Genomic DNA, 144,179 nt, shown 5'->3' on the forward strand with positions numbered 1-144,179 from the left:
GAAAAGTCTATTTTTGGGGTGGTGGTGCATGGTCTAGATTTGTTGGCACTATTGCTCCATGAAAAAAGCACAATTAAATATATAACCTTCCACATCTCTTTAAAATGATAAGTTCACTTTTTTAGAAAAAATATATAAATGCACATTGTTTTGCAGGTAAAAAAAATGTGCAAATGCAGTTGCTCCAGAGCTTACTAAATGAGGTAGCACTTCACTTTGGAAAAATTACCCAATCCTGTGCAAGGAAAATAAAAAAACTGCATTTTTGCTTGCAAATGATTGGATGATGGAAGTTAGCAGAGCTTTTGCTCATTTACTAAGCTCTGGAACAACTGTTTTTTCAGAGTGCAACTGTCTATTTGCCTTTAGTAAATCAACCTCTAAGTTTCTATCAGCGTAATCTCATATAAAATTTGAATTAGTAATAAAAATAGAGTGGAACCTGTAAAAAAAAATGCAAAAATACAATGTTTGTGCAAATAATGCACCTCCACCTGGCTGCTACTTAACACAGAAAATGTGTTCACGTCACATTAATTGAAAATATACCAAAACAGTGCTGCTCTGACAATCATATAAATGTGCAAAGAATACAATTAATACTAAACTTCAACTAGATCCAACCTGCAAAAAAAATGTGCAAAAATACAATTTCAGTGCAAAATAACAGTTAGGTGCAACATTGCACCTCCACTATTTAGGTAATAATAATAAAAAAAGCAGAGGATTGGTTGGGACTTTAAATGAGGTAATGATGTAGTCAATTACCTCCATCCCTGTATTTGTATAATAAAAAGGAGAACAGAGAGGGCGGGACTTTAAATGAAGTATGTGTGAAATAAAGGTTGAATCGTTATATAATAGTGGACATATCTATAATACACTGTATATCATAGTTTCACATAATTAATTCAAGAAAGACTGACTATATTCTATTATTCACAACAATTCATATTATAAATATACATATGAATAGATACCTACTCGGTTAAAGGTTATTAATCTAATCCATAACAGGGAGGGACAAAAGAATATACAAAATTAAAATGTAACAACTTTATTATATAAATAATAAAATGAATGTATGGTACAAGACAGTCCATGCAGTAGATGAATATAAGAAAATAACAGTACACAGACAAAAATTAATTGATACAATATGAATATGCTGTTGTGACACATAGTTTAGACATGATATCTGTTTGGATATACGCGTTTCGTAACTTATTGTCGTTCATCAGGAGAAAACGTGTATTGTGTCTCTGCAATGACATAAATACAATTTCAGATTGGTCCAATGCATCCATGTAGGGGACAATGAACACAGAGTCAGAGTCCCAGATGGTACTTACAAGGTATCCATGTACTGCTGGCATGGGAGTCGGGCCACCAACTGTAACGCCGTCAGCGTTACTCCTTCCACATGGAGCGCAGACTTGTCACTTATGACAGTTGCGCTCCATTCAGATACACGTCCGCGTCACTTCCGGTGCGCGGACGTCTGCGCTCCACGTTGGAACGCGGAAGTGCGTTCCAACGTGCGGCGCTCAGCTCAGCCACTGCCCGGGCTATTTAAACTCCCGGGAATGGCGGCAGGGTGTTCGGATATTCCTGTTGGACCCTGCCGCCACCTGGGAACCCAGAACGAGCTACAGAGTCCCTGTAGCACCTGTCTTCACAGCGCACCTGTTCAGAGACCCAAGACATCACTAGCTTCTGCTGGAGATTCACCACCATTGCTCACTACAGGCTAGATACCACCACCACCTGTGCGGACTTTCCTGGTACAAACCACCTCCTAAACCGCAAGTATATCTAAACCACATTACTGCTGTATAAGGTACCATCAACACCTGTGCGGACTTTCCTGGTACAGACCACCTCCTAAACCGCAAGTATATGTAATACCAGCTTGTTGCTAATAGTGATTGCTAGTATATGCCTGAACTATATCCTAGACTCTATACTTATTACTATATACTAGCACCAGATACAGCAGAGTACTTCATACTATTCATATGTGTGTGGTGAGATACTACAATACCAGTAATTTCTACTACCTTTATTTGATGCAAATACCTAAATTAGATTTACGATTATAGTATCTGGGTTGTGTCTATCAATTAAGCTTAAGAGGAATTAAGCTACTACTTTTATGTGTTACCTTCATTAGAGGATATGATGATAATACCCCAAACTCTTATTGTTCTGTGAGAGTGAAGTGGTGGTTGATTTCTGATAAGCCTCTACACCTGCGGTCTAAACATTAAGTAGAGTCTTATCATTTTCAGGGTCATAACATAATATCCGAACCGAAAAAGATAAAGGATATAATTACATATATCTTTTAAATGGATCCAGCTGACCTTGCAAATCATTTAGTTGCACTCTCTCAAAGAGTTGATAATCTTACTAACAACATGAATGAGTTACGTATGCAGAATGATGCTTTAAGAGATCAAAATTTGGCACAAGCCAGGCAAAGACCTGAACCAAAGGCCTGTTCACCGGAACCATTTTTTGGAGATAGAAAAAATTACAGACAATTTATTAGTTCATGTCGACTGATGTTTGAACTACAGCCACGTACTTATCATTCTGATAGGATAAAGATCCTTACATTAATTTCTTTTCTTAGAGGTGAGCCCAGGGTATGGGCTGACACCTATGTAGAAGAACACGGAGATCTCTTAGGAGATTTTGACACATTTCTTGATGAGATGTCTTTGTTATACGAAGATCCCAACAAACAGTTAACAGCTGAGAATTCAATCAGGAGTCTTAGACAGGGAAGGCGTCCTGTTGAAGATTTTATTTCAGAATTCAAATGTTGGTGCAGAGAAACTCAATGGTCTGATATTTCTCTCAGAAACCAGTTCCGTTTGGGTTTATCTGAAGCTATGAAGGATGAGTTAGCTCGTGTTGACCTACCCACTACTTTGGAAGATCTTATGCACCTCTCAGTCACTATTGATCGTCGCCTTCGCGAAAGAAAGACCGAACGTGCCACTACCTATTCTGTCACTCCCTTCAGGAGATCTAGATCACCTCCCAAAGATTCTCCAATGGATCTTAGTGTTATTAAAGGACCTTTAACCTCTGCAGAGAAACAGCGTCGCAGAGCTAACAATCTTTGCCTATATTGTTCTGCTCCTGACCACATCGTTTCCACCTGCCCTCTTCTCAAGAAGAATTCAGAAGGTAATTTCTCCCACATTAATAAATTAAATTCACCCGGAACCATATCTAATCATTATATTTTTGTTCCTCTCACCCTACAGTGGGATCAAGGAAAGATTTCCATTGAAGCAATGGTCGACAGCGGGGCATGTGGCAACTTCATTGACTCAAATGTTGTAAAAGCAAATAAAATTCCCAGTGTGTTAAAGCAGATTCCAGTGTCACTCACATTTATTGATGGATCTAACTCTTCTTTCGGTCCAGTTACATCTCAGACAGTTCCTTTAATAGTTTCTTGTGCCAATGGCCACACAGAGACTCTCAATTTTGATATTATTTCATCTCCAGTTTTCCCTATAGTTTTAGGTTTACCATGGTTGCATCTTCATCAGCCTACTATTCTTTGGCCCACAAGATCTCTTTCTTTACAGTCTACTTACTGTACAGAATTTTGTCATCCTCCATGTATCATCTCCTTCTCAGAGATTCATCCTACTAATTTACCAGATTACTTACAAGATTTTGCTGATGTGTTCAGTAAGACTAACGCGGAGAAACTCCCTCCACATAGGATTTACGATTGTCCTATTGACTTAATTCCTGACAGTCCTATCCCTACCGCTCGGATCTACCCCCTTTCACAACCAGAGCTTATACACCTAAAAGTTTACTTGGATGAGAACCTTAAAAAAGGATTTATAAGGCCCTCCACTTCTTCTGCCAGTGCAGCTCTATTTTTTGTAAAAAATAAGGATGGATCACTTCGACCGATAATAGATTATCGATCCCTCAATAACATCACAGTAAAGAATAGATATCCATTACCACTCATTCCAGAGCTTATTGAAAGGTTACAGACAGCTAAGATCTACACAAAGCTGGACCTCAGAGGTGCTTATAATCTTATAAGGATTCGCTCTGGAGATGAGTGGAAAACTGCTTTTAAAACTCGATACGGGCTTTTCGAGTACTGTGTAATGCCTTTCGGCTTATGTAATGCCCCAGCAACTTTTCAGTGGTTTATTAACGATATTTTTCATGATCTGCTTGACATTTGTGTTGTTATCTACTTAGATGACATATTAATTTATTCTGATACTCTCGAGGAACATCACAAACATGTGCGTTGGATTCTGGAGAGACTCAGAATTCACTCTCTATATGCAAAACTTGAGAAGTGCGTCTTCAGTCAGACTACTATCTCCTTTCTTGGTTATCAAATCACTCCAGATGGAGTTCAGATGGACCATACTAAAGTGGATTGCATTTTGTCTTGGCCTTCTCCCCAGTCCAGAAAGGCCCTTCAGAGATTCCTTGGATTTTCTAATTATTATAGAAAATTCATTAAAAATTTCTCATCAATTGTGAGACCACTTACTAGTCTAACCAGTTCTAAGATACCTTTCATTTGGTCCAAGGAAGCACAGAAATAATTTGAAACACTTAAGCTTAGTTACTCTTCAGCTCCCATTCTCCAACTTCCCAATCCAATGTTTCATTTTACGTTGGAAGTTGATGCTTCACATTTTGCCTTGGGTGCTGTACTTTCCCAACGACCCACATTATCACACCCACTACATCCTGTTGCCTTTTATTCCAGAACTTTATCACCAGCTGAAAAGAACTATCCGATTGGAGAAAAGGAACTGTTAGCAATAAAGGACGCTCTCGCAAACTGGAGACACCTTCTGGAGGGTTCTACACACCCTATCACTATCCTCACTGACCATCGTAATTTACAGCATCTCAAAACTTGTAAAACTCTTTCTGCCCGTCAAGTCAGATGGAGTTTATTTTTTGATCGTTTTGATTTTGTCATCTCATACCTCCCTGGTACTCAAAATATCAAAGCAGATTCTCTATCTCGTATGAATGAAGATCAATCCATGGACATTCCACCACTTTCCATTATTCCTTCCAACCGAATTATTGGAACAACTTTGACATTCGATAAATTGCTCATTCAAACTCTTTCTAAAGATAAATCTCAACTCCCTAAAGGTCTACAACAGCAGTCTAATGGACTATTTACTTTCAACGACAAGATCTACGTTCCACCAAGTTTACAACTCACACTATTAAAACAACTCCACGATGCCCCACTTGCAGGTCATCCTGGTATTAGTAAAACCATTCTTTTACTGAAGAGAAGTTATTGGTGGCCCCATATGACAAAGACTGTTCATGACTATGTGAGTTCTTGCCACACTTGTGCAATCAACAAACATTCGAGGAAACCACCCTATGGGTTATTAACCTCCATCCCAATACCTGACAGACCTTGGGATGTTATATCCATGGATTTCATAGTAGACCTTCCTAGATCAAATGGATTTAACACCATCATGGTCACTGTTGACATATTAACAAAGATGGCCCATTTTGTACCTTTGAAAAAGTTACCTACTTCTCAAGAAACAGCAAGGGCTTTTGTATCTAATATTCTTAAATTGCATGGCCTTCCATCCCAAATCATTTCGGATCGTGGGTCACAGTTTATTTCCAAGTTTTGGAGAGCCCTTTGCCAAACCTTACAAATAGATCATCGTAGATCTACTGCTTATCATCCCCAAACAAATGGGCAAACGGAACGTGTTAACCAAACTCTTGAGCAATATTTGCGCTGTTATTGCACCCATCTTCAAGATGACTGGGTTGACTTACTTCCACATGCAGAGTTTGCATATAACAATGCTTCCAATTCATCTTCTCAGTTTTCACCCTTTTACGCAAATTATGGGTTTCATCCTAATAGTTTACCTTCTACTTTTTCTCCAAGTAATGTTCCGGCTGTTGAGAATTTCTTATCAACCATAAAAAACACTCTAAACACTCTTCGTTCTAATCTAAAGACTGCTCAAATTAGACAAAAGAAATATTACGACTCTCATAGAACAATATCACCTCCATACAAGATTGGAGATTTGGTATGGTTATCCACTCGGAATTTACGACTTAATATTCCTTCAAAGAAACTTGGTCGTCAATATACAGGACCTTTCTCAATTTCTCATGTAATAAATAAAAATGCTGTTAGATTACTTCTACCTCCAGATTGGAAGATTCATCCATCTTTTCATGTTTCACTAATCAAGCCTTATAAATCTAACCCCTTTCCAAATAGAGATCCACAACCTCCTCCTCCAATTCAAGTTTTTGGTGAAACTGAATATCAGGTAGAGAAGATTCTTGATTCTAGGAAAAGAGGATCCTCTATTCAATATTTGATTCGTTGGAAAGGCTATTCTCCCACAGATGATTCCTGGGAATGTTCTTCAAATATTCATGCTCCTCGGCTCATTAAGCAGTTTCATCATAAATATCCTGATAAACCATGTCTCACTGGGCGCTCCGGAGGTGCCCCCTTGAGGAGGGGGGTATGTAACGCCGTCAGCGTTACTCCTTCCACATGGAGCGCAGACTTGTCACTTATGACAGTTGCGCTCCATTCAGATACACGTCCGCGTCACTTCCGGTGCGCGGACGTCTGCGCTCCACGTTGGAACGCGGAAGTGCGTTCCAACGTGCGGCGCTCAGCTCAGCCACTGCCCGGGCTATTTAAACTCCCGGGAATGGCGGCAGGGTGTTCGGATATTCCTGTTGGAACCTTCCACCACCTGGGAACCCAGAACGAGCTACAGAGTCCCTGTAGCACCTGTCTTCACAGCGCACCTGTTCAGAGACCCAAGACATCACTAGCTTCTGCTGGAGATTCACCACCATTGCTCACTACAGGCTAGATACCACCACCACCTGTGCGGACTTTCCTGGTACAAACCACCTCCTAAACCGCAAGTATATCTAAACCACATTACTGCTGTATAAGGTACCATCAACACCTGTGCGGACTTTCCTGGTACAGACCACCTCCTAAACCGCAAGTATATGTAATACCAGCTTGTTGCTAATAGTGATTGCTAGTATATGCCTGAACTATATCCTAGACTCTATACTTATTACTATATACTAGCACCAGATACAGCAGAGTACTTCATACTATTCATATGTGTGTGGTGAGATACTACAATACCAGTAATTTCTACTACCTTTATTTGATGCAAATACCTAAATTAGATTTACGATTATAGTATCTGGGTTGTGTCTATCAATTAAGCTTAAAGCGGGGGTTCACCCTTAGAGGGCACTTTTCCCCCTTAGATTCCTGCTCGTTATTACTAGGGGAATCGGCTATTTATTTTAAAATATGTGCAGTACTTACCCGTTTACGAGACGCATCCTCTCCGTCGCTTCCGGGTATGGGCTTCGGGAATGGGCGTTCCTTCTTGATTGACAGGTTTCCGAGAGGCTTCCGACGGTCGCATCCATCGCGTCACGATTTTCCGAAAGAAGCCGAACGTCGGTGCGCAGGCGCAGTATAGAGCCGCACCGACGTTCGGCTTCTTTCGGCTACGAGTGACGCGATGGATGCGACCGTCGGAAGCCTCTCGGAAGACTGTCACTCAAGAAGGAACGCCCGCTCCCGAAGACCATACCCGGAAGCGACGGAAGAAGATGCAGCTCGAAAACGGGTAAGTACTGCACCTATTTTAATACAAATAGCCGATTCCCCTAGACCGAACGAGCAGGAATCTAGGGGAAGAAAAAAAAAAATTTTAGAAATGGGTGAACTCCCGCTTTAAGAGGAATTAAGCTACTACTTTTATGTGTTACCTTCATTAGAGGATATGATGATAATACCCCAAACTCTTATTGTTCTGTGAGAGTGAAGTGGTGGTTGATTTCTGATAAGCCTCTACACCTGCGGTCTAAACATTAAGTAGAGTCTTATCATTTTCAGGGTCATAACACCAACGCCCCCATTTGCGAGAACCACTCCCCCCAGGGACTGAGAAGGGGGACTTTCAAGGTGGACAGCCCCCACAGGGTGCATCCAGGATGGACAGGCATCAGGCAGTGATAAATATGTGGACTGTAGTCAGTAGTAAACTGTGGCTGTGAAAAAATGAAATATTATACTATGAGTGCATTATAATTGAAGTAGGGATGGTGGCTGTGAAGAGGTGAAGTGTGGAACTATGAGTGCATTGTAGCTAGTGTCAAGGTTGTGAAAAAGGAATGGGAGAGACGGGCAGGTGACATAAAACTGAACATGATCAAAAAAGCACATGAAAAACTAGGAGCAGCCACCGGCAAAACCAAAGGGTAAATGATGGCTAAACGGAGGGACAAAGAGCTATGTGCGGGAGAATTACCTGTATACTGAACTGAGAAGCGTGTGGTAAGTGTTGTTCTGAGAAGTAGGGATTAATCAAATGCTTGAACAACCTGTGGATAGCACCCATATATGTGCTTTGGGACTTTGAGACTCCAATCATATTATCATGCTCCTGCATACATTAATTGTTGTTATCTGATCTGTAATGATATACAGTACAGGGTTAAATGACTGAGTAATTGCCTAATCAAACTATCACAGCGTCAGTGTTTATTTTACATGTTTTTCATAATCATATGCATGCGGAGTGGTAAGTCATCCAAGGGCCTCCTAAATCCAGTTCCCAGGCTTAGGGTGAGCACTTGTTTAAACTTCATAGGAGGTAGGGAATGTCTGATTAATCTACAGGAAAAATCTACAGGAAATGTACCAATCATTTTTTAACACTGAGTGAATGTTACAGTAAATACCTCTCCCTATTGTAACAGATGCTGCAGAATGTCAGGAAATGTAATTTGTACTGAATGAATCTTTGACAAATCTTAACCGAATGTCAAATAATTTTTTTTTTTACATAACATTAATGTACACTAAAGAATTTTGGCCAAATACATGCACAACAAAACTTTGATGAATAGGCAACGTAGTATGCTTTTGTTACAAAAGGCTTGTCACACCACAAGAATCTAGTGACTATCTGCAGCAAGCATATATTCAATTTGCACACACACAATTCACTATCAATGTTCCTTCTCAAAATATTAAGCACACCAAGAACTTTAAAAAAAAAACGGTAAAAAATCATCCCATTCCCCCTTGGATTATATTATCTAAATGCATCTCCATCTATACATACAAAACACATTTTTTCTTCTTTTTTTTTTTATTTAGTTGGAAAAATTATTGTGGATCCTTTTATACTATACATAGAAGACACTGAAGGGCTGCAAGTTTGTGTTCGAGAGGACAATGTAGCCCAAAATGTTGAAAAGTTTGCTGCAGATTACATTGATGGATCTTTAATAAACTTTGACTCGTGCTGCAACTTATCAAATAATTTCATCTTTAATGATTATATTCCTGTTCTCCTTCTTGGGTGGTAAGGGGAATCGTTTATACGCTAACGGGGTAAGGCTAAAGATAGGGTTGGCGAGCAGTATTGAACATTGAATACTTACAATGCCAGGAATTGTGATCTAATTTGTCATGGTCATGTTGGTTAATCTACTCCCTACTGTGCTTCTGCTTTTATTAAGAAAAGTAATAACATTGTCTCATAGGAAAAAAACACATCTGAGCTGGGTCTCCCAGATGAAAAAGATCAATGTAAGTCAATCCTAACTAAATTCTGAAAGACCATTCAGTTACCTAAACACACTTCTATCAACTTTTTTGTAATTCTATTTTCTTGTGGCTACTGTCATGAAAAGGATTAATATCTTGAGCTGTGACAAACAAACTCTGCAATAAAGAGCTGCTGGGATTTGAGAATAGATTGAAAACATATTTCCTATGACAGGAATAAGTAAAATGTAGTATGTGGCTCATATAAGGGAAGCACTGGAAAGCTTAAGATACCGTACATTTTCTGTTGATGTTTCATGATACTCGGTCATTGTGATTGTAACACTGTATGTAGTGAAAGGAAAGTTGCTGAAGGAATGAAAATAAGGTAGCCAAAATATATATAAGCAATTCGGGATGAGTGATCTGCTTCACCAGCAATTTGATAGAGAGGACAGAAAGTATTTATTTTTTTGTAGGCTAATATTCGCTATTTGCTTGATAAATAGTTACAGTAACTGGACCCAATAGACCTAATACTGGTTCATTTATTAAGGCTTTGTTTCATACAGAGCAAATGTTTGTCATCCCTAAACCAAGGACCTCCAGCCCATGACCATGTGAGATCCAATTTATTTTAGTTGCAGTGAAAGCAATTGTAGGGTAGGAACATAAGAAAATCTATACAAAAACGATATATTCTGGAAAGCTAGAAGGAAGATCTATAAACCGGTAAGCCAGACTTCATCTTCAAATCATTTAAAGATTTACTAAATATACATGGTAAAAGATACATTTAAAACTAGCTAAACAGCACACAAAGTGAATAACTAATTTACCAGGTTCCCAAAGTACAAATTCTCTAACCAACAAAAATAACCCAATACATATATTTCCAAATAATAAAGATTGATATAAGTGTATCAAACATTGGCTTTTGTGTTTCTTTACAAGTGTTTCTGGGATGTCCTGCATTTTACAGCATTCTAGTTCTCATTTTGTGTTTGCTTCATTTTCATCTATACATTATGTGCATCCAAGCTAATAATTCATTGTGAATAATGGTTACCTTGATACAGAGGCTGCCCTCATCACTGTTTTAGACTTTAATGTCCAGCAGTTATTATACTCTTGGGAGCACAGGAGTATGTCAATTGTGCTTTGACCCAGTGTATTGTAAAATAGGGTTTGCTACTGGGAGCACACATTTATGATTTTAGCCTGGCAGTTGCCTATTTCAGTTCTGCATTTTGTAGGCTATGTTTAAACTACATTAATGGTACTTATTTTAAATGTAATATTTCCACTATAAATTAATGGGTATTTAACCATTTAAGGACCCCTTCACGCCGATATACGTCGGCAGAAGGGCATGGCCGGGCACAGGCGCCATGCTCGCCACTGGCGGCGTGCTCGCGTCCTGGTCCGAAGCTCTGGGACCGGTGGACCCAATCGCCGCCGGTGTCCCGCGATCGATCACAGGAGCTGGAGAATGGGGAGAGGTGTGTGTAGTGGTTAACCCCTTCACTGCCATTTTCATTTTCACAGTAATCAGCAAATTTTTATAGCACTTTTCGCTGTGAAAATGACAATGGTCCCAAAAATGTGTCAAAATGGTCCGATGTGTCCGCCATAATGTCGCAGTCACGAAAAAAAATACCACCAAAAGAAAGCTCTATTTGTGGGGAATAAAAGGATGCCAATTTTGTTTGGGAGCCACGTCGCACGACCGCGCAATTGTCAGTTAAAGCAACGCAGTGCCGAATCGCAAAAAGGGGCATGGTCCTTAACCTGCATAATGGTCCAGGTCTTAAGTGGTTAATTGGGCACTATAGACCCGGAGGATGATTAAAGAATTCTGAGTAATGGTAATCGAAGCACTCGATGCAATCAATGACAAGCAATAGCTGCAAAATCACATGCAACTTTGGCATGCATGAATACAGAAAATATGGGCAAGAACAGATGCAAGTATAACTTTCCCCTCTTGGTGATATACGTACATTGCAATCATTTTAACAAACTTTGTTGCAGATTCCTACCTTTTGTTATTCTGAAGGAATATCTGATTTGTATCTTAGTGCAGACTTCTGGAAAAATCAGTAGGCCAATCAGAAAACGAGGAAATTACATATCTTGGGGACATTCCGTACATAATCTCTGTCTAGAACTCCTCCAGGTAGCCATATTGAATTGCATTTTACAGAAAATTACAGTGCTGCAGATTGAAGAGGAACGATAATTTTTAATAACATTCAATTACAATATGACTGGTGTCGCAATTGTATACGCTATATTCTTTTTTTTATTTGCTATTTTTTTCCCCACAAAAGTAGCGTTACCCTTTAACCACTTGCGCTCCAAAAGGTTTACCCGCCTTTGTGACCAGGCCATTTTTTGCAATAAGGCACTGTGTTACTTTAACTGACAATTGCACAGTCGTGCGACGATGTACCCAAATAATTAAAAAAATTTACGCTATAAACAAAAAAGAATGACAATTCAATATATATGCCACATTTCAGGCTTCATATAACAAGATATAAAACTGTAATTTTTTTTGAAGAATCAACAACAAGTGGGACACAATCATGAAGTGGAACAAAATTTTGTGGATATTTCAAACTTTTTTAACAAATAAAAAACTGAAAAATTAGGCGTGCAAAATTATTCAGCCCCCTTAAGTTAATACTTTGTAGCGCCACCTTTTGCTGCGATTACAGCTGTAAGTCGCTTGGGGTATGTCTCTATCAATTTTGCACATCGAGAGACTGAAATTTTTGCCCATTACTCCTTGCTCAAGCTCAGTGAGGTTAGATGGAGAGCGTTTGTGAACAGCAGTTTTCAGTTCTTTCCATAGATTCTCGATTGGATTTAGGTCTGGACTTTTACTTGGCCATTCTAACACCTGGATATGTTTATTTGTGAACCATTCCATTGTAGATGTTGCTTTATGTTTTGGATCATTGTCTTGTTGAAAGACAAATCTCCGTCCCAGTCTCAGGTCTTTTGCAGACGCCATCAGGTTTTCTTCCCATCTTTGGCTCCATCCATCTTCCCATCAATTTTAACCATCTTCCCTGTCCCTGCTGAAGAAAGGCAGGCCCAAACCATGATGCTGCCACCACCATGTTTCACAGTGGAGTTGGTGTGTTCAGGGTGATGAGCTGTGTTGCTTTTACGCCAAACATAACATTTTGCATTGTTGCCAAAAAGTTTGATTTTGGTTTCATCTGACCAGAGCACCTTCTTCCACGTGTTTGGTGTGTCTCCCAGGTGGCTTGTGGCAAACTTTAAATGACACATTTTATGGATATCTTTAAGAAATGGCTTTCTTCTTGCCACTCTTCCATAAAGGCCAGATATGTGCAGTATACAACTGATTGTTGTCCTATGGACAGAGTCTCCCACCTCAGCTGTAGATCTCTGCAGTTCATCCAGAGTGATCATGGGCCTCTTGGCTGCATCTCTGATCAGTCTTCTCCTTGTATGAGCTGAAAGTTTAGAGGGATGGCCAGGTCTTCGTAGATTTGCAGTGGTTTGATACTCCTTCCATTTTAATATTATCGCTTGCACAGTGCTCCCTGGGATGTTTAAAGCTTGGGAAATCTTTTTGTATCCAAATCCGGCTTTAAACTTCTCCACAACAGTATCTCAGACCTGCCTGGTGTGTTCCTTGTTCTTCATGATGCTCTCTGCGCTTTAAACGGATCTCTGAGACTATCACAGTGCAGGTGCATTTATACAGAGACTTGATTACACACAGGTGGATTCTATTTATCATCATTAGTCATTTAGGTCAACAATGGATCATTCAGAGATCCTCACTGAACTTCTGGAGAGAGTTTGTTGCACTGAAAGTAAAGGGGCTGAATAATTTTGCACGCCCAATTTTTCAGTTTTTTATTTGTTAAAAAAGTTTGAAATATCCAATACATTTCGTTCCACTTCCTGATTGTGTCCCACTTGTTGTTGATTCTTCCAAAAAATTGCAGTTTTATATCTTTATGTTTGAAGCCTGAAATGTGGCAAAAGGTCGCAAAGTTCAAGGAGGCCGTATACTTTCGCAAGGCACTGTATATATATATATATATATATATATATATATATATATATATATATATGTATATATATATATATATATATATATATATTACTTTCTGATATAAAACATATCCAATAAAAAAATATCAAAAATCAAATTTGTTCATAAATTTAGGCCAATATGTATTCTGCTACATATTTTTGGTAAAAAAAACAAAAAACAATAAGCTTATATTGATCGGTTTGCGCAAAAGTTATAGCTTCTACAAATTGGTATAAATTTACGCAATTTTTATTGTTTATTGTTATGGTGGTGATCAGTGACTTATAGCAGGACTGCAACATTGCGGCGGTCAAATCTTAGGCCCCATACACACGAGAGAATTTATCCGCGGATACGGTCCAGCGGACCGTTTCCACGGATAAATCCTCTCAAAGATTTCCGCAGATTTCTATGCGATGGAGTGTACTCACCATCGCATTGAAATCCGCGCGGAAATCCTCTGGCGATGACGTGTCGCGCCGTCGCCGCGATTATGACGCGGCGACGGGCGCGATGCTGTCATATAAGGAATTCCACGCATGCGTCAAATCATTACGACGCGTGCGGGGAATCCCTTTGGACGGATGGATCCGGTGAGTCTGTACAGACGAGCGGATCCATCCGTTGGCATGGACTTCAGCAGATGGATTTGTTGAGCATGTCAGCAAATATCCATCTGCTGGAAATCCATCCCAGGGGAGATTTATCCACGGATAAAGATCCGCTGGCGTGTACACACCATAGGATCTATCCGCTGAAACCCATTTGCTGGGATTTATCTGCGGATGGATTCTATGGTGTGTATGGGGCCTTACACTTGTTGGGGACCAGTGACACTAATACAGTGATCAGTGCTAAAAATAGTCACTGTACTAATAACACTAGCAGAGAAGGGGTTAACATCAGGGGCGATCAAAGGGTAAATGTGTTCCTAGGAAGTGCTTGCTAACTGTGTGGGGAGTGTTTTTACTGTGGGAAGGCAGAGATTGGTGTTCCTTCTTTGCAGAAACACAGGATCACTACCTCCCCTTCTCACAGAACGGCGATCTGCCTTGTTTACATAGGCAGGCCACCATTCTGTCTCTCTCGGGAATGATCGGCAGGTCCCAGCAGACTGTGTGCGCCCCAGACCTGGAAGTGCAGGACCACGTACAGGTACGTGATCCCACACAGAGGAGCTTCTTTGCCACCGTATATGTACAGTATACTGTCGGCAAGCAGTTAAGAAGAGTCTAAGGGAGTTTTTGTGGCTTGGAGTTTATAAGAAGCTGAACTTGAAAGACATGTTTTGTTTCTTCCTATTAAATTGTGCAATTATTTAAAAAAAAACATTAAAAACTGCTAAAATTAAATCCTGGTGTTCCCTGCTATTAAATTTTGCCTGATGATAACCATTAATTCTGTTTCCCAGTCATTGCAATGAACATTGAGTTATAGCCCTCCTGCAGACTCTCTTTAGTGATGATCGTGGCAGCCATTTTGACCTTGTCTTTTCTTTAATATTATTAAACTGTTTAATACATATGTCTTTGGAGAAGTGGTTAAAAATAACAGTATTGGTAACTTCCATGATTTACTTACAGCTCCAGAAATGTACTCTGTCCACCACCAGCAGCTAAAGCATCTTGTGTGATATTGCAGCACAGTACAATGACCTCAGAGCATTGTAAGAATCTGCTGGCAATTGACACTAATAAAAAAAAAAAAACTTAAGAACAGCTTTTACTCTCTTTGCTAACAGAATACTTTAACTCCCTGAATAGTTTAGCCTGCACGTTTAATAAACTCTGAATTCAGAATCTGAAGAGCATATGGGAGCACAGTATAGAAAGATTCAGCAGAAAGAAAAACAAATTAGATTGTGAATGTTTTTTTTTCTTCCTGCAAATGAAAGGAGACATGAAATGTTGCCATTCCAGCTTCCTTACAAGCTTATAGAGAGAAAACAACTTTGTATCTCCTTATTCTGACCATAACCAGCAGTGACATATCAGAACAGAATTTTGTTTATTTTGTGCTCTGGGCTTTAGCAAGCACAAAGGTTATCCATACATAAATGTAATAAGATTAGAAGAGCTGGTAAACTTTGTGAACTGGGATCATTGAAAAATAACTAATAACAAGAAAGAAAAATGTACAAGAGACATACATTGTTGTACTGTTTTTGTGTTATAGTTTTTTTTTTTTATGACAAGAAAATGTATGATTTTTAAATGAGTAGTGATGTGTTTAATCCCCTAAACACATCTTAATGCCATGAGGAATTTCAATGCTAGTTAACGCCTTTCATACATCGTGACCAAGAAGTGAACACAGAGAAGTTCTTTGGAAATGTGCAGGTAGTATACTGTATATATATATATATATATATATATATATATATATATATATATATATATATATACACACAAACACATAGGGCCAGATTCACGTAGAAGGGCGTAACTTTGTGCGGGCGTAGCGTATCCTATTTACGCTACGCCTCCGCAACTTAGACGGGCAAGTGCAGTATTCACAAAGCACTTGCTCCGTAAGTTGCGGCGGCGTAGCGTAAATAGGCCAGCGTAAGCCCGCGTAATTCAAATGTGGAAGAGGTGGGCGTGTTGTATGTAAATCAATCGTGACCCCACGTAAATGAGGCGCCTAACGAACGGCGCATGCATGCGCATGCTCAGTATCACGTCGAATTTACGCCCTAAGATACACCGGCTCAATGCCTGTGACGTGAACGTAACCTATGCACAGCCCCATTCACGTACGACTTACGTAAACGACGTAAAAAGATACGCTTGTTCCGACGTCCATACCTTGCATTACCTGCGCCTCATATAACAGGGGTAACTTTATGCCGGACGTAAGCCTTACGTAAACAGCATAGCGGGGGCAAGTACGTTCCTGAATCGGCGTATCTAGCTAATTTACATATTCGACGCGTAAATCTGTGGAAGCGCCCCTAGCGGCCAGCGTAAATATGCACCCCAAGATACGACGGCGTAGGAGACTTACGCCGCTCGTATTTTGGCAACAGAGAGGTGTATCTGATTCTATGAATCATGCGCACAGATACGACAGCACAGATTTGGACTTACGACGGCGTACGTGGAGATACGCCGTCGTAAGTCCTTTGAGAATCTGGCCCCTACAGTGTAGATATATATATATATACTGTATATATATATATATATATATATATATATATATATATATAGTAAAGGGTTAGCTCTGTAGCGGTGTGTGTGATCCCCTGGATGGGTTCACTACATACTGAATTTATACAGACAGGCAGTCGAAGATGGTTGAAAACAAAGATTTTGGTTTATTCTTCCATCTTGCTGGAAACAAGTGCAAGCATCCAAACAGCATAAACAAAATCAAACATAAAATAAACGCTGGCCACTTGGGGCATCTACCTTCCACACAGGAACCTATCTATGGGGTCTGACACAGCCTAGTGCTGGGCAGACACTGCTGGTCATACAGCAGGAAAACAATAGTCTTTTGATTTTTATCACACAGAAAAATCAATCCTCTCCTCACCTCCTCGGGAAGACTTTCAGTACACTGCTCTCCTTTCTCACAAGGCTGCAGCAAATCAGTGGCAATCCCCTGGATTACTTATAGAGGCCTTAATTGCCTCATTCCGAACAGCTGAAGTCTTCCAACGCCCTTAGACCTTTCCTGGCTACATTTGCATCCGACGCCTGTACTGTCTAAACAAGGCAGAAATGTATGTCCAGTCTGTGACAACACCCACAGATTTACCTGACTTCCTGTCACAATATATATATATATATATATATATATATATATATATATATGCACACACACACTATATTACCAAAAGTATTGGGATGCCTGCCTTGAACGCACATGAACTTTAATGGCATCCCAGTCTTAGTCCGTAGGGTTCAGTATTGAGTTGGCCCACCCTTTGCAGCCATAACAGCTTCAACTCCTCTGGGAAGGTTTTCCACAAGGTTTAGGAGTGTGTCTATGGGAATGTTTGACCATTCTTCCAGAAAGGCATTGTGAGGTCAGGCACTGATGTTGAATGAGAAGGTCTGGCTCACAGTCTACACTCAAATTCATTCCAAAGGTGTTCTATCGGGTTGAAGTCAGGACTCTGAGCAGGCCTGTCAAGTTCCTCTACCCCAAATTCCCTCATCCATGTTTTTATGGACCTTGCTTTGTGCACTGATGCACAGTCATGTTGGAACAGGAAGGGGTCATCCCCAAACTGTTCCCACAAAGTTGTGAGCATAAAAATTGTCCAAAATGTCTTGGTTTGCTGACGCCTTAAGAGTATCCTTCATTAAAGGGGTTGTAAAGGTAATTTTTTTCCCCTAAATAGCTTTCTTTACCTTAGTGCAGTCCTCCTTCGCTTACCTCATCCTTCCATTTTGCTTTTAAATGTCCTTATTTCTTCTGAGAATTCCTCACTTCCTGTTCTTCTGTCTGTAACTACACGCAGTAATGGTAGGCTTTCTCCCTGGTGTGGAGAAAGCCTCTTGAGGGGGGAAGGGGCGAGCAGGAGGGTCGGGACACCCACTAACACACAGCTCCTTTCTCTATCTGCAAAGTAAAGAGTGTCCTGACTTGCCTGCTCGCCCCCTCCCCCCTCAAGAGGCTTTCTCCACACCAGGGATAGAAATAGAAATAAATAGAAATAAAAGACAAACATTTGTGTATAGATTTATATTGTAGAGTATCAGAGACACAAATTATCACTGATCCCAGCGCTCAATTAAAAAAAAGTCAATTGCACTTTAGCTGCTATTATAAATATAAAGTAAACATTAAAAAATATGCCTAGATTAACATCACAGCATTAACAGCTCTAATTAAAATATTGAGAGATATTTAGTGCTATACAATATCATGCAGTGGGGTACAAAATTCTCCCATACATCATAAAAAATCATAGGTGTCAGCAAAAACCATATTATCAATCAATATGCAAGAAGTATTTTAATTTAATAATGCTTAAAGTGAAACAATAAAAGTGAAATATTCCTTTAAATTTCGTACCTAGAGGGGGTGTATAGTATGCCTTTGAGGTAGCGCTTGTTTGCCGTTCTTAAAACTGTCCCAAAGTGTCATTTCTGAAGGAAAAAAAGTCATTTAAAATCACTCGCGGCTATAATGAATTGTCGGATCACGGCAATACAGAGAAAAGTCATTCATAAAAAAAAATAAAAAAAAGCGTGGGGGGGTCCCCAAATTCAATTACTATGCCCTTCAGGTCTGGTATGGATATTAAGGGGAACCCCGCGTCAAATAAAAAAAAAATTATGTGGGGTTCCCCCCAAATATCCATTCAAGACTCTTTAGGTCTGGTATGGCTTTTAAGGGGAACTCCACCCCAAATAAAAAAAATGGCATAGAGTTCCCTCCAAAAATCCACACCAGACCCTTTATCCGAGCACGCAACATGGCAGGCCGCAGGAAAAGAGGGGGGACTAGAGTAGCGCCCCCCCTCCTGACATGCCCTCAACATTGGGAGGATGCTTTGGGGGTCTGTGAGGGCGGGGCGACCCGTCACGTGAACAGCTTCTTTGCCAAACCCCCAAATCTTTACTTGTCTTAAATACTAAATAAGTTCATATGTGAAAATCCATATTAAAACCTATAACGTGCTGTGGTGAAAAAAAAAACAGAAAGTGATTCCACGATAAAAGTTAAAAAAAATTACAGTGACACTCCGATGGAAAAAAAAACATGCTCTCTCCCAGGTGAAAACACTCTGCACTTACCAGAAATACCAGAAATACATGACCTATTTTCTAAAAGAAGGTCAAAAGCGCTTCAGGTAAGTGTATCCCCAAATGGATGTTAAACGTAATCCTCCATCGATATCCTGAACGTGTGGACAATTGCAGACACATCCTGAAAAGAATTCCTATGCCTTTAAGAGATCCTAAATGTATCTCGTTTGCAAGAGGAAGACATTAAAGTATCTCTCATAGTGTAGTATATCAAGTATTTATTGAAACATAATAAAACTGGCACTTACATAGTTCACATTATAACAAGTTTCAATAGGAATCTAAAGAACCTTGAAAACATTTTGCACAATATTTTGAAAAACTATCCCCTCCCCTTTGAGGCTCTTTAAACCTAAACAGTAGCAGCTCATTTCCTTTAGACAACCAGATATAGGTGGTTGTTGGAGAAAAAAAAAGGGAAATATTGTGCATCATATACCTGTAGATGAGAAGGAGTGGGTTAATGAGAAGAATCTTGCACACGCTCATGGTTTTGAGGATGACCTTGAGGTTTTCAATTTAGCCACTGGTGACCACAATGATAGGTTGCTGTGGGTGGGGAGGAGTCTTAGGCCTGATTCACATCTATGTAGATTACAGTTGCATATTGCAGGTGCATTTTGCATTTTTCAATACATGCCTTTCATCCATTGAAGTCTATGGAACTAAAAAACAAAAAAAAAGTCCTTGGCCCTTTCCATAAAATGCACAGATGTAAACTACATCCATAGGAAACCATGTTAAATGGTCTGTAGTGTGTTTCTGCAGAACTGAAAAACGGGCTAAAAAATACATAGGTGTGAACCAGGCCTTATGCCCCTACACGTGGCCGGTTTTGCTAAAAGCAAAACTGCGATGGAGCTTTGGCCGGGAATCCCGGCTGTGTGTATGCTCCATCGCAGTTTTTCCCATACGAAAACTGCAAAAATCCCCTGGGCAAAAGCTTTTAGGGTCTATTCTTGAAATTGAATAGCCACAATTTGAAGATTTGTCTAAGGAGAGAGACGTTGGCTATAGAAGGCCCCCTGTAATATTGTTGACGGACCCTCCTTTTTTTTATGGCACTACGGGGGAAATATAGACATAAATACAGAGGAGTGGAGGTGAAATATCTGAAATATCCGAGGAGATATCTCTACAGCTGCGTACAACGGCATAGATCCAGATGGCTCCAAGCAAAGCAAAAAAAAATCAGATTATAACCCCAGTGCCTCCCCCTCCCATTTGTCAGTTAAGGCAACTAAGGTGGCAGGAAAAGAGGTTATAGAATCCTCTCAGATCGGATTATTAGCAGGTTTGCAGAAAACTATAGTCAAGAAGGTGGAACAAGAACACATACCCTCTGGGAAAGATATTATGGCAGCTATCAAATTATGCAGTGAAACACTTACAACAAAAATGTATGCATTAGCTATTAATATTAATATCATGAGACATGAATTTGAAAAAGTTAAACAAAAAACATCAGCGATGGAAGTCCAAGTACAAAATTGGAAGAAATCGTAAGAACTGACAATAAAGAGCTATATGCGTTAAAAAAACAAATAAACATTCTACAAGAAAGGGCAATAGATACAGAGGGATGCCTGGGGAGAAATAACATTAGGATTATAGGCCTACCAGAGAGAGCAGAAGGAGACAAGCTGGTGGAATTCATAGAGAATCTATTACTAAATGTTCTGCACCTTTCGAATATATCTGCAACTTTTGTAGTGGAGAGAGCTCACAGAATCTCTTTCCGAACACAAAGCCGGGATCTCCTCCCCGCCCCTTTCTTCTAAGATTATTAAATTATAGAGATTGCGACTGTATATTAACAGCAGCCAGGCTAAGATCTGATTTGCAATTAAAGAATGCTAAGTTGCTATTTTTTCCGGACTACCCACCTGAGATACAACAACAGCGCAGAGCATACTGAAGTACGAAAAAGACTGTGAGAAAATGGAATAACATTTTGCCTCCTCTATCCTAGCAAACTGAGAATAATAGATGGGGACCATACACGTTTTTTTGAGACACCAGCTGCGGCTGCAGAGTGGCTGGATGCTAAGTAGACGGACTCTCATTATTGTTTTTTTTTGGGGAAGGAAGAAATATAAATTAATTAAAAAGAGACACTTAGGCCCCGTACACACGGTCGGACCAAACCGATGAGACTGGCCCGTCGAACCATTTTCATCGGTTCACCTCTGAAGTGGCCTTACGGCCTGATATGTGTACACACCATCAGTCCAAAATCCGATCGGGTCAGAACGCGGTGACGTCAAACACACGACGTGCTGAATAAAACGAAGTTCAATGCTTCCAAGCATGCGTCGGCTTGATTCTGAGCATGCGCGGGTTTTGAACCGATGCTTTTCTGTACTAACCATTGGTTTGGTCCGATGGGGCATCGGTCCATCGGTTCGGTTTTGAAGCATGTTTAGAAATTTTGGACCGAAGGAAACCAGACTGATAGCCTATACACGCGGTCGGTTTGGTCCGATGAAAATGAACCTTGGTTCATTCTCATCGGACCAAACCGACTGTGTGTACGGGGCCTAAGGGTATTAAGAACAATATAAAGGAATTTATTAGATTGCTAAAGATGTAGAATCACAATAATAAAAATCACAATTATGTAGGGGGAGGGGGGGGGGGTTTGGTGGAGCAATTTTTTATTTATTTTTTGAGGGAAAGGGGGGGGGGTGGGTGAAGGGGAAAAAAAGGGGGAAAAATACACATTTAAATTGGGCCATTTAGGCGTCAGAATCACAAATTCGCTAAGAGAGGTGTGAGAGAGGTTAGAGGAGGGAAGGAGGGTAGGGGTAGGAAAAACTATTGTGTTTTTTTTTCTAGTTTTTTTTCCTCTCCTTCTTTTCTTTTTCCTCTTTCCTCCCTCTCCCATGGTATATGGAGGGGGAGAGGAGGGAAGGGGGGAGGATGTCTATATGGTAAATACTGCCTGAATGTTAATGAAAATCCCTTAAATAATTATGGATCCTGTGGGCCAGATCCACAAACAGCAGGCGCAATGTAACTTTTTCTATTTAAGTTACACCGTCATAAAAAAGGCTCAGAGTAGTGCCCGATCCATAAAGCACTTACCTGGAAATTTGCGGCGGTGTATCCTAAATCAGTCCGGCGCAAGGCGGGCCAATTCAAATGGGGCGAGTCCCATTTAAATTAGGCGCGCTCCCGCGCCGGACGTACTGCGCATGCTCCCGATGCTATTTTCCCAACGTGCTTTGCGCGAAGTTACGTTGCGCCAAGGTTTTGTGAATCGCGACGGGTAAAAAAGAGTTGCGGCGGGAAAAATAAAAAATTTTAAAAAAATTTGACAGCGACGCGGGAAAGACGGGTATATTTTTACATGGTGTACTAACTTTACACTTTGTAAAAGCAGCCCATTCTTTGCGACGGCAAACTAACACTTACGACGACTTCACGAAGGGAAAAACCTAATTTGCATACCCGACGCTGGTTTACGATTAGAAATGCCCCCAGCGGCGGCCGCGGTACTGCATCCTAAGATCCGACAGTGTAAAACAATTACACATGTCGGATCTTAGGGATATCTATGCGTAACTGATTCTATGAATCAGCCGCATAGATAGAAACAGGGATACGATGGCGTATCAGCAGATACGCCGTCGTAACCCTTTTGTGGATCTGGCCCTGTATGTGTAAATGTTAGGGATAAATAAGATATTGGTAAAAAAAGGTCTAAAATATCGTAAACCCTGTCACACGGATGAATGAAAGGGAATTTGTTTTTGCTTGTTTTGGGTTGTGTTGGGGAGAGGTGAAGTTTGAGATATGTTGGGTACTGATTATGGAACAAATACCATGATCAGTGGAAAAAGGGATAATCAAAGTGTCTCTCCACTCTTGTCCAGGTATGGATGGAATTTTAGAACAAAGGACGAGGTGGAGAGGGATAGGGTGGGAAGGGAGGACGGGTTGCTGTAAGAATGTTGTATGTAAATGTCCAGAGGTGTAGTTTAAGATCTCATAAAATTCCCCCTTCCCAAATTGAAAGGCATAGAAAACAGTCGTTTGGGCTTTAAAATATAATGTCAGATACAAATAATAGGTATTCAGTAATATCGTGGAATGTTAGAGGATTGAATTCTAAATTTAAACAAGCTCTAATGTTCCAATATATAAAAAAAAGATAGCCCCCAATTGATTATACTCTAGGAGACGCATCTAATAGGGGAAAAGATAAAAACCTTAAAAAAAGCCTGGATACAAAAGGAATATCATGTCACCTATTCATGATATGCCAGAGGGGTATCAGTTCTAGTCAATAAGACCTTCCCAGGGAAGGTGGAAACAACTTATATAGATCTACAAGGGAAATATGTGATTTTGCTGTATACAATTGGAAAACAAAGATGTATCGTAGTGGCAGTATTCATCCCACCTCCTTTCTCGGTGTAGATTCTAAACGAGATAATGGAAAAAACTATTCAATATCTTCCAGCGAAGTTGCTGCTTATTGGAGACTTCAATGCGGTGCTCTCTGTGGAGTTGGACAGACGCAGACCCCCTAGACAGCACTCAACTGATTTATAAAATTGGGCAGGGGTAACAGAGATATGGAGGTGGAGAAACCCAGAAAAAATAATGTATTCCTGTTACTCCACTTCTTATAAAACAGCGTCCAGGATCGATTTGGCATTTACAGACCCTGCGATGCTGATAGATATTGCGAATGTAGCATATTTACCAAGTGGTCTGTCAAACCACACCCCGTTACTCGTTACTATTTGAATTCCTAGCTATAGAAATGCAGCATTATGGAGGCGATACCCTAACAATGGGTGGTATATCCAGAAATAGCAGAAACAATGACAACCATAATAAATGAGTATTGGGAAAATATTGAAGGATCATCCTCGGTAGACATAGTCTGGGATGCATTCAAGGCATTTCGACGAGGACAATATATTTCAAACATTGCAGCAGTAAATAAAAAAAAGAAGACTAAGGCCGCGTACACACGATAGGATTGCCAGAGGACAACGGTCTGAAGGACCGTTTTCATCAGTCCAAACCGATCGTGGGTAGGCCCCATAGGTTATTTAACCTTCGGTCAAAAAAATTAAAACTTGCTTTAAAATTTAACCAATGGATGCCTAACCGATAGGTCAAAACCGATCGTTAGTATGCAAAAGCATCGGTTAAAAACCTGCGCATGCTCAGAATCAACTCGACGCATGCTTGGAAGCATTGAACTTCGTTTTTTTCAGCACATCGTTGTGTTTTACGTCACCGCGTTCTGACACGATCGGTTAAATAACCGATGGTGTGTAGGCACGACGGGCCATCGGTCAGCTTCATCAGTTAACCGATGACAATGGTCCTTCGGACCATTCTCATCGGATGGACTGATCGAGTGTACGCGGCTTAAGGCACAGGAGTTACAAATACAAGTAGAATGTAGTAAGGAAAAATATAGTCAAGATTCAAGTGAACCCAATTTTGATTTATTGATGGCTGCACAAAGGGAATTACAACTACATATGGAAGAAATAACCAGGTTGGAATTATATAGAAAGAGGCAAAATATCTTTGAACAAGGAGATAAAAGTGGGAGGTTCTTGGCCAGATTGGCACAACAAAAACACCAAGCTACAACTATAGCAGAGATAGAGATGTCAGCGGGAATAAGAGTAAAGAAACCTGAGATTTTGAGGGCCTTTAGTAGTTATTATAGTGAGTTGTATGCCTCTTCTCTCCCCTCCAGCTTCCATCCGGGGGGCCATGTCTGACTTATTGGACTGGGTGGCCCTCGGGTGGTTGTCGGATAGGGAGAGGGAGGCCCTGGTGGATCCAATTACAAGTGAAGAGATATTGAAGGTTATAAATACACTTCCAGGTGAAAAAGTACCAGGCCCAGTTGGAATACCTGCTGAATTTTATAAAAAATATCAAACTCTATTGGCTCCAAAACTGGCAGAGGTATTTATGAGTGGGCTTCTGAAAGGGACACTACCAGACTCAATGAGGCAGGCACATATAACCTTAATATACAAAGATGGGGAAGATCCAAAAACGTGGCCCTCATACAGGCCGATAGCACTACTAAATATAGATGTCAAAATATTAACCAAAATATTAACAATAAGATCACAGCCATTATTAAAAACTGTCATAGATTTAGATCAGACAGGATTTATGCCACAGAAAACGACAGATGTCAATTTACGCAGATTATTCACAAACATACATACCCATCATAACTGTGAAGGTACTAGGACGGCGGCCTCCCTGGATATAGAGAAGGCCTTTGATACAATCGAATAGCCTTTTCTATGGGAGATACTTAGAAGAATGGGATTCCCATTAATGTTTAGTAAATGGGTACAAACAATATATAAAAAACCCATGTCAGCGGTAAAATTAGGGGGGAAACTTTCACCTTTTTTTCAGTTGTATAGGGGCACAAGACAGGGCTGCCCCCTCTCTCCAGCTCTCTTTGCAATAGCAATAGAGCCAGTAGCGGAGGCTCTGAGGCTCTCGCAAGAGATTCAGGGCCTTCGGTGGGGGGGCTGAAGGAGAGGGTAGCCCTTTATGCCGATGATATGCTGTTATTTTTGAGGGATGCAGGCCCATCATTGAAGGGAGCTTTGGAGGTATTGAATACTTTCTCATTAATCACAGGGCTTAAAGTAAATTGGGGCAACTCATTGTTATTTGCCATCGACCAAGGAGCACAGGCTACAGCGAGCCCAGCGTTACAATTAAAATGGGTAACTGAATTCAAATACTTAGGAATAATAATAACAGGACAGGTGGAAGACTACAACAAGTTGAATTTAGACCCGGTAATGCAAGAGTATTGGAAAAAATTAAAGATATGGGAGACGCTCCCCCTGTTGCTACTGGGACGTATAAATCTAATAAAAATGAATATTCTTCCTAGGTTGCTATACTTATTTAGAAATTCACCGCAATGTCTACCAAAAATTTTTTTGTACAGCTGCATGGCATGTTATCTTCATTTATATGGCAAAATAGATCAGCCAGAATAAAATTAAGTACATTGATGCGCCCATTGGCACAGGGGGGGTTAGTTTTCCCAGACTTTTATAAATATGATATGATCCCGCTACAATGGTGGAGGCTGCAGTGGTCCAGTCTGTGGAGGCACTGCGGGCACTGCCATTTTGTGGGTCAAAATGTAGACAAGATCTAACACCATCAATGATAACGACAATAAAAGTATGGAAAGTGGCCCTGGCAAGAGAAAGAAGCAAAAAAAAAACAGATATATCCTCAAATATACCATTATGGAAAAATCCAGAGCTTATACATCTAGCTTCCATACAAGATCCCAGGGCATGGACAAAATATGAAGTTAAAAAATATCACAAGTAATAAATGAGGGAAAGATATTCTCATTGGTGCACGCCCTGTCGGCTCAGTTCCCGGAAGGGATTCCACAACTAACAGAATCAGGTTTAGAACAAATAGTGAGAAAGAAAAGGGAAAAAGGAATGCTTTCAATTATATATACCTACCTAATAAAAACAGAGCCGTCAAATATGAACAAACTATGGGAGTGTTGGGTAAGAGATGTCCCAAAATTATCTGCAGAAAATTGGGGGGAGATATATAAATTTCCATGTAAGATCTTAGTCTCATTACGAGACAAATTAATTCAATTTAAAATAACACACAGGAGCTATTACACACCGTATAAAATGTTCAAAATATCCCCAGCAAATTCGCAAAATTGTTGGAGATGTGCGCGTACCCCGGGAAACTTCATTCATGTATTCTGGTCATGTCCGAAGATAACGGTATTTTGGAGAGAGATTCTGAGAGTGATCGATACAGTGATGGCAGTTTCGCTTGACCTAGAGGCAGCGACCTTCCTATTGGGACTAGTGGAGGAGAATAAGGCCTCTATAGAAAGAAGAACACAGGTGGGTCTGTTGCTCTTCTATGCAAGAAAAGCAATTGTTTTAAAGTGGAAGAAGTTGGAAGCCCCCTTGTTAGTACAGTGGAAAAACTTAGTAAATAGCAATCTGTCACTGTATCGGGAGACATATTATAATAGAGGAAATGGGGAGAAATATGGATGAATTGGAGAGAAAATGTTACGACGGCCTCAGGATAGGGGGATATGGAAGTGAGGGGAAGAAGAGAAAGGGAAAAGAAAAAAAAAACACACCAATGGATGAAAGGGATAAGGAAGTTACCATGGGCCTAATCCTAAGATCCGACAGTGTAATTCAATTACACATGTCAGATCTTCGTCCTAACTATGGGAAACTGATTCTGTGGATCAGTTCCATAGTTAGGACCAGGGATACGACGGAGTAACAGCAGTTACTCCGTCGTATCTCTTTTGAGGATTTGGCCCTAAATGTATAAAATGTGTAAATGTATAAGAATATTTTTTATATGAATGTGATGAAAATATTTTTTATTAATATGACTTTATAAGAAACTTCTGAGTAAGTGGAATAAGTAAAGATGTAAAATGTATATATCGATAAAAAAGGAGAAAAACTAATAAAGAGATTTATACAAATAAAAAAAATAATTGATGTGTACTGTGGTTTATGTATAATATTCCTATGTTGGCACACCAAGAAGAGGAGTAGCTAGAAATGCCAGCGGGGGGGGGCCCTACAAGATCAGGGCTGCTCTGTGAAAAAGCAGGTATAACATGTTTGTTATTAAAAAGAAAGGTATATATACCCTTCACAATCACTTTACCTGCAATTACATTAAAATTTCAGTCTATTTCAATCTCTGATGAATAAAGAAACTTTCTTGGCCTAGATAGAAAAAAAGTATTAAGTTCATTAAAGTGGATAAAGAAATGCTTTCACAAAAATGATTTATGCAGCATGGCATTGCACAGTACAAAGTGATTTTCTCTCAGCAAACAATCACATTTTAGTTAGATTACTAAAACATTTATTCTAGCTAACTGCTGTGGGGTACTGTATTTTTCACTTATGTTTTTGAAACATAAATATCTCTGTTAGAAAATTATCGAGCATGGTTAGGTCCCACATTTCAGGCCATGCATTCTACTGTGGACCACAAATGGTGCTGAACAAGCCATGCAAGCAATATCAGCCTGCAGTAACTGAAAGATGATCTTCAGCTTTTGGTAAAGGTTAAACAGTTTGTTTGGACCAAGCTGATCAAAACGAACTAATAGCTTCACTAGTAGGGATGAGCCGAACACCTCCCCGGTTCGGTTTGCAGCAGAACATGCGAACAGGCAAAACATTTGTTCGAACACGCAAACACTGTTAATGTCTATGGGACACGAACATGAAAAATCAAAAGTGCTAATTTTAAAGGTTAATATGCAAGTTATTGTCATAAAAAGTGTTTGGGGACTTGGGTCCTGCCCCAGGGACATGTATCAATGCAAAACAGTTTTAAAAATGGCAGTTTTTTTGGGAGCAGTGATTTTAATAATGCTTAAAGTGAAACAATATAAGTGAAATATTCCTTTACATTTCGTACTTGGGGGTGTCTATAGTATGCCTGTAAAGTAGTGCATGTTTCCCCGTGTTTATAACAGTCTCTGCACAACATGACATTTCTAAAGGAAAAAAAGTCATTTAAAACTACTCGTGGCTATAATGAATTGTCGGGTCCCGGCAATACAGATAAAAGTCAATTCCATAACAGGCACTTCAGGTCTGGTATGGATATTAAGGGGAACCCTGCGCCATTAAAAAAAATGGCATAGAGGTCCCCCTTCAGGTCTGGTATGGATTTTAAGGGGAACCCCACGCCAAAATAAATAAAAAATGGTGTGGGGTTTCCCCCAAAAATCCATACCAGACTATTATCTGAGCATGCAACCTGGCAGGCCTCAAGAAAAGAGGGGGGAAGAGAGAGCGCCCCCTCCTGAACCGTACCAGGCCACATGCCCTCAACACGGGGAGGATGTCCCCATGTTGATGGGGACAAGGGCCTCATCCCCACAACCCTTGCCTGGAGGTTGTGGGGGTCTGCGGGCGGGGGCCTATCGAAATCTGAAAGCCCCCTTTAACAAAGGGGACCTCCAGATCCCGGCCTCCCCCATGTGAATTGGTATCGGGGTACATTGTACCCCTACCATTTCACAAACAAAGGTGTAAAAATGTTAAAACCACAGCAGACAGATTGGGACAAAGAAAAAATAAAAAAATAAAAGATTCCAATGATGTATTCCATTTTCGAGCGATACAGAGAAAAAAGAACTCGATCCTGCCTGAAGGGTCTGGTATGGATTTCGAGGGGACCCCGACGCATTTTTTTTTAATAGTCATACCAGACCTAAAGGGCCTAGTAATGGACTGAGGCCATGTACACACGGTCGGTCCAAACCAATGAAAACAGCCTGAAGTCCAGTTTCATCGGTCCAAACCGACCATGTGTACGGCCCATCGGTCCGTTGTCCTTCGGTCAAAAATGTTAGAACTTGCTTTAAAATCGAACCGATGGACCGCTGCCCGTTAGGTCCAAACCAATGGTTAATACACAAAAGCATTGGTTCAAAACCGGCGCATGCTCAGAATCAAGTCGACGCATGCTTGGAAGCATTGAACTTCGTTTTTTTCAGCACATCGTGTGTTTTACGTCACCGCGTTCTGACCCGATCGGTTTTTGAACTGATGGTGTGTATGCACATCAGACCACTTCAGCTGTGAACCGATGAAAACGGTCCATTGGACCATTCTCATCGGTTTGGATCGACCGTGTGTACGCGGCCTAAGGGTGACTTCTTTATTTAAATGACCTTTATCTATATTGCCTGAAAATTCATTATAGCAGCGAGTAGTTTTAAATTACATTTTTTTTCCTTTTTTCCTTTAGAAATGTCATTTTGTGCAGAGACTGCTATAAACACAGGAAACATGTGCTACTTTAGAGGCATACTATAGACACCCCCAGGTATAAAATTTAAAGGAATATTTCACTTTTATTGTTTCACTTTAACCTCCCTGGCGGTATGATTCTGTCTGGAATTACGTACCAAAAGCGGTACAATTATTTTGCAAGGAAATTTGGCGTTTTATACTGTAGGCCTGCAATTCTTAGGAATAACTCATTTAAATCTGACCAAACAAGAGTCTAGTAGGCATCCCGGGTATGATTTTTTTTTTTAAAACAAAATTATAAATTATAATATAATAAATAATTATAAATAATTATAACAAATAATAATATAATTATAATAAAAATTATTCAATAATGTAATCAACTCAAAATCACTGAAATGTTCTCAGTTTCAGAATTGTCGCTGTCATTACTTTTATTTTTTTATGACGAATTTCCCCACAAATCACTATCGCACAATTCTGCAAGTGATTATAATTTATTATTGCTGTTTTCTAGCTGCTCTAAAACCATTTTTGACATAAAGGGACACTTTTGGTTGCTATGGACAATCTACAGTTTGCATGGAGAAAGAAAGGTTTTTATTATATAAAAGAACATGTAGGACACTGGGCAGACCACTAGGTACAAGGGGGGTGTGTATTTTTTACATACAGTACTGTAATCTATAAGATTACAGTATACTTTATGTAATGTGTTTGTTTAATTTTTTGAATTTGGCGCCATTCTCCGCCCCCGTGCGTCGTAACGTCGCAGGGAACGGAGATCGGCAGCACAAGGAGACACTGTGAATCGAGCGAGGACCTGCTCGCTCACACAGCGGGGATGCATCGCAGGATCCAGGGACAAGGTGAGTAACTTGTCTGTGGATGCTGCGAAAGGTAAGCCTCGCCGCTGCACGCTCTGCACATCTACCCCAAGCGTGACTCAGAGATACCGATCCTAGCATAGAAAAACAACCCCGAGTCACGCTCGGGGATACCGCTAAGGGGGTTAAGCATTATTAAAATCACTGCTCCCAAAAAAACAGACTTTTTAAAACTTTTTTTTGCATTGATACATGTCCCCTGGGGCAGGACCCAGGTGCCCAAGCACTTTTTTAGAACAATAACTTGCATATTAATCACTTAAGCCCCAGACCATTTTGTTGCTAAAGGACCAGGCCCCTTTTTGCGATTCGGCACTGCGTCGCTTTAACTGACAATTTCACGTGGCTCCCAAACAAAATTAACGTCCTATTTTTCCCACAAATAGAGATTTCTTTTGGTGGTATTTGATCACCTCTGCATTTTTTTTTTGCGCTATAAACAAAAATAGAGCACCAATATTTTTTACTATTGCTATAATAAATATCCCCCAAAAATATATAAAAAAACATATTTTTTCCTCAGTTTAGGCCGATACGTATTCTTCTACATAGTGTTGGTAAAAAAAATCGCAATAAGAGTTTATTGATTGGTTTGCGCAAAAGTTATAGAGCTCAGGACCGGGTCGCGAGCGCACCGCAGGCGGCGGGCGACCTGCGGCTGGGCTCTTAAAGGTGACGTACCTGTACGTGCTTATGCTCAGGCGTGCCACTCTGCCGACGTATATCGGTGTTAGGCGGTCCTTAAGTGGTTAACCTTTAAAATTAGCACTTTTGATTTCTCCCATAGACTTTTAAAGGGTGTTCCGCGGCTTTTGAATTTGCCGCGAACACCCCAAATTGTGAACGGGGCGAACAGCCAATGTTCGAGTCAAACTCATGTTTGACTCAAACATAAAGCTTGTCCCTATTCACTAGCAGATGTGCCCATTGTGTGTGCTGTATAAACTGTATGTAGTCTCAGCTACATACAGTATAGAGCCCTGTGTTTTGTATTAACAATATCAAATTGGGCTGAGCGTTACTCAGCCATTCACAGGGAGCTTTGTATTCTATAAATCGGGGATATGCAATTAGCGGACCTCCAGCTGTTGCAGAACTACAAATCCCATGAGGCATAGCAAGACTCTGACAGTCACAAGCGGGACACCCAGAGGCAGAGGCATGATGGGAATTGTAGTTTTGCAACATCTGGAGGTCCGCTAATTGCATATCCCTGCTATAAATCAATATAAAGCTTCCTCTGATTGACAGAGACGGAGAGGTGGGAAAATGACGTAACGATCTCCAACTTAGTCATTCAGAAAAAAGCCTTTTAATCATTCATAGAATTCATTCATAGCTCAGCCCAACTAGATTTTGCTCCGAAAGGGGACAGGAAGTGCCCATTCTGCTGCTGGAACACAGCGCTGTATACTGTATGTAGCTGAGGCTACATACAGTTTATAAAGTACACACAGCAGACACATCTAGTAGTGAAGATATTAGTTTGTTTAGACCAGTTTGGTCTAAACTATTTATACTTCAGTAAAAGCTGGAGATGAGCTTGAACATGTCAGTATGTAATCATCATATAAGCACTCACACCTAAAAAAAATTGAATCTCTGACAATTTTGTCACTATTACTATTAAAGAACAATGATAGGAACTATATAGATTTGTAGTCAGCTTATATTCCACGGTACTTCAATAGATAATACAATATTACATTTTATAAATACAGAGCTCTTATGTCTTTGGTATTTTAAACAAACATGTTTAGTCATTTTTAGTAAGTTACATTATGAAAAAAGTAAAAAATCAGCTGGCAAATCTAGCATAGTTATTTATCTCTTTACTGTAATGTTTCAGCCTAAGAGGCTAATCAGTACAAAGTGAAGAGCCCATATTTCATGGTAATTATAAATAGGGATTGATGCAGTGTAATTATTGCTACCAGGTTTCTGTCACTAACGGATCTCTTCACTACCATAATAAAAAAACAAAATGTCATTAAAGGAACAAATTTAATTCAGCTACTCTAATTGGCAAATAAGCAGACGGAACTTAAGGTGGTCATGGATGACCCATTCTGGCCCAATTACAGCATCATCTATGACAATCAGGTCATGTGGGGGGTAGTAGATTATAATGAGTGCTTCTGATCATCAGACTGGTTCATTATTATCACACACAGAGATGCTACAACTTGCTTGTTTTATATGTAGTAAATGGAAGAAACTGTTAAGGCTGAATTTCAGTTTTATATGTATTAAAATGTGTTCAATGTATTTTAAATACAACCGTCATTGCTATACATACCTATACTTGACTTGCATTCTGCATGCACATGTGATGACCAGGAACATGCTTACAGGTAGAGATAGTAGAGGGATAAACTCCATTTGTTGCTGCTCTTTTATAGTCCAGTCAAAGGCTAGAAGCTGACCTAGTTGTATTGGTAAAGTAAGGTTAAAAAGCTGTTGTTGCACAACTGTATAAATCTCAGGAATCGATGGATAGAATTACAATCCCTCAGCAGTTATTGGCTATTTTGTAATTTGCCTGAAGCCAGCTACTGTTTATTGGCACAGTACATTGCAACACATTCCTGTGAATTCAAATACTAACCATCTGCTTGATTTTGCCATACATGTTACAATGTGATTGTACATTATCTGTAAAATTGTGAAATGTGTGAAGGTCTAAGAAAACAATTCATATAAACTGTATCCAATAAAGCAGACCGTTGCGTTGCACAGTTATGTTTTAGATCTAAAAGAGATTGTGCAATCACATTGTAAAATGTATAGCCAGCAAGATTGATGTAAAGGTATAATAAAGGTATAAAACATTTAAAAGCACATTTAAGAATATTAACCTGTTACATAGTTAGTCAGGTTGAAAAAAGACATCTACAGTAGTTCAACCTATAAAAGCAAAAAATAAAAAAATATAATAATACCATATAAACAATCTTAAACCCACAGTTGATCCAGAGGGCAAAAGTCTTTCCTGATCCCCCAAGAGGCAATTGAATATTTACTGGATCAACTTTACCTATAAATGTTAGTACCCAGTTATCATATGTACATTTAGGAAAGAATCCAGTTCATCTCTGGAGGGAGTCTATTCCACATGTTCACAGCTCTTACTGTGAAGAAACCTTTCCGTATTTGGAGATTAAACCTATTTTTCCTCTAGATGTAAAGAGTGCCCCCTTGTACTCTGTGATGACCTAACAGTGAATAACTCAACACCAAGTTCACTATATGAACTACTTATGTATTTATATATGTTGATCCTATCCCCCCTTAATCTCCTCTTCTCAAGAGAAAGTTAGTTCTCTAATCTTTCCTCATAGTTCAGCTGCTCCATGCCTCTTATCTGTTTGGTTGCCCTTCTTTGCACTTTTCCAGTTCCCTGATATCTTTTTTATAAACTGGTGCCCAAAACTGAACTGCATATTCCAGATAAGGGGTTATTAATGAGTCCATACCTCTCTTAAAACAAGAAAGGATTTTGCTCTCTTTGGAAACCACAGCTTGGCATTTCATGCTATTATTAAGCTTATGATCTACCAAAACACCCAGATCCTTCTCTACCATTGATTCCTCCAGTTGTACTCCCCCTAGTATGTATGATGCATGCATATTCTTAGTCCCCAAGTGCATAAGACCCCTTTCACACTGGAGCGGTTTGCAGGTGATATTGCACTAAACATAACGCCTGCAAACCGACCCTAAACAGCTGAGGGCTTTCACACTGGAGCGGTGCACTACAAACATTCCTGCTAGCCACATCTATGGAGCTGTGAAGGAGCAGTGTGTATACTGCTCCTGCCCATTGAAATCAATGGGACACTGCGGCTATACTGCCGGCAATGCGCCTCTGATTCAGATATTATGGAGTAAAAATCACATGTTGAACAATCAGTTAAGAAATTATTTATATGGAAACTAGAAGATGCATTTATAAGTACCTAAAGCAATAAATAAGTAAAAAAAAAAAGAAAAGAAAATGGAGAAAACCTAATAATATCTATATATATATGTATATAAAAGAAAGTGTGATATTATCCTCAAAGTACGGTGTATTGAATTATAAATATTGATGTTTTATCAGTAATATTAGAGGGTCATAAGTCTGATATGAATATGTCAATATCAATGTTGAGGCCTCCAGGATATAGGCACACCCAACCTATATATCCATTTAATTTTGATTTGTGACACCTTGAACTTCTTATTATGACCTCTCCAGTGTCCCTTGATCTGATCTATCCCATAAAATATAAGTCCTGTGGGGTCTCTTTGGTGTACCTAATGTCTAGAAAGATTGTGCTTGGGAAAGTCTTTATTATTAATCTGTTTCCTAATCCATACAAATAGGGGCCTAGTGGTTTTACCCATATATTGTAATCAACACAGACACTCGATGATATAGGTGACCTGTGTACTGTTTCATGTAATTAATTCTCTTATTTGATATTATTTGTTTATTACTCCAGATCTAAAGGATTCCTTCTTTCTTGGTTGTTTTTTGCTTACCCTACACAGTAAGCATTTTTGACATCTGTAAAACCCTTTCATATCTGAGAATATATTTTCGTGCGGATCAATGATGTTATGAACTAGATGGCTTCTGAGGGAGGGGGCTTTTCTATAGACAAACCTTGGTTTCCTAGGAAGAATTTTAGAATGGGCCGGTATTTTCTCACAATATGTTCTACCCATAGGGTGTGCTGGGTGTGCCTGGGCACCCCCTAATCACCCAATGTGCATTAGCATTATCCAGGAGCAGCACCAGGTGGGTGGTTGGGGGTGCCAGTGAAAATGCCCTCATTATATTAAAGTCTAGGTTAAATTTTAGGAATTAGTTACACCTGTATTTAGGGTGTACTGTAACATGCTCCCAATCAACTGTTTCCCACCACCAGAGCCCCCTTCCTGTGACAGCAGGTGGAATTCATGTGTGTTTGAACTTTGGGGTGCACACCCTAATGCAATAGGCTGCGCACACCTATGGTTCTACCGATTGGTATTGTCTGTTAAATCCAGCAATGAAAGCCACATCTGTATACGTTCTTTGTTTTTATATTTTTTTACCAGTGGCGTTTTTTTGTGCTCATATTCCTCATTTCGATTTTCAATTTTTCTAGGTTCTTCTTTTGATACTCTTTTTCTTCAAATTTCTTTATCATAATGTCGGCTTGTACCTCAAAATCCTCCAAGGTACAGCAATTTCTTAGAAACCTCATTAGTTGACCTTTGGGAATGTTTCCTTTCCATTTTGGGGGGTGGCAACTAGAGGTGGGTATATATTCGTTCTGATCCGTTGGTTTGAAGAAAGTTCTGGTATCTATTCCATCCTCCATTTTGTATATATGAAGGTCCAGATCATGTATATGTTGGTGATTCCAGGTTCCAGTGAGGGCAATACGGTATTTATTATGGCTAATTTCTTTAAAAAGGGCATTCAAAGACTGACCCTTCCCATATGATTATAATGTCATCTATATACCTTTTTAGTTGGGGTTGGTTATTTTTTATAGATCTATCCTTCTTCCCACATATTCATAAACAAGTTGGCGAGGCTGGGAGCATATCGTTCTTGCTTTAGATCCATTTGTTCATGTAATGCCTTTTCTACACCCTTAAAACCTTTTGTACTATGCTGGTGTACAGTGAATTAACAGCTATAGTAACAAGAAGACAGTTCTAAACTTCCATAATATTTTGTAGTTCCTAAATTAGTTGTGCCTGAGATACGATTTCCCCTTTTGTACCAGCGGTTGCAGGTATTGGCCAAGGTATTCCCCTAACCTTGAAAAAAGTGAATTTAAGCCACTGGCCTTCCTGGAGGCTTCACGGTCATTTTGTGTATTTTTGGTAAATAATAGACATGTACATTTGTTTTCATCCGAATGCATTTTCGTCCGAATTTCAGGGATTTTCGCGTTCGTTTTAACAAACGATAATCAACATGCAGAATCCAAAATATGAAAGATCCGACATTACATCGACAATAGCGATCTGTGTCTATCGAACCTGCAGGTGAATGTGCCTAGCCTAATGCTGCGTACACACGATCGGTTTGTCTGATGAAAACGGTCTGATGGACCGTTTTCATCAAACAAACCGATCGTGTGTGGGCCCCATCGTTTTTTTTCCCATTTAAAATTATCTGATGGTTAAAAAAACAATAGAAAATAACGATCGTCTGAATCTCAGACTGAATTAGGAGACGGGAGCGCTCGTTCTGGTAAAACTAGCGTTCGTTAGGGAGATAGCACATTCTATATTTTTAAAATGATTGCATAGTTTTAATGCAGTGCATTGTTTTCTTCGTTCTAATGCTAGAATAAAGACGTTGTTTTGCTGATGGTATTTAGACAGAGTTCCCACATACTGACTTCTTTTAATTTTTGCTTGTAATCTCATGAATAATGTATTTTCTTTTTTTTTTATAGCCAGATCTCCATAATATTTTTCTTTACTTCACATCTCCTTTTTTTTGGTTTTGCCTTTTTTTCATATTTTCAGGTGATATTATTTTTTTTAAATCAAGTTATCACAACAACATTCTCCCCCCCCCCCCCTCAAGGAGGTTGGTGACCTTTGTTAATTACACATTTCTGAAATGTTTTATGGCTATTCACCAGAAAAACACATAGACAAGTATTTAACTTAAATTAAATCTCCATTTATTCTGGTCAAAAAAATTAAAGATGAAGGGCAACAATTGAACAATCTGCCAAATATATGCAGACTTTGGACCCCAAAGGCAGACAACATTGATAAACAGCAAAATAAATAATCTGAGGAGTCCCTCTAATTGGGATCACAATCTGATCCCCAAATCACATTAATCAGGAGAAGCAGTAGATGTCATACATGCCCCCAAGCTGTGGTACTCCAACAACAACCTCCGTTTTCTGGCAGATCAGCTTGAAGCCAGGGAATCACTTTCTGGTCTTCCTTCCACGGCTCCCTGCAGCGTTCCTTCCACGGCTCCCTCCACGCCCCCTTGCAGGCTGTGGCACTGGTGGTGAGAATGTGGCAGCAGGAAGAGGAGAAGGAGGAGAAGGATGGGCCAGGTCACCGAGGCGTGTGGCCTCAGTCAGCTGGCCCCTTCTTCCCCTGTGAATCACAGAGGCGAATAGTTCTTCAGCCAGGGCCCGTTGTCCCTTCTCCATTCTCTGCAGTTGATCTGCCAGGTAGCAGCTGTAGCCCTCTACAGGGTTAAGGGGGGCTTTCATGATGGCAACTGCATCCCTGATAACCTGCAGAAACTCCTCCTCCAACTGGGACATGCACTTCGGTCTCTTCGCTCTCATCTGGAGGGGAGGCACCTGTGATTGTGTGCTCCCACTGGGCCTGGGCACCTGCTAACTTCCACATGGCCCAGCCTCCTCCTGTCTGCCACTCACCCCTTCCTCCTCCTGGCTGCCACATTCTGGAGCCTCCTCCGCCTGGCTAAGCTATTTCTGTGTATAAAAAAAGGACATGGTTTTATTTTTTGCTTCATCAATCACACACATTTTTAAGCTCATGACTGTTGCAATTAGAATGTTATTATCAAAATTGAACAGACTCTCAATCTGACCCCTGCAGTTGGCATCCCTGTCACAATCATTTCCGGCCACGCCTTTTTTTCTTTTTTTTTATCTTTCATTTTGGTTAAAAACACATCTAGTTAAACCAACAATACTGGAAAGTGATTTCCTGGCTTCAATTTGATCATCCAGAAAACGGAGGTGTTTGAAGTACCACAGCTTGGGTACATGAACTTTGTCTGCTGCTGCTCCTGATCTCAGCGAAGCACGGACCTCTTTATACTGCTTCTTATAAACATTCCTCAGATTATTTATTTTGCTGTTTATCATGGTGTAATCAGCCTCTGGGATCCATGTCTGCATATAAATGGCAAATTGTTCAATTGTTGCCCTTCTTACATCACTGTTGTGATACTGGTTGTTCTTTATCTCCCAGAGGTTGGGTAGTTCCCTATATTTGTCAATGAACCTCATCAGGATTTCCAGCTCTCTCAATTTATCCATATTTGCTAGAAGATCAAACAAAAGACATATAAACACTAGGTCAGCTTAAATTGTCCTAATCTTATCACAATCTAGACCTTTAAACAGTGTGTACTGCTGCCACTAATGCTGCCCAGCTCTGCACCATTGTTGTGTAATGATGATTTACCTGCAGACCCTGTGTTTACATCTAATAAATAAGTAGCATTCATATGCAAAAGTAATGAGAGCATTAATGAAGGCACCATTCATGTGTATATCATGCCCCTCTGCATTGATGAGATGATACACTGTTGAATAACCTCTGTCCAAGAATCACAATCTCTGCCTGATCTGATACACAGTAAAATAATCAATTTCTGAGTCTTGAAGATATATATTGTATATGTCTCAGAGCAGATGGAGAGCAAAATTGCATGGGGGGCCCCAAGATAAGTTTAGTCAAGGGTCCAATCAACATATTGATCCCTGCCTTGATATCATGACTCAAGTATATATAGGCAACTGCTGGCCCCAGTTTAATTTTTACCTTCGTTCGGCACTTCCGCTCGTCCTTACTCCCCCTGAAAAGTGTGAAACTATTCTCAGATATGAAAGGGTTTTACAGATGACAAAAATGCTTACTGTGTAGGGTAAGCAAAAAACAACCGAAAAAAAAGGAAACAAACAAACAAAGAATATCAAATAAGGGAATAAATTACATGTAATAGTACACAGGTCGCCTATATCATTGAGTGTCTGTGTTGATTATAATATGTGGGCTGAACCACTAGGCCCCTTTTTGTATGGATTAGGGAACACATTAATAACTTTAAAAAAGGCTTTCCCAAACACAATCTTTCTAGACATTTTAAAGAGGTACACCAAATGGGACCCCACAGGACTTATATTGTATGATATAGATCAGATCAAGGGACACTGGAGAGGTGATAATAAGAAGATCAATGAGTCACAAAACAAAACCAAATGGATATATAGGTTGGGAGTTTCTATATCCTGAAGGCTTCAACATTGATATTGATCTAAACTGTTTAATATCCATCTTCGGACCCCCTAATATTACTAATAAAACATCAGTATTTAAAATTCAAAACACTGTACTTTGAGAATTATATCACACATTCCTTTATATACATATACAGTATATACAGTAGATAGATACAATTAGGTTTCCTCTATTTTTTTTCCTTTTTTTTTTTTTTTTATAGTTTTTAATTTATCAAATTTTTATGAAATTTTAATTTTTTTAACTTATTTATTGCTAGAGGTACTTATATATGCATCTTCTAGTTTACATATAAATAATTTCTAAATTGATTGTTCTATACATCATTTTTACTTTATAATAACTGAATTGTAACAGCCATTAATTGCACTGTGCGAATTGCCTGTCAACACTCCAAACGGGCACTGGGGGGTGCAGCCATGTATGTTATACACTTCTGGAACATAGGGCCAAATCCTCAAAAGAGATACGACGGAGTAACTGCTGTTACTCCGTCGTATCCCTGGTCCTAACTATGGAACTGATCCACAGAATCAGTTTCCCATAGTTAGGACGAAGATCCGACATGTGTAATTGAATTACACTGTCGGATCTTAGGATGCAGTACTGCATCCGCCGCTGGGGGCATTTTGCGTCGAAATGCCGCCTCGAGTATGCAAATTAGGACTTACGGAGATCCACAAAGTTTTTCAGCTTCGTTTTTTCTCCGTAAGTTTTATTTTGCAAACGCAAAATTAGGGCTGCTTTTACAAGGTGTAAACTGTTTACACCTTGTAAAAACAGACCTTTCTTGCTCGCGACGCGATTTTTTTTAAATTTCAAATTTTTTTTTTGGCGCCGTATCTCTTTTTTTACCCGACGCAACTTTATTGTCCCGTCGCAATCCACAAAGCCCGACGTAACGTAATTTCGCGCTATGCACGTCGGGAAAATGACGTCACGAGCATGCGCAGTACGGCCGGCGTGGGAGCGTGCCTCATTTAATTTCAATAGTTTTTTTATTAAGGTCATAACAGGAATTATAACACATTTCAGACATTTGAACAATCCACATCACAATGAGGTAGGTATCAAGTAGTACAACAAAATAAACATATCTTTAGTGCAAACTAATGGGGTAAGATTCCATCAGTAGGGAACAATGCCGTAGCAATAACGAAAAGTGGACTACAAACATTCAAACCCCTGGTACCTAGTTATCACTGCGCAGGTGAAGACAGAACTCATCTTTAGCAAATGTCTGGTAACAGTGGTCGGCAGTCGACCAACATAACCTATAAATGTAAGTTTAAGTGGAACTGAAAAAGAGATAGGTGTAAGTAGAGAGAAACGAAGAATAGAGAGAAAGGTGAGAGAGGGTTGAGATTGAGAGTAGGGTGAGAGAAAGGAAGAAGAAGAGGAAGAGGATGGAGCCATAGCAGGACCAGCAAATCGAATGTTATAGTCTATCAATACAGTCTAACATTGCAGTCTAACATTGCATTGCAGTCGGAGACCACCAATGAGAACACAGGCATTAGGAATGATACCATCTATTCCAAGGTTCCCAACATTTCCGAATTCCAGATCTGCCACCTAAGCCACAATCAAACATTTGTTCGTAGGTGCCGTGGGTATGGATTGTTTGTATCGTTTCGGTCAGGCCCGGAGGCAACAGGTCCTTCCAGTGCCGGACCAGAACCAACCTGGCCGCTAGCAGTATATGGGATAGTAGGATTCGTGAGCTGTGGGGTACCGAGTCCATTCCCAGGGAGAGCAATGCCATCCCTGGTTCCTGGCACAGAGGCAGGCTCAACACTTGATTGATCAGCTGAAACACCTGGTTCCAGTACTGGGTGATTCTGGGACACGCCCACAGCAGATGGTGCAGTGTGCCAGTGTTCCCGCACATTCTCCAGCATAGGGGGGAAGCCCCAGGGGCAAACTTCGATATACGGTAGGGTGTGAGGTACCAACGGAGTAGGAACTTTTGAAACAGCTCCCACAGATTGGCACTCCTAGTGGATGAGTATGTGACCCTGAGAGCCGTTGTCCACTGTTCTTCCAAATAAATCTTATTGAATCCCTTTCCCATGCTCTCATAGGGAGAGATTTCTGAAACACACTTTTATTTTGTAGTATAGAGTAAAATAGCGAGATGCCCTTTACTTTTGGTGACGTAGAGAGATAGTATTGGTGGACCTGCCACGGAAGCGAAATACAAGTCTCTTTGAAGCCTTTCAGGAAATGACTAATCTGCAGGTACGTGTAATAGTCAGTCGAAGGTAGGGATAATTCTAGTTGGAGGGATCTGAAGGTCTTAAGGGCGGGCCCTACGTATAAGTCAGCTACCGTTAGCCTACCCCCGGGATCCCATTTAGCAAGTGAGATATTAGGAATGAACAGTGATAGAGCTGATAGAGGAATCATTAGGGGTGAGGATCGTTGATCAGGGGACGGATGTAATACCAGAGACTTCCAAGCCTCAATAGATCCTCGGATCGTTGGGCTCATCGCTGGAGTTGGGTGGGGTAGGAATACACTGGAAATTAAGTAATCATAGAGAACTTCCCCCGGGACCTGGTGGCTTTCCAGTAACGACCAAATACTAGGATTTGGGGAGGGGAACCATCCTTTCAGCTGGGCAAGGATAGAAGCTGAATGGTAATCTTTAATATGCGTATGGCCAATCCCCCCCACTGACCTATTTTTTATTAACCGGCTAAATGCGCATCGAGCCCGCTTGCCCCCCCATAAGAACTTATTAATCAAGGATTGTAAAGAGGAAAAAAAAGAGGCAGGGACCGGGATGGGTAGAGTCCTGAAAATGTAAATGATTTGGGGGAGAATCTGCATCTTAAAAGCCGCAAGGCGGCCTGACCAGGAGAGTTCAAACTTTGCCAGATTGTTTAATTTAGATGGGATTGACTGTAGCAGTGGGTAATAGTTTTCTCTAGCTAGCTCAGAAGGCTTAGGGGTAAGAGTTATACCGAGATAAGAGATTCCTGCGTGTCTCCAGACATACGGGAATCTTTCAATTAGGGATTGTTTGAGCGTAGGTGGAACCCCCATTCCCAATACGTAGGACTTAGCGTCGTTAACCTTATAGTAGGACACTGAGGAGAATAAGTTTAACGTATCTTGGACTGAGGTTAGGGAGGATTCTACGTCTGTAAGCATGAGGATGATGTCATCCGCGAAGAGACTTATAGTGTGTGTCGAGTCCTTGCTCCTGAACCCCCTGATCTTGGGATGCGAACGGATGTACGAGGCCAAAGGTTCCATGAGCAAGTTGAAAATGAGTGGGGAAAGGGGGCACCCCTGACGTGTCCCATTGGTGATATTAAAGGGAGAAGATAGCATGCCTGATATATACACCTGAGCTGAGGGATTGGTATAAAGCGCCATTATTGCAGAGTGGATCTCACCCGTGAAGCCAAACTTGGTAAGGACCTTCGCCAAGTAATCCCAGTGAATCCTATCAAACGCCTTCTCTGCATCCAAAGCTAGGAGTAGAGAAGGCGTTTTGGTCACATTTGCTGCGTGAATTATATTGATTAAACATCTTGTCGCGTCTGCCGTCTGCCTACCCTTTGTGAACCCTGATTGATCCATATGAATCAAAGTCGGTAGTATATCAACCAACCTATTTGCGATGAGTCTGGCATAGAGCTTCAGATCGTTGTTTAGCAAAGAAATCGGTCTGAAGTTCTGTGGCGTGGTTGGATCTTTCCCAGGTTTTGGAAGTGCCACAATAAGAGCACGTAGCATCTCAGTAGGGAAGGAAGAGGAGGAGGCAGCATTGTTAAAAACATCAGATAGAAAGGGAGCGAGATCAAATTTGAAAGTTTTAAAGTACTCCCCTGTGAATCCATCAGGACCGGGAGATTTATTGATAGGTAAGGAGTCAATCGCTTTAATGATCTCCGGGACTGAGAAGGGCGTATTAAGTTCATCCAGCTGGGCTGGCGTGATTTGGGGGAGACTGACCTTGTCCAGGAAGTTGGATATCATGGACTCGGTGGGTTGAATCGTGGCTTGATCCTCCCTTAAATTATACAGAGAATTATAGTAACAGCTAAATGCCTCCGCAATGGCTTGCGGATGATATAGCTTTTCTTTTGTGGCGGGATGTAAAATGTAGGGAATTTTAGTTTTGTATCTGATGCCCCGAAGGCGGTTAGCTAAAAGCTTCCCAGCTTTTTTACCGCTAACATAATATGTCATCTTAAGGCGCCTAGTTGCTAGATCGAAATTGTCGAGTAGTACTAGTCGCAAATCATATCTGAGTTGTGATAATTGAGCAGATAATAATTGAGAGGTGTCTTTTTTGTTTTGGGTTTCCAAGGTGTGAATTTTGGTGACCAGGTCTTGTATTTGCTGTCTCCTCCTTCTCCTGACCCCCGCCCCCATTTTTATAAGAACCCCTCTCATATATGCCTTATGGGCATTCCAAAGAGTCATAGGATTGGCAACAGAATTGATATTACTAGAGAAAAAATTAGACAATTCTTCCTGCAGCTGAGCCTTGGTGGTACCATCCTGGATCAGCCTCGAGTTGGACCGCCAGACGAAGCATGAATTCACGCCTGGCGAGTCAGCAACCGACAGCGTCACCGAGGCATGGTCTGACCAAGTGATGTCGTTGATTTTGGATGCAGTTATTTTGGGCAGCAGCCATTTGTCTGTAACGAAGAGATCCAGTCTCGTGTAAATTCGGTGACTTGATGAATAAAAGGAAAAGTCCCTTTCTGAGCCATTGAGACACCTCCAAGCATCGTAGAGTTCCTGGGTATGAAGGAGTGGTTGTAGCGAATGGCGATGCCGGGTTGTACCAGATGTTGAGTCCATTAGTGGGTCAGGGGGAAGATTGAAATCTCCGCAGAGAAGGAGATAGCCCTTCTGAATTTTCTTAGCCTTCCTAAGGACTTGGTGAAGGAATCGGATCTGATGGTTATTGGGGGCATAGACATTGACTATGGTGTACGTAGTAGAGGCAATATCACATACTAGAATGTGATACCGGCCCAAGGGGTCGGCCAATTCGTTGTGTTTAGAGAATGCCACTGTGTCTCTAATTGCAGTAAGTACTCCACCCTTTTTAGCCGATGAACTTGCTGTAAAAATGTGTGGAAATTTAGGGTGGATACATGAGGGCATTTTCTGTTTGTGAAAGTGGGTCTCTTGTGCACACAGTACATCTCCCTTATGGTGGATAGCCTCATTCCACATAGATTTCCTCTTCACTGGCTGATTTAAACCTTTAGTGTTGATCGTCAAGAATGTAACAGGCATGTGTATTCATGAGTAAAAAGCGGTGCAGAATAAAAGGTGGGTGCATCACTTACAGTTTGCGGTGCTTGTGTGTGGTGAAGAGGATCCTCTAACAAGTGGCACATTCTCAGAGGTGGTGGGTCTCCGACTGTTTGAAGTATCGTGGTGGCTCCAGCTACGAAGAAGTGGCTCCAGGTAAAGAAACAAAGGAGAAGAAAAAGTTGAAGTAAAACAAACGAAAAAGATTGCAAGGGGATGGGGTAGGTCATAATGACCTGGGTGTAGCGTACAAAAACGCTAACTCAGAACGGGGGAAAAAAAAGTCTAGTACGATAATTTACTCCTGAAACAGGGGTACAGCTGTGGATTAAGTAACTTAGTAGCACTGTTCAGCGGGCGGTTTAACGGTGTGATCGGGCGTTTTTCGGGTTAACAAGTTGCCAGTCGTTGCCTACCCGTGACGGGTCTCCCTTGGTTGAGCCCCTTGGGTCCTCCTCGGGGATGATGAGCCAAGATTTAAGTAGATCCAATCCCTTGGAGAGGGAGTCAACAACGAAATCCTTCCCCTTATTCGTAATGATAAGTTTAGTAGGGAATCCCCACTTGTAAGCAATGTTGTGGTTGCGCAGGGCTTTTGAGATGGTGTTTAAGTTGCGCCTCTTCTGCAGTGTGTACTGTGACAAGTCCGCAAAAAACTGCAGGTCCCTATGTTGTTCAGGGACAAGATCCTTGTTGCGGGCTGCTCTCATTAAGCGCTCCTTAACATGGTAGAAGTGGAGGCGTAGAATAACATCGCGGGGTACATTGTCGGGTAGATGGGAAGGCTTAGGCAATCTATGGATCCTGTCCATGGTGACATCCAAAGCTGATACACCAGGTAGAATGGAGGTTATTATGCCAGTGACATGATCTAGCAAGTCTGGTTGTGAGACTGTTTCGGGGATCCCTCGTATTTTAAGGTTGTTCCTCCTTGCGCGGTCTTCGATGTCCGCGATCTTGGCCCTTACCGCTTCCATCTCCTCATCCCTGGCATCATGTGCATCTACCAAGCTATTGATGGTGTCAGCGTACTCCCCCATTTTCGTTTTTATACGTGGTCCACCCTGGCCGACACATTATCTAAGGGACACTAACATGTCCTTCAATGTGGTGTCCAGCACAGGCTGATTCGTGGTAGGAAAGCGGTCGATGGAGTCAGGGAGTTCCCTGGTGTCATCCCCAGAGTCTAAGCCCGCACTAACCTCTGGAGTAGGAACCGTGCCGTCCAGCTTAGGCCGCGTCTTCTCCGGGCTCCCCGATGCGGAGGAAGGGACAGGAGATTGCTTTCTAGCCGATGGAGAGTTTCGTTTAGTTGTCTTACTTTTAGGTTGGTCCGTCTGTGGAGTGCTGGCAGCAGATAGACCGGGAGACTCGGCACCGTTCTGTCTTTGCTCCCACGTAAAGTATTCTGTCAGCTTCTGAGGCCGCTGGGAGCCCTTGCGTTTGTTCGTCATCTCCTGGGTGGTCAGTGGGATGGTAACGCCGGGGAGGTGGGTTGTGATCGCCGCCGATCAGGCTACTATTATATGTTATATCCCCGTTTTTGCCGGAGCATCGCTCTTATGCGGCCATTCCGGTCTTCCCCCTCTGCTGGTGCGTTAAGGTAGCATGTCAGGGTGTCCCCAGTGAGGAATGGAGGTGCAGTTCAAGGGGAGAGAAAGAAGAAGCCTCTGGGGTGTACCAAGATGGCCGCTTGAACTCACCAAAGCCTGTGGGCACTCTCAGAAGGCTGGTGGAGATCTAACTGCTCCGGGTGGCAAGCTGGGTGTCCCTGAAGTGGTTGTGGGCGAGTATCTGGCGATGGGCCCGAGATTGAGGGCAGAAACATCCAGTCTTTGGAGGCCCGGATTCACAAGATGGCCGCCGCGAGTAGGCCCAAGCCGCGGTCTAAATTTGCGGACGGCCGGAGGATCCCCGATCGCCGCGTCCGAGAGCAGTCCCAAAATATCCCCCTTCTTGGGGCACAACTGCGGCTAGGTCCAGAGGTAGTCGCCGCTCCTATTTTCGCCGTGGTCGCGGCACCGGAGCTCGGAGAGTCTCCAGGCTCCACAGGCCTCAAGATGGCGGCGGCTCAGCAGTGGATGGCGCCGGCTGTGCTTCGCTTGGCGGAGCGATCCAGCGCCTTAGAGAGATGCCTCGGGCAGGGATCCGTTCAGGGAAGACCCAGGAGTCAGGGCAGAGAGACCAGAAGGGCCAGTCAGCAAATGCCTGCACAGGATGGCGTTGGATGTGCTCGGGCCTGGCGGAGCTCTCCCAGAGCACGTCTCTCTCCGTGTACGGCCAGCCACGCCCCTCGAGCGTGCCTCATTTAAATGGTAATCGCCCCCTGGAGAAGAGGAACGCCTTGCGCCGGCCCGATCTAAGTTACACCGCTCAAAATGTCTAGGTAAGTGCTTTGTGGATCGGGCACTTAGTTAGAGATTTTGCGGCGGTGTAACTTAAATGGAAAAAGTTACGTTGTGCCAGGTATTTGAGGATTTGGCCCATAGTCTGTAGATGACTCCCGTGGGGATTTAATTACTTCTTTTGGACTCACCACATTCTGTCACTTATGCTAAATATCTATTTTTGATGACAGCTGGAATTGGATATAGATATGCCTTGTAGGGATGAGCTTCACGTTCGATACGAACGTATGTTCGACTCGAACATCGGTCGTTCGATCGTTCGACGAAACTCGAACAAAACGGGTCGTTCGCGCAAATTCGAGTGACGCAAAACGTCCCATAATTCACTGCGGCGTTGAGCGCTGATGATTGGCCAAGCATGCTGTATGTCCCGCATGCTTGGCCAATCACAGCGCGCAAAAAACGAAGAGCCATAATTGGCCAAAGCCAGAGTGGCTTTGGCCAATTATAGCTCAGGGGGATTAGTACACGCCCCACACTATAAAAGGCAGCCTGCACGGCGGCCTCGTGTAGTGTGTTCCGGCTTTTGTTAGAGAAGTCAGTCAGACAGTTAGAGAGAGATAGATAAAGACACAGGGCCAGATTCACAAAGAGATACGACGGTGTATCTACAGATACACCATCGTATCTCTGACTTACACTGGTCCTATCTATGCGCCTGATTCATAGAATCAGATACGCATAGATAGGGCTAAGATCTGACAGTGTTACACTGTGTTACACTGTCGGATCTTTTTTTCCATTTAAAAATGGCGCCGGGGGCGTTCCCGCTGATTTACGATAAATAATATGTAAATCAGCGAGATACGCAAATTTACGAACGTACGCGGACCCGACGCAGTCTTCTTACGACGTTTCCGTAGCAGCTTTCCCGGCGTATACTTACCCCTTCTTTTATCAGGCGCAGCCAATGTTAAGTATAGCCGGCGTTCCCGCGGCGAATTTGAATTTTTTAACGTCGTTTGCGTAAGTCGTTCTCGAATACGGACGGACGTCGTTTACGTAAGTGTCGAAACCACTGACGTCCTAGCGACGTCAGTGGGAGCAATGCACGCCGGGAAATTTCGCGGACGGCGCATGCGCATTTAACTACTTAACCCCCGGACCATATTGCTGGTCAAAGACCAGAGCACTTTTTGCGATTCGGGACTGCGACGCTTTAACTGACAATTGCGCGGTCGTGCGACGTGGCTCCCAAACAAAATTGGCGTCCTTTTTTTCCCACAAATAGAGCTTTCTTTTGGTGGTATTTGATCACCTCTGCGGTTTTTATTTTTTGCGCCATAAACAAAAATAGAGCGACAATTTTGAAAAAAATATATATTTTTTACATTTTGCTGTAATAAATATCCCCCAAAAAATATATAAAAAATTTTTTTTTTCCTTAGTTTAGGCCGATACGTATTCTTCTACATATTTTTCATAAAAAAAATCGCAATAAGCGTTTATTGATTGGTTTGCGCAAAAGTTATAGCGTTTACAAAATAGGGGGTATTTTTATGGCATTTTTATTAATATATTTTTTTTACTAGTAATGGCGGTGATCAGCGATTTTTTTTCGTTACTGCGACATTATGGCGGACACTTCGGACACTTTTGACACATTTTTGGGACCATTGGCATTTTTATAGCGATCAGTGCTATAAAAATGCATTGGATTACTATAAAAATGCCACTGGCAGTGAAGGGGTTAACACTAGGGGGCGGGGAAGGGGTTAAGTATGCCTGGGTGTGTTCTTACTGTGGGGGGGGGGTGGCCTCACTAGGGGAAACACTGATCTTCTGTTCATACATTGTATGAACAGAAAATCAGCATTTCCTCTGCTGACAGGACCGAGAGCTGTGTGTTTACACACACAGCTCCCGATCCCCGCTCTGTAACGAGCGATCGCGTGTGCCCGGCGGTGATCGCGCCCGCCGGGCACACGCACGGGAGTCGCACGGGAGTCGCACGGGAGTCGGGGGCTAGTGGCCGCTCGAAGAGCGGACGTATAGCTACGGGCTCTCGCCCAGGAGAGCCGACCTGCCGCCGTATAATGACGGTGGCTGGTCGGCTAGTGGTTAAATCGGCGCGGGAACGCGCCTGATTTAAATAGTTCACTCCCCCTAGCCGCGGAATTTGAATTCCGCCGGGGGATTTAGGATCCGCTGCCGCAAGTTTGGAGGTAAGTGGTTTGTGAATTAGCCACTTTCCTCTCAAACTTGCGGGAGCGGATCTTAAATCACGTAGATCGAGCGTATCTATAGATCCGCTGATCTACGTGAATCTGGCCCACAGTGTCTTTTCTACCAGATAGATAGATAGATGGATAGATAGATAGATAGATAGATAGATAGATAGATAGATAGATAGATAGATAGATAGATAGATAGATAGATAGATAGATAGATAGATAGATAGATAGATAGATAGATAGATAGATAGATAGATAGGGCAGGAAGGCTAGTCAGTATAGTTAAATCTACAGTTTGTAGAGAATATATTCACATCCCTAGGAGTTGTCAATATATTCATAAACTGTATAGCTCAGCTAGATCTGCTATTAGTATCTGTCAGGCAGGAGATTGTTCTACATGCAGTGCTCTAAGGCCGAGTACTAACGACCAAACATGTTCGCTGGAAAGTGTCCGACGGGCTGTTTCCGGCGTACAAGGCTGTTTTGTCTTTTGGCCCGCTGGCTTGTACACACCAGCGGACCATATTTCCCGGCGGACCAGAATGCGTGCACGTAAACCACGTTTGACGTCACTATAAAGGGAAAGGCCAAAGTCAATGGCGACGCCCTCTGTTCCGCTTTTGCTAGTTACGGCTTTGCTCGTGTTAGTGAAGGTTTGGTTAGAGCTGATTCGCGCTTCTCGGTCTCCGTGCTTTAGCAGGTAGTATTTTCTGGTTCAGTGCGTGTGCTTGTGGGTACGTAGTTGGCATTCGGGTACAGGCGTGCAGTTCGTTCTGCTTTGAAGTTTCGTACTGTGCGATCGTATCTGTGTGTCGTGCGTTCTTTGCAGGTACCGCTGGATTTGATTGTGCTTTCTGTTGGAGTGTGTTCTTGACTGACCAGCCGGCCGGTTTGAAGCCATGATGGAGCAGCAGCGTCAATTTTCGCGAGTTGGTGCTGTTTATGGGATGGCTGCTGGATATGTTCATCATTCCAGTACTTTGGCCAGGAACAGGGGGAGGAGGCGTTCCTGGACCAAGAATTGGTTGCGCCAGCGTGACCAGTTCTCACATATGCCTCTGCTTAGGGAACTCCAGGAGAATAATCCTAATGACTATAGGAACTTTCTCCGCATGACGGACCCCGTATTCAACCGTCTGCTGGATCCTCTGTCCCCCTATATCACGAGGCAGGACACTGTGATGCGCCAAGCCATCACGGCCGAGCAGAGGCTTATTGCCACGTTGCGGTACCTGGCGACTGGGAGGAGCCTGCAGGACCTCAAGTTCTCGACAGGCATCTCTCCGCAGGCGCTTGGGGTCATCATACCGGACACGTGTGCTGCCATCATCAAAGTTCTGCAGGAGGAGTATATTAAGGTAAGTTACCTCATTTTAACCTCACAATGTGTCTTTAATAATGTGGGCAACTAACTTTTTATTTTATTTCCCAGATATGCTGTGTGTTTAACTAACGTTCCCTTTTCTCCCTATGCATGTTGATATCAGCTTTCCACCTTGCCTCTTTTAATTTAATATTTGTGTTTTTTAAACAGTTTAAACAGCCCCCACTCCCCCTTAAAAGTGTTTTTTGTCCCCATCAGAGGGCTGTGGCTTCCCAATTTGCCCAGCGGTGTGATTTTCCTAACTGCGGTGGAGCAATAGATGGGAAACACGTCCGCATAGTGCCCCCACCCCACTCGGGGTCCTACTATTATAACTACAAGGGTTATCATAGTATTGTGTTGATGGCGGTGGTGTCGGCACAGTATGAGTTTCTATATGTGGACGTGGGGAAGAACGGCCGGCTGTCAGATGGGGGAGTATTCGCACGGACAGAATTCTACGATCGTCTACAAACTGGGGGTCTGGCACTGCCACCAGATGAAGATAATGTGGAAGGACTTCCGTTTCTAGCGGACGAAGCTTTCGGGCTTGGACCTAACCTCATGCGGCCTTTTCCCCAGAGGACCCTCACCTTAGAGAGGAAGGTGTTCAATTATCGGTTGTCCAGGGCTCGGAGGGTAGTCGAGAATGCCTTTGGGATCCTCACCAACCGGTTCCGCCTGTTCCTGACAGCGATACACTTGGCGGAATATAAATTGAACACCATTGTATTTGCCTGCTGCATTTTGCACAATTTTCTACGCAGGCACTCCCAGACGTACCTACCCCCCATGGGCTCTGAGGTAGGACTACCTTCAGATAACATTCCTGGGCTGGACACTGGTCGCGCTGGCTTGGGTCCCCTATCTGCTCGTGAGGTACAAATATGTTGAGTACTTCATGGGTGGGGGGGGCCATTGCTATGCCAGATCATATTTCTTTCTAATTCGGCCCCCTAAAGAAAGAAATATTCACAGAACTAATAAATAATTAGACCATTGGACTTTATACAGTTGTTTGTCATTAATGCTTTTCCTCTTTTTTTCTGTCTTCCTGGTTCTCAAACTAACTTCTGCACTTCTAGTGCCAATTTAAGTTAGGCAGCTTTAGTAAATAACCACAATTGCACATTATTCACTCATCTACAAACTGGGTATTGAGTCGAGAAATAAGAAGCCACTCATTTTTCAGCTTTTGATGTCACCAATTTTTTTTTTATTGTATTCCTTACTCCAAAAAAAATGATGCATTTTTGGAGTCCAACATTTTTTAGGAATTTTGTGGTGAAAATATTTTTATTATTATATTTTTTTAGATTTTTTTATTATTTTTTACAGTGATTAGCAAGAATACTGATAGAAACACAATGTTATAATTTTTTTTTAGCAAATCTACATAATAATTTGCTGGCTTGTCTCTCTCTCTCTCTCTCTCTATATATATATATATATATATATATATATATATATATATATATATACACACACACACACTTCAAAACGTACAAATCTTTATTTTTAGCATCAAAATAACGGTTATTTTTTGGTTGGTTTTCTGTAACCAAGATGTATTCTTTTGCTCATATTTTTGGGGTGTTTTTCAAAAACAATTCCAAATTTTTTTTTTATGATAATATTTTTTTGGGATTTAAAAACATTTTTCTAACATTTTAAAAATTTTTGGTTGTGTTTTTCTACAAAATATTTTTTTGTTATGGTTTTTTTTTTTTTTTTTTTTTTAACCCAACAAAAATGTGAGATTTATCTTTTAGAAAAATATAGCTATTTACATATATTTTTTGGGGTCCTTATTTTAATTTTTTTCTCTTAATAAATCTTTTATTTTCTTACATTTATTTCCCTTTTTTTGGTTTTGTTGATTTGTTGTTAGTTTTGGGATCTGAAACTGTAAACATTTACAACCAAAACAAGATCACCACCAAAAAGAATTATCTTTTCAAAACAGCAGTCAGTCATGGATGGTGTGCTTTCACACTGGAACACGCCAAAATTTCAAGATGCACACATTCAGTGTGAATTCGCCAAATGTCATTGGTTAAACAGACAAATGGCCACATGTGCTATCTGACATCATGGGTGATCAATGTCTGTGTTTTGTGGGAGCAAACCCTTCTTCCTCTCAAATACTTGAGGATCGAGGAGGGGTTTGTACCCACAAAGCACAGACAATAGATATTTTGTGATGGCAGATAGCACATATTGGCACACTGTGGCCAAGATTCAAGAAGCACTTGCGCGGGAACAAGTGTGATTTGCGCCGCGCAAGTACTGATTTGCTCCTATGCAAATTTGCGACTGATTCTGTAAACCAGTTAAGCCTGAAATGCGGCCATTTTCCCACGCACGCAGCCTAGCTGTTCCTGCGCAATTTTCGCGCAATTTTGCGCGGGGTGTAAGTTGCGCCTTCATGGAATTCCCTCAGCGAATATGCAAATTAGGTACTGCCGATGATTCAGAAACATGCGCGTGTGATGCGCATCTTGCGCTGGAAGCGCGCAAGCTTTTTTCCCTGGGCAAACTTGCTCCTGTTAAAAGCAGGGGCAAGTTAGCAAAAGATGGCCAAATGTCATCTGAAGGAGCGCGCAACTTCAGCAGCACCTAGACAGACGATCTGAACAAGCAGAGCACCCACATTTTCGGGACCTCACATCTGTGCACCAACATGCCAGGGGCAGCTATGGTTCTTGATATTCTATTGACTGAGCCGACTCGTAGGAGGGCACGGGAGAGGGAGAAGGGGAGGGGTCCACAAGGGAGGGGCTTGCCCTGGAGGGGGATGACGTGCTGGGCGGGGGGGTGGTGGGTTGCACAGGGATGGTGGTATCCTCCTGGAGGGAGCCAGAGTCCTCCTGGATGAGGAAAAAGGAATCCTCCTCCAATACCACTTGCTCCTCCATACTTGGCCCCGGTATGATCTCCTCCTGGACCAGCATAGCCAGAATGTCCATGGGGCCTGACTGGACCCCTGGCTCTGGTCTGGATGGGCTGGGTCGAGCCGCAGCCGAAGACGGCCCAGCTTCTTCTTCCTCATCACCACCTGTGGATGACACCAAAACAACATATTTTGCTGGTGCAACACACTTCTCATATGTTCACTTGTACCCCCTCCCATGATGCACAGCAGATATGAAAGAAAAATAACTTACCAGTCCCCAAGTTCCCAACAGTGGAGTCGTACCCTTCAAGTCCCTCCACCTGCTCCTGCACGAACGTTTGTGCAATAAGCTGCTCCTCCTGATTGAGCCGGATCATACATCGCGGACCACCTCCCGTGCCACCGGTATGCTTCCTGATAAGAGCCAGTTTTTCACAGACCCTGCGCCTCATATCATTTAATTTCTTCTGGATGTCATCCCAGGTACGCACTTCATTACCCAGGGCATTGATGTCCAGGGCAATGCCTTCATATATAGCCCTCCTTTGGGCAATGGTGGTGTTTGCCCGCTGGGCACCATATAGGACTTCCTTATGCTGCTGGAGTGCAGCAATCAGGATGTCCATCTCCGCAGCCACATAGTTGGCCTTCCTTTTTTTGGTCCCTTTGGGAGGTGCCATGTCTTGCAAAAGGGCTGAATTTCCTTGCTCAGGGGGGGTAGGTAAAGCAGGATGAAATTCAGCAAAGAACCTGCGCAAGTCTGCTCCTATTTATTTGCTCAGTGCAAGCAGCTGAGCAGGATTTGCCCTGAAATTATGCTAGCAAACCTCTGCTGAGCCGAAAATTCCTCATTTACATAGGGGCACACCCACTTTGACTTGCACGGCCTTGCGCCCTCAGCTTTGCCTTAAACAGGAGCAAATTAAATGAACAAACGATTCCTGAATCAGGTGGCAATTTGGCAAAATTGCTCCAGCGCAGAGAAATTCAGCTGAGTGGCTCAGGTGTAAGTAATGGGCAAATCTACCTGAATCTGGGCCCGTGTGTGCATCTTGAAATTTTGGCGTATTGTTAAGTACAAAAATTAAAAATGGTTGGGGGGGCGGGGGATGGGCGGGGGGTGTTTCAGTCTTTGACACGGCCCATCATGTCAATGATATTTTTGAAATTCTGTTCGATGACTATCATCCTTTGGCGCATGTTGTCCATTTCCGTGCTGCACTCCAAAATGACATTTCGAACATTCTGCTCCATGACGACCATCCTTTCCCGCATATTGTCCATTTCTGTGCTGCACTCCATTACCTGCTGTACTATTATTGAAGCACTTGCACGTGAAAAATGTGCTACACCATCTTCATCCCCTAAAAACAAACACATTGGCATTCAAAATATGTAAAGAGTTGCCGGCCTATCTGCATATCTTTGGCCCTATTAAAGTTGAGGTGACACTGACCTGATGGCCTGCTAATTTCCACATCCACAATTTCGCCATCTTCTATGACTCCTCCTTCTTCCACCACCTCAGCCTCATCCTCCACGACTCCTCCTTCTTCCACCACCTCCCCCTCATCTTCCACGACTCCTCCATCTTCTTCCAGAACTCCTTCTTTATCCATCAATACCCCTTCAAAATCACTCAATTCTGCTTCGTCCAGTTCCACCTCATCTTCCCTGAATTCTAACTCCAAATTTAAGTCTTCCTCCTCTCTTCCTTCCTCCTCTCTTACTTCCACATCCTCCTCTCTTACTTCCACATCCTCCTCCTCCACATGCGGAGGTGTGTGATTTTGGGGGTGTCTGGCCCTCTCTGCCTCCTCCAATTGCTGGCGTCTTCTTTCCCCTATAAGAAATAAGAAAAAACAAAAGGTATACTCATCAGCACACAGATATTGTATAGCAGAAATCGCACACATTGCATAGACGAGACATTTTTAATGTTTTTTGTTCGTTTCTTCTTTCAGCAATCCTACATTTTTGGCGGAGTTCTAGGCCAAGCTCTGATCCTGCCCCTTTTTTGCTAAGAAGTGACACAGATGGATGTCCCCCCAAAACATTAATTCTCGTAGACCCTACAAAAAAATCTCCTTTGATTGTTGAGACACAGGTGCTTTGCATTTCCAGATGTTAAAACATATGCTTTATTAGCACTGTTGAGAATGAATCTTGTTTGGCTGTCACATTCACTCAATTTAATTTCTGTGATTTAGCTTTTCAACAATGTTTGCAAACAAAGTTTGGGGCCAGTCAGCCATGTCCAGGTGTGTTGTTCCTGGACTAACCTCGCATTTCTGCGAAACAATGTCATATTACGCGTGTTACTTTTTCACGAAATTTGGTAAAGGTTGTTATTTTACATAAACACAATACAGTATCTACACGTGTTCAAAAGTACAAGCAGGCCGAGGAGGCAGATGTCAAAAACTACATGTCAACACATTCTTGCAGACATTTCCCCCCCCCTTAAATAATATGGGCTTACTTTTCCGCAGAATTTTGAGGATCTTCTTCATGTGATGTGGCTCCCTCAATTTCAAGTCGGACCAAAGCTTCCTGAGTTGCTCCTTGGACCTGGTGACACCAAACATCTTCCCGATTCTCCTCGCCACCTTGTCCATAATGTGTGACTTTCTGCGGTTAGGTGTTTTGTAGGGCCCAAATTCACCATCATAGTCCTTCCTCCTCATGATGTAAACTAACTCCACCATTTTGTCGAAAGCCATATTAGTGGCTTTATATCTTTTTGGCTTGGATCGGGACGGTCCTGCCTCTGTCCCTTCACTTGCGCCATGAGAGCTCCGTGCCCGCTCGTGTGACATCGCCATCTTTCCTTCCCACAGAGATTAGGGGCGTGGAAACGAGGAAATGTCCCATCATGGGCGGAGATGAGGGCGGGGATTCATGCATATGCGGAGTGTCGAGAATGCAAACAACGTGTTGACGTAGGTTACGCGGAGAATATTCGCGCGATTCCAGAACCTACACAGTTAACGCCATATTTACATTTCCAATTGATTAGGGGCATGGCAAAGGTGACGAGGGCGGCATTTCATACATACGCGGAGTGTATAAAAGGCGCACGACGTGATTACGTAGGTTACGCGGTCATTAATCGAGCGTGACAAACGACCAATTTCAGAGAGGAAGGTAAGAAATTTAAACATGGGATCAGCAGCGGGCTAGAAAATGGAGAGCCATGGGATGGGGGTTTGGTCTGTTGGTTGCACAGTTTTATTAAGCTATTATGTCTCTTGGATCCCAGAATGTGATTTTAGTAGCCAAATGCTTTTGTAGACATCACAAAATATAGATGTGAAAAATGCTCTACCTCATTCCAATTTATGTAGGGTGTATTCAGATGAGGCCAAGTATTGTTCTGTGTTGGTTGGACAGAGGTCATTAGGAAGTGTCTTTCATGTAATCAATGCTGAGGGGCAGGATATCTACACATGAAATAGTGCCTTGATGAATGCTGTCATTTGTAAGGATTGGGTATGGTTCTAGATTTCACTTATTTACTGCAATGGAACCAAAGGGGCGGCATGTATAAAAACAATGTTAGCTACAACCAATGGGGCAGAGCTGGCCAGCATTTTGTAAACAAGAGACACTGTGTTTGTATTTCTAGATAGGTCCTACATTTTGGGCCACATATTCTATCAATGTAAACGCTGAGCCTTTTTTGATTTGTGTTTTTGGTTTCTTTTTGGTTTGGGAATCTAGACTAAAATTAGGCTCAAGAAAAATTTGAAATGGATCTACTGCAGACCCAAGAGATTATCCGACACTTGCTGGATAAATTCAGAGAAATGCCCATCCTGTGGGATTCCAAGCAGCCCACTTACCACAACAAGGACCTACGAGCGGCAGCACTTGAGCAGCTAGCAGCATACATGAGAACATGGGTGCCAGAATGCAGTGCCAACATGGTGAAGGATAAACTTGCCAACCTCAGGGGCACATATAGGAGAGCGTACAAAGCTCACCAAAAGCAGCTAAGATCTGGAGCAGCAGCAAGACCACCAAAGGAACCCAAGCTATGGTATTTTAACCAGATGTCGTTTTTGCGGGATCAACTGGAGGGCAGGCCATCAATGTCAAGTCTGACTCCCAGCCTTCCCTCCACGCTACCTTCCAGCGGGACTTCCCCAGATCACAACAGCCCTGCAGAGTCGGATGAAGAGGGCCTGGCAGACAGAGAGGCAGATCTGCGCCTCTACGATGATGAGGTATAGTAGTTTCCTAAATATTTTTGGACTAATATTAATTATTGTTGGATTATTGACTTGATATTGTAAAAATAAAAAGACAAGCTGGGAAAAATAATTCTAAAGTCGTGGGCAAAGAAATAGGTGTCAGGGATGACAACTGCAGGGGTCAGAGGGAGAGTCTGTTCAAGTTTAAATTAGCCCCAAAAAAGTAGATTCAAGCATGAAAATGTGAGTGATTATATTTATAAATATATTACAACATGTCCCTTTTTTTTACACAGGAAGAAGAGACCAGCCAGGAGGTGGCAGATCCTCTCCTCACTGTCAGCCAGGCCGAAGGGGTCAGTGGCAGCCAGGAGGAGGCCGTCCCAGTGGCATTCAGCAGCTCCCCAGGACAACCACCACCAGCCAGGCTCCTCCCCTCCAGATGAGGCCACCAGGCCGAAAGAAGAAATTGGGGCCAGTGGAGGAAGCCAGCCTCAAAATGATTCAGGAGGCGAGTGCCATCATGAGGGCCCCCCTCAACCCCACTGAGGCCTACAGTGCCTCCCTGGCACACGATCTGAACAAAGGGATGGAGGAGCAGAAGCAACTGGCAAAGGGCGTGATCAACCAGGCCCTTTGGTGGATGGAGAGGGAGCTGCTGACCAGAGACACTGGGCTATGTGACCCGGCCCGGCTTGCTGAACACCATCCTCCTGCTGCCACATCATCCCTACCTGCAAGGGGCCAGGGAAGATCCGCTGGAAGGCAGCCTGGAAGGAAGGTTGCAAGGAAGAGGAGACGTTGATTCCCTGCCTTCCATTTGATCCCCCACAAATGGCATCTTGTTTGGACTACCACAGCTTGGGTTCCTTTGGTTATGTGCTGCTGCTTAAAATTTTTGTTTGTGTGCCTCCTGAGGTTTGATAGTTTATCCTTCACCATGTTTGAAATGCAAGTCTGCATGTATTTTGCTAGCTGTTCAAGTGCTGCCATTCTGTTTTATTTACCTTTTAACATTTGCCAAAATAAATGGCTTTTTGTTTAATTTAAAAACGTGCCTATTGGTTGTTATACTGTGGGGATTATTTTAGGCATCAAACATTCCAAACAAATCCAATGTTTCATATAAAAATTACACAACGTCCTGTGGGGGGGGGGGGGTGCATTTGGTGTGCCAACATGGTAGACAATTGAAACAACCTTAAAAATAATCAAGGAAAAAATACAAACAAAAGCAAAATAAAAATAATTACGTAACACAAAAATCTAAATGGTGACATAACTATAAACACATAAAAAAAGTGGCAAAGATAAACATTAAAGAAAAAAAAATAAGATATACATGTGGAGGACCCTAAAAAATATGATACGTCGGGCCTATAAAAGATTGCTAAAATCTTACTACATCCCAGGCAACAAATGTCACTTTTCAGTATGGAACAACTCAGTTGAAATAACATCAGCAAAATAACGGGTTTTTTCTAGCAAGAGAAGAATGAATAAAACGACGGCATCAACTGTTGTTTATTGGCTCATTTTCTTCAGTGTTCTATTGCTAGAATCAATCTTTCTATTGACGAATGTGCCATATCCCAAACAAACGTGAGTTTTACCTGAACGAGCACTCCCGTGGCCTCATTTAGTCTGAGCATGCGCGGGGTTTTTGTACGTTGCTTTTGTGTACTAACCACCAAACATGTCCGTGCGGACAGGATTTCAGCGGACGGTTTTAAAACAAGTTTGGAAATAAATGTCTGCTGAAAAACGTCCCGGCAGGCAAATGTACGCTGAAATTCTGTACGCTCGTAACTACACACGACCGAACATGTCTGCTGAAACTGGCCCGCGGACCAGTTTCAGCAGACATGTTTGGTCGTGTGTACGAGGCCTAACGTGTTGTATTGCCTGCATTAGGGATTAGCTTTAAAATATTAGTCTGTGTTATTCAACGTGTGCTAGTTAATTGCACATACACGCATTACCTGTTACTGCACGTGTGCAATTTATTTGCACAGAAACGCAGTCGCTTTTAATGCAAGTGGGCTATTGAATTGCACAGAAAGGCAGTCGTTCTTACTGCGTGTGTGCTGTTACATAGCACCTGAACGCAGTCGCTCTTACTGCGCGGGAGCGGTTTAATACCACCTAAACGCAGTTGGTGTCACTGCGTGTGTGCTGTTACATAGCACTTGAACGCAGTCGCTCTTACTGCGTGTGTGCTGTTTAATAGCAACTAAACGCAGTTGGTGTCACTGCGTGTGTGCTGTTACATAGCACCAGAACGCAGTCGCTTTTACTGCGCGGGTGCTGTTTAATACCACCTAAATGCAGTCGGTGTCACTGCGTGTGTGCTGTTACATAGCACCTGAACGCAGTCGCTCTTACTGCGTGTGTGCTGTTTAATGGCAACTAAATGCAGTTGGTGTCACTGCGTGTGTGCTGTTACATAGCACCTGAACGCAGTCGCTCTTACTGCGCGGGTGCTGTTTAATACCACCTAAACGCTGTTGGTGTCACTGCGTGTGGGCTGTTACATAGCACTTGAACGCAGTCGCTCTTACTGCGCGGGTGCTGTTTAATACCACCTGAATGCAGTTGGTGTGACTGCGACTATTTTGTTACATAGAACCTGAACGCAGTCGCTCTTACTGCGCGTGTGCAGTTTACTAACACCTGAACGCAGTCTATTTTGTTACATAACACCTGAACGCAGTCCCTCTTACTGCGTGTGTGCAGTTGACTAACACCTGAACGCAGTCGGTGTGACTGCGACTATTTTGTTACATAACACCTGAACGCAGTCCCTCTTACTGCGTGTGTGCAGTTTACTAACACCTGAATGCAGTCGGTGTGACTGCGACTATTTTGTTACATATCACCTGAACGCAGTTGCTCTTACTGCGTGTGTGCAGTTTACTAACACCTGAATGCAGTCGGTGTGACTGCGACTATTTTGTTACATAACACCTAAACGCAGTCGCTCTTACTGCGTGTGTGCAGTTTACTAACACCTGAACGCAGTCGGTGTGACTGCGACTATTTTGTTACATAACACCTGAACGCAGTCCCTCTTACTGCGTGTGTGCAGTTTACTAACACCTGAACGCAGTCGATGTGACTGCGAATATTTTGTTACATAACACCTCAACTCAGTCCCTCTTACTGCGTGTGTGCAGTTTACTAACACCTGAACGCAGTCGGTGTGACTGCGACTATTTTGTTACATAGCACCTGAACGCAGTCGCTCTTACTGCGTGTGTGCAGTTTACTAACACCTGAACGCAGTCGGTGTGACTGCGACTATTTTGTTACATAACACCTGAACACAGTCCCTCTTACTGTGTGTGTGCAGTTTACTAACACCTGAACGCAGTCGGTGTGACTGCGACTATTTTGTTACATAACACCTGAACGCAGTCCCTCTTACTGCGTGTGTGCAGTTTACTAACACCTGAACGCAGTCGGTGTGACTGCGACTATTTTGTTACATAACACCTGAACGCATACATATGGCTGGAAGGACAAAGAGAGGCAGAGAGTCACGAGGGCAAGCAGACTCTGCATCTAGAGGTAACGCTGGTGGTGGATGTGGTGCATCCTCTTCAGCACGTGGCCGTGGCCGCTCGTCCTTCTTTTCGGGAGCTGGCCATGTTGAGCCTCAACATGCAGAGAAATTAGTTGAGTGGATGACCAAGCCGTCCTCATCCTCCTCATCCTCTCTCACACAGACTGATCATAGTTTGTCTGGCAAAGCAACTGCCAAGGCGTCCTCTTCCCTCTGCACAATGGCATCACACAATCCTTCCCTAGTCCCACCGTGTCCTCCTGAGGAGTCCCCCAAACTGTTTCAACACAGTGTTGGGTACATGCTACATGAAGATGCGCAGCGTTTTGAAGTCTCCGATGACGGAACACAGATAGAGGAAGGCATTGATGTGAGCCCAGGGAGAGGGGGTGGCCGAGAGGGACAACAATCTGGGAGTGATGTTCCCCCAGCTGGAGCATGCTGCCAGGTTTTCGACAGTGATGATGAGGAGGGAGGGGGTGATGAGGTCATTGACTCTACCTGGGTGCCTGATAGAAGAGAGGAGGAGGACGAGGCACAGGCACATCTCCAAAGAGGCAGGATGCCCTCCAGGGGTCATCTTAAGGGCAGCACACCAACTGCATTACGTGGCGCTGCTGTGTCTCAACGGTACAGCAAAAGTTATTTGGAAACTTGTCCATCAGATCGTACCTTTGCTGTTTGCAACATATGTCTCAAGCGTATCTCGCGTGGCCAAAACATCACCCGCTTGGGCACCACATGTTTGTCCAGACATATGTCGAGCTGCCATGCAGCTCGTTGGCAAGCATACCAGAAAGACCCACACCAAGGACCGAAGCGGACCTCCCCTTGCCCTTCTGTGACCTCCAACCCCACTAGACCCCCAGTCCTCTCTGAAGCCTGCACCGAAGGTGTAGAAATAGGTGTGTCACAGCGTAGTAGTGGTAGTACATGCAGGCAATCTACTGATAGTACCAGACAAATTTCCCTGCCCCAGCTGCTGCAGCGCCGAAAGAAGTACGCTCCCAGCCATCCACATGCCCAGCGGTTGAATGCTAGCTTAGCAAAATTGCTAGCACTTCAACAGCTACCTTTTCAGTTGGTAGATTCTGCCCCCTTCCGTGAGTTTGTGGAATGTGCAGTACCTCAGTGGCAAGTACCCAAACGCCACTTTTTCTCACGGAAGGCGATTTCGGCTCTCTACCGGCATGTGGAAGGCAATGTCCATGCCTCGCTGGACAGGGCGGTCAGTGGAAAGGTGCATCTTACCGCTGACTCATGGTCCAGCAGGCATGGACAGGGACGTTACCTGTCTTTTACGGCCCATTGGGTGACTCTGCTGGCAGCTGGGAAGGACGCAGGGCAAGGTACAGTAGTTTTTGAGGTTGTTCCGCCACCACGGCTCCAAAACACTACTACTGCTTGTGACAAACCTCTCTCCTCCACCCCCTCCTCTTCTTCTTCCTCTGTGGCCTCTTCCTGTGGTGATGTTTGTTTAGAACCAGCCGTGCTCCGTAGGCGTACGAGGGGCTACGCAGGAATGCAGGCCAAGAGATGCCATGCGGTGCTAGAGCTGGTGTGCTTGGGAGACAGGAGCCACACTGGGGAAGAGGTTCTTTCTGCTCTGCAGGGGCAGGCTCAGAGGTGGTTGACGCCACGCCAGCTGAAGCCTGGAATGGTGGTCAGCGATAATGGCACCAACCTCCTCTCTGCCCTGCGACAGGGAAAACTCACCCATGTGCCCTGTTTTGCGCATGTTCTCAATTTGGTGGTGCAGCGGTTCTTGGGCAGGTACCCGGGCTTACAGGATGTCCTGAAGCAGGCCAGGAAAGTCTGTGTGCATTTCCGGAGGTCATATAATGCCACTGCTCGGCAGACAGACCTCCAGAGGGAATACAACCTGCCCAAGAACTGCCTAATCTGTGACATGCCCACCAGATGGAACTCTATGTTGGCCATGCTGCAGCTGCTGCACACGCAGCAGAGGGCCATCAATGAGTACCTGTGCCAATATGGCAGCAGAACTGGCTCAGGGATGCATGCACTGTCCTGTCACCATTTGAGGAGGCCACGAGGATGGTGAGCAGTGACAGTGCATGCATCAGTGAGACTGTCCCGCTTATTCACATGTTGGAGCACACCCTACGTGGAATAATGGACAGGGCCCTTGAGGCAGAACAGAGGGAGGAAGAGGAGGACTTCCTTACCTCTCAAGGCCCCCTTTATCCAGACACTGCTCCTGCTTGCCCACCTAGAACACAGGAAGAGGAGGAGGAGGATGAGGAGGAGGAGGAGGAGGATTGTATCAGCAGCATGGAGGTGGAGCCTAGCACTCAGCATCAACAGCAGCAGTCTTCAAGGGATCATTTACAGTCCCAAGGAACACGTGGACTTTTACGTGGCTGGGATGAGGTGGCTGCGGATCCTGTCGTCCTCAGTGACCCAGAGGACTGTGCCCCGAATGCCTCTGCAAACCTACGCTGCATGGCCTCCCTGATCCTGCAAAGCCTGCGTAAGGATCCTCGTGTATGTGCTATCAAGGAGAGGGATCATTACTGGCTGGCAACTCTCCTTGATCCACGTTACAAGAGTAAGGTAGCAGACCTTATGTTGCCATCGCAGAGGGAGCAGAAGATGAAACTTCTGCGGGAGGCCTTGCAGAAGGGTCTGTGCAATGCGTTCCCAGAACCAGGGGGATTACCAAAACCTGGCCCTGGACAACGTCTTGTTGAGGCTTCGGTGAGTCAGAGAAGGAGCGGTGGAGAAGGTGGCCGTCTGACCGATGCGTTCAAACAATTTTTTAGTCCGCAGCCCCAAGGTCTGACCGGTTCCAGCAACCATCGCCAGCGTCTGGTTTACATGGTCCGGGAAAACCTAGCGGAAAGATCCGACTTGGACACCTTCCCCACCGAAAATCCTCTGGCTTACTGGGTCTTGAGGATGGATCACTGGCCAGAGCTTGCACAGTACGCAATTGAGCTACTGGCTTGCCCTGCATCCAATGTTCTTTCAGAACGCACATTCAGTGCTGCTGGAGGCTTTGTGACCGATCACAGGGTGCGCCTCTCCACCGACTCTGTTGATCGACTGGCCTTCATCAAAATGAATCAGGCTTGGATCAACACCAGCTACCAAGCACCTGATGCTGATGTTACTGAATAATAATTTTTTGTTGAAATGTCAGATCCCTTTGAGACTGCTGATGCTGAGTGACTGTCCTGTTATGCTGCTGATGGAATATCCTTCTCCTCCTCACTTTTCTTGCTGATAGCTAGTAAGAAATGTTGTTTTTATGTGCTGTTTAACAGGGGCACTTAATAACAATTTTTGATGCAATACTTTGCACGTGGCTCCTTGTTGCACTCCAATTAAAGATATTGGGAGGGGTTGCAGTGTTGTGTTGTGCCTAAGGCCTAATTTTTCTGCCCCTGTGTAACAGGGGCGCCTGATACCAATTTTTGATGCAATACTTTGCACGTGGCTCCTTGTTGCGCTCCAATTACAGATATTGGGAGGGGTTGCAGTGTTGTGTTGTGCCTATGGACAAATTGTTGTGCCCCTGTGTAACAGGGGCGTCTAATAACAATTTTTGATGCAATACTTTGCACGTGGCTCCTTGTTGCGCTCCAATTACAGATATTGGGAGGGGTTGCAGTGTTGTGTTGTGCCTACGGACAAATTGTTGTGCCCCTGTGTAACAGGGGCGCCTAATAACAATTTGTGATGCAATACTTTGCACGTGGCTCTTTGTTGCGCTCCAATTACAGTATGTTTGAGGGGTGCCCTTTTTTCTACAATTTTGCTTTCACAAAAAAATAATGGCCCCCCCACCACCTCTAAAATAATCGAGATATTGTTGCCACACAGCACGTGCGCAAGCAGTATTAAATTACTTTGTTCTTATAATAATTGCATGTTGTGCAGGGACATTTCTGAACACGTGCCACTACTATGGACACACAGCAGGTGTGATATTTGAAGGAATTTTTCATTTTTTTTTTTTACTTTAAGCATCATTAAAATCGCTGCTCCGGAAAAACGGCCGTTTAAAAAAAAAAAAAATTCCATTGATACATGTTCCCTGGGGCAAGACCCGGGTTCTGAACGACGTTTTCCAACATTAAATTGAATATTGGTCTTTAAAATGAGCGTTTTTGAATTCAAACGTTCGAGTCCCATAGACTTCAATGGTGTTCTAAATGTTCGCGCAAACCCGCGGTCTGTTTGAACGTTCTGGTGCAAACCGAACCCGGGTATGTTCGGCTCATCCCTAATGCCTTGCATTGACGGGCTATGTTTGACTTCTGTATTCATTATAAAATATGGCCACCAGCGGGCTAAGTTGAAATGGCAACCGCATGATATATAAGATGTGAGGTGCCCCAAGATGGAGCCGCTTTTGAAGGTGTCTGATGATAAAACGCGTAAACTGGAGCTTGGAGCGCCATCATGTCACTTCCAGTTTTTAACATTTGGCCTGTTGAACGTACAGCATCCCAGATCCACGGCTATACATTTTTTACTGATCTTCTAGCACTACTGACAGTGTGCTGTTTAAAAATATACTTTTTAAATATATATATATTTTCTTTTGATTGTATAAAACCTGTCACTTTTATGGATTCACACATTGGCCCGGATTTACATTCATCGGCGCATATTTATGCGGGCCTAGCGTATATAATATACGCTACGCTGACGCAGCGCACAGATGCAAGCACTGGATTCACAAAGCACTTGCCCCCAAATCTACGCTGGGATTCCTCGGCGTAAGCCAGCGTAAGTGGAAGTGGGCGTGAGCCATGCTAATGAGGCGTGACCCCATGCTAATGATGGGCCGAGTGACAGACAAGTACTTAAAATGAAGGGCGCATGCTCCGTCCCATGGATGCAACCCAGTGTGCATGCTCAGAATCATGTTGAAACTACTCCCTAAGATACGTCGAATCACTGCCTACGACGTGAACGTAACCTACGCCCAGCCCTATTAACGTACTACTACGTAAACGACGTAAAATACGACGGCTGTTCCCTGGTCTATACCTTTGCAAGTGCTTTGTGAATCCGGGCCTATAAGTATCAATCTTTTCTGTCCATCCATATGTGAATGCACCATATGATCTAAACCTCCGTGGAGGAGGAGTTTTTTAAGTTCAGAGGCAACACTGCTTGAATGTGTTTTATCCCTGTAGGGGAACATCTTTCAGGTGAGTGTGGAACCCGAGAGGGGAGCACGAGTGGAATTCACCTACTTTGCACTATAAACTGTGTTTGATCCAGGCACAAGTCACTTTGGAAGTTAGGATATAGAGACACCATTTTGTTCGTTTTTTGGACTGTGAATTATTTGCACCAGAGAATATATTTTTGCTCTATGGAGTTTCCTCCAGCTTGATGAACTGGAATAATTTAATGGTTACTTTTTGCACTTTCTGCACTATTAGGCACGTTTTATATAAGAATATTTGTTGTTGATGATTCTTAGGCCCTGTACACACGATCAGTCCAAACTGATGAAAACGGACTGAAGTTCAGTTTTATCGGTTCACCGATGAAGCAGACTGATGGTCTGATGTGCGTACACACCATCAGTTCAAAAACCGTTCGGGTTAGAACGCAGTGACGTAAAACACACGACGTGCTGAAAAAAATGAAGTTCAATGCTTCCAAGCATGCGTCGACTTGATTCTGAGCATGCACAGGTTTTGAACCGATGCTTTTGTGTACTAACCATCGGTTTTGACCGACGGTCAGGCGTCCATCAGTCCGATTTTAAAGCAAGTTCTAAAACTTTGGTCTGAAGGACCAAAGTCCGATGGGGCATACACACGGTGGGTTTGGACTGATGAAACTGAACTTTAGTCTGTTTTTATCAGTTTGGACTGATCGTGTGTACAAGGCCTTATGAGTTTAAACTGATGATTATTCACATTAAGCACACACATGATTTAATTGTGCAAGACACTATACACATTTTCTATAACACTATCTGGCAGCGCCACTTACCCCTACCCATCTTTCTATACAATTTATCATTAACCACTACTCTCTGAATATGATAATTTAGCCAGTTTTCTATCCATTTACAAACCGATTTTTTCAGACCTGTAGACTTAACCCTACGCATTAGTCATGTGCGGGGAACTGTGTCAAACCCTTTTGCAAAATCCAAGTATACCATGTCCACAGCCACCCCTCTGTCCAAGGTTTTATTTACCTCCTCATAAAAATAATTTAGATTTGTCTGACAACTTCTGCCTTTCATGAATCTATGCTGTCTGTTGCTTAAAATATTTTTTTTACTGGTATTTGATTTTCCATATTGACATGAACAAGCTTTATTAAATAAGAGTGAAACATTTAGCCATATTAACCAAATATAAGTTTTATTCAGTTAAAAAATAGACACACCAAAGTAATTTCTGGTTCACAATTCCCCTTTCCTTATTTAGTAAGGACCAGTGGCTGTTAGTAGCAAAGGTTAAACAATTAAATGGATTAGCATGTTTCCATATTTGAAAAGTGGTATCTAGTTGTACTTATTGTAATTATTTTTGTAAAAAGACCCTTCTCCAACTAGCAGAATTCCAAAAGACCAATGTCTGGCACTCACTGAAAATACTTGGCTCTCTAATGTCTGATTATGCTGTCCTTGGCAGGAGAAATGTAAACACTTCTCTTCTAGTGCTTAATTGTTTCTTGTGTTTCTAGGTGATTGGCTGGTAAGTGCTTTTGATATATTTCAAATAAATTGCAGTTTGCTTCTAAAAACATTAATGTGCTAGGAATAAAGCCATAACATAGAATCATAAAAATATTTTCATCGTTCTGAGTTCTCTATAGATGAACATGAATTGATTGCCATGGGTAGCTTATCTAATTAACCTATTTTAACGTGTCAAAGCATATTTCCTTTTTTGAATAATTGTCATTTGTTGGTCGAAATAAAAATGTGTAGTAAGCCAGTTTGCTAATGTGTATACGACAACACTGGATTTGACCAAACAGAATATAGAATCAGGTTAGACAGGCATTCATGTCAGCAAAACATGTCAGCGGAAAGACTGCTACAGCACGGACCTTAATTGCCGGGAGGGCGTCCATGTACGTCCTCTCAGAAACATGCTCCCTGCACACCCTCACTGGCACGCATCAGTGAAAATCTGTGACACAGCCAATCAAAGATTGTGGTAAATGGGCAAATACAGTGGTGATTTACCACGTGATCATCTCGTACAGTGAGAGATGATCTCAAATGTAAACATATGAGATCATCTCACATTGATGGCTCTCCTTCCTCCCACAGAGACCATGTGTGAGAAGGAAGAGCGATATCGGAGCAGAGTGAGTGTTTTTTCCATGCTAAAACAGTGCCCATCATTGCCTGCAGTGTCATCAGTGCCCACAGTGTCATCACTGTCACAATTGCTTACAGTGTAATCAGTGCCTACATTGCCATCAGTGTCCACAGTGTTATCAGTGTCTAAAGTGTGCACAGTGCCATCAGTGCCACAGTGTCATCAGTGCCACAGTGCCCACAGCGTCATCGGTGCCCACAGTGCCATCAGTGGCACAGTGTCAAAAGGTGCCCACAGTGCCATCAGTGCCACAGTGTCATAAGTGCCATTAGTGCTACCAGTGTCATCGTGTCATAAGTGTCATCGGTGCCATCAGTGTCACTGTGTCTCAGTGTCACCATGCCATCAGTGTCTTGTGGAAAAAAATGACATGTTCAAAAGTGTAATAGGTAGTCAACAAATTTGATATGTAATGTATGCTCCTAGAACACCTGACGGTGCTCCTTGCATGTTGGGCCTCTCTATGTGGCCAGGCTGTGGAAAAGTCTCACACATAGTTACATAGTTACATAGTTAGTCAGGTTGAAAAAAAGACACAAGTCCATCAAGTTCAACCACAAGAAATAAAACAATAATAATATCGTACAATGACAGACGTTTTTTTTTTTGGTGATGAAAAAAAAAACGAAGTTTTAAATCATGAAATAAAACGACGTTTTTGAAACTTCAGCTTCATAACTTACTTCTGAGCATGCGCGGGTTTAAAAACGTTGTTTTAAACGTCGTTTTGCCCACACACTATCATTTTAATTGACACAAAAAACAACGTTTTGAAAAACGACACAAAAAATTCAAGCATGTTCGAATTTTTTTGGGTTGTTTTTCAGAAGACATAAAACGACGTTTTCCCCACACACGGTCATTTAAATGACGTTTTCAAAAACGACGTTTATTTTCATCACAAAAAACGACCGTCTGTACGCGGCATTACTGTGAAGAAACTTTTCCGTATTTGGAGGTGAAATCTCTTTTCCTCTAGACGTAAAGAGTGCCCCCTTGTCCTCAGTGTTGACCATAAAGTGAATAACCCAACACCAAGTTTACTATATGGACCCCTTATATATTTGTACATGTGGATCATATCCCCCCTTATTCTCCTCTTCTCCAGAGTGAATAAATTCAGTTCCTCCAATCTTTCCTCATAGCTGAGCTCCTCCATGCCTCTTATCAGTTTGGTTGCTCTTCTCTGCACTTTCTCCAGTTCCCCAATATCCTTCTTGAGCCCAAAACTGAACTACATATTCCAGATGAGGTCTTACTAATGATTTGTACAGGGGCAGAATTATATCTCCCTCTCTGGAGTCCATATCTCTCTTAATACAAGAAAGGACTTTGCTCGCTTTGGAAACCGCAGCTTGGCATTGCATGCCATTATTGAGCTTATGATCTACCAAAACCCCCAGATCCTTCTCCACTACGGATCCCCCCAGTTCTACTCCTCCTAGTATGTATGATGCATGCATATTCTTAGCCCCCAAGTGCATAACTTTACATTTATCAACATTAAACCTCATCTGCCACTTAGTCGCCCAATTAGACAGAGCATTGAGGTCGGCTTGTAAATTGGCGACATCCTGTAAGGAAGTTATTCCACTGCATAGCTTGGTGTCATCTGCAAAGACAGAAATGTTACTTTTGATCTCAGACCCAATATCATTTTTAAAGATTGTGGCAGAGCGAGGCTCTGTCCCTATGGAAATGTTGTTGAAATAGACACAGTGGCGTGGATTCAGATACATTGGCGCATATTTATGCCGGCGTAGCGTATCTTATTTACACTACGCCGGAGCAGCGCGGAGAGGCATGTAGTGTATTCAGAAAGACATTACTCACCAAGATGCGCCAGCGTAATGTATTTTCGAAGGCGTAAGCCAGCGTAATGCCCTGTACACACGATCACTTTTTGTGATGAACTAAAATTACATTTTTAAGTATGTCATTTAAAATGATCGTGTGTGAGCAAAATATTGTTTTTTGTCTTCTGAAAAACGACCAAAAAAAAATTAGAACATGCTTCAATTTTTTATGTCATTTTTTAACCACTTTAGCCCCGGGCCTGTTTTTCAGATTCGGTGTTTACGAGACTAAAACATTTTTTTTTGCTAGAAAATTATAATATTTATAATATATTTTAAACATTATATATAGTTTTTTTCTAACACCCCAGAGAATAAAATGGCAGTCATTGCAATACTTTTTGTCACACCGTATTTGCGCAGCGGTCTTACAAGCGCACTTTTTTTGGAAAAAATTTAATTTTTAAATAAAAAAACAAGACAACAATAAATTTGGCCCAATTTTTTTATATATTGTGAAAGATAATGTTACGCCGAGTAAAATGATACCCAACATGTCAAGTTTAAAAATTGCGCCCGCTCGTGGCATGGCGTCAAACTTTTACCCATACAAATCTCGATAGGCGACGTTTAAAAAATTCTACAGGTTGCGTTAGGGTTAGGGTTAGGGTTAGGGTTAGGCTTCTACGCGCGAGCTCGTCGGGATGGGGCGCTTTAAAACATTTTTTGGGGGTTTTCGCATTTATTTTTATTTATTTTACAATTTTTAACACTGAAATAAAAAAAAAAAAATTATCACTTTTATTCCTATTACAAGGAATGTAAACATCCCTTGTAATAGAAAAAAGCATGACAGGTCCTCTTAAATATGAGATCTGGGGTCAAAAAGACCTCACATCTCATGCAAAAAAAATTAAAAATTTGGAAATGTCATTTTTTCAAATGACAAAAAAAAAAATGTTGCTTTAAGACGCTGGGCGGGACTGACGTTTTGACGTCACTTCTGCCCAGCAGAGCTATGGGGACGGGTGAAGGAGATTTTTCCTTCAGTCTCGTCCCCAGTCACCAGCCGAACGGTCCCGATCGCCTCCGCCGCTACCGACGGCTCTGGTAAGTGGCAGCGGAAGGGGGGGGGCTCTCTCCCGCCACCGATAACGGCAATCTCGCGGCGAATCCGCCGCGGAGACCGCCGTTATCGTGTACCGCACCGCCCACTGAAGAGATGAATATCTCGATTGTGGCAGCAGCTGCTGCCGTTACCGAGATATTCATCTTTAAAGTGATGACGTATAACGGCGGTGGGCGGTCGGTAACTAGTTAAAATGTCATTTTTTGTGTCAAAGAAAATGATCGTGTGGGGAAAAACAAAGTTTTAAACCCGCACATGCCCAGAAGCAAGTTATGAGACGGGAGGTAAAATTACCATTCATAATATAAGCACATTCATAACGCTGTAACAGACAAAAAAGCACAAGTCTTTTACTAACAAGTAACCAGCTAAAAGCAGCCTCAAGGCGAATAGAACTTCCCCTTTAGAGTGCCGTCACTTTGTTCATCATTTTTCAAAAAGATGGTGTGTGGGCAACATCATTTTAAATGATGAAGTTGGAAAAATTTCATTTTTTTCATGATAAAAAATGACATTTTTTTTTATCACAAAAAGTGATCGTGTGTACGTGGCATTAGTGTAGGTGGGCGTCACCCAATGCAAATGATGGTCCGTGTCGCAGTGGTTTACGTCGGGCGTATCTTAAACGGCGCATGCGCTGTGACGTTGACGAATTTACTGCACCCATCTGCGCATGCTCACAACTACGCCCGCGTAACCCCTAAGATACGCCAGTCCACCGCCTACGCCCAGTGCATAAATACGCCCAGACATGCGCCTGTCAAGTGCAAAAGTACACAAGCATTTTTTTTTGTGCTAGTACTTTTGTATCTTGAGGCATGTCTGCACCAGTGACTCCTAAGGATCGCAGGAAGAAAAATTTCAGCCCTGAGGAGAAGGCTATTCTTATTGATGCCCTCTCCAAATATGGCGCGTGCCTCCATGGGGCACAGAGTCGCATGACCAGCAAGGTCCAGAAAGATGAGATTACTACGCAGGTGAATGGTGAACAAAAAATGTAGCGCTAATAAGCTCAAAAGAGAACAATAGAAGTTACCATGTGAGGTAACAACATTAATGGTATATGTGCACATGAAGAGGAATACCAAACATTAGGTAAAATTAGGTAACCAAGAGAAAAAATTCCATGTGATAAGACGTAGCAAAGTCTCTAATCAAAACATTAAGTGAACAGTCTTTAGCTGAAGCATCAAGTGGACTTCAATGGAAAAATTTGAGCAATACATAGAGTGGACTGATGTCCAATGATTAGGATAAGACAGGTGATCAAGTTGTCTGTATGGATCTATGGGAATCACAATCACATCAGGTGTAAGGAAAGTGTAAACACGCTTACCAGATGGGTTGGACTCTACTACTATACAGCAAAGAGTCAATCAGGCGTTGTGGTCTTTGGGGACCGGGACCACTGAAACTGGAAAATGACCGTTGTTGTAGTTGAAACTCCAGTTGAAACTCCAGCTGGCGTGGACACTAGGAACCAACGATACTTGGACAACCTGTTGAAGACTTATGTGGCCGAAACGCGTCGGGTATTGCCATTGTGCACCCAGTATTGCTTTTTATGTGATCACTTTTATTTTTGTCATAATTGTATATGTATGACTTTTAATAATAAACCTTTTCTGATTTAATTGACCTGCGCTATTGGAGCCCTTTTTTTCATTTTTATATCATTCACTCCATGGTCCCACTGGCGGTTCAGTTACATCTACTCCTGTACCCCTGGATACAAGGCCTGAGGGCTACACCTACGGATCTGTGGTGGCTACGCAACACGTTGTCCAAGTATCGTTGGTTCCTAGTGTCCACGCCGGCTGGAGTTTCAACTACAACAACGGTCTATTACCGGTTTCAGTGGTCCCGGTCCCCAAAGACCACAACGCCTGATTGACTCTTTGCTGTATAGTAGTAGAGTCCAACCCATCTGGTAAGCGTGTTTACACTTTCCTTACACCTGATGTGATTGTGATTCCCATAGATCCATACAGACAACTTGATCACCTGTCTTATCCTAATCATTGAACATCAGTCCACTCTATGTATTGCTCAAATTTTTCCATTGAAGTCCACTTGATGCTTCAGCTAAAGACTGTTCACTTAAACCTAGCTAATATACGACAGCCTGCGCCATCGTAACTTAGGGTGCAATTTTTCCGCTGGCCGATAGGTGCCGCTTCCGTTGAGTTTGGCGTAGAATATGTAAATGACTAGATACACCGATTCACGAATGTACGTGCGCCCGTCGCAGTAAAGATACGCCGTTTACGTAAGGCGTTTTCCGGGGTAAAGTTATTCCAACAAATAGCTGGCCTAGTCAATGTTAAGTATGGCCGTCGTTCCCGCGTCGAAATTTGAAAATTTTACGTTGTTTGCGTAAGTCGTCCATGAATGGGGCTGGACGTCATTTACGTTCACGTCAAAATCAATACGTCCTTGCGGCGTACTTTGGAGCAATGCACACTGGCATATGTACACGGACGGCGCATGCGCCGTTCATAAGAAACGTCAATCACTTCGGGTCACCAATCATTTCCATAAAACACGCCCCCCCATCCACATTTGAATTAGGCGTGCTTACGCCCCATTTACGCTACGCCGCCGTAAGTTAGGAGGCAAGTGCTTTGTGAATACAGTACCTGCCTCTCTGACTTAAGGCGGCGTAGCGTAAATATGGTTCACATCTCCACGCCGAACGCCGAAACGCCTGAAGCTCAAAACAAGTCCCGGACCCTTTTTTCGGGCGGCTTCGGCGTTCGGGCATAGCCGACAATGTAATCACCCCTCCGGCGTATGTTTCAGGTTTAAAAAACGCCGCGTTTTGTCACGGCAAATCGTGGGACAAAACGCCGCAATTTGTCGTGGCAAATCGCGGTAAAAAACGCTGCGTTCAGGTGTGAATGCAGCCTTATAGAATTGTGTATTTGGAGGTTTTCTTTTTTTTTTTTTTATTTTTTTTTTTTTTTTTTTTTTTTTTTCCACCTCAGCTTTTGTCCATTCCTAGAGACCAGCTCATGATTTGATGCTTCTTACGTCTCAGTTAGTGGGTTGCATCATATGTGGTATACATTCTATGTTCCTTGTGTATTATATATTTTTTTTTTTTTTTTTTTTTTATTCATTTAGGCCAACTCGCAAATGAAGAAAGAAAAGGATAGCTTATTACATTAGCGTTGCTATTATGGCACTAAATTATTTACACCCCCCCCCCACCCCTTGGCTCCCAGGAATCTCAAACTTATCCCTCAGGATTCTAGATCTCTCTCTAGCATTTATCAATCGTAAATAATATGTGATTTCCTCAAGGAAATGACCATAAAAGAAGAGGCTACTGTTGTCAAGCTTCTGCATATGACTTGTTAATAGCTTAACCTTACTCTCTCTGCGTAACTCCAAGTTCTTTTATAATCTCTCCATTTTTCCCATTTCTCCCTATGATCCCCAATCATCTCTAGATGACTGACCTTTAACTCTTCCAGCCTATAAGTTTCCTCCACTTCGTCTATCCAGTTCCAGACGTGTGGACTTTCCGTCTCCTGCCACATTTTGGGTATAAGTTTCTTTGCAGCGTTTAGAAGATGAGGAAGTAAAGACTGCTTATATTTTTTTTTTCCCTCTTGGCTGCCATGAAAGAGCACAACCCAAGGGTCTCTCTTTAATTCTTCGCCCGTAATAACCTTAATTTGACTCAAGATTATGTCCCAGTAGGTTTGTATTTTTGGGCATAACCACCAAAGGTGGGCCATCGTGCCTCTTTCAGAACAGCCCCGCCAACACTCTGCGGTCTGGTCCGCTTTGTATTTATTTGCTTTATCCGGGGTGATATACCACCCTGAGATACACTTGTAATTTGTTTCAGCAGTTCGTATATCAATTGCGGATGCATGGGTAAGGTGCATAATTCTCTTAAAACAATTTATCCCTCTTGTGATTCCTAACTCTCTTTCCCATTTACCTATAAAGGGTGTTTCGCTCCGTGAACCTATCTTTACCAATAACTCATATAGTTTAGTGATGGTGCCCTTTGAATTCTTAGTTTTGCAAATTTTCTCAAGTGGAGTTAGCTCCGCCTCCGTCCGTAATGGGCGGGGGAGGTGCCGCACAAAGTGGTGCATCTGTGAATAATGCCACCTATCCAGATTCCAGAATTCCGTTTTGACTCTCAAATCTTCATAGGTCATTATTTCGCCGTCTTTGATGATATCCCCTAAGTGAACTGTGTCTACTTTGATCCAATTCCCTCCAATTTTATTTTCGCCTGGTGCAAAATAAGGGTTTTCTTTTAAGTTCATTAATGGGGAATTGAATTTCCCCTCTAATTGTGTCAAGGTCCTATCCCACATTCTTAAAGTGTCCCGTGTTAAATCTTGTGTTTTGTGATCTAGTGCTCTGTATTGTGCAGGGATCCAAATAATATTATTCAAATATTTGCTTGTTGATGCTTTCTCAATTTGAACCCACCTTTTGTCCCTCCTATCCCGTGCCCATTCTATGGCCCGTGATAAGACCGCTGCCTTATAATAGCTTTTAATATCCGGAACTGCCAGACCGCCGAGTGGCTTTCTCTGTTTTAAGATGGAGAGAGATATTCTGTGCTTCTTATTTTTCCAGACATAGTTTAGTAACAGCGCATTGAGAATTCTCAAATATTGCTGAGGGAGGGCTATGGGTACTAATAAAAATTTGTAAAGAATTTTTGGGACCACAACCATCTTCAGCATATTAATACGTCCTATCCATGATATGGGTTTATTTACCGTTCTTTTTAATTCGCTCTTGATCTCATTTAATAAGGGAACATAGTTTATTTTATACATCTTCTGGACTGTGTTGGCCAATTTGATACCTAGGTACTTAAGTTCCTTGGTCCAGGGAAACGCACAGATCTCCTTGACACGTCCCACCTCTTTTTTATTTAAGTTGATATTCAGAATCTCAGATTTTGTTACATTAATTTTGAAGTTAGAAAAGGCGCCGTATTTTTGTAACACTTCAGAGAGCTTAGGAATAGAGTTAACCGGGTTGGTCAGGTAGAACAAAATATCATCGGCAAAAGCCGATAATTTATGTTCCTCTCCTTCTACTCTAACTCCATTGATGTCGGGGTCGTTACGGATTGTAGACAGCAGAGGCTCTAACGAAAGAATGAAAAGAAGAGGGGACAGGGGACATCCCTGCCTTGTCCCGTTTTTCATCTCAAAGGAATCAGATAATGTTCCATTGATTTTTATTTTTGCAGTGGGATGGTGATAGAGTGTTTTAATCCAGCGGGACATCCTGTTTCCTATTCCCATAACCTTTAGAGTCTCCATCATGAGCCCCCAGTCTACCCTGTCAAAAGCTTTTTCAGCATCGACTGACAGAAATAGACCTGGGGGCACATTCTGCCTTATGGACTTCTGCAAGAGGATTGCCCTTAGGCTGTTATCTTTGCCCTCTCTGTTGGGCACAAAGCCTACCTGATCGGGGTGAACCAAGACGTGCATAGCCTCTTTCAGTCGCCCCGCAAGAATCTTAGCAAAAAGCTTGATATCTATGTTTAGAAGAGAGATAGGTCTGTATGCCGAACAGAGAGAGCTATCTTTCCCTTCCTTCAAAATTATTGCGACCACTGCCGCCGTGGCTTCCCTACTGATTTCGTATTCAGACCCGAGCCCATTGAAATATTTGCACATCCATGGTATCAAGATGTTGCTATATCTTTTATAATACAGGGAGGAAAAACCGTCCGGTCCCGGACTTTTTCCGCCAGCAGTGGTGTTTAGAGCTACTTTTATTTCTTCTTCAGTTATGGGGCGGTCCATATTTAAGCTATCCATCTCCTCTAATCTGGGTAGTCCTGCCCTGTCTAGGAAGTCTCGAATCTTCCCCTCTTTTTCCGCTGCCTGGCACCTTTGGTTTTTTAATGTATAAAGTTCCTCGTAATAATTTTTGAATGAATCCGCAATTTCTCTGGTTGCATAAACCATTTTCCCGTCTTTCCTTTTGATTTTATCGATGTAGTTTCTAGCTTTCTTTTTTTGAGCCATTTTGGCTAATAGCCTGCTTGGTTTGTTGCCCCATAGGTATCTCTCTTTGGAGATACAGTTAAGTTTATTTCTCGCTTCCTGTTCCGTAATCTCCTTGAGGGCATCTCTCTTAATAATTAAATTTAGATATGTTTCTTTTAATCCCTGCTCTTTATGTTCCCGTTCTAGAATCTCTATATCTTTAATCAGGATGTTAGCATTACTTTTCATCTCTTTTTTTTTTTTGGTGGCCTCCGCAATTAGAATTCCTCTAATGTACGCTTTGTGTGTCTCCCAAAGGGTTGCGCTGTTTATCCCTTCTGTATCGTTGATATGAAAAAATTGTTTCAATTCCGCCTCTACCCTACTTGCCCCTCCTTCATCTCGTAACAGACTATCGTCTAGACGCCACACCGGCCTCTGTCTCTTTTGTGTGAAGAGTTTGATTTTCATAGAAATTGGTGCATGATCTGACACCGTCATAATTCCTATGTCCGTCTCTGTTATAGAGTCCAGCAACCTATGGTCCGCCAAGATGTAGTCAATTCTGGAGTATGTTCCGTGGGGGGTAGAGTAAAACGTGAAATCGTGAGCTTTTGGATGAAAAATCCGCCATACATCAACAAGTTGGTGGTCATGAATCTTCTGTTTAATTCTTTGTAGAAGCCCGTTTCTTGTCTCCCTCCCACGGAACGTACTGTCTTCTTTCGGGTCCAAAACGAAATTAAAGTCGCCCATCAGGATGGTGTATCCCTTTGCGAAATCCTTCAACTTTCCCAGAATTTTCTCTAGGTATTGGGTTTGGTGAACATTTGGGGCGTATATATTTGCTAAGGTATAGACAATGTTGTCAATCCTTACCCTTAGGAATAAAAATCTCCCTTCTGGGTCTGTCATCCTTCCCTCTAAAGTGAATCCAAACCCCCTTGTGAACCCGATTGCCACGCCCCTAGCACGTTTCGAGATGGAGTCGCCGTAGAACCAGGTGGGATATGCTGGGGAGAAAAGCTTGATATTCGCGTCAATGGTTAAATGAGATTCCTGAACAAATACTACATCCGCTCTTAATTGTTCGATCTCTGCAAGGACCTTAAGTCTTTTGACGGCGGAATTTAATCCCTTAACATTGTAGGATAAAAATTTTACTTCTGTCATTATTTTATAACAAGATCATTTCGTGCTAAACTGTCTCTGAGATTCCTTGGGAGCCAAAATCCCTATTCCCTTCACCCTTACCCCCCCCCACACCCTCCTCCCCCCACCCTCCGTGGCAAATACATTCCTCCTCACCTTCCCCCCTCCCCCCCCCCTTGCCCAGGCCTATACATCGCCTCTGAACCGTAGGGATCCTTGGTGCCCCCTACCCGTCGGTTCTTGTGGATGAGGTGGAGCACCCCTGCGACCCTCCCATCCATCTTCCCCAGGACTTTCCAGGGGATTTGATCTTATATGGTTGAGGTAACAGATCCGACCTCCCCGTTTCCTACCCTAGTCGTCCCCTCCCCCCCCCAGCCCCCCCAGCGCCCGGGAGCACCTCGAGCTTTCACCCCGAGGGACAAGCAATTATCCGCTAACTATTCAACCCATCCGGGTAAGTCCACTGTAGGCATATCCAATTTGCGGCAGAACCCTACCAGGTCCTCGGGAAAAGTTAATTTTGCTGACACCCCTTCTTTCTGGCCTATCAGACAAGCCGGGAAGCCCCATTTATAATTTATGTTATGCAGACGCATCTGCTCTAGTAAGGGTTTTTGGAGTCTTCTTCTAGACAGGGTTTCCCATGCCAAATCCGTGAAGATCTGAATCTCCGTGCCTGCATAAGATAAGGGAGACTTTCTTCTCAGTTTTAACCAGATCTCCTCTTTATGTTCGAAATATCTGAACCTAGCAATGATGTCCCTGTGCCACTTTCCTCCTCCCTCTCTGATCTTCCCCACACGGTGGACCCGTTCGAATTTAAGGGGGCCTTCCGAGCCGTTATCCAGGAGGGGGAGAAACAGATCATTAAGGATTTTTCTCAAGTCTTCACCCTTCTCCTCCTTAATTGATCGTATTCTTAAGTTTTGCCTTCTATTACGGTTCTCTTGATCTTCTAATCGGTATTGCAGCCATCTCTGGTTTTGTTTCATAATCAAGTGTTGGTTTTTTAATTCGTTAAGATCAAGATCTTGCTTTTCTATTCTTTTCTCCGCTTCCTCTATTCGTTCTAACATATGGAAAAGGTCAGTTCTTAGTGTACTAATTTCCTCTCTTATTACATTCTCCACCCTTTTTAACATTACATCCATTTCACCTATGGTGGGAGCATGGGAGCCCAGGCTGGGGTCATCCATTTGGTTAGATACATGTTCAGAGTCTGTTGAAATATCGGCAATTGGGGATGGCAATCCCCCCACTCCCTTTTTAGTAGTCCCAGTTTTTTCAGTTTTTTTTGTCGGGCCTGGGCTCTTTGAACTCCCGTCCGAGGTCATGTAATGTCTGATCGTACTCACGGAGGAAGTCTCTTTGGGGATTTTCGGGGCAGCCCCCCTTGTTGACTTGTTCATATTATATTTCTTTGTCGTTCTAATACGTTTCCCCAGTTTGAGCAGAGAGGGGCAGGCCTCCACCCCCCCCTCTCTCTTTTCCTTCTTCCTTTTTTTCCCTCCCTTTGACGCTGTTTATTTTTTTCTTTTTTCCAAACTTGCTGAGACGAACGTTGTGAGTACTAGGGGGGGATATTAGTAGTTTCTGAGAAACGACAAGAATAATAACTCCCAGGATTTCTAGAGATTTTTGAAAGTTTCCGTGACCTACCCAGAACGTTGGGGTGGGTGCATGGGAAGAGTTGCGTACCCACTGATTTAAGGGAATTTTTACCCTCAAAACCATTAGAAACCGTTTTGTGGTACAGAAAATTTTTAGGTAAAGTGGGCCTGCTGCACGCTATGCCCTCTAGCGACCTCAGCTCACCCAGCAAAGAAAGGAAGGAGAAAAAAAAATACTAGGTTAGGCCAGTGGTGGTGGCTGCAACTCCAATGTTCCCCTGGTGCTCCGATCCGGCCTTCCTGTGATTCAACCTAGCCCTGCGGAGGCGGGAATAGTGCCTCTTATTTAACTAGTATCGCCGGTCGAGGTAGGTAAGGCCCTTAGAGAGCGGCCGTCCAATATTTTTTGCCTGTAGACCCCAGCACTGCCCCCTAGAGACCCGTACACAAACAAGAATTAATAGCGGCAAGTGCTGTGGAGCGGGGATATCTCATGCATTTCCACCCCTCCCCCTCCGGTCAGTATCAGTGAATATATCCACCAGGTATGAGACTAAAATCAAGAAGACCATAGGTGCTTGAGGAAATTGGGAGCATATAGGGAGTGAAAAAAAATATAACTTTCATATGTCCACTTATGACACTTAGAGTATTGCACATAAGGTATATATAAAAAAAAAAAAAAAAAACTCCGCTTTCTTACCCAGTCTTCGTTTTTCACAAGGTCCACATACTGTTTTTGACATGAAGAAAAAGGGTTAATATTACCTCATGCCGTTTCTCTGGATGTGCTTCTCTGTTCTCTTTTTTTCTTTCTTTTTTTTTTTTTCTTTTCCCCCTTCTCCCCCTGGTGCTGTAATGGACTGGAATCTATGCACGAAAAGGGGGGGGGGGGGGGGGGGGCGGGCAGCCAGCCCGCTCGCCGCAGCTGGAAGCTTCCCAGCTGATCCACCGCTCTTTTCTCCTGTCGCTGGGAGCGTGCGAGGGCGCGAGGGGGGGTCGGAGGACGAAGGAGTCAACGGGGGGTGATGTTGGCTGCGGGGTGAGCGGACTAACTGCACGGCGGACTCCCTCGCCTCATCTCGTCCGTCTTCCTAGGAGCTCCACCGGGTCTAGGTCCCTCCATCACCCGCAGCCGTGTCCAGGTCGGATCCGTCTCACGGGCAGCTCCTCCCTCCAACGTGCGTGCTTCACGTGCACCACGTCATTCTCCCTCGTGTGTATTTGGAGGTTTTCTATTTGTTTCTTTTTCTCTATTTGTTGAACTATTTTTTCATCTCAACTACGTAACTATGTAACATTGCTAGAGAAATATTGATTCATTTAACCTTTCAAGAGGAAAAAGGATACACACCACATTCATAATAAAGCGGAGGTCCACCCAAAATTTATATTTTTAAAAGCCAGCAGCTATAAATACAGCAGCTTCTGCTGACTTTTAATAAATGAACACTTACCTGTCCAGCGCGCCCGGGATGACGGCAGCAGAAGCTAAGCAATCGCTCGTCTCCTGGCTGCCCCCGCCGCCATCCTTGGTGAGGAAATCAGGAAGTGAAGCGTTGCGGCTTCGCTGCATGATTGCCTACTGCGCCAGTGGACAATCCACAACTTGTGGTAGGTGACGTGGCCAGGTGATTTGGCAAGTGGATAATCCACTTGTGGCAGGTGACGTGGCAAGTGGACAATCCACAACTTGTGGCAGGTGACGTGGCCAGTTGACGTGACAGGTGACGTGGCCAGTGGACAATCCACAACTTGTGGCAGGTGACGTGGCCATGTGACGTGGCAGTGGACAAGTGGACAATTCACAACTTGAGGCAGGTGACGTGGCAAGTGACACGCTAAATACGCGTACACTGCTGCTCTCTCAGCTGCTACTCACTCTGGTCTCACAAAATGGCTGAAATGGTTAAATAATACTCTTTTTTGAGCTTAGGGAGGGTCTTATGATGTTTCTTAACCAAACGCTTATAAATGCGGTAAAACGCAGCGAAATTCGCTGCAAAAATGGGCGTTTTAAACGCCGGTTGTTGCGTTTGAAAACATGTGTTTAGATGAGTTTGCATCTGTGTCTCGTGTGCATGGGGCCTTAATGTTTTGATTAGAGACTTTGCTACGTCTTATCACATGGAATTTTTTCTCTTGGTTACCTAATTTTACCTAATGTTTGGTATTCCTCTTCATGTGCACATACCATTAATGTTGTTACCTCACATGGTATCTTCTATTGTTCTCTTTTGAGCTTATTAGCGCTACATTTTTGTTTTCATTGGCTTTGTTTGTTTGTATGTAGCAGCTTATTTCACATATTTAGAGTTAGCACAGATTTTTCCTTATTTTCTACGCAGGTGAATGCCCTTGGCGTGGCGGCTAGGACCCCCAGGGACATAAGCAAAAAAATAAATGATCTGCGGCGTCTGGTCAAAGAGAACGCTGACCACGATCAGGAAGCATGCCAGGGGCACAGGCGGTGGACCAGCCGCAAAGATCACGCTGACTCCTGATGATCTGGTCATTGCCAGGTGCCTGTATAGGGAGCAGGTGGAGGTCCTGGAGGGCTTTGATTCAGTTGATCAGCCCTTGAGGACAGGTAAGTGTGTTTTATCTTCTCTCCGGTGTGTAGCATGTGAGGGGGTGGAAGGGAACACGTGACAAGTGTGTGGGTACACCAACATGTGAATGTTTTGTGTCATCCACAGATGTGCTGGAGGGAGCTGGGCCGTCGTCGGCTGCTGGGCGACCCACGCCATCCCTGGAGGAGAGTGCCCCACCTTACCTCTAGAGGAAGTAGAGGAGGAGCAGGTTCATATGGAGGAAGGTTTCTACCTTGTGGATGAGACCCCATACCAGGACTCTCCCAAACCTCCTCCCCCATCAGGGATAGCCCCTCAAGGGCCTCCCCCCATCAGGGATAGTCCCTCAAGGGCCTCCCCATACACCCGGCCCCAAGCCTCTCCGGCCCAAGGAAGGCTACCCGCATATCTAGGGATGATCCGGAGGCATTGGAGGAGAATCTGGCGAGGGACCAGGCCCAGCAGACCCACCATATGGGTGCCTTAGCGGCTGACCTGCACCGTGTGGCAGAGAGCCTGTCCTCCTCGGCCCAGACCCAGGCTGCCTGCACCTTGGCTGCCCAGCAGGCCCTCACCCAGCAGACTGCTCAGACAAGCGCCATCACTGACAACCTGCAGGATGTGAGTGGAAACTGCACAGGTATTGTGACCTGTCTGGGGGAGCTGCAGGTCACCACATCAGGCCTTGTGACTGAGGTCAGGAGCCTGGCTGAGGCAGTCCAGGCAAATACTGCTGCAATGCAGGTGGAGCGGAGGAGCCTGGCAGCTGCCGTACAAGCGGAGGGGAGGCAGACAAGGCGCCACCAGCGCAGCACCACCACCCGCCAGCTGCGGATGCAGGCGGAGACCAATAATTTTCTCCACCGCATAGCCCTGGCATTGGAGGGCAGGCAGCCAGGCACGGAGAGACCGGGGGATGTTCCTCCACCAGATGTATTTTCTCTCTCCTCTGGTTTCGGGATTCCGGAATGGAGTCATAAGATGGGGCCCAAGTGCATATGCAGAGTCACCTGGAAGGGAAAAGACATGAGGATGTTAGTCGTGCATGTGCCTCTCGTGATGTCTGGATCATGGGGTCGGACAGTCATGCCTGACTCCCATGTCACCCACCAACCAGCCAACTGTTCCCATACACATTCTGTTCGAATTCTGTTGGGATGTTGCTTTGACGGTATATGTAGCTGTCGTGGCTGGCCCCGGGGTGTTTGGCACGGACGTGCGATATGAGGCATTGGGCATCGGCTATCACCTGTACATTGATGTAATGCTAATGCTTACGATTACGGTATATGTGCCCTGTGGCTTGGGGGGGCCGTAGTGCCACATGTGTGCAATCAATGGCCCCCACGGTGCGTGGGAATCCTGCAATTCTGAAGAAATCACGCATTGCCTTCAGCCGCTGATGCTCATGGGTGGGTCTGATGATGTGGTGGGACATGCGTCTGAGGATTGCGGAGACAACCTGGTGCACGCATCTGCTCATACTGGATTGTGACATCCCAGCCACGACTCCACTTGTACGCTGAAAAGATCCACTGGCGAGGAAATGCAGTGTTGCCAGTACCTTGACCAGTGGCTGCACTGCATGTACGCGTTGTGTCTGGCTGGTGATGTCATCATGCAGGGTTGTGGCTATTTCCAGGATGGCATCAGTGCTGAATCTGAAGATGCGATACACCTCTGAATCACCCATGCCAAAGACATTCATGCGCGTGCGGTATATCCTCTCCCGTGACCTCCTACGTGCCCGTAGACGCAGTAGTGCTATGACCACGGCTGCCCCTGGCATGTTGGCATACAGATGTGTTGTCCTGCAAGTGTGGTTGCTCAGCTCGTCCGTAACGGTGCTGCTGTAGCTACTCTCCAGCTGACCAGTGCAAGTCTGGTGCAAAGTTACCCCTGCTTTATGAGGGGTAACTTTAGGCCGGACGTTGCAGTAACGCGCACCGCGCGTAGCCTGCGCCGACCAAACGTACGTTTCTGAATCGGCGTATCTCCCTCATTTGCATATTTGAATAGCAAATCTATGGGTGCGCCAGATGCGTCCAGCGTAAAAATGCGCCCACGATACGCCGGCGTAGGAAATTTACGTTGGTCGGAAGAAGCCTATTTTCAGGCGTATCTAGTTTTCTGGGTACGACGGCGCAAATTTACACTTATGCAGCGTTTATCGAGATACATCGGCAGAAGTGCTTTCTGAATCTGGGCCAGGGTCTGCATATAGACAGATTGCAGAGCATAGATTTGAAACAGAGAAAACTGCTCTGGCAGTTTTCTCAAGATCTTATAGACAGCCTGCAGGGTGTGTGCCCAGGTGCAAACAGCTCATATAATGAGGGACTGGGCAGAGCAGAAGTGAGAGGAAGGTGGAGTTAGAGCAATAGCTGCTACTGAGTGTCTCTGTGTTCAGATAGATGCTGTGTGCATCAAGAAGTTCAAATCTGTGTGCGGACAGACGCTGTGTGTGTTGTAGGGGTTCAAAGCTGTGTGCGCCCAAGGAGCCTAAAGCTGTGTGCATTAAGGGACTTCAAGCTGTGTGCGTTTAAGAAGCCCAAAGCTGTGTGCGTCCAAGACTGAGACTGGAAGATCTGGTGGTTTAAGATACCAGTAACTATAGCAGCAGGGCTGTTGAAGAGTAGCCAGGTGGGCTGGTATTTTCATTTATCTTTGAATGTTGTTTAAACTCCTGAGTGGACTTTTATTTATTTTTTTCTCATTCAATAAACGTGAGCTACCAGGCCCTTAACGATATATGCCTGTTTGGTATGGACTCACTACAAGAAAATACATCTGCCACGAGAGCTAACAACCCCCAATGTCACAAGATATTAAAAAGTAAGGGTCCCAACACTGATAACCTTGGACCATTCAGAGTATGAATCATTAACCACCACTCTCTGAATTCTGTCTTTTAGCCAGTTTTCTATCCATTTACAAACTGATATTTCCAATCCTGTAGACCTTACCTTACACATGAGCCGTGTGTGCGGTATGTGGTATCACTATACTCAGGAGGAGTAGCAGAATGTATTTTGGAGTGTAATTTTTGCTATGTACATGTGTTGGAAATATCTTACAGCGCATAAAAACAGAGGTTTATACCGCGCTCGGCCTCCTGGCTCTTTTTTAACATCCTCCAATTCACAGGGATGGTAAGGAATGAGCCTGGATGACGCCCGAGGTTCGGAGATTACCGTGGGCTTCGTCTGCGCCTGCGCAGTCAAGCAGGGAACTATATCGATAGGGGAACTAGCTCGACAAGACACTGGCAATTGCTTTTAATCATGCGCATCTTGTTTTTACTTCTTTTAAGTAGCCAATTGGCTGTTGTTATAAACACTATGGGCCAGATTCACGTAGGTGAGCGGCGGCGTAACGTATCGTAGATACGTTACACCGCCGCAAGTTTTCATCGCAAGTGCCTGATTCACAGAGCACTTGCAATGAAAACCTACGCCGGCGGCCTCCGGCGCAAGGCGGGCCAATTCAAATGGGCGTGTGCCATTTAAATTAGGCGCCCTCCCGCGCCGGACCTACTGCGCATGCTCAGTTTCGCAATTCCCGTCGTGCTTTGCGCGCCGTGACGTCATTTTTTCGAACAGCGACGCGCGTAGCGTACTTCCGTATTCCCGGACGTGTTACGCAAACAACGTTAAATTTTAAATTTTGACGCGGGAACGACGGCCATACTTTAAACAGCAATACGATTGCTGAGTAAAGTTAGGGCAGGTCAAACGACGACTAACTTTGCGACAGGAAACTAGACTAGCAGCGACGTAGCGAACAAGAAAATCCGTTGGGAATTGCCGTAACTCCTAATTTGCATACCCGACGCTGGTTTACGACGCAAACTCCCCACAGCGGCGGCCGCGGTACTGCATCCTAAGATCCGACAGTGTAAAACAATTACACCTGTCGGATCTTATGGATATCTATGCGTAACTGATTCTATGAATCAGTCGCATAGATAGAAACAGAGATACGACGGCGTATCAGGAGATACGCTGTCGTATCTCTTTGGTGAATCTGGCCCTATGATTTTTTACTTTATAGTGTGTCATAACACTACCAGCATATTATTCAATATACTTCAGATTTCATTTGCTTTTGACATAGTGCGATTTTATATCATTTATGGAAATATCTTATAAGTGGACAACTTTGTGTAAAGAAAAAAAAAAAAAGCATTTTAATATTTTTTCCACCTTTTTTAACCACTTAATCACCGCCCCATAGCCAAATTACAGCTACAAGGGGGTTCCTTAACTCTGGGAGGACGTCCATGGGCTGTATCCAGAGCGCAGCATCGCCGGCCGCCTGTCTCCACCGGAGACGCTTCTGGAGCTAGTGACATTTCTTATATAGGTGAGGCGGGCCACCCGTCACGTGACCCCGCCCCCTCTGACGCAAGGGGGAAGCCTGGACTTTCCCAGCGACGTAGCAGAGGGTGCGTCAGAGGGGGGCGGGGTCACGTGACGGGTGGCCCCGCCTCACCTATATAAGAAATGTCACTAGCTCCAGCAGCGTCATTCGCCGGGCTGTCTCTGGTGGAGACAGGCAGCCGGCGATGCTGTGCTCTGGATCCCGGACGATATTCTCATCGCTGGACCGGAGAGGAAATCACCCGTCGCTGGATACCGACAACGTTGGAGCGGGGAGTCGGGACCGAGAGTGGATTACCACCACTGGATTTTTTTTTTTACAATTATTTACGCTTCCTTCGTGAAATGGTAGGGGTACAATGTACCCCATTACCAATTCACATAGGGGGGTCAAGATCTGGGGGTCCCCTTTGTTAAAGGGGTCTTCAAGATTCTGATAAGCCCTATGCCCGCAGACCCCCACAACCACCGGGCAAGGGTTGTGGGGATGAGGCCCTTGTCCCCATCAACATGGGGACATCCTCCCCATGTTGAGGGCATGTGGCCTGGTATGGTTCAGGAGGGGGGTGCTCTCTCGTCCCCCCCTCTTTTCTGCGGCCAGCCAGGTTGCTTGCTCAGATAAGGGGTCTGGTGTGGATTTTTGGGGGAACTCCACGCCATTTGTATTTATTTTTTTTAATTTGGGGTGGAGTTCCCCTTAAAATCCACACCAGACCTGAAGGGTCTGGAATTGATATTTGGGGGGAACCCCACGTCATTTTTTTTTAAATTGATGGCGGGGTTCCCCCTAATATCCATACCAGACCTGAAGGGCCTGGTAATTGAATTTGGGGGGACCCCACGCTTTTTCTTTTAATGAATGAAAGGTCCCAGCAATATGCTGGACCAACATGGGCTGGCCCAAAGGACGAGAAGCACCTATGTGCAGTCTCTCCTGCTGTGTCCTTGTTATTACAGGTGCCGTGCGGATGCTGGGCAGCAACAACGAATCGATTGGTGGAGAATCGGACCCGCCGATTGGTCGAATCGGGCGGGAGAAACCCGCGCTGTAGGAGTCTATAAAAGGGCTCCAGCGCGGCGGTCTCCTCAGCCCGTTCCTGTCAGCCAGCGTCGCAGCAGGGACAGAGCCTGTCAGCATGAAGCGCCGCGCCACCAGCAGCAGGGAAGCCCTCCTGTGCCAACTGCTGGAGAGGGCTGAGAGCAAGGGGGGTGAGGAATGGCTGCTCCGCTGTCTGGAGGAAGGCACTGCAGTTCAGCCCACACTATCCCCTCCAGTGCAGAGAAAAGGCTCAGCTGCTGCGGGGAGCGCAGTGAAACAGAAGCCAGGAAGGAAGAAGAAGGTTCAGAGTGCAGCCCCTTCTCCTCAGTCAGGTCTGAAGAAAGAAGTTGCTGTGACAAGAAGTGCATCTCGGCAGCGGGAGAGCAGCGCTACTCACCTCATGCAGGTGGAGGAGAGTGAGCAACCAGTGTCCCAAGTTGGTGAGAAATCTTATCCTGATATGTCTCATTTGTCTGTTCTAGTTAATTCCCTGTCAAATGTTTTGCAGCAATTCCAGGGGGCACATGTTAGTGGTGCTGATAGAGGTATGCAAGGGGCACAGGGTTCTGGTGCTTATGGTGACAGGAATTTATACAGTAATTATGCAATAGGTACAAACAGCAGTCACAGAGTGAGGCAGAATGCCAGAGAGCACATTTGTCTGGTGCTGATTTTTTGCATGAGACCAGTAATGATTTTACCCCACATGATATGCAGTATTTGGAGGATGTAAATGCAATTTGGCAGGAGTCAAGTTCTCATGCATTACAAGATACTAGGAAGCCCAAGGGCTTGATTAATGCTATTAACCCCTCGTTGCCTATTAGGCCGTCAGCTGTGACAGTGGGGGAGGCTTCATTTAAAGAGCCCCTCCCATGTGTTCTGTCCCCTCTGGGCTTTCATTTGCCCAGGACAGTAAAAGAAAAAATTTGGAGGGGAGAGTTTATTGACTTGTTGTCTTTATTGCCCTCCTCCAAGGAGTTTTTGGCTAAGACTGACAAACAGGCGGGCGACAGGTCCGAAGAGGATAGGAGGAGGGCCGTGCCTAAAACTTTTCAAAATTGGCTGCAGGCTTTCTGCATTTATGCAGCTGTAATGGGAGAGCGTTTCCCCAGCAAGTGCTCAGGTCTATTCCAGCACTTGGACATCATTGCTGAGGCGTTTCGCCATTTCGGAGGCTCGTCTTGGTTCTCTTATGACGAGAACTTTCGACAAAAGCTGGCAGTCCACCCCTCGTTACACTGGGGGACAAAAGACGTGGGTCTATGGTTAAACTTAATGTTGCCAACAAAACCCCAGTTTACTCCCAGGCCTCCGGCAAATAGTCAGGGCAATTTTCGCAAGGGTTTTTGCTTTGCCTTCAATGAGGGCCAGTGCAAGTTCCTTGCAAATTGCCGGTATAGACACGACTGCTCTTACTGCAGCGGTTCGCATGCAGCCAGCAGGTGTTTCCGCAAATCCGCCGCATCCTCTTTTCAGCCAGTTCCCAAGGATAACCATGGAAAAGGCGCCGACTCCAGTGAGGTTAGTCGAAATGCAACCATGGTTAGAGTGCTACCCAGATCACAGGATGGCGGCTCTGCTAATTGAGGGATTCAGAGATGGGTTTTTAGTGCCGGCCTTTAAAGGCCCAGGCTGTGTGATGGTTAAAAATTTAATATCAGTTGATTGTCATGTTGAGGTTGTGTATGAAAAGATATCCAAAGAACTGGCTGAAGGTAGGGTTGCGGGCCCTTTCCAGGCTCCCCCGTTTACGAACTTTCGTTTGTCCCCGTTGGGCATAGTCCCCAAAAAAGAAGCGGGAGCATATAGGTTAATTCATCATCTTTCCTACCCTCCTAAATCCTCCCTGAATGATGAGGTTTCTAACATATTAGCTCCCGTATGTTATTCTTCATTTGATGAAGCTTTGGTCATCTTAAGGCAGATGGGCAGGGGTTCTTTGCTGGCGAAGGCCGACATTAAAGCGGCTTTTCGTCTGTTGCCAGTGCACCCCCAAGGCTTTAATTCTTTGGGATTTCATTTCTTGGGTCATTTTTTCTTTGATAAGGCTATGCCCATGGGGTTTTCCCTATCATGCTTTTACTTTGAAGCCTTCTCCACCTTTTTGCACTGGGTCCTATCCCAAAGGTTTCCTCATGGGGCTGCTTTGCATTACCTAGATGATTTTTTATTCTTTGGAAAGGAAGGATCCTCGGAATGCTCCGAGGCTTTACAGGTTTTCTTTGAAATCTGTGAAGACTTTGGCGTTCCCTTAGCGCAGGAGAAAACCTTTTTTCCCTCCACGTCTATCGAATTCCTCGGCATTATTATTGATTCGATACACATGGAGTTCAGATTACCGGAACAAAAATTGCGTAAGATGAGATCCCTGATCTCTTCATTCTTATCCAGAAAGAAAGTGCTATTGAAAGAGGCCCAGTCTTTACTGGGGCTGTTTGCGTTTGCTGCTCGGGTCATCCCAATGGCTAGGGTGTTCTCACGTAGTTTCTCCCTGGCCATCAAAGGCCTTACTAACCCACGGGCACACGTCAGGTTGTCAAAAGGGGTTAGGGAGGATCTTAAGATCTGGGATGCTTTTTTGATCAGTTTTAACGGTTCCACAGTGTGGCAACAGGAATTTGTAGTGAGTAGTCAGATGAATTTCTTTACGGACGCAGCCGGCTCGGTAGGCTTTGGGGCCTTCCTTAACGGGCATTGGTGTGCTGGTGTTTGGCATCAGGAATGGTTACAGGAGGACATCTTGCAAAACCTGGTCCTCCTGGAGCTATTTCCAGTGGTAGTCTCGGTAGTAATCTGGAAAGAATTCTTTGAGAATAGGAGAATCATGGTCCATACGGACAATAAAGGTGTCCTGTTCGCTATTAATGCGTTATCCTCTAGATCTGAGCCGGTTGTTAAACTGCTGCGTTTTTTGGTTTTACACTGTATGCGCCATAATATTTGGCTTAAGGCTGAGCATATAGCTGGAATTCATAACAATATTGCCGATGCTTTGTCTCGCCTACAGTTCGCAAAGTTTCGGGACCTGGCTCCGTCGGCAGATCAACAGGGGACCCCTTGCCCGGAATTCCTCTGGGGCTTAATATGGGACTAATTTTCAGTAACCTACGCAATTCAGTTTCAAGTAAGACATGGTCGGACTATAAGTTATCTTGGTCCAGATGGTTCTCTTTTTGCCAGAATGTGGGGTCGGATCCTTTTAGTGTTACTCCGTTGTTAGCCTTATCTTTTCTATCCAATTTGATTCAGGCACGGTTATCCCCGGCGTCAGTGAGCAAGATACTTGCTGGGGTGTCATTCTTTTTGAAATTTTCAGGTCTACCAGCCTTGACTTCCTTCTTTCAAGTGACTCAAGTTTTGAAGGGTTTTAGGAGGTCCAGGCTTTCAAGTGATGACAGGCGTCCCATTTCGGTCGAACTGTTATTGGACCTCATGGGTTCGCTTCACGAGGTATGTTCATCTGGTTTTGAAGTTCTGCTGTTTAAAGCTGTTTTTTCAGTCGCCTTTTTCGGAGCTCTCAGGGTAGGTGAATTCACAGCAATTAACAAGTCTTCCTCATCTTTTCTTAGGTTCAATCATATCCGGGTACAGGATGGCTGTCTTTTTATTTTTCTTTGCAGGTCCAAATCTATGCCAGTGGGTAAAGGTTGTTGGTTTTCCCTTTCTAGTTCACCTAACGATTCCTTATGCCCGGTCACCCAAGTCGAAAGATATTTGGCGGTAAGGCCGACTCATCCGGACTCGTTTTTTGTACACAGTGATTTATCCCCTCTTACCAGGTACCAGTTTTCGGCCGTTTTTTCGGCTTGTTTGAAGCTTTTGAATTTATCAGGTTTTCGTTTTTCGTCACATTCCTTTAGGATAGGGGCAGCCACAATAGCTAACTCCTTGGGTTTTTCAGAGGACAGGTTAAAGTATGTAGGGCGTTGGAATAGTTCTAGGTACAAGCTATATGTTCGTCCAGAGTTAATTTTATAATTTTTTCTTTCAGAGCAAGTCAAGAAAGTGGTATGGATAGTAGGCCACTCTTATGTTTTCTGGGCCGCCAAGCATGCCGGAACGAGGCCCTACTCCACTAACCTAGGTCTAAACTCCTCATTTTTTACTTTACTATGGTCAGGTGTTAGGGGTTTGAGGTGGCGTAATGTGAAGGACCATTTGGTGCAGTTGTCGGCCATATGGCCTTCACCTCAGATTCTAGTATTACATGTAGGTGGTAACGATTTAGGTAAATTGGGCACTTGGGATCTACTATGTGAAATAAAGAGAGATTTGCATACAATGGGTCTCATGTTTCCAGGTTCTGTTTTGGCTTTTTCGGAAATGATCCCAAGAATTCTGTGGTCTCCTCAGAGTAGTCTGTTTTATTTGGACAGAATTCGGAGGAGACTTAACAGGACCATCCACAGTTTCCTTATTTCTTCTGGCGGAGTGTCGTTCCGCCACTTGGAATTAGAAGGTTTTATCCCAGGCCTTTTTCGCAGGGATGGAGTCCATCTGTCACCCATTGGCATCGACATTTTCAATATGGGTTTGCAAAACCTGATAGAAGCAGCCACGGTGGTGGGGGGGCCTCAGCCGGCAGTTGCTCTGCCGGCGCCGGCCGGTGGGGATTAGTCGTCCAGCTTTGGCTGGATGGACATCAGGTTATTCCCTTTGAAATATGTTTTACCAATTATTTATTTATTTAAATTAATTTAACCCCCCCCCCTTATGGGTAACACCGTGGCCATATATTTTCCATTTAATAAATATGTTGGATCATACTTGTGTGTTGAGTTGTTATTTAAGGTACCTTTGTGCTAGCCCATGAAAGGTCCCAGCAATATGCTGGACCAACATGGGCTGGCCCAAAGGACGAGAAGCACCTATGTGCAGTCTCTCCTGCTGTGTCCTTGTCATTACAGGTGCCGTGCGGATGCTGGGCAGCAACAACGAATCGATTGGTGGAGAATCGGACCCGCCGATTGGTCGAATCGGGCGGGAGAAACCCGCGCTGTAGGAGTCTATAAAAGGGCTCCAGCGCGGCGGTCTCCTCAGCCCGTTCCTGTCAGCCAGCGTCGCCCACCCTCCCTCCCTATTCCCTAGTCACGTTGTTGTCCGAAATGGGGGATTAGTCGTCCAGCTTTGGCTGGATGGACATCAGGTTATTCCCTTTGAAATATGTTTTACCAATTATTTATTTATTTAAATTAATTTAACCCCCCCCCCCTTATGGGTAACACCGTGGCCATATATTTTCCATTTAATAAATATGTTGGATCATACTTGTGTGTTGAGTTGTTATTTAAGGTACCTTTGTGCTAGCCCATGAATTCTCTCTGAATTGCTGGGAGCCGACAATTCATTATAGCCGCGAGTCAGTTTTAAATGACTTTTTTTCCTTCAGAAATTACACTTTGTGCAGAGACAGTTCTAAGTACGGGAAACATGCGCTATTTCACATGCATACTTTACACCCCCCCTAGGTTCAAAATTTAAAGGAATATTTAATTTCACTTTCATTGTTTCACTTTAAGCATTATTAAATTCACTGCTCCCAAGAAAACTGCAGTTTTTAAAAACTTTTTTTTGCATTAATCCATGTCCCCTGGTGCAGGATCCAGGTCCCCAAACACTTTTTAGGACAATAACTTGCATATTAGCCTTTAAAATTAGCACTTTAGATTTCTCCGATAGATTTTAACAGGGTGTTCCGCAGCTTTTTGAATTTGCCGCGAACATCCCAAATTGTTCGTTGTTCGAGTTGAACATGAGTTCGACTCGAACTCGAAGCTCATCCCTACTACATTTAATAATCATTTGGGAGGTATTTGTCCTGGCTTGTTACGCCGTCGTATCCCTGTTTCTATCTATGCGACTGATTCATAGAATCAGTTACGCATAGATATTTCTAAGATCCGGCAGGTGTAATAGTTTTACACTGTCGGATCTTAGGATGCAGTACCGCGGCCGCCGCTGGGGGCATTTCTCGACGAAATTCCGCGTCGGGTATGCAAATTAGCACTTACGGAGATCCGCAAAGCTTTTTCCCTTTGTTATTTCTACGTAAGTGTTAGTTTGCTGTCGCAAAATTAGGGCTGCTTTTACAAAGTGTAAACTTAGTACACCATGTAAAAGTATACTCTTCTATCCCGCGTCGCTGTCAATTTTTTTTTTACATTTTGTTTTCCCGCCGCAACTCTTTTGTTTTCTTTTACACCCGTCGCGATTCTCAAAACTCGGCGCAACGGAAATCCGCGCAAAGCACGTCGGGAAAATAGCGTCGGGAGCATGCGCAGTACGTCCGGCGCGGGAGCGTGCCTAATTTAAATGGGACTCGCCCCATTAGATTGGGCCCGCCTTGCGCCGGACAGATTTAAGTTACACCGCTGCAAATTTCTAGGCAAGTGCTTTGTGGATCGGGCACTTAGGTAGAAATTTTGCAGCGGTGTAACTTAGATCGGAACATTTAAGTTGCGCTCGCTGGCTGTGGATCTGGCCCTTAGTGTCTCAAGAAATTAGTGCATCAGGTGTGATCAATTTTCAATGATTAGCACTAGGGATGAACTTCGGGTGTTCGTTTGTTCTAAAACTAAACCAAACATATGGGGCGTTCATGGGAAATTCAAGTGCCACAGAACGCCACATAATGCACTGTGAGATGGCAGTGCATTGCTGTATGATAATTGGCCAAAGCATGCACCTGAACTGCATGGTATGGCCAATCACAGCACTCTCTGCTGAGAGAGCCATAATTGTCAAAAGGCAGGGTGTCTTTGGCCAATCATGGATTAGGGGGCTAATTCCACGCCCCACACTATATAAGGCTGCTACTTACACAGCGGCTGTATAGTGTAATGAATGAAGAGAGATTAGGCAACATAGTTAGTGGCGTGCAGGCAGTGTATTTTTTGATTATATATACAGTATATATATTCTGCATTTAGCGTAGATTAGATATTCTGTGTAGAATCTAGTCAGTACAGGCAGTGTATTTGATATATACAGTATATACAGCCTAGAATCTATATTCAGACAATATAGTGTGTGTGTGTGTGTGTGTATATATATATATATATATATATATATATATATATATATATATATATATATATATATATATAATGTGTGTGTGTGTGTATATAGTGTATTCAAGTGGTTAAGGGGACCCCTTCACCAAAATTAATAAAAAATGGCGTGGGGGTGCGCCCAAAATCCATACCAGGCCCTTCAGGTCTGGTATGGATTTTAAGGGGAACTCCAAGACAAAATGTAAAAAAATTGGCGTGGTGGTCCCCCCAAAATCCATACCAGACCCTTATCCAAACTCTCAACCTGGCAGGCCGCAGGAAAAGGGGGGTGAAAGACCACCCCCCCTCCTGAACCATACCAGGCCACATGCCCCAAACATGGGGAGAGTGCTTTGGGGTATGCGGAATCTGGAAGCCTCCTTTAACAACTCCCTCCAGAGGTGGTTCTGGCCAGCTCAGTAGATTGCTTTAACCCCCGGACCATATTGCTGGTCAAAGACCAGAGCACTTTTTGCAATTCGGCACTGCGTCGATTTAACTGACAATTGCGCGGTCGTGCGACGTGGCTCCCAGACAAAATTGGCGTCCTTTTTTTCCCACAAATAGAGCTTTCTTTTGGTGGTATTTGATCACCTCTGTGGTTTTTAGTTTTTGCGCTATAAACAAAAATTGAGTGACAATTTTGAAAAAAAATGAATATTTTTTACTTTTTGCTATAATAAATATCCCTCAAAAATATATAAAAAAAAAGTTTTTTTTCCTCAGTTTAGGCCGATATGTATTCTTCTACATATTTTTCATAAAAAAAATCGCAATAAACGTTTATTGATTGGTTTGCGCAAAAGTTATAGCGTTTACAAAATAGGGGGTAGTTTTATGGCATTTTTATTAATATTTTTTTTTTTACTAGTAATGGCGGCGATCAGCGATTTTTTTTTTTTGTCAGTACTGCGACATTATGGTGGACACTTCGGACACCTTTGACACATTTTTGGGACCAGTGGCATTTTTATAGCGATCAGTGCTATAAAAATGCATTGGATTACTATAAAAATGCCACTGGCAGTGAAGGGGTTAACACGAGGGGAAGGGGTTAAGTATGTTCCCTGGGTGTGTTCTAACTGTAGGGGGGTGGCCTCACTAGGGGAAATGACTGATCGCTGTTCATACATTGTATGAGGCATTTCTCCCCTGACAGGACTGGGAGCTGTGTGTTTACACACACAGCTCCCGGTCCCCGCTCTGTAACGAGCAATCGCGGGTGCCCGGAGGCGATCGTGCTCGCCGGGCACGCGCACAGGAGTCAGGCACGCGCCCCTAGTGGCCGCTTAGAGAGCCGACGTATAGCTACGGGCTCTCGCGCAGGGGAGCCGACCTGCCGCCGTATAACTACGGCGGCTGGTCGGCAAGTAGTTAAGAAAGGTCTGGATTCTTTCCTAAATGTACATAATATAACTGGGTACTAACATTTATAGGTAAAGTTGATCCAGGGAAAATCCAATTGCCTCTCAGGGGATCAGGAAGGAATTTTTCTCCCCTGCTGTAGCAAATTGGATCATGCTCTGCTGCGTTTTTTTGCCTTCCTCTGGATCAAGTGTGGGTATAGAATTGGGTATATGGGATTGTACTATATATTTTTTTTTTATGGTTGAACTGGATGGACTTGTTTCTTTTTTTCAACCTGACTAACTATTTAACTATGTAACAAGGGGGCCCCCAGATCCCAGCCCCCTGTAAATGGATAAGGGGTACCCATTCACCAAAAAAGTGTCAAAAAACAAAAAAAATACACAAGACAGTTTTGGCAAATTCCTTTATTAAGAAAAAAAAAGTGTACTGTGATGTCCATCCATCTTCAATCACGGTGCCGATGTCAGAAGGTGTAGGGTCACCCGGTTACATCAGTGGGTCGCCTTGCCCTTGGCTAAATTAGAGCTGTTAAAGCAAAAAGATGTCAGTCGGTGGCACGCCTCCCATGGAGGCAGAGTTTTTCTTTTTTCTTTTCTCTGGACCATCGGACACCATGATGGAAGATGGATGGACATCGCGGGACACTTTTTTTTTATTTAATTTTTTTATTAAAGGAATCGTCCAAAACTATCTCCTGACATTTTTTTTGGTTAATGGGTAGGGATACAATGTACAATTTAGGTAGGGGTACAATGTACAATGTACCCCTACCCAATCACATAGGGGGGCGGGATCTGGGGGACCCTATATCAGGGAACACACGATCAATGAAGCATGCTATTGTGAAGAACGGGGAAGCTGTGTTTGTACACACCTCTCCCCGTTCTTCAGCTCCGGGGACCGATCGCGGGATTCCGGCGGCGATCGGGTCCCGCGGCCGCGGTCACGGAGCTTCGGACTGGGTCGCGGGACCCACGGCTGGGCACTTAAAGAGGACGTACAGGTACGTGCTTGTGCCCGGCCGTGCCATTCTGCCAACGTATATCTGCAGGAGGCGGTCCTTAAGTGGTTAAATTAGCATTTTGATTTTTAACCTTCGTGTCCCATAGAGTCCCATGGTGTTTACATGTTCGCATGTTCTGGTGCGAACTGAACTGGGGGGTGTTTGACTCATCCCTAATTAGCACAATAGCTCATAGACTCTCTAACTTTCACACAAATAGTATACACTGATTTGGGTTATTTTTACCAAAGCAATGTAGCAGTATACATTTTGGCCAAAATGTATGACTGAAAATTACTAATTTGCTAAATTTTATAACAGAAACGAAGAAAAAAAACAGTGGTGATTAAACGCCACCAAAAGAAAGCTCTGTTTGTATGAAAAAAAGGACAAAAAAATCATACGGGTACAGTGTTGAGTAATTGTCATTCAAAGTGTGAGAGCACCGAAAGCTGAAAATAGGTCTGGGCAGGAGGGGGATTTAAGTGCCCAACAGGCAAGTGGTTAAAGCTTCTCTCTGTGCTTTACAGACACCCCCTATATTCCCAGACCCAAATATCAAATCCCTGCCATAAAAAATTAAAACAACCTAAATACCCCTTTTATTCACCAACATCTGTGGTCACATGGTATTCTGGTCCCAAGTCTTCTAAATTATTCTAGGTACATGAGGCAGGGTCATTATTTAGGTGACAATTTTATTGCCTGCATGATTGGTTATACAGTATAGTGGCATGGTTCCACATAAGGAATCTGTAGTGAATACTGTATATCTGTGGAAGGATACAGGCAGGGAGTGGGCAGCAGTGACACATGTGCTGCGATGTATTACATCATATGAGCATGAAAGGGTGCATGGATGGTGGGCTTGTGGAACTACAACCATGCTCCAGAATGTAAGTAAAAAAAGGTCTGAATTGGTAAGAGTGGAATGGGAGTAAATGTCCATATTTTGCTGGGTATTATTAGTAAAACTTGGAGGGGTAATGGTCATCTAATCTAATAGTTGTTAACCACTTAAGGACCGGACCAATATGCTGCTAAATGACCCAAGGGGTTTTTACAATTCGGCACTGCGTCGCTTTAATAGACAATTGCACGGTCGTGCGACGTGGCTCCCAAACAAAATTTGCGTCCTTTTCTTCCCACAAATAGAGCTTTCCTTTGGTGGTATTTGATCCCCTCTGCGATTTTTATTTTTTGCGCTATATACAAAAATAGAGCGACATTTTTGAAAAAAAACAATATTTTTTACTTTTTGTTATAAGAAAAATCAAATAAACTAAATTTTAGTCAAACATTTAGGCCAAAATGTATTCAGCCACATGTCTTTAGTAAAAAAAAAATTGCAATAAAAAAAAAATTAGCTACCTAGCGGCAACAATAAAAAAAAATTAGCTACCTAGCGGCAACGAAAATACCAAACCCAAAAAAAAAAAAAATTACGAAAAACAAAATGAACGAAAATGCAAACTTACTAATATTCGAAGACCGAAAAGAAAAAAACCCAAATGCCGTACAGGTACGCCAATGTGCCTGTCCGTGCCATTCTGCCAACGTAAATGTACATGCGGCGGTCCGGAAGTGGTTAAGCAGTGCTGACCTTTTAATTTTAATATTTTTTTTTTTTTAGGTGGAACTTTACCCATAATAACTTGATAAACATAGTGGGCCGGATTCAGCAAGAATTTATGCCGGCGTATCTATAGATACGCCGCGTAAATTCAAAGCTGCGCCGGCGTATCTTCTTTCTGTATTCAGAAAGCAAGATACGCCGAAATTAGGCTAAGATCCGACTGGCGTAAGTCTCTTACGCCGTCGTATCTTAGGGTGCATATTTACGCTGGCCGCTAGGTGGCGCTTCCGTCGCTTTCGGCGTAGAATATGCAAATGACCTAGATACGCCGATTCACAAACGTACGTGCGCCCGGTGGAATTTTTTTAAGGCATTTGCGTAAGGCTTTTCCGGCGTAACGTTGCTCCTGCTTCTATGAGGCGTACGCAATGTTAAGTATGGACGTCGTTCCCGTCAAATTTTGAATTTTTTACGTTGTTTGCGTAAGTCGTTCGCGAATAGGGCTGGATGTAATTTACGTTCACGTCTAAAGCATTGACGATTTGCGGCGGAATTTCGAGCATGCGCACTGGGATTCTTTTACGAATGGCGCATGCGCCGTTCATATAAAAACATTGTGTGGGGTCACACTAAATTTAGGTAAAACACGCCAACATCATCCAAATTTGAATTAGGCGGGCTTACGCCGGAGCACATACGTTACGGCGCCATAACTTAGGGCGCAAGTTCTTTCTGAATAAGGAACCTGCGCCCTAATTTACGGCGGCATAACGTATCGGAGATACGTTACGCCCGCACATTATTACGCAAATCTATCTGAATCCGGCCCAGTGTTGTTTAGGAACATAGGGCCAGATTCACAGTGGAGATACGACGGCGTATCTGCTGATACGCCGTCGTATCTCTGTTTCTATCTATGCGACTGATTCATAGAATCAGTTACGCATAGATAGCCAGAAGATCCGACAGGTGTAATTGTTTTACACTGTCGGATCTTAGGATGCAATACCGCGGCCGCCGCTGGGGGGAGTTTGCGTCGTAAACCAGCGTCGGGTATGCAAATTAGGATTTACGGCGATTCACGATGGATTTTCGCGTTCGCTACGTCGCCGCTAGTCTAGTTTCCCGTCGCAAAGTTAGTCGTCGTTTTAGCTGCCCTAACTTTAGTCAGCAAGTGTATTGCTGTCTAAAGTATGGCCGTCGTTCCCGCGTCGAAATTTAAAAATCAACGTCGTTTGCGTAAGCCGTCCGGGAATACGGAATTACGCTACGTGCGTTGCCGTTCGAAAAAATGAAGTCACGGCGCGCAATGCACGACGGGAGTTCGGAAACAGAGCATGCGCGGTAGGTCGGCGCGGGAGCGCGCTTAATTTAAATGGCACACGCCCATTTAAATTGGCCCGCCTTGCGCCGGAGCCCCCCGGCGTAGGTTTTCATCGCAAGTGCTTGGTGAATCAGGCACTTGCGATGAAAAATTGCGGCTGTGTAACGTATCTACGATACGTTACGCCGCCGCTCTCCTATGTGAATCTGGCCCATACTTTCTACATGAATAATTATGCTACTAATATTAGTGCGTGCTGTAAATTGCCTCCTACATTATTGATGTTTCTTTTTGCCGGAAGCTGCCATTTTGTTGAATCCCAGAGTCCCTGAACAGCAGTAAATAGACATGTGCACAGCAAAATTTTTTGTTTATTTCTGTTTCGTTTCTGTTCGTTTATCGTGATTCGTAACGAGTCGTAATTTCGTAAGACGTTAGTTATCGTATTCCTACTCTTTAGTATTTTCGTAACACTTTTTTTTCCGTTTCCGTTTTTTTCTGTTAGTTTATTTTTCGTTGAATCGAGATTAGTATTTTTGTTATATTTTGTATTCTGCCGCGTTCGTATTTTTAAAATGATTTTATTTGTTCCTTTGTTTTTACGTTGGTTTAATTTTCGTTGTTTTGCTATTCGTATTTACATTATATTTTCCATCATGCCACGTTCGTATTTTCGTAAGAAATATATCTTCGTTGCTTTATGATCATTCGTATTTTCGTGTCTAATTTCCTTTGATTGTAAAAACGTACTTTTGTAGATTTTATTGCATTCATAATTCTGTTATAATACATTTTACGTTTATTCGACACACTACTCGTCGTAATTTTGTGATTCGTACTTTACTGTGATTGACGTGACTGTCTTAGTTAGCACACACACCCTGTCTAGAATGAAGTCTGACGTAGAAGAAAACTAAAATATGTCAGATATTACAAATACAAATCTAGAAATTAGATGCACTGCAGTCTAACACAGAAAAAGACACAAGGAGCCAGGAGGTAATGAGAAAGAAGCTCATTGGTGGAAGGAACAAACCTCTTCAGAGGAAAGGGACAGCGCTCAGTGGCTATTGGTCAATGTCCAGAAATATTTCAGTACTAACGAAAGCTAATTTACATTATTTCGTATTTTCGTTGTTTTCATTTCCGTTTTCCGAAGATTCATAATTCATTTTTCGTTAGTTTTGATTTTCGTTTTTTATTCTTTGTTCGGCATTTCGTTTTTTTTCTTTTCGGTCTTCGAATATTAGTAAGTTTGCATTTTCGTTCATTTTGTTTTTTCGTAATTATTTTATTTTTTTTGGGTTCGGTATTTTCGTTGTTTCTATGTTTTCGTTTCTTTCTTCTTTCGTATCTTCGTTGTTTTCCATATTCGTTATTTTGAAAATATCGTTATTCGTTATTAATTGCGCTAAACTGTTCGTTCATTTGTATGTTAACGAATCAACTAAAATAACGAAAATTGACGGAAAACATATTCGTAACTAAAAAAATTGCACATGTCTAGCAGTAAACCTTTTGGCTGTCAGCAGATCGGCCTCTAAAACATTTAGCAGAGGGATTGATTTACTAAAACTGGAGGGTGGAAAATCTGATGCAGCTCTACATAGAAACCAATCAGCTTCCCATTTTTTTGTCAAAGCTTACATGAACAAGTTGAAGCTGATTGGTAGATTGGCACGCTCCAGTTTTAGTAAATCAACCCCACAGTGCCTAAAAACAGAGACCAACTGAGTATGTTGTGTATTTATTAAATACCAATAAAAATACTGATACTATAACAGCATGTGATCTGTCTTTATACAGGTATGCCCCACACAATGGGGTTTATTTATTAAAGCTGGAAAGCGCAAAATCAGGCTCACTTCTGCATATAAACCAATGAGCTTCTAACCTCAGCTTATTCAATTAAGCCTGGTAATAAAACCTGGAAGCTCATTGGTTTCTGTGCAGAAGTGAGCCTGATTTTTTGCGTTCCAGCTTTAGTAAATAAACCCCATTGTCTACTTAAAAGTGGGGTGTGCCTGTATTAGTTTCCCACAATCCTCTGCGCAGTAGACCTAAGGTGGGAGGTTATGCACTGTCATTCAATTAGGCTTTATTGAATTTCACAATGCAATGCAGTTGTACTGAACATGTTTTCATGTACTTGCAGCTGGAAGGAAGGTGTTCAAGCAGCTTATACAAGGAAGAGAGCACACAAAGGACAGTAGTATGATAATTCTCTTTCATAGTCCAATGAGCAGGCAAAGCTTCAATTTGGAATAATGATTACTAATGACATGCATGAAGGAAAAGAATAACAAATAGTATTTACAGCTTTAAGTATAGCTAAAGGCAAACATTTAAAAACATATATATATATTAGCTTTTGATAGAACAAGGCCAGTAAGGTTTGTATCGCTGTCTCACTGGAGAGATTCATCTATTTATCCTGGGAGGCAAAATCCAATTTCGAATTGGCACCAAAACAAGAATAGAAAGGGAGCAGATATTCTCAGCTATTTTCTTTACTTTCATGGCATTTCCTCTTGTTTTATGTTGGGTCTACAGACCAGGATGTAAAGGGAAATCTCCCCAATGATATACAGGTGACAATAGCAAAACCTGACAGGGTTATAATCATGCTTTACTCCAGTGTTTCTTAACCTTTTTTCAGTCAAGGCACCCTTTAAAATCCAACACATTCCCGAGGCACCCCTTAATAAAAAAATAAAAAAAATAGTTTTGCACAATACAGCCACATACACATGCGTAGAACACGCACCATTAGCAGTGATTTATTCTTCCAATGCAAATCTTGGCACACTGGTACTGATTAGTATTCCAAAGCTTCTCCTCTAACTCAAATTATTTCCCTCACTCAGCTAATGTGACCCTGATGCTGAAGAGAGGGGAAAACAAGGTGTAGAGAGTCAGCCTGGGGCATAGGGTGACCACGTTTCCAAACTACCATTGAGGGACACCCTTCCTTCCCAAAAATCAGCTTGTGCTGTAACGAATCACAGCACAGTGATTGGACAGAAGAGGCAGGATTTATTATTTCTCCAATCACAAGCAGGTGGCGGGATTGTGCTCCTCCATGCATTCCTGGCCAGGACAAGTACTGTCAGTGAGTAAAGCGGTGATGTGGCGGCCTTTTTTGGGGGCATCAGATTGGCCTGGGAGGGGGGGTGTCATGGTCATGCAATAATGTCTGGCAGCTTACCTTTTCCTCCATGTGTCCATTAGAGGCCTGACTCTCTTTCTGGCTGCCTTTTATCATCTCCTCTCTGTATGGATCCACCCCAGGCCATCCCAGGAAGTCTATATTAACTGTTGCACTGCAGGTCTGCTTTGCTGTTCAACTTTGTTTGTTAGCTTGTGTTCCTGTCTGCAGTGTCCTACGTTTACCTTTCTGTGTACCGATTTTGGCTTGTCTCTGACTACTCCTGTTTGCCTGTGATCCTGACCTTTGGCCTGTCCCTTGGTTACCCTTGTCTGCCTGTTGCCCCGACCTCAGGTTACCCATCACTATCCCTTGTGTCCTCAGTGGCTGCTTCTCCTCTCTCCCTACTGAGCGTGATCTGGGAGACCCCAGGGGCCGCGACTTGGGTTCAGTTGCAGCGTAGGCCATCCTCACCACCAGAGGCTCTGGTGAACACCTGCTGGACCTTAGACCCCACGCCCTGGGGAATCTTGGGCTCACATTTCCTGTCCATCCGCAGCAGTCAGCTTTTGGGTTCACTACCTTGCGGTGCACCCCTCTGTCCAACGGGGTGACCTGACAGTGTGGCTGTGTCAGTTTCATTCCAGGACACTGTATTGTCCTGGAATGAATGTGTCGGGACAGACCTGTAAATTGCGGGACTGTCACATCATGAATTTGGCTTAGCGGCAGAATAGAATATGTATCCTGGAATTGAGCCAGGGAAAGTCTATTACAAGACCTGCTTTTTGCCAGCTAGGCTGAAAGTGTCAGTGAGGAATTGTGTGTTTGAAGAGAGAGACAGGCAGCATGCTGTGTCAGAGGATCCATTGCTGGATTGTGGCCTGCTGGGTGAGCTAAATGATATAAACACTGTTGCTCTGGTTAGAGCTGTGTACTGTGCACACCAGCCTGTGGGTGCAGAGACTGAACTTTTTCCATATGTACAAATGTATTGCAAGACAAGCCTGTCGTTTCTTCTGTTTGTTTTGAAGTTTTGCTGAAAAAAGCCATTTTTGTTTTACTGGATTGTCTGAGCCGGCTGTTCACCCCTCTGATCCCCTACAAATTGGTGGAGGTATCAGGCAGCTTGAGGGGTACAGGACAACCCCATGTCCTGGGTAGGGATGAGCTTTGTGTTCGAGTCAAAAGTATGTTCGACTCGAACATCGTCTGTTCGTACGTTCGTCGAAATTCGAACAAAATGGGTCGTTCGCACCAAATTAGAGTGACGCGCAACGACCCATAATTCACTGCGGCATTGCGCGCTGATGATTGGCCAAGCATGCACTATGACCCATATGCTTGGCCAATCACAGCGCACAAAAAAACGGAGAGCCATAATTGGTCAAAGCCAGGGTGGCTTTGGCCAATTATGGCTCAGGGCTTTAGCACACGCCCCACACTATAAAAGGCAGCCTGCAAGGTGGCCGCGTGTAGTGTGTTGTGGCGTTGTTAAAGAGATCAGTCCTATAGTGAGAGCTAGAGAGACAGTCTTTTTTACTAGATAGATAGATAGAGCAGGCAGGCTAGTCAGTTTAGTTAAATTTACAGTGTGTAGAGGATATATATACATCCTAGGATTTGTACATATATTTATACACTGTATAGCTTAGCTAGATCAGCTATTCCTATTTGTCAGGCAGTAGATTGTGCTAGCTGCAGTGTTCTAACGTGTTGTATTGCCTGTGTGCTATTTAGTTTACACCTAAACCTACTCAGTGTTACTGCACGTGTGCTGTTTATTTGCACCTAAATGTACTCGGTGTTACTGCACTTGTGCTTTTTATTAGCACCTAAACGTAGTTGCTGTTACTGCACTTGTGCTGTTTAATAGCACCTAAACTTAGTTGGTGTTACGGCACTTGTCCTGTTTATTTGCACCTTAACGTAGTTGCTGTTACTGCACTTGTGCTGTTTATTTGCACCTAAACATAGTTGCTGTTACTGCACTTGTGCTGTTTATTAGCACCTAAACATACTCGGTGTTACTGCACTTGTGCTTTTTATTTGCACCTAAACATTGTTGCTGTTACTGCACTTGTGCTGTTTATTAGCACCTAAATGTACTCAGTGTTACTGCACTTGTCCTGTTTATTTGCACTTAAACGTAGTTGCTGTTACTGCATGTGTGCTGTTTATTTGCACCTAAACGTACTCGGTGTTACTGCACTTGTGCTTTTTATTAGCATCTAAACGTACTCGGTGTTACTGCACTTGTGCTTTTTATTAGCACCTAAACATAGTTGCTGTTACTGCACTTGTCCTGTTTATTAGCACCTAAACGTACTCGGTGTTACTGCACATGTGCTGTTTATTTGCACCTAAATGTAGTTGGTGTTACTGCACTTGTGCTGTATAGTTTTCACTTAAACCTACTTGGAGTTTACTGCACTTGTCCTCTCCAGTTTGTACCTAAAGGTACGAGGTGTGTGTGTACTGATTTTGCCCTGTGCAGGCCCTCCTCTTTTCTGCGGCCGGCCAGGTTAACGTGCTCGGATAAGAGTCTGGTGTGGATTTTTGGGGGAACTCCACGCCATTCTTTTAAAAAAATTTGGGTGGAGTTCCCCTTAAAATCCACACCAGACCTGAAGGGTCTGGTATGGATATTTGGTGGGAACCCCACGTCATTTTTTTTTAATTGACGGCGGGGTTCCCCTTAATATCCATATCACACCTGAAGGGCCTGTTAATGGAATTTGGGGGGACCCCCAGCTTTTTTATTTTTATTTTTTATGAATGAATCATCTCTGAATTGCCAGAGCCGACAATTCATTAGAGCTGCAAAGCCGGTTTTAAATGCCTTTTTTTTCTTTCAGAAATGACACTTTGTGCAGGGACAGTTCTATGTACGGGAAACATGCGCTTTTTCACATGCTGACTTTACACCCCCCCCCCCAGGTACGAAATTTAAAGTAATATTACACTTTTATTGTTTCACTTTTAGCATTATTAAATTCACTGCTCCTGAAAAAACGTCAGTTTTTAAAACTTTTTTTGCATTGATACATGTTTCCTGGGACAGGACCCGGGTCCCCAAACACTTTTTAGGACAATAAATTGCATATTAGCCTTTAAAATTAACACTTTAGATTTCTCCCATAGACTTTAACAGGGTGTTCCGCGGCTTTTCGAATTTGCCGCGAACACCCCTAATTGTTCGTTGTTCGCCGAACAGGCGAACAGGCAATGTTCGAGTCGAACATGAGTTTGACTCGAACTCGAAGCTCATCCCTACTCATCATTGTCAATGTAAACACCACAAATCTAAATTTGTTCTTTTAGGCAGCATTGATATAATAATAAGCCACACATTGTTGAGTATCTAAAAATAGTTATTGTTTCCCACTTAAAATGTGTCATTTTTATTTTTTCAAAAAATATCTTAATAGAAATTCTTAATTTTTTTTTTTTTTTTGTCAAGAAATATATTTTTGCTTTGAAATACTTGTCTACCCCTTTTTTTTTTTTTTTATATCATTTTGATTTTCTTATATATCTTTTTTTTTTTTTTGGTGTATTTTCATTGTTGTCATTGTTCATGCGTTATAGCCAGAAAAATAGAGATTACACTTTGAAAAAAAAAATAAAACATACAGAGAAAAAAAAGAAAAACTTTAAAACTTTTTTTTTTTAAACCCTCCCCAGCACATCAATTAGATTCTTTAGTTTTCGGTCCACCACTTGGGTTTTCTTTTTAAGCTGCCCTAAGGCGATGTTTATGTCCTCTATTTCAGCCCTGCAGGACAAGATCTCATCAATTAAGACCTGGGCACTGTAGGTGTCCATTTTGCCCCCAACAGCACGAATACCTCCTGAAATTTGGAAAAAAACATGTATTACAATTATGCAGGCCTACATCTATTACCTGAAGCTGTGCTGTATGACACTGACCTGATGTGGTGGCATTTTCCACTTCCTGCACATGCGGCGAGGGTGGGGCTTGGCTCTGTGTGGGGTTGGTCGGCTCCACTGCTGCAGCTTGATTGCGCCCTATGAGATTGTAAAAAAAGAGATACATGAATCAAAAAGATTAGAGGTCTGAAAGAGGAATATCAATCATTTTTTTAAAAAGTGTGGTACAATTGTCTGTTTTTACAATCCTTCTAAGCTTAACACAGGATTTTATCCATTACCAAAGCTGCTGCATTTCTCTATCTTTGGCCAAGTATCCACTGTATGACCTATGTGTGACACCCTAACTAGGTTGTTCTTGTGGCCAACACTCAGTGCCGATCCTGACCTCCCTGGGGCCCTAAGCAAAATGACATGGCACATTAAAAATGACTTCTTGCCTCTTCTCCCGTGCAGCCAGCGAGTTGAGAAGCGGGGTGAGGGGGCGAAAATGACTTCTTATCAGGCGGGGCCTCTAGTAATTTGGGGGGCCCTTCGCAGCTTTGCGGGGCCCTAAGCGGCTTGCATGGTGAGCCTATAGGGCGGATCGGCCATGCCAACACTTGTGCTACTGAGTCCAAATGTGTAACCAACTGCTGAGCATACTCTCCTTTTACTGTATATTGACTTAAGTTGGATTATTTAAATCTAGTTAATAACACATCTACATTAAATAAAAAATTGGTCTCACATAAAAAGATCATAAATAAAATGAACAACCAATTATTATGCCCACAAACATGAACCTTGAGACATCTATTCTTGAATTGTATATATACACAACCTGAAAGAAAAAGCACATGCCGCAAAATAATAAAAACAAATAATCAGAGTACACATGAAAATTACTTATGTCTTCTGATGACTCTTCGAATCCTCTCCATCTGCTCCGGCTCTCTTCTTTTCAGGTCAGACCACCTTTTCCGCAACTGCTCCTTTGACCTCTGCACCTTGAATTTCTGATGGAGAGTCCTCTGAACATTCTCCATGATCTGGGCCTTGACCTTCTTTGGGTTCTTGTAAGGCCCATTTTTGCAATCATAGTCCTCCTTTTTAAGGATTGCCACCATCTCCACCATCTCATCAAAGGACATGTTGGTGGCTTTGTACCTCCTGCTCCTGGTGTGTGCCTGGCCTCTCTCCTGCCTTGAGGTTGCAGCTTGCTGTCTCTCCTGAGTCTCCTCCATCATGTCTTCACCGTCTTGCATTGACAGACCGAAAGGGGGCGTGGCAATTACTAGAACGATCGTCATGGGCGGGGAAATGTGCAGAGCTTCTTGCATGCGCAGTGTATAAAGGGATATTGCGTGAGTGAGAACGTCATTCACAGTCGGTAGAAAATGTCGGAAAAACGATTGTGCAGTACGACGATATGAAACTTGATTTTGGACTTTATGATCAGTGGATGAGTTTGTGGGTTAGATATGGGGAGAAAGCTAAGGCTTGTCTGACATTAGCTTTTTTTGCTAAATTTTGACTTGCAGAAATAATGGAGGCCTTTAGAGAACAGGAGTTCTTCACAAAATTTGTTCAAAAGGGGGCCCCGGATGGCAACCCCCCTTTTTTCTATAATTTTTCTTTCCCAAAAAAATAATTTATTCAGCCAAGATCTGGCATTGTAATGGCCCCCCACCCCCACCCCTAAAATAATCGACATATTGTTGCCACACAGCACGTGCTCTTTGGGGGGCCAAGCCTGTATGGCCACAGGCTCACGGGCCACCCCTGGAACATCAATGGCCTCATCAGGCACAAGTGTCATGTAGTTTGTTGAGGGTCTCTTTAGGAAATTGTGCAATATGCAGGAGCAAAGTATGACAAATGTTTCAGATTCTACTTAACAAACCTACAGTCCTTGTCTTGTTTGCACCACCTGTATACTGCTGCTCAAAGTATATAGGGCCAAAGGGTCTTGTCAGGGCCGATCCTCCCTATAGGCTCACTATGCAAGCCGCTTAGGGCCCCGCAAAGCTGTGAAGAGCCCCCCAAATTACTAGAGGCCCCGCCTGGTGAGAAGTCATTTTCACCCCTTCACCCCGCTTCTAAACTCGCTGGCTGAGTCATTTACGACAGCAGAACACCCCCTCGCCCCACTTCTCAACTTTCTTTAATGTGACATGTCACTGTCGTCTGCGCCCCCCCCCCCCGCTTCTAATTTTTAATGTGCCATGTCATTTTGCTTAGGGGCCCAGGTAGGTCAGGATCGGCACTGGGTCTTGTAATGACCTGGGGGGAGTGGTGGCGGGGAAACTCATGCTATTTTTTTCAATGATTTTTATCCATATTGCAGGGACCAAACATTAAAGCCGCAAGCAGTATTACATTTTTTTTTCGGAGAGTAATCTCATTTTGTGCAGGGACAGTTGTAAACATGTGCCACCTCACAGGCATACTATAGACACCCAGCAGGTACAATATTTAAAGGAATTTTTCATATTTTTTTTCACTTTATATCATCATTAAAATCGCTGCTCCAGAAAAAACGACAGTTTTTAAAACTTTTTTTTCCATTGATACATGTTCCCTGGGGCAAGACCCGGGTTCTCAAAGACGTTTTCCAACAATAACTTGAATATTGGGCTTTAAAATGAGCACTTTTGAATTCGAACGTTCGAGTCCCATAGACTTCAATGGGGTTCTAAATGTTTGTGCGAACGTTCGGTCCGTTCGAAAGTTCTGGTGTGAACTGAACGCGGGGGTATTCGGCTCATCCCTAGTCCTGGGTGAAAGCTGCACAGGCTGTGAAGTCTTCAGAACAGGCCATGGAGGAATTAATTAAACAATTAGCAGTGGCTAATGCTTAGACCGTCGCTGTGCAACAGGAAACAAATTGCTTACTGCTTGAACAGCTAGCAGGACTGCAAAAGGCGGTGACCCAGCAGGCTGAAATGATGAAAAACGATCTTGCTGTAAAGAATGACCCCCGGAAGGCTGTGCAGCGGACTATGCAAAAGATGACAGCCACATATAACGTGGAAGCTTATATGGCAATGTTTGAAAGGATTGCAACAAAGGAAAGGTCTCCCTGAGAAAGACTGGGCAGATCCTCAGCAGGCCTATTGTGATTTGGCCTCTGAATCAGCACGGGACTATAAACTGCTAAAGGCAGAAATCCTAGCTAGGCTGGGAGTGACTACGGCTTTAAGGGCACATCGTGTTCATGACTGGCGCTTTAACAGAGCTAAGCCTGCCCGTGTGCAACTGTATCGTCTAATGCACCTGTTCCAGGAATGGCTGAAACCAGAGGAGAAGACCACCACTCAGATTGTAGAGCGATTTACACTAAATTGCTTTTTGCATGGTCTTCCTAAAGGAGCTCTACCGATGGGTGGCTCAGTCCGAGCCCCAATCCCTGGATGAGATGGCTGCTGCTGTCGAGCACTACAGTTGTGCAGAAAGTGTCCAAGATGGCACCGGTTGAACTCATGGTGTCTGCTCGGGTGCCCGACACTCCCTTTAGGAGCACCCTAACATCAAACCCTCCTGAGAGTCCGCAGGGAGAACGGGAACCCTGTGAGGTTCGCTGTTGGTCCTGCCAACAACTGGGTCATATTGTGGCCCAGTGTCCAAGGCGGGAGGAGACAATGGAATGTGACATTGCTTGACATGACTCTATGTTTGCTTTTGCCACTGGTCCCATGAACAATCTAAGCCTGCTTGAGAGTGTGGTGTGCGTTAATAGGAAGGAGGTTGTGGCACTTCTGGACTCTGGGAGTGGGGTTACCCTGCTCTGTCCGGACTGGTTTTGGGGAAAGCTGATACCCAAGAAAAAGATTGGAGTGGTCTATGTACATAGGGTTGTCAAGGACTATCCAATGGCCCATGTAACCCTGTCCACAACCACAGGAACTGCTACACTGAGAGTTGGGGTTATCCCAGGGTTGCCTCATGATTTGCTAATTGGGCAAGACTGCCCTCTATTTTGGGACTTGTGTGAACAAAAGCTCAAAGGTTCATGTGAAGTGTTAAATACTGTGTTACAGGAGGTAAACAGTAAAGAAATCTGTCAGATGTGTAAACATGCAAGAGCTGACCTAGATCCCCTGGAGGTGTTTGTAGGATTGGAGGCAGAGAATTCTCCCTCTGGGCCTGATTTGTCAGGTCTTGGGGGCTCCCGACGTGATTTCTTTGGTGCTCAGAGGAAGGACTCCCTTTTAATCCCTGCCAGGGAACAGGTCACATCATTGAGTGGTGAGCCAGAGCATCCTTTGAAAGATATGCGCTCTCCACCGAGTTGCTGTGCATCATACTCGCTGCTACAGGGTAGCCAAAAATCGCAAAGTGTGTAAACATGAACATAAACCATTAGCAAGGACCCAGAAGGGGGTTGCCAACCAGTCTACCAGGGTCAGAGAATCTAAACCTGGGGTTCAAGTGCTAGTGGTTGAGCCTACTGTGGAGAGCAAGTGTCTCACGAAGGGACAGAAACCCTTAGAAAAGGTTGGCGCTGCTCTCAGTAGTAACAAAGGGTAGAATCTGTGCTGGTGACTTTTTACAGCCAATGGAACCGGATTACCACATTGAGGACTGCCTGGCCGAATTTGAAACTATGGCATCATTTAAAAGGTGGCCCATAAACCGCTGGGCTGAATTGGTGCAACAGCTCCTCACAGAGGAGTACCAGGAAGTGTACCGCCTAATGGAAACTGATAAAAATGACTATTAGGCCCCATGCACACGGAACGTTGGTGCAGACTCTGCTGAACACAAGTTTTTAAAGGCTAAAACCGGCATTTAAAAACGCCCGTTTTCCTGTGAGTTTTGCTGTGTTTTACCGCATTTTACCGCGTTTGCGTTTATAAGCGTTTAGTTAAACACCATAAGACCCTCCCTAAGCTCAATTTTTTTTTATTTTTTAACCATTTCAGCCATTTTGTGAGACCAGAGTGAGTAGCAGCTGAGAGAGCAGCAGTGTACTTGTATTTAGCGTGTCACTTGCCACGCCACCTGCCACAAGTTGTGGATTGTCCACTTGCCAAGTCACCTGCCACAAGTTGTGGATTGTCCACTTGCCACGTCACCTGGCCATGTCACCTGGCCACGTCACCTGTTCACATCACCTGGCACGTCACCTGGCCACAAGTTGTGGATTATCCACTGGCCACGTCACCTGGCCATGTTGCCTGCCACAAGTTGTGGATTGTTCACTTGCCACATCACCTGGCCATGTTACTTGCCACCTCACCTGTCACAAGTTGTGGATTGTCCACTTGCCACATCACCTGCCACGTTACCTGGCCACATCACCTACAACAAGTTGTGGATTGTCCACTTGCCACATGACCTGGCCACATCACCTGCCATGTCACCTGGCCATGTCACCTGCCACAAGTTGTGGATTGTCACCTGGCCACGTCACCTGACATGTCACCTGGCCATGTCACCTGCCACAAGTTGTGGATTGTCCACTTGCCATGTCACCTGACCACTTCACCTGGCCACGTCACCTGCCACGTCACCTGCCACCAGTTGTGGATTGTCCACAATGCAATGCAAGCAATTACAGTTTTTTATGTTTTTTTTAATGTTTTTTCATCATTTGCCATAATTTTTGAGATTTCTAATGTAAAAATAGGTCACCTTTAAAAACGCCTATAAATGAAATCGCGGTGCCGGCGTTTTGCCGTGTTTATCGCTGTTTTTCCACATTTTGAGTCTGAAACGTGGAAAACTTTTGCGTCTGAACCCATTTTTTTGCTTCTGGTAAAACTCGGTTAAATGCAACTGCCTAAAATCGTCAATAAACGACTGTGTGCATGGACACATAGGATAACATTGAATGTGTTCAGGGGAAGTTGAAAAAGCTGTCCAACTGCCTCTGAACACGCGTTTACCAGCGTTTACCATTTTCTTGTGTGCATGGGGCCTTATAGGTTTACAACAGCAATCCAGTCTAAAAATTATCTAGATTCAGAGTAGGAAGGAGGCATAGACCTGGGTGCGTGCATTTGGAAAAAAATAAATAAAAAAAATGCCCTTTTCCATTGTAGTATAAATTTCCAGCCCTGGGCATGGAAGAGGCAGGGGGGATATGCAAAGAGTCAACCTGGGGCAAGGTTCAGAAGGGGTTAACTGAAGAGGGCAGGTACTTCCCCTGCAGACCTGCTTTTTGCCAGCTGGGCTGAAAGTGTCAGTGAGGAGTTGTGTGTTTTGAAGAGAGAGGCAGCAGCATGCTGTGTCAGAGGATCCATTGCTGGATTGTGGCCTGTTGGGTAAGCTAAATGATATAAAGACTGTTGCTCTGGTTAGAGCTGTGTACTGTGCACACCAGCCTTTGGTTGCCGGGACTGAACTTTTTCCATATGTACAAGCCTGTCATTCTTCTGCTTGTTTTGAAGTTTTGCTGAATAAAGCCACTTTTGTTTTACTGTACTGTCTGAGCCGGATTTTCAACCCCTTTAACCCCTTACAAAGGATACTGTGTAGGTGCCCGACATTCTCTTTATCATCCAATGACATCATTGGTTGTTATGACACTGCCTGCTAGAAGGTTGTAATGTTGCACGATAAAAACTTGTTGGCTTTGTGTAACTAATAGGCAGACTTGATCCACCCATTCGGTTGTCAGCGGGCTGGTCAGTAAGTAGGCTTGGAATTTTTCCTTGGATTTATCCTTGGCCTTGTTTATATCTATTTTCCCTCCAATGCTGCTTATTATAATGACCAGTCATAGGTAGGGGTAGTGGACCCCTTTTTTACAACAATGTTATATTGGTCAGGCAACACACACTTTCACCTTTGCAGCCACTGTGTGATTTGCTGGGTGCTCAGTGTGCAACTGTATCTTTAGGAAGGGGTGGGCTCCCTTCAGTCCATCTGCCCTCTACCTACTCATCAGAATGCATGTTACTCAGTCAGTGATAGGAACTACAGATACTAGGCTGCCTTGGCAGCGCCTGTAGCTTACGCATGTATTTGCAAATGTGTGCAGACTAAACCCCTATTTTTAACGCATGCTGTTAGACAGGTTGATTTGGTTTTCCGCAGGCTGATCTGTAAGTAGGCTTAGAATTTTTCCAGTTTACAGTTTTTGGGCAATTTCTAGGCATTTTGCCACAGCACCCTTGAAGGCAACCAAGGGTAGGTGGGCACCCTGTTTAAATAAGGTTGCTTTGCTCTATACAAAGCAAAAATGTTGGCTATATATATATATATATATATATATATATATATATATATATATATATATATATATATATATATATACTTTAAACAGTATGCTTAGGTTAAACATAGGTAACATAACAAATTTAGCAAGGATATATAAACATATGTTTTCTTGCAGTCCTAATTCAGGGATAGCAGATAAAAATGCATAACTAAAACCAAGAACCAAAACTTGCCAGTCCTTAAATGTGGCTGCTGACTTTTTTTTTACCTGTGATTCTGCCAATAACACACATCTAGTCCTAGCCACATTCACTGTACGACTGTACTGTATCTATGGCAGGTCAGCACTGACATTGTATGCAAGACTGCAGGAGGCTTCCCCTCTCCTATTCTCTATAAAGTAGGTGTTCTGTAGTCCTCGTAACTGGAATCAAAGCACTTGAGTGTAGAGGAGGCAGAGAGCACAGGATGTTATAAGCTCACAAGATTCCCACAAAAGCAACAGATATTTCTTTGCACTTTTCAGAAGGAAATAACCAAATTCAGTGATATATACAAAAGACTAAAAAAAGAAGTTCAATGTTAGGGTTATAACCCTTAATTCAAAAAGCTTTACTTAAGAATAAGGATCTTTATTTTCATATATCTATCTCTGAAAGATAAACATAAGAGTTCTTTTACACAGACGTTTAGCCAGGTTTTCTGATGGATCCAGACTGATCCATAAAGTATGCCTATGGGCCGACGGCTGTAAACGAATGGTCCTTGTTTAATATAACTGAATCCCATGGTGGCAATATGCTAAGATGTATACATGGTCCAGATCTGAGTCATTGGATAAAGGACTACCCCCCGTGTCTTGGTAGCTATGTTCCATAGAATTTGGACATACAGCAGACAGGACTTATGTCAGTAATGTATTGACAACTGTTTATACATACACCTGTAATCTATTTGATAAGTATTGTCTATGGCAACTTAAATGCTTTATCTGTTGGAAGACATGGGGGAACAAAAGCCTGTATAGGGTGTTGTAATATTGGCTCCCCCCCCCCTCTTTTCACACAGCACATGGGAACAGAGTTTAGGCTATCAATCAGCTGGAGCTCCCTCCCCTGTCATATTTTTTTCTCTTGTGTCAGAAAAATTATGCAGATAGCAGAGGAATGAGGTAGCAGACAGAAATGGCACTTACCAGTAGTTCTCTCAATTTAAAGTGGGTTAAAAGGCAGAAGATATTTTTATCTTAATGCATTCTATGCATTAAGATAAAAAACCTTTTGCATGTAGCAGCCACCGCAGCAAACCCTAATTACCTACCTGAGCCCCATCACTCTCCAGCGATGTCCACAAGTGGAATTTTTTCTTTTTTTTTTTAAATGGAACAAAGCTGCATTCTTTTTCATTTAGACAGATCTTAACGGATGTAAAAGGATGCAAACAGATGCCTCCATTTATGTAAATTTTTAGGCAAGAAACCTTATTGTTTATACTTTTTGTTATCTATGATTAGTTTTTGCAACAACTTAAAATAATTGATGGAAAACATATATTATTATATTGTTATGCTGGTGTTGTACCATAATATTTCTTCTTATACATACTATTATCACATTCTAAGAAACAGCATAAGACATCTACAGTTTTAAAATCATTGGGCCAGATCCACAAAAGGGATACGCAGGCGTATCTGCTGATACACCGTCGTATCCCTGTTTCTATCTATGCGGCTGATTCATAGAATCAGTTACGCATAGATATCCCTAAGATCCGACATGTGTAATGGACTTACACTGTCGGATCTTAGGATGCAGTACCGCGGCCGCCGCTGGGGGCATTTCTCGGCGAAATCCAGCGTCGGGTATGCAAATTAGCACTTACGGAGATCCACAAAGCTTTTTCCCTTCGTTTGCCGTCGCAAAGATAGGGCTGCTTTTACAAAGTGTAAAGTTAGTACACATGTAAAAGTATACCTGTCTTTCCCGCGTCGCTGTCAAATTTCTTTTTTTCCTGCCGCATCTCTTTTTTACCCGTCGCGATTCACAAAACTCGGCGCAGCGTAACGTAACGCAAAGCACGTCGGGAAAATAGCGTCGGGAGCATGCGCAGTATGTCCGGCGCGGGAGCGCGCCTAATTTAAATGGGACTCGCCCCATTTGAATTGGCCCGCCTTGCACCGGACGGATTTAAGTTACACCGCTGCAAATTTCCAGGTAAGTGCTTTGTGGATCGGGCACTAACTTGTGTAATTTGCGGCAGTGTAACTTAAATCACAAAAGTTACGTTGCGCCCGCTGGTTGTGGATCTGGCCCATTGATCCTAGCTGCAAATTTTTGCTCAGAAGCATAAAATGTCACTTACATTATTTTTCAATTTTTTTCCAAGCAATGTATTTTTCACTGATTCTATAGCACTTCTGTTATTTCTTTACATTTCATGCGCTACTGTACCCTGTCAATAAATGATTTAGAAAAGGGGGCTTAGACTATATTGTTTCTACACACTTAAGCTGACCATACAGTAGTAGATTTTCAAACAAATGTTCATGTGAACATTCGTGTGTAAATTAATTCAACATTTTTAGTACATTTGACTCCTTGATGAATGTCATTTGAAAGTACTTCAACACTACAGTTGCCCTGGAATATTTCTGGAATTTTTGGTATACTTGATAATAATGAAATAAGTGCGCTGTTGTTAAAGTTTTATTCGCTTATTTGAGCAGTAAGTAAAGGAGAACGCACTTACAAAGCAAGGCACTAAGTCCACTAAGTACCTTTCGGTAGGGAGAGCGTGACGTCACCCGCGATCACAGATTGGTTTTATGCCTACACACACGTTTGTTTTCCTGGCACTGGACTTAGTGCCTTGCTTTGTAAGTGCGTTTTTTATAGTTTGTTAAAATTTTCTGTTATACCTGCACGGAGAAACACTATGTGCTGTTTTTCTTTTATATGCCTTGATTTGATGCTCGATTGCTGACCTTGCTCTGGAGATCATTGCCTTGTATTGCTTATACTATTGCTGGATTTCCTTTGGAGATACCCTTATGGGAATGCTGTTTGTGACCTTGTCTAACAGAGGGTCATGTCTGTGAGGTGAGCGGCCATTACTACCGTTGGTGGAGGTGTCTCTTCTTATTTTCACACTACAGCACCTGCATGATTCCTATTCATCACCAGTCACTTTAGAAAAGATTCAAATTGGACTTTCTATTTTTTGGACTTTAAGCGCTGCACTATCTATTTACATTTACTCTCAGGAATTTTATTAATTGAATCCCAGTGTTCAGCTGCTTGTTATCATCTTTGTGTTTTATTGCGCTGATTATATTTTCTATTTGTATTTCCGACCATTCCCATCTCTATACCCCTTAGTTACTTCAACTCACTACAATTGATCCTGTCAAAATGTATTTGGTAAGGCAAGAAAGCCAGATGCGGTCATTCTCAATTGATTAAGCATCGTTTGGGCAGGGGGACTGGGATATGTTGACTTCCAAGACTATTACATGGCATCCATCCTCACACAAACAAGGGAATGGTTCTTAACCCCCCCCCTCCCACACTATGGGGAAAAATAGAAGCATCCTTAGTTCTGGGCAATAACCTATCCTCCTGGCTATTCGCTACCAAACTGGGGGAAAAGCTTCCTCTCCACCTGTCACCGACTATAGTAGCGACTATTAAAGTCTGGTCCCGATTCATGCAAATATCCGGGACTCACCCCATACAATCGACGGTTCACATCCCTATAGAAGTCCTGCAACAATTGATGTTCTCGACATCTTACTCCCGCTGGAAGGACAGAGGCATCACCTACATATCTGACACTGCCTTACTTCACTCAAAACATGGACTTGTACAATCCCCCAAAAAGCTTGGATCCACTATAGGGTCCCTATAGCTCATCAAAAAGGAATATCGATATTCTATAATTTACTTTGCTTTAAGACTACATTCACTAACTCCACTGCATTGACTAGATGGGAAAGAGACCTGGGACAACAATTCTCACTAGCCCAATGGGAAAAGGCTTGCCACTCCACTTATAAGGCCACCTGCTGCTCCACTCTCTGGGAACTTGCGTTTAAGCTGACCTATCGTTGGTATCTGACTCCTGACAAATTGTCCAAATTTGACACTTCACTTGATAATACATGCTGGAGGAAGTGTGGAAAAAATGGTGATTTACTACATACATTCTGGGACTGCCCGAAACGTACTCCCTTTTGGCACTCATTGTTCCAACTCTTATCTGACGTCACAAAACTGACAATAGACGAACAACCGTTCCTGGCACTATTTTCACTGAATATAGATCGGTTCCCCAACCCGACGAGGACTATCATTATACATATACTCTTAGCTGCAAGCCTCAGTATCTCTAGAAAATGGAAAGATCCAGACCCCCCCCACTCTCCACAACGTAATCCATACCACACACACGCACTTTACACATGAAACAACACTAGCATTATGCCATAGCGACAAGACACAAACTCTCCGAAAATGGCAACAGTGGACTGACTGGATTAGCTCTCCAGAACTTGTTAAGATGTTTAATTCACAACTTTGAATGGAATCTTCTGAAAGGTCTTTAGTAGTTTATTTGTTATCCTCTCATCACCTTTTCTACATTCTATTTGCCTTCAATGTTTACACCTTTTCTTCTTACTGTGACTTTAGTTAACGAACAATACTAATCTATAACCTCAGAGGTTGTCCTGCAGGGGGGGGGGGGGCACCTTCACACGGGAACAGTTTAGCACCCTGTGGGGGTGACATGCATATACTTTCTGACCACCTCTGTATGCTATAAATATGACATTCCAAATTGTTCGATGCAATCCTTGTTTTAATGTGTTTGCCGTATACCGCCTACATCATCGCATGACGGGATGTTTTACTATCCTATATTATTGTTAAATATGTTCCTTGAAAAATAACATGTACATGTTCCTTTGACTCTGTAACGTTTAAAATCTACCAATAAAAATCTATTGAGATAAAAAAAAACCATCCTGCTCCCTCAAAATATCTTACCACTGTGGTTAAAATCGAATGTCAATTTGATCTAATTGATAAAAAGAAAATTGATCAAATGGTCTTAAAGTAAAACGTTTTGAACAATATTTTACTAGTGTATAGCCAGCTTTATTAATTAAGTAAAAAAATCCATCAATCAATGCTGAACTGACTGAGCTAATTTACCAAGCATGTTGGATATTAAAGACAACAAGACTATGATTTATAGATTTTTAAGTGTTCTTGCTCTTGATAATATCAGTATCTGTTTTTCCTTTTAGCCTAAATGGGTAAACAATTATATTAAGTCATGCAGTATTTAATCTGCTTTTTACTTTCATTACTGTTGTTTTTTGAGAACCATTATTGTCTTGGATTTTAACAGAAGACAAACAGCAGTGTGTAAAGTAAAAATTTAGCAATCATTTTCCGTCGGTTGCACTTGTTTATTCTAAAAAGTCACAGCTAATTGGTTACTTTGGGGTGCTACACTTCATCATTATTGGTCTTATATTACCTCACTGAGGACTTGAACACTATAATAACAAAAGGTTAAGGCTTCTGTTATGACCATATGATCTCTGATGTGACATGCTTCATCTTTATCTGCCACTTTAAGGACACTTGAGTTGCCTTGCCAAAATAAGCACTGGATTTTTTGACCCAATTAAGAAGGCTGTTTCCCAGTGAGGATGAGCTAGGAATTCTGATAAATTCTGAGCTGTTAAGGTCATTGTCAGGTCAGATGTAATCAAAGTCAAACAAAGACTAGCATGTGAAGCAGAAACATAGTTAGAAATCAGGGCAGACACTATACTAGCAAGGTCAGAACTAGTGAATAGTCAGATCGAGGGAGTTTAACATGTCAGACATAAGGCATTAGCAGATTTAGGAAGATTGGGCATTGAAATGTAGTAGGGTGTAGGCAGAATGAGAACAGTTTTTGTCTTTGTAGTGTTTATAGCTAATTCTGTCATTGCCAAGTTCTGTTCCTGTATCACCTGCTTTGCCTACTGGGTCAAAACTGCCCAAGCTCCTTTAAGTTGGATGGTTTGCACTTGTGAACAGCAATATTTAAGTCTGACCACAGATTTTCTATTGCATTGAGGTCTGGGCTTTGACTAGGTCATTCTAATGCATTTACATTCCCCTTAAACCACTCAAGTGTTGCTTTAGCAGTGTGTTTGGGGTCATCCTTTGTCCTAGCCTCAAATCACACACAGAGTGGTACAGGTTTTTCTCAAGAATATCCCTGTATTTAGCACCATCCATCTTTCCTTCAACTCTGACCAGTTTCCCAGTCCCGACTGCTGAAAAACATCCCCACAGCATGATGCTGCCACCACTATGTTTCACTGTGGGGATGTGTTCTTTGGGTGATGTGATGGGTTTGCGCCAGACATAGCATTTTCTTTGATGGCCAAAAAGTAAAATTTTAGCCTCATCAGACCAGAGCACCTTCCTCCATACATTTTGGGAGTCTCACACATGCATTTTCGCAAACTCAAAATGTGCCATTTTGTTTTTTGTTGAAAGTAATGGCTTTCTTCTGGCCACTCTGCCATTAAGCCCAACTCTATGGAGCGTACGGCTTATTGTCGTACTATGTACAGATACTCCAGTCTCTGCTGTGGAACTCTGCAGCTCCTCCAGAGTTACCATAGGTCTCTGTGCTGCCTCTCTGATTAATGGCCTCCTTGCCTGGTCCGTGAGTTTTGGTTTGCTGTTGTGCCATGTTCTTTCCATTTGGTTATGATAGATTTGATGGTGCCCCTAGGGATCATCAAAGATTTTGATATTTTTTAGAACCTAACCCTGACTTGTACTTCTCAACAACATTGTCACTTACTTTGTTTGGTGAGTTCCTTGGTCGTCATGGCAGTGTTTGGTTAGTGGTGCCACTTGCTTAGGTGTTGCAGCCTCTGGGACCTGTAATGACAGATCATGTGGCACTTAGATTGCACACAGGTGGACATCATTTCACTAATTATGTGACGTCTCAAGGTAATTGGTTGCACCATAGCTTTTTATGGCCTTCATAACAAAGGGGGTGAATACATACGCACATGCCAATTATCATTTTTTTTAATTTCTGAAAAATCATTTTATGTATATATTTTTCTAATTTTACTTCACCAACTTAGACTATTGTGTTCTGATCCATTACATATAATTCAGATTAAAAAAAAAAACATTGAACTAAAGGCTGTAATGTAACAAAATAGGTAAAAAGCCAAGGGGGTGAATACTTTTGCAAGGCACTGTACATAAAAATACTGGTAATAATAAAACTACCCATGAAATTAATGCATAAGATTCAAAGTATTATCACTTAATCCCATTTTTAATAGGTGTATATTACTATGAATATTATTTATACATCTTTTGCTATGCTAAATTAATTATTTAAATACCATTTAAGCTTCTTTTAAATGTTAATAAGAGACAGCTACAGTAGCACATGCATAGTTTAAAGTAAGTTTTACTTTCTCAAACTAGGATATTCATAAGACTGTAGAATGTGGTATATGATGGCATATTTTATTTCAGTCTGTCATCAAACAGATCTGACAAGCAAATTAAATAGCCTGAAAAATAAATTCACAGAATTGTGCCATTTAATCACCAAGAGTGAAGTGAAAAACTTGGCACCTTCAATATGTATGTGCCCACTCCCCTCCTTCAATGTGACAGCGCAGGTGGCTCATTATGTTGAAGGAGTCCATAGTCTTTTGTGAGCTTTAACAAATCAGTTTGAATTTTACACAGGGCTTTTTTTCCAAAGTCCCAACTGCAGGAGCAAGAAAAGGTTCACTGCTTGGAAGGAATAGTTAAAGGGGTTGTAAAGGTTAGTTTTTCTAAATAGGTTCCTTTAAGCTAGTGCATTGTTGGTTCACTTACCTTTTCCTTCGATTTCCCTGAATTTCTCACTTCATGTTTCTCCTCAGTAAGCTTTACACCATCATCCGAGTGGTGGAAAGTCAGTCAGAACAGCTAACTGAACACCTTACTGAGGAGGAACAGGAAGTGAGAAATTCAGACAAAGAAAACAAAGAAAAAAACATTTAGAAGGGAAATTGAAGGAAAAGGTAAGTGAACCAACAATGCACTAGCTTAAAGGAGCCTATTTAGAAAATAAAAAACAAACCTTTACAACCCCTTTAAGTGATCTTTTTTTTGCCTTGCACGGACAAAGGAAATGGAAATGGACTCTTTAATCTACTCAATGCATTCTGCATATTAGTGGGATAATATTGCATGAAAACTGTTATTGTTCCAAAAGTAGATAGACCTTAGAGCTTATCATCCTCTTTGAGTAGAAAAAATGGACAGTGAGGCTGGGGTCCAAAGACAGCTGTTGGGCCCTTAGATACAGTATGTAGCTACATCACTTGGCATGACAGTACTAGGAGAACAAAGGACTGATCGCACAGAAAAGATTTTACTGGTAGCTCCCAGTGGATAAGTGGACAACTGATCCTGAGTTTAACATATTGAAACATTTTTGTTAACCTTTTCTATTTTCTCAAGATGAAATGATATGCAAATCTGTACAATGCTCAATTTAAAATAATGAGAGTCTGTATATAAAAAGTATGTAGAAATAGGAAACCATTGTTGGCTGCATTGACTTAAACATTTAACAAGGTGAATGAATTTTCTATTTACATTTTTTTGTATAACCTGCTTGTTTGAAGTAAGTACAGATTCATCAGATAACAATTCAAATAATTAAACAACTAAAATACATGTACACTATATATACTGTTTTACGTGACAAAATATTTGTACTTCTGTTTAGCCAGGCTTTTCATCCAGCAGCAAACGTTGAATAGACTAGTGCCAGTTAGGGCACTGGAAAATGTGAGTGAACATCTTTTTAAACCTTTTAAATGTTAACAAATAAACCTGCTTAGCCTGTGCATACTACACCATATGGAGTCTTTTCTTTTGGAGCAAGGAGAGTAACTGAAGGCTGGTGTGGATGCAGAGGTCTTTTACTACATGTGGGTCTAGCAAAGGAGGAATGGCAACATTGACACAGAACTCAGGATATACATCTTGGATTGTTGATTACAGGCCATATATATACCGCCATCTCGTGAGAATTTAGTATATTAGTGGTGGAGGAATCACATAGAGGGTGATTAAGTCACGGATCTGCAGTCAAGAATTTTGGCATTGCACATATGTATACAGCCTCTAGGGGGCTGTGCTACATATATGTATATGTATGTGTATATATATATGTATATATATGTATGTATATGTATGTGTATATATATATATATATATATATATATATATATATATATATGTGTGTATATGTGTATTGTAATAGTGAGAGTCCAAGTCACTATGAAAAGGGAGCAAAAACAGACACAGAATCTGCATGTCAGCGGACTGCAGGACTACACAGCATAGTTTTTAAACGGAGAAAACTGTTTTGGCAGCTTTCTCCGGGTTTTTCTAAGCTTGGATGGGGCTGTGTAGTTTGGAGATCCTACAGAGACTTGGGCGGGATGGGATCTTCAATCCTGTGTCCAGATCTTGTGATTAGCCAGCAGGTTGTGTGTCCAGGTGAATATAATGAGGGACTGGTGAGAACAGAGTGGAGAGGAAGGTGGAGTGTGTGCAGCTGGCTGTTGCTGCAAGGCAGACCTGTGTGTGGGGAGCTGTCTGTCTACCCTGCAAGACTACATCCCTTGTGTGGGGGGGGACTTCGTGCCGATGGACTGAGAGGCTAGTAGACCTGGGGTGGCTAGTGAGTCCAAGAGGGGCTGAAGGAAGTCCTGAAGTCGGGGAGACAATAGACTGGAGAATCCTGTTGAGGCCAGGAGTGGGCCAAGGTTTAACAGGTACAGCCAGGCTGAAGTAAGCCTAGGAGCCAGGAAGCTTGGCATTTTTTGTTTGTGAACTGTATTGGAGAAGAACCCCTGTGTGGGAATCCTATGAATGGACTTTTTATTTTGTTTATCCCCATTTAATAAACGTGGGCTACCAGGCCCTTAACACTAATTGCCTGTTTGCTGTGGACTCACTACACCAAAACGCATCTGCCAGAAGAGCTAAACAACCCCCAATGTTTACAGTGGTGGATTCAGCAGGCATCTAGAACGGTGGAATCCGGGTCCCTGCTCCTGTGGTGAGTCGCATCGGGAACTGCTGCTAGCTTTGTGGGGCAGCCAGGCAAACAGCATTGCACGGAAATTGATGGACTGTGTTGCATGCAGGTTGTGTACCTGTGAAAAGAAAATTGCATTTTTTTTTTCTTTCCTCTCTCTCTGCGTGAACTGTGTTACTGGTTGCTGTGTGCAACACCGCAAGGATGGGGCGGTCAAAACAGAAAAAAGAGGCGATTCTTGCTGAAGCCAGAGATAGAGCTCTGTGGCTGGAGGGGTTGTTACCGCCTGATAGAACCCCATACATGCTTGAACAAATTTTTTCAAGGGAAAAGAGGGCTGCTGTTGTCCCTAACAACACTGCTGCAATGAGTGCATATGTGACTGCTAGTGTGGAGCATCCACCAGCGTTTAAATCTGCAGTGGATTGGTGCAAGCGGCACCTGGCAGGAATGGACCAAGCTAAAGTGGAAGGCAAGCCAACCTTCACTACAAAGAGAGAGCTGCCGGATGTCCATACCTGGGAGAGAGGTGTTGTTGCCCCTGGCAACACTGCTGCAGTTAAACCAGCAGCTATTGCAAAAAGTGTGAAAGCGACACAGCTTAAGACAGGATCCAGCGGAGGGAAGCCTGTGTTCTGTGCCAGAAGAGAGGCTGACCAAAGGCCAGGATGGAGAGTGGTTGCCCATAGCAACACAGATGAGGGGCCAGTGGTGTATAAGACTGTGAATGAGTGGTCCAAGTGGAACCAGACTAAAGAGTCGGATGCGGTGCAAAGGGCTGAGATAGTGGCCTCTGATTACATGCAACCAATGCTACCTACAGAGGAGGTTGGAGACTTCCTAGAAAGATTTGAAAAAGTCGCTGTAAGGAGGAAATGGCCTAGAGATCGGTGGCCAAAGTTGCTGCAAACTTTATTACGGGTAGAGTACCGATCGGTTTACCATTTGATGGACGGTGACCAGGATGACTACTGCCAGTTTAAAGAGGAAATCCTTCTTAGAGGAGAGTTCCATCGCATCATGGGCCGCCAGCAATGCCCCAGCAAAGGGAGGTCATCACCCATAGCAACGAGAGAGGCGCCCCTGCGACAGCAAAGCACCAATCAAGTAATGGCTCAGGAGAGCATGAGTGTGCATCGGTGTAGCCAACCATCTTTGGAGTGCTGGTCTGCTGTTACCTTTAGCAACAGGGATCCTGTGTTACATGCAGGGGGTGTTGGTGGGTCTGAAAAGGCTGCAGTGTTTTTCCATGACCACATGAAAGATGCAGCCTATGGAGACACCACAGCTAAGAGACAGCGCACTCAAGTGAAGACTATGATGCCAGCCACTGAAAATAGTAAGACTATTTCAGTTTATTATTCTGATCCCAGTGAAGTGGGAGTATGTCCAGTGGGGAGATCCGCAGTACAAATGGACATAGACTTGCTGCAGTGTGCTACCCAGAGCAGTGGGATGGCATATGGTGAAGCCCAGCTGACAGCAAGGTTAAAGACTCAAATGGACATGGGGACTGTGCATGCGCCTGCTATAATCCCGCAGAGTGCTGGGAAAGTTGAGCTAGGGGTGACCAAAAGTGTCTTTGTGCCATGTTCCCTATGTGCTGCAGAGTTGCCCAGGGAAACCTCCAATGAGCTTGCAGTGATGAAGCAGAGCGTTTCCCAGGTCAGCTATGGAGCTGCCCAAGGAGCAAAATATTCCCCTTTAAATATAGAGGGTTCTGTGAGGAGAGGCTCACAGGCTGTGGTGGGTAATGGACAATCCACAAAAGAAGAAATTATGTATAAACATAATGAAAATCCTGATGGTTATACTGACAAAAGTGATAATGACATTGAAAAATGTGTTTCCCTTAATGTCGTGTCTGAAAATGTTGGAAATGTGTTTGCTACCAATGATGGAAGTAGGATATCTACCATGACAACCAGAAGCGCAGGATTGTCCAGGAAAGTCTCATGGGGTCCCCATGGGTTGGAGCCAGAGGTTTTCCAGGATGGTTGTTATGCGACTCTGATGAAACAAGGGAAGACTGTGTCACACAGTGAGAGTGTGTGGGCGCAGCCCCACAACCCTAAGTGTAACCCAGTTGTCAAGGGGTTAATTCAGCCTGCAAAAGCTGAAAGTGCAGAGCTGTGTGTGTCAGTAGCGCCCCCAGAGCAGGTAGGGCAAAAGCATGTATTACAGCCTGCCTTGTCAGACGTATCATCCCAATGTGAGAAGTATAGAAGTGACACAGATTATGTTTTAGCTAGTGAATCCCAGGTTCCTGTGGGGTCTTCTAGACCAGGTGATGGAACCACAATGGACTGGGATAGTTGGTATAAGAATGCAATCACAATACTAAATAATGTGGTGGACATAACACCTGCTATGCCCAATGGAGGGATTGCAGATCAGCTGGTGCTCAAGTACATGTTTGCTCCTGAGAAGGTTAATGCCCTCCAGTTTCAAGGAACAGTTCAGGGCGCTGGCATAGCAGATGTGTTGTCCACAGCCCAGCAACTAAGTAATAGCAAGTGTCAAGGTGACAATGTGACTTGTGATGACCTGCAGAGGCTCATTGACACTGGTGCAGAAAGGATAAGTGTGAGACATGTGTCTGACAGCGCTCCAGGGGAGCAACAGGCGGTGATGATGGGTACCTCCCAGGAGGTGGAGGTCTCTTCATATGTCTCAACCTTTCAACCTGCAGTGGATGAGCCCCTCCATGTCTTGGACAGGGAAAAAGTTCCTAGAAAGGTCTGGTATTTAGACATGGGTTACATAGAGATGACAAAAACCTTATTAGAAATGCTGGAGTTGGTAAAAACGCACTCGCTGTACACTTGGGTGTCTCCACCGCAGATGGACCAGGTTGTGCTGCGTAGTACCAATAGGTGGAGCCAGGTGGTACAGGCTGTGCAGGGAAACTTTGGTCAAGAGTGGTATTGGTGGGTCCAATGCTTATTAACAGTGTGACAAATAGTCCTGAGGTTCTCTACGAGGGTGCCCCCAGTTACTGAATGGTATGGAAGGTGCTCAGAACTGTTGGAGACATCAAAGGTCTCTCCGGCTGGTGTAGTGACTGGAAACATCCCTGCTGGTGTGGTCCGAGGTGCAGCTAAGCCGTGGTCAGTAGAGGGCGCAGATACTGTCTCACCAGCTGAACCTCATAAGAAGGAAGGGCCCAGAATAGACACAGCACTAGCAGAGATGCTTTCTATCACTCAGAAAAAGGTACAACTTAAAGTACCCAGAGACGCTGTGAGAGAAAGTACTAATGTTGGTTTCTGCAACAATGTAATGTGTACATCAGAAATAAGTAGTTGTGTAGATCAGTGTCATTTGTTTGATCAGTTACCCATGGAGTGTCAGACAACAGGTGAGGTGAAGCTGTGCTATGGACCCGTGGGTTGTAGTCACATACCTGTGTGTGGTCCCTCCTCTGGTCTAGTTCTGCCAAGCACTAAGATGGATGGCACTGATTATGTTGGACTGGCTGACATTGAAATGTCTGATCTGCTAATGAGTGGTGCTGTCAAAAGTAATGTGGTTGCCGTGGGTAACCAAAGAGGGGTTCTTGAACCTGAAAGTCCTGTGGTGAAAGGTAAAACTTACTTCCGTAAGCTGAAAGGTAGGATCAGAGAAGGCAGAGTTCCCCCAGGAGAGGAGAGTATGCCCAGGAACCCCAGAAGAGGGAGAAAGCGTAGGATAGAAAAAAGTGGGATCCCATGGAGAGTCAGGGTATTTACCTGGAAGCGCACCCGAAAAAAGGGTTGGGCCTACGTGGCTGACAGCCGGCACAGAGGTGTCCCAACCCTAATGACGTGTGCTGGTGTTCCGCCCCCTTCGGGTTCGAAACAAAGGGGGGGATATGTAATAGTGAGAGTCCAAGTCACTATGAAAAGGGAGCAAAAACAGACACAGAATCTGCATGTCAGCGGACTGCAGGACTACACAGCATAGTTTTTAAACGGAGAAAACTGTTTTGGCAGCTTTCTCCGGGTTTTTCTAAGCTTGGATGGGGCTGTGTAGTTTGGAGATCCTACAGAGACTTGGGCGGGATGGGATCTTCAATCCTGTGTCCAGATCTTGTGATTAGCCAGCAGGTTGTGTGTCCAGGTGAATATAATGAGGGACTGGTGAGAACAGAGTGGAGAGGAAGGTGGAGTGTGTGCAGCTGGCTGTTGCTGCAAGGCAGACCTGTGTGTGGGGAGCTGTCTGTCTACCCTGCAAGACTACATCCCTTGTGTGGGGGGGGACTTCGTGCCGATGGACTGAGAGGCTAGTAGACCTGGGGTGGCTAGTGAGTCCAAGAGGGGCTGAAGGAAGTCCTGAAGTCGGGGAGACAATAGACTGGAGAATCCTGTTGAGGCCAGGAGTGGGCCAAGGTTTAACAGGTACAGCCAGGCTGAAGTATGCCTAGGAGCCAGGAAGCTTGGCATTTTTTGTTTGTGAACTGTATTGGAGAAGAACCCCTGCGTGGGAATCCTATGAATGGACTTTTTATTTTGTTTATCCCCATTTAATAAACGTGGGCTACCAGGCCCTTAACACTAATTGCCTGTTTGCTGTGGACTCACTACACCAAAACGCATCTGCCAGAAGAGCTAAACAACCCCCAATGTTTAAAGTGTATATATATATATATATATATATATATATATATACAGTGTCTCACAAAAGTTAAACACCCCTCACATTTTTGTAAATATTTTATTATATCTTTTCATGTGACAACACTGAAGAAATTACACTTTGCTACAATGTAAAGTAGTTAGTGTACAGCTTGTATAACAGTGTAAATTTACTGTCCCCTCAAAATAACTCCAAACAGCCATTCAGTTAGGTGTGTACTCACTTTTGTTGACAGCGGTTTAGACATTACACTCACTACTTTACATGTTGTACAAGAAAGTGTAATATCTTTGGTGTTGTCACATTAAAAGATATAATAACATATTTACAAAAATGGGGTGTACTCTCTTTTGTGAGATACTGTATATAATAATTCTAGAATCTAGAAATACAGAATGAATAGGAGGTCTACATGTTTTATAACTGATAAAGATAATAGATATTGTGTAAAAAAAACTCACATTAGGAATGTGATGCCATTTATTGTTAAAATCTGGAAAAAACTAATTACAATTTGTGGGTTGTTTAAAAGTATAGCGTATAGCACTAAATATTCAACAAGAAAGAAGACACAAAAAATATCATACCTATAATGTAATGCCTTATAAAGGGATGAGCTGAACACCCCCCCAATTCGGTTCGCAGCAGAACATGCGAACAGGAAAAAAAATGGTTCGAACGCGCGAACACCGTTAAAGTCTATGAGACACAAACATGAGAAATCAAAAGTGCTAGTTTTAAAGGTTAATATGCAAGTTATTGTCATAAAAAGTGTTTGGGGACCTGGGTCCTGCCCCAGGGGACATGTATCATTGCAAAAAAAGTTTTAAACATTTCTGTGTTTTCGGGAGCAGTGATTTTAATAATGCTTAAAGTGAAACAATAAAAGTGGAATATTCCTTAAAAATTCATACCTGGGGGGTGTCTATAGTATTCCTGTAAAGTAGCACATGTTTCCCATGCTTAGAAAAGCACAAAATTACATTTCTAAAGAAAAAAAGTCAGTTAAAACTATTCGCGGCTATAATGAATTGCAGATAAAAGTCATTGAAAAAAATGACATGGGTCCCCCCCTCCAATCCATTACCAGGCCCTTTGAGTCTGGTATGAATATTAAGGGGAACCCCGAACCAAAAAAAATGCATTGGGGTCCCCCCAAATTTCATTACCAGGCCCTTCAGGTCTGGATATCAAGGGGAACCTTGCACCAAATAAATAAAAATGGCGTAGGAGTCCCTTCAGGTCTGATATGGATTTTAAGGGGAACCCCACGCCAAAATTTAAAAAACAATAGCGTGGGATTTCCCCCAAAAATCATACCAGACCCTTACCGAGTACGCAACCTGGCAGGCTGCAGGAAAAGAGGGGGGATGAGAGAGCCGCCCCCCTCCTGGACTGCACCAGGCCACATGCCCTCAACATGGGGAGGATGTCCCCATGTTGATGGCGACAAGGGCCTCATCCCTACAACCCTTACCTGGTGGTTGTGGGGGTCTGTGAGCGGGGGGCTTATCAGAATCTGGAAGCCCCCTTTAACAAACGGGACCCCCAGAGGCCGGCCCTCCTATGTGAATTGGTAACGGGGTACATTGTACCCCTACCATTTTATCCAGAAAAGTAAAAAAAAAAAACACACACACACAGCTTGGGACAAGTCCTTTAATTAAAAAAAAATAATAATAATTCCAGCACTGTAATCCTTCTATGACCCGGACCCGCTGCCATGAACAATACAGCCTCCATAGGAGGTGCCCAGCCGAATGACGCATGACCCGTCTGACAGCTCCTAAATAACCGAGGGCGGGGCCACCCGTGACGTGGAAGGGTGACCCTGCACCCCTCTGACACAACAGGGGTTTCCTGTGACGTGTCAGACACCCCCCAGGTACGAAATTTAAAGGAATATTTCACTTTTATTGTTTCACTTTAAGCATTAGTAAAACCACTGTTTTTAAAAAAAAAATTTGCATTGATACATGTCCCCTGGGGCAGGACCCATGTCCCAAATTGCTTTTTATGACAATACCTTGCATATTAACCTTTAAAATTAGCACTTTGATTTCTCCTATACTTTTAAAGGATGTTCCGCAGCTTTTGAATTAGCCCCGAACACACCAAATTGTTTGCTATTCGGCGAACGGGCGAACAGCCAATGTTCGACACGAACATAAAGCTTATCCCTAGTCTTGTATAACAGTAAGTGAAACACTAATGCTTTGCAGCTAATTCAGCTAATAACATGTATATAAAGAGAAAAAGTGCACAACCAAACAATATATATAGCTCCTTTAACAACTTCCGTACCGGCCCATAGTCATATGACATCCACAGAGGGGATCTCCCATCCCGGGTGGACGTCATATGATGTCCTGGGTAGGGATGAGCCGAACACCCCCCGTTCGGTTCGCATCAGAACATTCGAACGGACCGAACATTCGCGCAAACATTTAGAACCCCATTGACGTCAATGGGACTCGAACGTTCAAATTCAAAAGTGCTAATTTTAAAGCCTAATATGCAAGTTATTGCCGGAAAACGGGTTTGAGAACCCGGGTCTTGCCCCAGGGAACATGTATCAATGGAAAAAAAAGTTTTAAAAATGGTCGTTTTTTCTGGAGCAGCGATTTTAATGATGCTTAAAGTGAAAAAAAATGAAAAATTCCTTTAAATATCGTACCTGCTGGGTGTCTATAGTAGTGGCACGTGTTTAGAACTGTCCCTGCACAAAATGAGATTACGATAAGAAAAAAGTAATTTAAGACTGCTTGCGGCTTTAATGTAATGTTTGGTCCCTGCAATATGGATGAAAATCACTGAGAAAAATAGCATGGGTTTCCCCGCCCCCCTCCCCCAGGTCATTACAAGCCCCTTTGGCCCTATATACTTTGAACAGCAGTTTACACGCGTTGCAAACAAGACAGGGACTGTAGGTTTGTTAAGTAGAATCTGTTTGTAATTTTCAACTGGTACTTCTTTAAAGTGTAGCTTCAGCCATAAAATCTTTTTTTAAGCTTTTCTGAAAACATAGAGAAGGGTTATCACCCCTGTAACATTTGTTTTGCTGTCTGTGTGCATCTGTTCAGAAGATTGCACCTCACTTTCTGTCCCAATGACAAATGATTTTTTGAAAATGTTTTTTTTTTTTTTGTGAAACAAGGATTGGTGATAAAGCATCAGTGGACAGGAGACACCTTTTACAGAAGAGAATTTCCCTTCCTAGGGGTAGATTTTCTCTCACTTCCTGTTGTCTCCTTCCGTTTGCAAGTAGGAGTCGTTTGTAAGTTGGATGCTTGAAAGTAGGGGCCTGCCATATAAACTCTGCATAAATTTGGGCCCTAGGTGTTGGTGTTGCCACAACACTGTAAGCCCTCACAGTTAGTCTTGGTGGGCGCTGGAACTCCCTGCTGTGAAATATTAGATCAAGAATTGTAATTACATGCCCCTGTTGAACAGGGGCAGAAAAATTGGGCCTTAGGCACTGCTGGCGGTGCCACAACACTGCAACCCCTCACAGATACTGTAATTGGAGCCTAGCAAAGAGCCACATGCAAAGAATTGCATCAAAAATTGTTATTACACGCCCCTGTTAAACAGGGGCAGAAAAATTGGGCCTTAGGCACTGCTGGCGGTGCCACAACACTGCAACCCCTCACAGATACTGTAATTGTAGTGCAGCAAAGAGCCACATGCAAAGTATTGCATCAAAAATTGTTATTATACGCCCGTGATAAACAGGGGCAGAAAAATTGGGCCTTAGGCACTGGTGGTGGTGCCCAGAACCAACAATGTTCTTACTAGCTATCAGCAAGATCATTGAGGAAAAGGATATTCAGTCAGCATAACAGGACAGTCACACAGCATCAGCATAGGCAGGGATCTGACATTTCAAAAAAATTATTCAGTTACATCAGCATCAGGTGCTTGGTAGCTGGTGGTGATCCAAGCCTGATTCATTTTTATGAAGGTCAGTCGATCGACGGTGTCGGTCTAGAGGCGCACCCTGTGATCGGTCACAATGCCTCCAGCAGCACTGAATGTGCGTTCTGAAAGAACGCTGGATGCAGGACAAGCCAGTCAGCGGTAATATGCACCTTACCACTGACCGCCCTGTCCAGCGAGGCATGTACATTGCCTTCCACATAGCGGTAGAGAGCCGGAATTGCCTTACGTAAGAAAAAGTGGCATTTGGGAACTTGCCACTGAGGTACCGCACATTCCACAAACTCACGGAAGGAGGCAGAATCTACCAACTGAAAAGGCAGCAGTTGAAGTGCTAGCAATTTCGCTAAGCTAGCATTCAACCGCTTGGCATGTGGATGGCTGGGAGAGTACATCTTTTGGCGCTGCAGCAGCTGGGGCAGGGAAATTTGTCTGGTACAATCTGCCATCGGTGTACCGATAGTAGATTGCCCGCATGTACTACTAGGTTGTGACGCACCTAATTCTACACCTTCAGTCCTATCAGTGCAGGCTTCAGAGAGGACTGAGGGTATAGTGAGGTTGGAGATCCCAGCTGATGAGGGTCAAGGGGAGGTCCGCTTTGTTCTTTGGTGTGGGTCTTTCAGGTATGCTTGCTAACGAACTGCATGGCAGGTCGACATATGTCTGGTCAAGCATGTGGTGCCCAAGCGGGAGATGTTTTGGCCACGCAAGATACGCTTGAGACATATGTTGCAAATAGCAACGGTGCGATCTGATGCACATGTCTCAAAAAAGGCCCACACCAAAGAACTTTTGCAGTAACGCTGAGACACAGCAGTGCCCTGCACAGGCGTAGCTCTGCGATGTAATGCAGTTGGTGTGCTGCCCTTAAGCTGGCCCCTGAAAGGCATCCTGCCTCTTTGGAGATGTGCCTGTGCCTCCTCCTCCTCCTCCTCCTCATCTCTCCTATCAGGCACCCACGTACAGTCAGTGACCTCATCATCCCCTCCCTCCTCATCACTGTCGAAAACCTGGCAGTATGCTGCAGCTGGTGGAACATGACTGCCAGATTGCTGTCCTTCTTGGGCACCCCCTCTCTCTGGGCTCATATTACTGCCTTCATCTATCTGTGTTCCATCATCGGAGCCTTCAAAACGCTGCGCATATTCATGCAGAATGTACCCAACACTGTGTTCAAACAGTTTGGGGGACTCCTCAGGAGGACATGGTGGGACTAGGGAAGGAGTTAGTGATGCCATTGAGCAGAGGGAAGAGGACACCATGGCAGGTACTTTGCCAGACAAAGTAAGCTCAGCCTGGGTGAGAGAGGAGGAGGAAGATGAGGACAGCTTGGTCATCCACTCTACCAATGTGTCTGCATGTTAAGGCCCAACACGGCCAGCTCCCGAAAACAAGGACAAGCGTGTCAAACGGCCACGTGCTGAAGAGGATGCACCGTGTCCACCACCAGCACTGTTGCCTCTAGGCGCAGAGCCTGCTTGCCCTCGTGACCCTATGCCTCTCTTTGTTGTCCTTCCAGACATTATAATGGCTTGCAGAGGACAAAGTCAGTACACACACCTCGTAGCTTTAGGTGCAAACTGCAAAGGACATGTGCAGTACACACCAAGTAGGTTTAGGTGCAAAGTAATGAGCACACTTGCAGTATACACCAAGTAAGTTTAGGTGCAAACTACTGAGCACACTTGCAGTATACATCAAGTATGTTTAGGTGAAAAGTAATGAGCACACTTGTACTATACACCAAGTAGGTTTAGGTGCAAAGTAATGAGCACACTTGCAGTATACACCAAGTGGGTTTAGGTGAAAAGTAATGAGCACACTTGCACTATACACCAAGTGGGTTTAGGTGCAAAGTAATGAGCACACTTGCACTATACACCAAGTGGGTTTAGGTGCAAAGTAATGAGCACACTTGTAGCTGGATTCAGGTATCTTGCCGCATCTTTAAGGCGGCGTAGCGTATCATATTTACGCTACGCCGCCTTAAGTCAGAGAGGCAAGTACTGTATTCACAAAGTACTTGCCTCCTAACTTACGGCCGCGTAGCATAAATGTGGCCGACGTAAGCGCGCCTAATTCAAATTAGGCTGAGGGGGCGTGTTTTATGTTAATGGGGGGTGACCCGACATGATTGATGTTTTTTACGAACGGCGCATGCGCCGTCCATGTACGTATCCCAGTGTGCATTGCTCCAAAGTACGACGTGAACGTAAATTACGTCCAGCCCTATTCACGGACGACTTACGCAAACAATGTAAAATTTTCAAATTTCGACGCGGGAATGACGGCCATACTTAACATTGACTAGGCCAGCTATTTGATGGAATAACTTTACGTTGGAAAATGCCTTACGTAAACGGCGTATCTTTACTGTGACGGGTGCACGTACGTTCGTGCGTATCTAGGCATTTACATATTCTACGCCAAACTCAACGGAAGCGCCACCTAGCTGTCAAAGGAAAAATTGCACCCTAAGGCCGGGTACACACGGACAAACATGTACGGTGAAAGCGGTCCGTCGGACCGTTTTCACCGTGCATGTCTGCCAGAGGGCTTCTGTACGATGGTTGTACACACCATCGTACAGAAGTCCGCGCGTAAACAATACGCGGGGCGTGTCCGCGGTGTCGCCGCGCCGATGACGCGGTGTCGCCGCGACAATGACGCGGCGACGTGGACGGCCTGCCTTTAAAATGCTTCCACGCATGCGTCGAAGTCATTCGACGCATGCGAGGGACGGCGGGCGCCTGGACATGTACGGTAGGTCTGTACTGACGACCGTACATGTCCGAGCGGGCAGGATTCCAGTGGACTGTTTTAAAACAAGTCCAGGAATATTTGTCCGCTGGGAAAAGGCCCGGCGGGCAAATGTTTGCTGGAATTCGGCCCGCTCGCGCCCACACACGACCAAACATGTCTGCTGAAATGTTTCAGCAGACATGTTTGGTCGTGAGTACGGGGCCTTAGATACGACGGCGCAGGCCGTCGTATCTTAGCTAGGTTTAAGTGTATCTCAGTTTGAGAATACACTTAAACTTAGGACGGCGCAGATTCCGAGTTAGGTCGGCGTATCTACTGATACGCCGGCCTAACTCTCTCTGAATCTGGCTATTGCACTATACACCAAGTGGGTTTAGGTGCAAAGTAGTCAGCAAACTTGCAGTATACACCAAGTAGGTTTAGGTGCACTGGGCAATACAACACATGAGAAGAACACTGTAGCTAGCACAATCAACTGCCTGACAAATTAGGAAGAACTAATCTAACTAAACTATACAGTGTATAAATATATGTACAACACCTGGGATGTATATATATCCTCCACACACTGTAAATTTAACTGACTACCCTGCATGCTCTATCTAGCTGGAAAAAAAGACAATCTCTCTCTCTCTGTCTGCTCTGGAACAAGCGGCGAAACACACTACACGAGGCCACCCTGCAGGCAGCCTTTTATAGTGTGGGGCGTGTGCTAAAGCCCTGAGCCATAATTGGCCAAAGCCACCCTGGCTTTGGTCAATTACGGCTCTCTGTACTGACGGCGCTGTGATTGGCCAAGCATGTGGGTCATAGAGCATGCTTGGCCAATCATAAGCAAGCAATGCCGCAGTGAATTATGGGCCGTGGCGCGTCACTCGAATTTGGTGCGAACGACCCGTTTTGTTCGTATTTCGACAAACGATCGAACATACGATGTTCGAGTCGAACATATGTTGGTCTCGAACACGAAGCTCATCCCTAGTCCTGGGCTTTGTGAGGGGATATCTGAATGATGGCCAGGGCCGCCATCAGGAATTATGGGGCCCCTTACACAGCTTCAGGCATGGGCCCCCTGCCTGGAGCAGAGGACCGGGGGCGGGGGGATTGGGGTGCTGCCGCCTGAAATTGAGAAGCGGGGGGGGGCCCTTTACAAAAAAAAGAAGAAATAAAGAAAAATATATATAAAAAAGGGGGGTAGCCATCCGGGGCCCTGGGGACCTCTTGGCCCTTTAATAAAAAGAAAACAAGAAATAAAAAAAATATATAAAAAATATAAATGTTTTTTTTTTTTTAAAAAAGGGTGATTGCCCTGGGGACCTCTGGGCCCTTTAATATTTTTTTTTTTATGAAAATAAATTACAAAAAAAGGGGGGTTGCCATCCGGGACCTCAGGGCCCTTTAATAAAAATAAAAAAAAAGAAACCTCTGGGCCCTTTAATAAAAAATAAATAAAAAATATATATAAAAAAATAAAAATAAACATTTATAAAAAAAAAGAAGGGGGGGGTTGCCATCCATGGCCCTGGGGACCTCTGGGCCCTTTAATAAGAGGAAACAATATATATATATATATATATATATATATATATATATATATATATATATATATATATAAACATCTATAAAAAAGAGGGGGTTTGCCACATGGGGCCCTGGGGACCTCTGATCCCTTTAATAAAAATATATATATATATATATATACACATGTGTATGTGTGTATATATATATATATATATATATATATATATAAAGGGGGAAAAAAAGAAATAGAATAATATAAAAAAAGAAATTAAATTTTTTTTTATATAAAAAAAAGGGGGGTTGCCATCCGGGGCTCTGGGGACCTCTGGGCCCTTTAATAATAATAATATATATATATATATATATATATATATATATATATATATATATATATATATATATATATATATATATATATATATATATATAAAATAAATAAAAAAATATAAAAAAAAAGGGGGACCTTCGGACCTAAAAAAAAAATGGCCCTTTAATAAAAAATAAAAAATATATATTTTTTTTATAAAAAAAAAAAAAAAAGGGGGGGGTTGCCATCTGGGGCCCTGGGGGCATCCGGACCCCTTACAGTTGTACTGCCTGTACCCCCCTGATGGCGGCCCTGATGATGGCTGCAGCTAGAGGCATCATTCAGATATCATTGTTTGCCGGCGGCGATTCTGCGCACCATAAGAACGATCATATCGGTGGTTCTGCCGCTTGATCGTTCTTATAGGCTTTTCAGCCTGGAGGAGAGATGTGGGGTCTTATTGACCCCGCATCTCTCCATAAAGAGGACCTGTCACACACTATTCCTATTACAAGGGATGTTTACATTCCTTGTAATAGGAATAAAAGTGATAAATTTTTTTTTTTAAATGAAAAAAAAAAAAAAAAAATTAAAACGCCCCGGTAGCTTGCGCATGTAAACGCCATTCAAACCACATATGTGAGGTATCGCCACGTGCGTTAGAGCATGTACAACAATTCTAGCACTAGACCTCCTCTGTAACTCTTAACTGGAAACCTGTGTAAATTTTCAAAGCGTCGCCTATGGAGATTTTTAAGTGTGGGCAATTTTAAAGCATGACATGCTAGGTATCTATTTACTTGGCCTAACATCATCTTTAATATTTTACAAAAAAATTGGGCTAACTTTTCTGTTTTGTTATTTTTTAATTCATGAAACCATTTTTTTTCCAAAAAAAGGCGTTTGAAAAATTATTGCGCAAATACCGTGGAAGATAAAAAGTTGCAATGACCACCAATTTATTTCCTAGGGTGTCTGCTAAAAAACATATATAACTTTTGGGGGTTCTGAGTTCTTTTCTATCAAAAAAATTATGATTTGTACATGAAGGAGAGAAGTGCCAGAATAGGCTCGTATGGAGGTGGGTATAAAAGCCCTGTATTGAAAGGGTTAATATAAAAGGGAAAAGTGACAATGTTATGTGATGACAATACACAATAAAAGTCCAATAAAGGGTGCTCCAATAGTGAATGATATTGAAGGACACTGGAGAAATCACCTGATGCTTCGATCCAGAGAATAAAACATACACCACCGCTTACCAGATTCGCTCTCCAGCGGTATGGTTGTCCTGCAGCTAAAGATATCCTTATTCAGGATGTCTCCAGTAATGGGATAAATCATATGATAGAAAAGAGAGGCTTCATGGTTCAGTACTACAGTTAAAAATGTGTTGAAAACTTCTTAGGCACTGACATACAAAAAAGACAGTGAACAGTACATTCAAGCCAGCCAGCTGGTACGTGGTGACGTCAAGAACAAGTGCTCCACCCGATCCACTTCCCCATACAAGGCACCGACTGGGAACGGAGGCTAGAGTTGGATATAACACTTCTATTAATGTGGCTGGGTCCATACTATCAGTAAAAAAAAGGAGCAAACTTTGAGGATGAAGAATAACTTATAAAGAACATCTAGAAAAGGTAGCTGTGGCTAAGCAGTACCTTAAAAATCCCCCTTATGCTTTAAATTCCTCATTAAAAAAATAACAGTGCGCTTCCTGACATGTCATAGTGTCTAAGTTCTGCTGTTCTGGGAGTCTCATAGTTGCATATCTGTAGTGTGAAGTTACCTGGGACCAGTTTCGTGGAAGACAATTTTTCCATGGACTGGGGAAAAGATAATTTCCGGATGATTCCAGCCCATTACATTTTATGTGCACTTTATTTAGATTATTATTACATTGTAATATATAATAAAATAATTATACAACTCACCATAATGCAGAATCAGTGAAAGCCCTGCGTTTGTTTTCCTGCAACTAGATGGGTGATGGGAGACCGTGACACCCAAAGTGTGTTGCTTATGTTCAGTCTACTCCGTAATCTTGTCTTGTCACTGTAGAAAATCCTGCTTCAGAAGGATAGGATATTGGAAATGGAAGCAGGCTTTTCAGTGCTTTTGTGGACATCTCAGGATTTCTCCACCTGGACTTTAATCTCGATTTTCTGGAGATTTCAAGTTGTCTCAAATAGGGATGCACCAATGCCACTTTTTTAACACCGAGTAGGAGTACCGATACATTACCTCAGGTACTCGCCAATACCAATTACCGATACCTATTGCCTAGGAAGAGGGGTGGTTTGGGAGGTGGTGGTAGTTGAGGGTGGGGGGAAATAGGGATTGTGGGATGGGAGAGTTGGGATGGAAAAGGCTGTGATCGCTAGGGGAAGAGGATGGGGATAGGAGGGTTATTGGGAAACATGGGGGCAGGGGTGACAGCTGGTAGAGGGAAGGAGGAGGCAACAGGCAGAAGTGACTGCAGGCATGGTACAGGAGACAGTCAGAGACTGCAGGCATGGTACAGGAGACAGTCAGGGACTGCAGGCATGGTACAAACAGTCAGGGAATGCAGGCATGGTACAGGAGACAGCCAGGGACTACAGGCATGGTACAGACAGTCAGAGACTGCAGTCATGGTACAGACAGTCAGGGACTGCAGGCATGGTACAGACAGTCAGGGACTGCAGGCATGTTACAGGCAGTCAGGGACTGCAGGCATGGTACAGGAGACAGTTAGGGAATGCAGGCATGGTACAGGAGACAGTCAGGGACTACATGCATGGTAAAGACAGTCAGAGACTTCAGGCATGGTACAGACAGGGGGCCAGATTCTCGTACATCCGCGTATCTTTGCGCGGGCGTAGCGTATCCGATTTACGTTACGCCTCCGCAACTTAGACGGGCAAGTGCTGTATTCTCAAAGCACTTGCTCCGTAAGTTGCGGTGGCGTAGCGTAAATCGGCCGGCGTAAGTCCGCCTAATTCAAATGTGGGACAGGGGGCTTGTTATATGTTAATGTTCTGTGACCCGACGTGATTGACGTTTTTCACGAACGGCGCATACGCCGTCCGTGGAAATCTCCCAGTGTGCATTGCTCCTAATACGCCGCAAGGACGTATTGGTTTTGACGTTAACGTAAATTACGTCCAGCCCCATTCACGGACGAGTTACGCAAACGACGTAAAATTTTCAAATTTTGTCGCGGGAACGACGGCCATACTTAACATTGGTACGCCGCACTTACGCCACCATATAGCAGGGGTAACTTTTCGCCGGGAAAAGCCTAACGTAAACGGCGCAACTGTACTGCGTCGGGCGTACGTTCGTGAATTTGCGTATCTAGCTGATTTACATATTCCGACGCGTAAATCACTGTACACGCCCCTAGCGACCAGCATACAGTAACTATGCAGTTACGATCCGACGGCGTAAGAGACTTATGCCTGTCGGATCTAAGGGAAATCTATGCGTAACTGATTCTAAGAATCAGGCGCATAGATACGACGGCACAACTCAGAGATACAACGGCGTATCTGGAGATACGCTGTCGTATCTCTTTTGAGAATCTGGCCCAGGGACTGCAGGCATGGTACAGACAGTCAGGGACTGCAGGCATGGTACAGCAGACAGTTAGGGACTGAAGGCATGGTACAGGAGACAGTTAGGCACTGCAGGCATGGTACAGGAGACAGTTAAAGACTGCATGCAGGGTATAGGTGTCTCTCGCGGGAGAGGAGAAGAGCACTATATTTGATTGGCTGCTTCTGTTTAGCACACACACAATCGCACATGATGATGACTTTAAGTCGTCATCATCATCATGTGCGATTGTGCGTGTGTGCTAGGCTCAAGCGGAAGCAAGCAGCCAGTTAAATATAGTGCTAAATATGGATTATATAAATATGCATAGCAGCCATAGATATCATAAATAAAGTGTAATAAAGTGATTTGTGCAACCGCCTGTTGCACAAATCACTTTATTACACTTTATTTGTGATATCTATGGCTACTATGCATATTTATATAATCCATATTTAACACTATATTTAACTGGCTGCTTGCTTCTTCTTGGGCCTGGCACCGTGGCACACACACATGCATAACATGATCATCATCTTCAAGATTACGTACTTGCTAGGCTGCATTCAGTGCTAATCCCTGTTGGCTGCTGCTGCCTGGGGGTTCCCCTTCTTTCTCTGGTGGTGACGTCAAAGACCCCTGCTCCTGGCCTGGGGTAGATGATGCCGGGAGAAGGATTCCCCTTCTTTTTCTCGTGACACCTGTCTCTTCTCCTCACGAGTCACGTCGCTGGTCACAGACCCCGCTTCTGGCCTGGGGGAGAAGATGATGCTGGCCGCGCAGAGAAGGGTAGGCTAAGTTAGTGTGGGGGGGTGGCCACGAGAGTCGAGAAGTTGCCGCAGGAGGACGGGGCTGGGGCCGCTGCAATCCTGCCATAGCCACGCAACGTCACTTCCGGTATCGATACTACTCGTGAAAATGGCTAGTATTGACGCCGATACCGATACCAGTATCGGTATTGTCGCATTCCTAGTCTCAAACATACTTTTAAAGCCACCATCTCAAGCAGGTAAAGTGATATTAAAGACAATATTTTTTTTTTATTACAAACATATCATACTTACCTGCTCTGTGCAGTGGACTTGCACAGACCAGACCCGATCCTCCACTTCTTGGGGCCCTCGTGGTACTCCTGGCCCCTCCCTTCTTTTGAGTGCCCCCAAAGCAAGCAGCTTGCAACGGGGACACCCAAGCAGGTGTGCTCCTGAGCCATTGCTCTGTGTATCCATTCAGACACAGAGCCGTGGTTCTGTTCCGCCCCCTGCCATGCCTAATTGGCTCACAGCCTGTGAATGACATCAGCAGGGGCCAATGGGAGGGTGAGTATCCAGAGAACTGTTGCTCTTGTGCACATAGCTGGATAGAGAGGGGGCTCAGGTAAGTATGGCTAGGGGGCTGCTGCACACAAAATGTTTTTTTTTACCATCATGCAAAGAATGCATGAAGGTAAAAAACCTTCAGCATTTATAAGCACTTTAATCCCCTTCTAGCACAAGGAAAGTCCATTCACCCAGCTTACTCACAAATGATGATCTGTATTTGTAGCTTCCCAATGCTAGCATTACCGCATCAGCTCCACCTCAGATTATCAGGCAATTTGATTCCTATAGGGAGATCGCAACCTACAGT

The sequence above is a fragment of the Rana temporaria genome, chromosome 1 (assembly GCF_905171775.1).
Source record: "Rana temporaria chromosome 1, aRanTem1.1, whole genome shotgun sequence".
Classification (NCBI taxonomy): domain Eukaryota; kingdom Metazoa; phylum Chordata; class Amphibia; order Anura; family Ranidae; genus Rana; species Rana temporaria.